Raw genomic sequence first — 121,896 nt, 5'->3', positions numbered from 1 at the left:
TACAGCCATGACATAATGTGGAATTTAAAGGCACAGTTAAGGGGTTGTGAAATTTACTACACAGAGGTCCACATCTGATGTTTATCCAAGGTTAGAAGTCCAGAACGATTAGTGATAACAAAATAATATTTAATTAATTAACGTTAAATCTTGTGATTGGGCCAGCACAAACACAGAGGCAGACAAGGCTCAGGCAGTTCATATTTATTTCTGGTGTATTCTACTTTTACATTAGAAATTGTGTACTTCAGAAAATGTTATATTCTGTACCTATGATTTAGGGGCAAATTACAAACTTTTTGGTGTAACTCTGTGTGAACTCAGCAGGAAGAACACACAGCACTCTCCAGCAGTCATGTAGCATCGCCATGACAATGATGTAAACCATAGGGAAATCAGCCATATTAAAACTATATTCATCAGGGGACAGGTCTCTGTGAATAAATTGTTAGTGACGTTGTATGTTTAATATCACTAACAATTTATTAATGACTAGAAAATTGATTTCAAAATAGAAAATGCTACACTTCATAACGTATTGTAGACTTTTCAAAACACGTAGTGGCAGGGGTCCTCAACTACATTTCCAAGGGCCAGACATTTTTGAAGAAGAGACACTGTTGGGGCCAGACAACCACACGGCCACTGTATATTCTGGGGGAAAATATCACAGTGGTGGAGGATTACAAATACCTCACAGTGCACCTTCACAACAGATTGAACTGGAAAACTAATGTCAACACTGTTTACAAGAAGGGGATGAGCAGACCTGAGGAGGTTCAGATCATTCAATGTGTGCAGCAAGACATTGGAGATCTTTTACCAGTCTGTTGTTGCCAGTGCACTCTTCTTTGCTGCAGTGTGCTGGGGGAGTAGCATCAGAGCCGGTGACACCAACAGACTGAACAAACTGATCAGGAAGGCCAGCTCCTTTATTGGCTGTGAATTAGACACTTTTGAGAAGCTGGTGGAATGGAGGACACTGGACAGATTGTTATCCATCATTTATAACCCTGAACCCTGAGCTCGTTCTCCAATAGACTGCTCCAGCTCCACTGTCACAAGGACCGCTTCAGGAAATCATTCCTGCCACAAGCCATCACACTATACAATTGCAACTTAAACAGTTAATCTCCACCAAGCTCACAGCATCTAGTCGTCAATGTTTACATATTATTTGCACTACTGCAATATTGCACATTACCGTTTATTCTTTACATTTATTTATCACTTGCAACTTGCACATAATTTTTCTGGTACATAGTTTGTAGCTCTCTCTCTCTCTCTCTCTCTCTCTCTCTCTCTCTCTCTCTCTCTCTCTCTCTCTCTTTAAGAACTGCTGTTATTCTTTGTTTATATACTTAGTTATAATTTAAGAATTGCCATTATTCTATGTTATATACTTAGTTATATTGTATTATATTATCATAATATATACTATATAATGCGTATTATATATTATAATACATATTATATTACTACATACTTAGTAGTATTTTTAACATTTGCTATTATACTATGTTTATATAGTTAGTGATATGCAGAATTCAGTTCAACACTGAAGCTCAAGGATGGATCTATACTAACCTCAAATGCAGAATCTGTATGTTTTGCTACGTTTCATGTTGCTTTAGTGTTTACTTTGCTGACTGGCCTACTGACTTTGGTGTTAATTCATTCCAGCGCTAATGTGGTTTGCATCTACTGTAGACCCACACAATGGAGCAAGGCTAGAATATTTAATATTGAAGCACAATCAAGAGAAGCTGTGTGAACGTTAAGCCTCACTTGAAGCCAATTAAATAACAAGAGTAGTATCTTGGGTGTTGGAAACAGTTTTTTTACATTGCTTTTTGTCTAGTCTCACTTAGCCAGACTTGATGTCTCCACACTTTTCACTGCAACACAAGCTCAGCTGCCTTAGTTGTTACAGGAAAGCCGCCTCTGCTACATGCCTTGTTAGTATGTGTGTCTGTTGCTGCTCTGTGTAAAAAGAGCTCGGTCTGTACCAGCTCTGTATGGAAAGCGTCCTGAGACAACTTTTGTTGTGATTTGGCGCTATACAAATAAAACTGAATTGAATTTAATTGAATTAAGTGAACTTGATAGGAATACTCTGTGATACATTGATGCCATCAGGGCCTGTTGCCTCTTTGGCCTTCATCTTCCTTAGCTCCTCCCTTACCTGATCTGCTGTTATGAAGAGGCTGGGGGTGGCTCCTGTTGAGCAACGTGGGGAGAGGAGTATGTCCCCTGTAATTCAACGGATTCACAGTTTATCACCATGGCAACAAATGCCAAAATGCTGTCCATACAGATGTTTTGCTCAGATCCATCTCCTCTGCTTTGGTTCATTTTGTACTGCTACTATTTCATTATGTCTCCCCATTCTCTTAGCAGATTCAGTGTATGAAAAATTAATCTTATTCAAATCTCCTTTTAATTCAGCTAGTTGATTTTGCACACTCCCGAGTTGGGCCTTTCTGTGTGAAGTTTGCATGCATGGGTTTTCTCCAGGCACTCCGGCTTCCTCCCACAGACCAAAAACATGCTCATTAGGTTAATTGGTGACTGTAAAATTGCCCCTTGGTGTGAATGTGAGTGTGAATGGTTGTGTGTTTGTGCCCTGCGATTGACTGGCGACCGGTCCAGGGTGTACCCCGCCTCTCGCCCGTTGAGGACTGGGATAGGCTCCAGCACCCCCCGCAACCCTGAAAGGGATACGCGGTATAGAAAATGGATGGATGGATGATTTTGCACACTTTGCTGGCTCCTCATCTTCTTTGCACTCATCCCTGCAGCAATAATCCTTTCCACATCTTCTGACTCCTACAAACTGCTGTATTTTTTCATTCCATATACTGAGTTGTACATTCAATCCTCTAATAAATCCTCTGAAAACATGTAATTCTGTGCCTAACATGACCAGCCTCTAAAAGAAACCAAAAATTTGTAATACACTGCTGTATCGCACTACTTTACTTTAGGCAATGTACAATAAGCAATTAACTGGCAGCTGAATATAGACTCTCTCTCTCTCTCTCTCTCTCTCTCTCTCTCTCTCTCTCTCTCTCTCTCTCTCACACACACACACACACACACACACACACACACACACACACACACACACACACACACAACTGACAAGTAAGCAAAACAGCATACAGTGGGTAGACAGTGAGACACACAGGCAGACGGACAGGTTTGTGGAAGAACCTCCCTCCACCAGGTATGCTGTCCAACAGGTTTGTGACGTTAACATTGCTCTCGGAACACAGCACAACACTTTGTGATCCGACGGTTTCAACAAAAAAGTCAGCAGAAAGAAGTTCAGTTTTAAGTAGTATTGGTACCTACATGTTTCTAAAAATCTAGAAGATCACTGTGTCTTTCTCTTGGAAAGCTTCAATCTGCAATCTGCAGCCAAGTAACAAGACAACAGTGCCGGACAGGTGAGTGTTACAGGCTCATCCTCTTCATACTCAGGCATCTGGATAGAAGTGTTGGAATAGTTTCCACAGAAGTCCATCCGTTTTCTGTGTAGCTTTTATTTTGCTTCAATGGCAGCCTTGTCAGCAATGTGGATTACCATGCTGTCCCTGCTCCAGCTGGCCCACTGCTCTGTCACCTACAGACACACTCCAGGTAAACCACACCTTTCCTCACTCACAGTCGGTCAAAGAATAAACAGCCATTATATGGTTTTTGTATCTCATTATTAAAACTTTGCACGATTATTAGTATTATTAATATTGTGACAATATTTGATATATAATTGACCACACAAGTTAAACACTTTTGAATATGTGAAGGTTCTGATTCTGAGGTGTCAGTAGTGTATGAAAAAACAATACAAAATAAATATCTTTTAATTTGAATTTAATTTATCGTTCATTTTTGTAAAATAAATGTATCAAAACATTCTTAATTAAAGGTTGAAATGTTCACCTTCTGGGTGATGTACCGTACATAATATCATGCAGTACAACAAATCTCATGAAGAGGCCGATACCAACAGCCACTTTGTTGATCTCTCAGTACTGTCTGATTTAGCTACGTGATCTGTTGTACTCCATCCCAAATTCATTAGTTCCTACTGAAAACATACATTTTTGAATATGACAAACAATTGCTCAGTAATTTCCTCAAACAGCCAGTCAAGCAAACGTTACTCAAGAAGGACGATATTGTGCATTTGTGCAGGACTATTTTCAGCAGTGGATTAATACACATTTGGTGCTCTTGTGAGTGTTTCTGGCAATGCACGATGCATGTGTGTGTTGTCATTGTTAGTTTGGCTTTAATCAGAAAATGACAGGCTTTATCCTTTAAAGTTGGAAGGCAAAGGTCTTTGAGAATCTTTCAGCTGAAGTACAGAGCCAAGAAAAAAACTGTGAAAATTATTTCTGCACTGGGGAACAGTCCATGGGAAGGTACTGTTGTCACTCATTGTGTGCTCTATGGGGGTATAGGGCCTATGTCAGTGGCGGCTCCTGACAAATTTCTCAGGGGGGCAAACTGTTGCGATGACGGCTAAGATGACCCATTCACTGAGTAAAATAATAGTAAATAAAAGTCAGATCGCTAACTTTACAGTGTTACATTGTATTGTTTAATTTGGTTTTCCTGTTCAACCACTAGATGGCAACACCAGACATGAATTGTACATACTATACAGTATTTTTGTATAGCTATATTAAGTTAAATGTCTCAAAAATAAATTAGGTTCCACAAGAAAACACTTCCACCGTGGCATCAACAGATACATTGTGATCTACTAGTTTGCCCATGAAATCACTGTTTGGCACAGTCTACAATTTATAGGCACTATAGATGCCACAGCAATATCCATCCATCCATCCATCCATCCATCCATCCATCCATCCATCCATCCATTTTCTCTCGCTTCATCCGTGGCCGGGTCGTGGGGGGAGCAGTCTGAGTAGGGACGGCCAGACTTCCCTCTCCCCGGACACTTCCCCTAGCTCTTCCGGGGGGATCCCGAGGCGTTCCCACGCCAGCCGAGTGACATCATCACTCCAGCATGTCCTGGGTCTTCCCCGTGGCCTCCTCCCGGTGGGACATGCCTGGAACACCTCCCAGAAGGCATCCAGGGGACATCTGATAGAGATGCCCGAGCCACCTCAGCTGACTCCTCTCGATGTGGAGGAGCAGCGACTCTACTCTGAGCTCCTCCCAGGTGACAGAGCTCCTCACCCTATCTCTAAGGGAGCGCCCCGCCACCCTGCGGAGGAAACTCATTTCAGCCGCTTGTATCTGGTAACTCGTTCTTTTGGTCATGACCCAAAGTTCATGACCATAGGTGAGGGCAGGAATGTAGATTGACCGGTAAATCGAGAGCTTCGCCTTTTGGCTCAGCTCCTTCTTCACCACGACAGACCGGTAGCAGTGACCGCATTACTGTAGCCGCTGCACCAATCCACATGTCAATCTCACGCTCCATCTTTCCCTCACTTGTGAACAGGATCCCAAGATACTTAAACTCCTCCACTTGAGGCAGGAACTCTCCCCAACCTGAAGGGAGCAAGCCACCTTTTTCCGGTCAAGAACCATGGCCTTGGACTCGGAGGTGCTGACTCTCATCCCGGCTGCTTCACACTCGGCTGCGAACCGCCCCAGTGCATGCTGATGGTCCTGGCTTGAGGGAGCCAACAAGACAACATCTTCCGCAAAAAGTAGAGACGAAATCTGCCGGCTCCTGAACCGAACCCCCTCCGGCCCCTGGCTGCGCCTAGAAATTCTGTCCATAAAAATGATGAACAGAACCGGTGACAAAGGGCAGCCCTGCCGGAGTCCAACATGCACCGGGAACAGGTCTGACTTACTGCTGGCAATGCGGACCAAGCTCCTGCTCCGGTTGTACAGGGACTGTACAGCCCTCAACAGAGGGCCTCCAACCCCATACTCCCGGAGTACCTTCCACAGAATGATGTGAGGGACACGGTCGAATGCCTTCTCCAAGTCCACAAAGCACATGTGGACTGGTTGGGCAAACTCCGGGTTCGGGGTTGCCGCCACGACAGGCACCGCCGACTTTACGGCCACAGCTACAGATGGCTGCATCAACAATGGAAGTGGAGGACATAGTCCATTTGGACTCAATGTCTCCAACCTCCCTCGGAATCTGGTCGAAGCTCTCTTGGAGGTTGGAGTTGAAAACCTCCCTGACAGCGGGTTCCGCCAGACGTTCCCAAAAGACCCTCACTTGGTTCTGCCAAGTCTGTCCTGCTTCCTCCCCTGCCAGCGAATCCAACTCACCACCAGGTGGTGATCAGTTGACAGCTCAGCCCCTCTCTTCATCCGAGTGTCCAAGACATACCGCCGAAGGTCAGATGATACGACTACAAAGTCGATTATTGACCTCCGGCCTAGGGTGTCCTGGTGCCACGTGCACTGATGGACACCCTTATGCTTGAACATGGTGTTCATTATGGACAAACTGTGACTAGCACAGAAATCCAGAAACAGAACCCCAACTTGCCGCCTCTCACCGCGGGCAACTCCAGAGTAGAAGAGAGTCCAGCCTCTCTCAAGGAGTTGGGTTCCAGAGCCTAGACTGTGCGTGGAGGTGAGCCCGACTATCTCTAGCCGGTACCGCTCAACCTCCCACACTAGCTCAGGCTCTTTTCCCCCAGCAAGGTGACATTCCATGTCCCCATAGCCGGAGTTGTTGTCCTGGGTTTGAGTCATCGGGGCCCCCGCCCATGACTGCTACCCATATCGCATAGCACCGGCCCCTTCTGATCCTTCCTGCGGGTGGTGGGCCTATGGGAAGTCGGTGCGGTGGGCAAAGACCCGGTCACCAGGTGCTCGCCTGCAAGCCCCAACCCCAGGCCTGGCTCCAGGGTGGGGCCCCGATGACACCAATCCGTGCGATGTATGCTTCCTTGGTTTCTTTTCTTTCATAAGGGGCTTCTGAACCGCTCTTAGTCTGACCCGTCACCTAGAACCTGTTTGCCTTGGGAGACCCTACCAGGGGCACTAAGCCCTTGACAACATAGCCTCTAGGATCATTCGGGTGCTCAAACTCCTCCACCACGATAAGGTGTCGGTTCAAGGAAGAGGCCACAGCAATAATCAAATCAAATCAAATTATACTATCATCAAAACTGTAATTAATCAAATCTTAACAGAACATGTTCAGTATATACGATTTGGCTGGCAATATGCAATCAATACAACTATTTACAATTCAACATTTGGAGAGCACAACATAACACAACTCACCATTTAATAACACACTCACTCATCACTCGACGACTGAACGGTAATTGCCTTAATGAAATTATGGAGTTGCAGTTGCTAGCCATGTCGATCTTGCAGTGTCCTGAGTCCAAACAGTGCATGCGCTGTGAGTATCTTTTTTTTGTGCGCTGTGCGTTTAGTCCGAGCACGCATCAGTGCGTATGAATAGTCTGCTGCGAAATGTTTAAATCCGGACAGTTGGGTCCCAAATCCTTCACCCTTTTCTTGTCCACATCCGACTGACGAAAAATGGAGTTTCACATAGAGAAACAATCGAGTTTTCATTCACCACAGTCGCCATCCTTCCTTCACAGTCTCCATTAGCCATCTTTTCTCTTCTCTGGAAGTAGTTACGGCTGTGGCACGAATGCTTGCTGATGGACATGATAGATTCGATGAATTGTCCAATCACACTAACAAAAAATTGGAAAACAATGCCATTGGTCTGGACGCAGAGAGGTGCGAACTAGAAACGAATTTCATTCGCCAATGAAAAGCTGTCTCTGCTCGTAAACAATAAAAAGTTTGCTAGCTCTCATAGATTCTGGTATTACTGGCGCCCTTGAGGAGGAGGGCTTTATATTGAATGGCAAATCGCAAGTCTAGCCTAAAGTCGGACGCATTTAATGGTTGCTGGCAGTGTGGCGGGTACCACTACACTATTGCACAAGCAAAAACGCAGTGTATTTTTGTTTATTTATTTCGTATTTGTTAGGTTTGACTGATTCATGGTTGATCTTGGTAGATATATAAAAGTCAATATTTCACGGGAGGGGCGGCACCCTAGTGCCCTCTATTGACCAGCCGCTGTTCTGCAGGAGATCCAGTGTTGGTGGATGAGCAGTCAGCAACCTCCTTCCTGTCCCGCTCCCTGCTCTATAACAGCTGGGACCTTGAGCTGGTGGTGTCTGACAGTCTGGAGAGGGAGTGTGTGGAAGAGAATTGCAACTATGAGGAGGCAAGAGAGGTGTTTGAGGACGACAATCAGACGGTAATCCTACTTGTAGTGACTACTCCTGAGTTAAATTTTGTGTGTTAATTGTGTGAACAGTGACAGTCATTTTTTTAAGGCTGCTAGAAATCATAAACAGAATGTTTTTTTAGTTTCATAATCACTGCATCATTGCATTTGCAGTCTTAGAGTAGACAAAAGCATTAATATGCATTTACTTGAGAAATTTATAACCAGAGCTTTATCTAAACATACTTGAGAAAGAATTTTTGAGAAAATGACTCTTAAGGCATGTCCACATTGGCTTAAATTAAATGTTCTGTGGTAGCTGCTTGATGTTTCAGTTCTTCTATTTGAATGAAGCTACTTCACTAAATTTTCTTTTGTTTCCACTTTAAGAACTTATTTTGGACCAACTATGTCAACAGTCAAGGTAATGCTTTAAAAAAGGAATATTATCCATTGCTGTAGTTTACAAGCCTTGGTGTTGGGCTCATTCAGTAGAATGTTGTGCTTTCACATTGAAAACACATGTGTAACAATAAATATATTATTATAATTTACATTGTAATTAGCATTGATTTTGTATTGTTAATATTTATATACTTATATATATCGTATTAAAGGTACACTCATTTGGGGATGCTATAGACTGCAACATAGTGTCAGAGTGTATCTTTGATCATTTAGAGTATCTCAACTAATTTCAAAATAGGCTGTACTTTATAATCAAATGCTTGGTGAAATAGTAGTCAAAATATAGTTCTTACTACAGAAGAAAACTGTAATGTGTGCATGCTTACACCTTCTGCAAACTTACATTATATCTGGACAGAAATGACAGCAACAGCTTAGAGTTCACTGTTCAGCAGGTGTCATATTCAGTACTGTACGGAGCACCACTGATGACCGAGGCTCATTAGAACAACAAAGGACAGATTGAAGTCATCACTGTAGTGATTAGTGAATGACTGGCTGATTGACTGGTATGAGAACTGTTTAAGAAACAATGGAGTGATGTTAATGATGTTTGTCTTTGAAGAGTACACACCCAGAGTGGATGTGTCAGGGCTGGTGGCAGGGATCCTGGCTGTCCTAGTGTCTGCTGCTATTGCAACTGTGCTGGGAATCTATTGCTACAAAGCCAAGATGAAGGGTGGACAGAGGTCAGCCCAGTAAGTTTACTCTGAAGTCCAGCTAACCAAGGGATGTGAAATTTAATGAAGTAAATGGTAAATGGACTGTATTTGTATCACGCTTTTCTAGTTTGAAGACCACTCAAAGTGCTTTTTGGTCTTCAGTCCATCAGGCCTTGTATTCTTTTGAGTGAATTTTCTGTATCTATGCTGCTCTAGAACTCCAGTGAGAATGGCAGCAGATGGTCGTCCAGCCCCAGAGTCTGTGCCCCTTGCTGGGATCATTGCCCCAGGTCTACCCAGCTACAGTGAGGTTCTATACCGCAGTGGGCAGCATGATGCCCCACCACCTCCGTATTCAGGGTGAGTGGATGTGTCAGTATGCACATGCACCTTACCTTCCATGGATCCAGCCAAACACCTACAAAAAGAAGGATACAGGTGTGGACCTCAAAAAAAAATGACACAAAGTACTGTATGTTAAAATATACATTTTATAACTAACTTTCTAACAAAGAAACAAATTTGATGACACGTTGGATTTTTCAAGTAATAAACTCAATTATGTATGTTTCAATTAAAGAGAAGCACCTAGATATTCAACACCTTACCACTCCATATCTCCACCTTCACCTCCACACCATGTTACATCATCAAACATTGAAATGAGCCTGAAAACCTTCAAAGCAACATATGCTTCATATTTCAATATGTATATCAACATAATCACAGTAGTATCGGGATCAGTATCAGGACTACAGACATCTAGTGAAAGCAGAGAATAAAAAACTGATTCTTGAACAGCACTTTAGGAATGAATCACTTCATGATGTGGAAAATTCTCAAAATAACTGTAACAAATACATAGTTGTATGCCCCTGAATGTATTTAAAAAACAAAACAAAACAATTAAACCACAACCGCAACAACACTTACCCACACAAGACTTTTCTTGTCTTTCAAAGTATTCTGTATGTCGGTTACAACATATCCATTCAAAATAACGCAATCCTAAAAACATTTAACAAACTGATCTTTGCAAAATGCAATCATGCTGCTTTAAAAACAAACATTGTCCTAACAATGGTTTATAATCTTAAATGACAAACATGCTTAAGTCAGATGAACATCATCAGCAATTTTGTTTGGCTGTCTTATTAATTTTAAAACCAATTTGGATTCGAATATTCGTTAAGCCTACATTGAAGGGATGTTTGAGCTGGCAAACCTGATTCAGGATGCAGCCATAGGATCTGCAACTCTTGTCACTTTGTTGAAAAAAGGATGGCATGGAGGCGATTGAACAGTCCTTCAGAATGGTGCATAATTGAACTAAAACTTCTAAATGGCCTGATAAGGGTTGGGTCTAGGTGATTTGGGATATATCTGCAGTTTTCTACGCAGTGGTCTGCTGAGGCTGTGGAAACTCTGAGAGGGACAGGAAAAGACTAAACAAACTGGTCAGCAGAGCTGGCTCTGTCCTGGACTGCCCTCTGGACAACATTGAGGAAGTGGGTGAGAGGAGGATGTTAGCCAAGCTGACATCGATCATGAAGAACCCACCCTACACTCTGCATGAGACGGTGGGGGGCTTAAGCAGTTCCTTCAGTTACAGACTGCTGCATCCAGTCTGTAAGAAAGAATGCTACTGCAGGTCCTTCATCCCAACAGCTTTCAGACTTTTTAACTCCAGCATCATGTAATGTAGCAATGTGTTCATGCTGTCTTTCTACATCATAAACTTGTTTTTGGTTTGCAATACTGTTATCAAGGCTAATAATGCTCTAATGCTAATATCTGCTCACATTTATCCATTTCACCTGGTGCAATATTTACATTTCTAAGTTGTATACTTCTCTCAACTGTGCAACAACACTATTTATTATCCATATTGGCAACTGTATTCTTATAAACTGTATATATTGTGCATATACATAGACCCAGTATTTCCCAAGTGAAATAGTATTTTTCTCAGGTGCAATAGTATTCTCAATACCACACGTCATGTCAGTAGTTAGGTTTTTCTCAATAAGACTACTAGCAACACTACTATCTTATCTTATCTTATCTTATCTTATCTTATCTTATCTTATCTTATCTTATCTTATCTTAATGAGATGAAACAACACACTAGTATTAATTTGGCAATTCAAAAATGCTTAACAACTTTGGAAACTTTTCTGAACTTCTCATGTTGATAGGTTGTACATATTTGTCCATCCAAATTTCAGTATATTAAGGTGTCTCCTCCGTTGTCTGGATCTTCAGATACGCTCTCTATTCTGTTTATGTATTTGATTTAAGTGTAATTGAGGGTGTTTGTAATTAGTCTCCTTTTTTGATCTTATTGCTTGGAGGAATTATCTGTCTTTTTTGCATTTCAGCCAAACACATCAGCAGTTAAACTCACAGCATGCTGCATCCCTCTCTTTTTGAAGACTCTTTCTAGGAACAAAAACACAGACTGTTTCACCCTCATGGACCATGCTACTGTGTAGAAGAAACCTCACAAAGATCTTTTCTTTCTTTGACCACAGGGGTGCGCCATCAGAGGCTGCTGATCCAGGAGACAACGTCTGAGAGGGCTGGCAGAGCCTCTTCATTATGATTGATGGGCACCGGTTTGAACTTCTGCATGTTTTATATATGCTGTATTTATGAGTGAAGTTACAGCACAACCGCAGAATGGACACTATTGACAGTATGATATGCATGTCGGCTGGCCACAGTAGTCTGTCCACTACAGATCCACTACAGGTCCTTCAAAGTGGATACAGCTGAGGTACCATTTTTGAGGTTGAACTATCCACCCAACTGTGCTGTGTATGTTGTGCAGAGCAAAAGAAGACAATCTATTCCTATATGATATTGATTCCTCAAGAAAACACATACATGTTTTATATAATAAATCCCATAACAATTACAAGTCTCCAGTCATTTTATTCCTCTGTTGTAGGTCCATGTGCATACATTGAACTCAGGAGCATGCCATCACATAATTCTTTATCTTGCATGTTGCAACTTGTGTGTTTGTTACTTATTACCACAGTTTATCATAGAACTACAGCTGGCGACAGAAGCAGAGCTCTTCCACCAGACTCAGGTTTTACTATCTTCCACAGCGATACACCACTCCGCGCTGCTGTGCGTGACAAATTGTGTGTGTCTATGTGTGTATGAGCGAGGGAGGGAAGGACAGGATGAACGCTAGCCCAGTCATTCTACTTAAAAATGGCGTCTTGTGATCAAAACGAGCGAAAATAGCGTTACTGTATGGTGAGTGAGCAGCAGGATAGCAGTTGTCGGCGCTGGATCAATGTGAATGTTGTTTCGCTTATCAAAGCTGCCAAGGAGCGTGGGGCATCTGTTCTACGGCCCATCAGCCTAACACAGGAGACAATAGACAGTGAAATACATGGGGGAGAGGAGAGGAGGGAGGAGGTGCTCCTGGCTGCTGTGACCCCCTCCCCTCTTCCCTCTCTGGCTCCCTCTCCTCCCTCCATTCCTCCCAGTCTACAGGCTCGTCAAGCGGAGAAATAAATAGAAGCGAGCGCAGAGAAGACAAGACATTCCTCCCTCCCCTCCCCCTCGCTATCTGCCCATCTTCATCCAGCCCTTTCTTTCATGGAGAGGAATTATCCCGCTGCTGGCTTCGGAGATCTAGGGGCTGGGACGGGATGGAGTTACGACAGATCAGCCAAAGCAAGGTAAGCTTTGGTGGGCAAAGCATGGGCACCATTATGCTCTCCTTGATGCACCAGTGTACGTCAATTGGCTTTAACAATACCATGGACACAGCGCTGCCTGCGCCTCTGCATTCAGCCAGGCTACATGGTGCTGCTACATGGCCACCAGCCTCAGGTACAGCCAGCCGTTTTGTGATTCGGGGGAGGGGAGGGGAGGGGTATGGGGGCTGTCTCCAAAATGCATGGAATGCCATGGAAGGTTAATAGTGATACGATTCATAGCTGAGGGGAAAAAACGAAGGGGGATGGGTTGCTGGAAGTCGAGTCTGTTATTTAAAAAAAATGAAAGAACACATCCAGCTCCAGCACTGCATTGTCTCCGCTGCAGCTTTGTCTTGCTTTTGACTTAACAAATGCATGACAGGGGCTCTCGCAGGTTGGTAGGCAAGGTTGGTTTGTAAAGTGCTTATTGACTCTAGCCTACAAATCAGAGCAATGCGATGCGTAGAGCTTATGCCTTCTGTCTAGCAACGGGAAACCAGCCCCGGAATTCATTAAGTGGGATAACAAACAAACAAACAAACAAACAAACAAACAAACAAACAAACAAACAACAAAGAAGCAACTTTGGAAATTACGTGTGAAATACACAGTCATCTGTTCTAACCAAGTTTGAAACGAAATAAAAGTCTTTATTCAAAGATGGTGAAACGAAAACGGAACTGTTACCGCAGCTTATAATGGCAACAGCTGCTTCATTAATTTATTCACAAAAATGTGTGAAATATGGCTGATGCTATGAAATAAGTTGCTGGGCTCTAACATCAAAGGTGACATTCTCCCTTATTAGTAAACAGTCCTATACAAGAATGTCACATGACTGACAAACGTGCCCTGACTGTCACCGAATTAACCGTGTGCTAATTTAAATTAACGTTTGTAACGTAACGCTGATTGACGTTAGCTACTGCTGTATTAACATTGGGTCGCTATCAGTCCAGTCAGGCTACATTTCTAGTTTCCTTCCTCTGACTGCATTCGTGCAGCATTCAGCTGCAGCCAGTTCACTTGTATGCCCATCAAACATGGCAAGACAGCCTACTCGAGGCTCCAACAAACGTTAGCAGTCAGGCTAATTGTCAAGAAAGACGTAACGGTAACGGCATCTTAAATGCCAACAAGTTCCAAAATTCTGACCATCTGACTCGGTGTGTCTCAGCTGCCACTGTTAAGAAATGACAGATGAAGGGGGTTTCCTTCCACGTCAGTGTCGTGTGTAGGAATTGCGGCCTCGAGCCATGCTAAACTAAGCTAGCTCATGTTAGCATTGCTCCACGTTAGCGGTCGCCTTGACAACCCCATGAGTTGCATCTTTGGAACAAATGCTAATTGAGTTGGGTGCATGGTGCTTCTCTTTATAAAATTTGTTTAAATGTAAGTAAATGATTTCATTGTCTCCTCCTGCCCAGGTTGAAGGTGAGCTCTGATGCTGTTAAAATATTCTTGCTTTCAGTTGGACATGCCTACATAGTTGCTTCACTCAGCTCAGACAGAAATAAATCTTTTTCATAAGCAAATAATCAGTCACTTGATGAATTAATTTACTTGCGATTAAGCAGCTTGTTTATATATATATGGCCTGGCCAAAAAAATAGTCACCACCTGGATTCAACAGATGAAGTGATGCATGATGACAATGTTAGGATTCATCGGGCTCACATTGTGAAACAGTGGTTTAGGGAGCATGAGACATCAATTTCACACATGGATTGGCCACACAGTCCAGACCTTAACCCCACTGAGAATCTTTGGGATGTGATGGAGAAGGCTTTGCGCAGTGTTCCAACTTTCCCATTATCAATAGATCAAAAGATCTTAGTGAAAAATTAATGCAACACTGGATGGAAATAAATCTTGTGACATTGCAGAAGCTTATCGAAACAATGCCACAGTGAACATGTGCTGTGATCAAAGCTAGGGATGGTCCAACAAAATATTAGAATGTGTGATTTTTTTTTTTTTTTTTGGTGGTGACTTTTTTTTTGGCAGGGCATACACACACACACACACACACACACACACGTGTGTGTGTGCATGCATGTGCGTGATTAAGCAGCTTGTCAAGATTGTGAAGTGCATATTTATCAACTTCCCCAGATCTGCAAAAACATCTGGGTGCAGCCTTGCAAAGCATTTGAAGCAGACAGCTGCAATCTGGAATTAGCAAATTTAAAACATGGATTATTTAAAATTCATAAAGCTCTTTTCATGCATTCATATATATGTACAAATGTACATAGACATAGTTGTTTTTTTCTATTCTGTATCTTCTGTATATGCTCTATATATATTCACACACACAGAGAACTGCTGTGTCACTGCTGTAACAAAATACAATCATTCTGGTCATTTTTGATCATTATTTGTCACCATCAAAGTGAAGAGAAGCCTTTTTATTGGTGAAGGCAATGGCAGTTTGTGGTCTGGGGGGTGTCTTGAACAAACTTGACACAACTGAAGAAAATAAGCACTAGTAAAGTAGTAGTAGTAAATAATGAACAAACAATTAAATTACACTAAAAAACAGGGGACATATATTGTTCAAAATAATACCGGTTTAATTTTACATATTAAACAAAAATTGGATCCCGATAACGGAATTGTTTAGACTTGTTGACATAAAGACATCGTATCTTTACGCACAGCACACAAGCACAGTTGAAAGTGAAAGTAACATTGCTCCAAGGTGGAGGAGTTATTTCCAAACAATTCCTCAAACATAATCCTGATTTTTCATATTTAGCCATTGTAACTGGAATTCTAAAATGCCTGTTCCAGTCGAACTCTGTCCAATCTTTTTACTATCCAGATTTTTATTCTTATTATCGTGCAATGCCATATAGAATCTTGAAATAATTCCTTTCTTCAACTTTTCTTCTTACATCTTGTGAAAGCTGTTCTATATTTGTAGGTTCCTTACCAGGTTTCCCCAGTCCTTGTTTTTCTGAAAATAATGTCTGACTTTTAGAAATTTATAATGATAGTGGACAGGTAAGTAACATTGTTGATTGAGTTTTATTATTTGTCCATAAAATATTTGATCAGTATGCCCCTTGTTCATCAATTTCTTAAAGCCAATATCAGTGTGAAATTGAATTAGAAATGTTTTGCTCATTATTTTAGACCATACTTTCAATGTTTTATCAGCCCATTCCTTTTCTATGTTCATTTTTTCCCCACTCTTTCTGGCTGCTAGAGAACTTGTGGTACTGTTCCATTCCCACTCACATCGAATCTAATTAATGCAATTTTGCAAATTAGGCAGATTTAGATCTTCATTCCTTTTAGAACTTTGTAGTTTTTATTCTTGCCTTTTTATTTTGCCAAACAACATCTTAAAGAATTTTGATTATGGTTTTAGAAATAAATTTTGAAATAATTAATGAAAGTGATTGAAACATGAAGAGCAGACATAGTAGTATAGTCATTCACTATTTATTATACATATATTATGTCCTATCTTATCTTATTTTATATTATTAAAATGGTTCCTACTCTGCTTACTGTCTCCCTTAACTCAAAATCCTGACTTTCCTGCGGGCGCCAGCTCACACACGTTCCTTTCTTGGAGGGACAAGGGAATTCACGTAATTGGCGACTTATTGAGAGATAATACATTACTGTCCTTTTACTGTCCAAACTGACTGCTGTCCTGCGAAACAGGATACCAGTGCGGCAACTTTGTGACCTTCGGACGCTGCTACCAAACAATTCAAGCATGCAACGGGACAAAGACTTGCTGGGAAAAGCGAAACAACTTCAAACGATGCCCGTAGATGTTATCAAAGACACAGTAAGCAAACAGATAGACACGTTATTTCAGGACTGTGATTTCGTCTGCAAAATCGGTAAGATATTGGTTGATTCCCTGATTGAACCCATAAAAAGGGCTATCTCTGACTCCATTACGGAATCAGTAAAGGACTCCTTGAAGTATGAATCACAAAACACAGTCGACAAACTCGATGAACTTCAAAAAAAATATGATGACGTGGAGGACATTTTAGACGAGCAAGAACAGTATTCAAGACGAAACTGTCTCGTCATTTTTCGGTGTTCCAGAAAATGATCAGGAAAATACAAATGAAGTCATAATGGGAATAATTAAAAACAATCCCAACGTAGAGGTGCAATCTGGAGAAATCGACAGGAGCCATCGTGTTGGACCTAAAGCCCACAAAAAGGACAAACCAAGGGGAATCATCGTAAAGTCTACAACGCGAAAAAACGGCTCAAGGGATCAACACCAAAGATGCACATTCTGGAGAGTTTAACAGCCAAGCGGGTGAAACTTCTGGACGACCTACGTAAAAAACTAAAGGACAAGCTTACAGCCAGCTGGACTCAGGATGGTCGTCTTCACCTGCTCACGAACTCAAACCAGCGATGTGTTATAAATAAACTGTCTGATGCCAAGAAACTGCGCCTTCACTAAAGCACAGACCTACTCCACTGTTTGCAGACTGAAGGAGAGAAGCTCCAAATCCATCTTCATGAAAATTACCTGTTATGCAGTAAGCTTTTCACTTTTCTACAATCTTGAGATCATGAGACCTTACTTCTCACATGCTATGTGTTGGTGGATCCCGCACCGAACAAACTTTGTATTTGTTTTATTTTTTTCTCTTTTCTGTTTGATTTATTTCGTTCTTTTATTCTTTTCTTTTTTCTTCGTTAACCCCCCCCCTTTCTTTTCTTCATAGTTTCTCTTCATAGTTTCTCATTTTAGTATAGGCTTAGCTAGACCCAGATTAAGATGAAGGAATCCCTAGACACAAGACTTTATAATGTGGTTTTATATGACTTTCACATCAGATATCAGGCTTTTCCCTATCATGTGCAATAAATGGGACTCGTTGATCTAATCAGTGAGGGAAACTGTGATGTGCCCGAACAGCATTGCTTCGAAAAGTTAAATTGTAAACGCTATACACCTGATAAATTAAAATTGACAAAATACAAAAATGACCACTCATACTCTCTGATGCACTTAAACACCAGAAGCCTGAATAAGCATTATGATGATTTTCTATCCCTTTTAGCCAGCCTAGACCACAGGTTTGATGTAATTGGATGTAGTGAAACTTGGATTACTGATAAATCATATCTGAACATCCTCAACCTGAGCGGATATGTATTGTACAATAGAAATAGATCTGGTAGACCAGGGGGAGGTGTATGTTTATATATAAATTCACTACATTCCGTGAGTGTCTGTGATGATTTAAATATTGATGATGGGTACTCAGATTCTTTATTTGTTGAGATTAATATAAATAATGGAAAGAATATAATTGTAAGTGTAATTTACCGACCACCAGACTCTGATTTGAAACTCGATGAATTATTAAACTGTATAAATAAAACAAATAAAAACTGTTTTATTCTTGGGGATTTTAATATTGATCTAGCCAAGGAGAACAGTGCTAAAAATGATTTCATGAATACACTGTACTCCTCATCTTTTTTCCCCACTATAAATACATATACAAGAGAAACAGAATCCAGTAAATCGATCATCGATAATATCCTCACAAATACTCACAATGCTTTTTTTGACTCAGGCGTAATTCTGTCAGACATTACTGATCACTTTCCTGTCGTACTCTTCATTGATCTTACAAAAAAGATGAATGAGTCACCGCTAAAAACAAACGTGAAAGTACTGAGCGAAAGTAACTTAATGAAATTATCTGAAAATCTCAGAGGTAAATCATGGAATTCTGTTTATGGCTGCAAAACTCCTGATGCAGCATATAATGCTCTCATTGATGAAATAACTGACTCTGTAAACACCACCATACCTGTAAAGATCAGAAAATGTGATGCAGGGGATCGGAAAGTATGGCTTACAAAGGACATTTTGAAGTCAATTAAAAAGAAAAACATACTTTACAAACGTTACATTGGAAATCCAACTGTTGGTAATAAAGACAAATATACTAAATATAGAAATAAGCTGACACATGTCATACGAATAAGTAAGCGAAGACACTACACCGAGCTTATCAAGGCTGCTCATGGTGATCAGAAGCAAAGCTGGAAGGTGCTAAATGAGGTTCTCAGTCGGGGACAAAAAACTACTGTACTTCCTGACACCAAAATCAAGCAAAATGCCAGATCAAATTCAAAAGGTGATGATCTTGCAAATAGCTTTAATAATCATTTTAACTCTATAGGAAAAACTCTCTCTGAAACTATTAGTCCACCAGAGGGAGCAAATTATCAACAATATCTTCAAGGTAATTATATAAATTCTTTCTTTCTTGCACCAACTGAAAACAGAAGTAACTAATATTATTATGAGTATGAAAGACTCAAATACTGCAGGCGTGGATGGTATATGTAGTAAAATCATTAAAGCCATTGCGAATGAAATTGTTGATCCACTCGTCTACTCCATCAATCTCTCTTTGTTTTATGGGATGGTACCTAAAATGACAAAGATAGCAAAAATTATCCCAGTATTCAAATCCGGGGATAAAAATAACATGCAAAACTATCGGCCAATATCTATACGACCCACCTTTTCTAAAGTATTTGAGAAAATTGTTTATTATAGACTTAGTAATTGTTTAGATGGATTGAACATAATTATTCCATCACAATATGGCTTCAGAAAGAAATATACAACCTGTATGGCAATTATAGATCTCACTGAAAAAATTAACGACGCCATTGATAGAGGTGAGTGTGGGATTGGAGTTTTCCTCGATCTATCAAAGGCGTTTGATACAATTGATTTCTCAATCCTCCTTGGTAAATTGCAACATTATGGTGTCAGGGGCACAGCGCTAAATTGGTTCAAAAGTTATATATATGATAGGGAGCATTGTGTTCATGTAAATACTAATGAATCAGAGTGTAGCATTATTAAATATGGGGTCCCTCAAGGATCTATATTAGGTCCACTTCTTTTTATTTTGTATGTAAATGATAGTAAGTTCTTTTTGCTGATGACACAAATTTATTCCTGTCACACAAAAACTTGAAACATCTCCAGAATCTCATGAATCAAGAATGAATAAAGTTGGACACCTGGTTCAAGTGTAATAAATTATCTTTAAATATAAATAAAACAAATTTCATTGTATTCCGCTCAAATAGAAACCGAAATGATGTTGAACATGTGTGTATAGAAATAAATGGTAGAGCTATCGAGAGGGTAGACTCCACTAAATTTTTGGGAATTTACATAGATGAATTTTTAAATTACAAAAAACATATAAATGAGCTGACTAAGAAATTATCCAAATATGTAGGCTTATTTTGTAAAGTCCGACATTTTCTTCCTCTTGAAGCTCTTTTAACTCTGTATCGGTCTCTATTTGAGCCTCACTTGAACTATTGCAATGTTATATGGTGTAATTCATATCCCAGTTATCTTGAGAAACTAAAGACCTTACAAAAGAAGGTAATTAGAGTAATATCATGGACCAAGCTAAATGCCCCCTCTGATCCTCTTTTCTACAGTTACAAACTTTTGAAACTCACTGAATGTAATACTTTCCATAATGCCTGTGTGATGTATGATGCAGCATTTAGACTCAACGACAGACTCTGCCATCTCATCCCAATTTTTTTACCCACTCATGAATACAACACGAGAGGAAAACAGCTCATAAAGGGAAAGAGACGGAAACTAAAATGCACAAGTCTTAGTGTGACCGTTAAAGGACCACAGACTTGGAATGAGGTTGAGAGCATGATTAAAGAGTCTGCATCACTGTCTATTTTTAAAAAAAGATTAAAACAAAAATTGCTGCTAAATTATGTCTAAATCGAGCTCAGCTTGCTGTTTTTTGTCTCATGTACTTGTGCCTGATGTGTTGATATTTGTGTTGTTGTTTGTGTCGAACCATAGACTTTTTGTGCTGATGAAATCACCTTACAGTTAGGGTTAGGTTAGATGATAGGTTAGAAATAGGAATTGTTGTTGTCATGATATACTATATTGTTGTTTTTGTGTTTCTGGGCCCCCGCTTATAAGCTACAGAAGCTTCTGGGGTTACCTTTTTTTACAAGATCATGTCTACTGTATATTGTTAATTGTATTTGTATTTTAAAATGATTTGTAAAATAAACTGAACCTTGAACCTTGAACCTTGAACCAGCAGTTACAGGAGACATTCAGTATTCCCAGGAACCATTTTTTGGGGTATTTACAGATTAGGCATTTTTTGTCTTCACAGCCCACTTGCTTTTCTTCTCATGTCACCTACAGTGATGCTGAGAGATTTCTTTTAGAGCGCAAAAACAGAAAACATTTTATAGCATCATTTTACTCACTTCTTGGTTCTTCCATCATGTACCATTTACCAGACATGTCTCATAGATGGGAAAGAGACTTGAACAATGAATACATTGAGGATGATTGGCACGCCACTATACGCCTGATCAGGTCCACATCTACTTGTAACCAGTTGAGACAAACTCAGTACAAGACACTTCACAGGCTGCATATTACTCCTGTTATTTTAAACAAAATTTACCACTGTATTTCTCCTCTGTGTTCCAAATGCAATGCCGAGAGGGAGATATATTTCCACTACTTTTGGGAATGTAAACAGATTTCCAGATTTTGGACACTTATTTCAAAGGGGGTATTTAAAATAAAAATTAAGGAAGACCCTGGGGTTTTCCTTCTAGGCCTTCCCTCAAGGGACCTGCATCTCACTGTATCACATTATAAGCTCCTTGAAAAACTCCTTCTAATTGCTCGAAAGTGTATACTGCAGAACTGGATCAAAACTCTACCACCTAGTGTCACCCTTTGGTACAGGGAGATCTTTAATATTCTCACCTGTGAAAGGTTGGAAGCTGTTCTTCTTCTTAAAAGTTTGGACACCTTTCCTAGATTACATACCCGCAGATCTGAAAAATCTGCAATTGATACTATATATAAACTTTCTCCATTATCAGTTTTTCATGGTTAGCTCAAAATAATTGGAACGTTAGGGGTGTTATTGTCACTCGTAAATATTTAAACCCTTTCTTGTTCAACTGAAATTTTGCCCAGAGAGCATCATTACAATAGATTTTGTTTCATTTGTCAAGAAGCCTGAGATTTTTCCTTATTATTATTCCATATAGTATGGCTGATGCAGGTTTGCTATTTAATGCTAATATATCATCTGCAAACAGTGGTATTTTTGTGTCCTTTATGTCCATCATTAGTTATTCCACATCTTCAGTTATCAGTAGGGCTGGGCGATATGGCTGAAAACTCTATTGCGATATAAGTGTTTTATATTGGTCAATATCGATAATTATTGATATTTTTTATGACCTATTTAAAATAAGGACCAGGAGAAAAATACATTCAATTTAAACATTTTTACTTTAAATTTAACCTTCCTCTGATAATAATCCCCTCAACTATCAAGGCAGAAAGGAAAGGAAATGTCAACACAACCATGGAAAACACTTAAATAATAAATGTAAAAAAAGTGTAAAAATGTAAAATTATAAGCCCCTCAGCTATCAAGGCAGAAAGGAAAGGAAATGTCAACACAACCATGGAAAACACTTAAATAATAAATGTAAAAAAAAGTGTAAAAATGTAAACAGAGAGAGAAACCTGAGAACTTTTTTTCTGGAGGTTTAGTGCTGAAAGTTCACAAGCTGATTCACCCTCTGATGAATAAAATGTATTCAAATATGTGCAGTGTTTTGTAAACATAGCAGAAACTGAGGTGGACTTGATATCTGTAACATACCAACAAACAAACAAACAAACATGATAGACAGTACAGCAAGACTGACTGTACTATAAAACCAGCCTAGACATATGAACAACTTAGTCACTCTTCTTACTCTAAACATACATGAACTATTCAATTATATTTTTATTGCAAGTGTGTTTAAGAAAAAAAAAAAGTACGTGTAAGAGATGTTTGTAACTTGGCTTCTCCACAGTGCTCAGTGAAGCATGTCTTGAGCTATATGATATGCCGCTGCCTCCGTTATGTCTTCGTGCCTTTTAGATGATTTGTCATCAGGCAATGAAGCAGATACCTCTGCATGGTGGTCAGCTGCTCGTGCGGTGGTGCTGCGGTTGGTGAATACGGCTGCACTCCAAAGAGTGAGCGCAGTTAAGGTGGTTACATAAGTTTGTGGTGTTACCGGTCTTGGTGGGGACGACAGTCTTGCATAAGTTACAGACCACATTGGTCTGACTATGGTCTGACATAAAATCCAAAAAACTGCCATACTGGCAGGCTGACTTTCCCTGTTCTATCGCCGATTTCTTCGCTCGCTGCAGCGCTCACTTCTATTTCATGTGACAACGACATGGCGCAACCGAACTTGATAATGTTACATGATTGGCGTGTTAGCGTGTCTCTCTCACTGATTAGCGATTACTCCCTACGTTGCTCAGTTACCTGAGAGCAAGTGCCTTTTTGCATACAACCAACCTCGCGTCGCAACTTCAGGTTTCTTCCGACGAAGAAAAAAAAATTATTGAATGCTTTATCGAATGCATTTTATATTGATATTGATGACGTGTCTATTGTGAGACATATCACTATCGTTTTATTGGCCCAGCCCTAGTAATCAGATATATCTTTATTATGCCTTATAGTATTCTGACAGCAGTTCAGTATTAATAGCATATGAAAATGGAACAAGACAGTTTCATTGTCTAACCCAGTGGTTCCCAACCTGGGGTTCGCATCCCCCATTGGGGGGCACCAGAGTTCGCAGGGGGTGCGCACAATTTTGTCTGCGCTGAGGTTGTGAGGTTACCAAAATTATATTTGTGCACATTAAATTTATAAAATCCCAATAACACACCCAATTGTATAATCAAAACTCTGTATAATCCAAATTAAAGCATATTTTTGGTCTACATTTAAATTCATTAAGCTATTTATTACCTCTGACCTTGCGTAAGCAACCTTCAGGTCAGTTAGTGGGCTGGGCTAGGCTAGACCTGGGTAATTCATCCCTGATTGTTTTCCTGCTGCCAGAATCACTTTATGAATAAAACACACAGAGCCACAGAGGCGTCATTTGACTGTTCGCTGTTAATTGCAAAGGCTAAAAAGCCACACAATATTGGAGAGCAGCTAATAAAACCTGCCTGCCTGAAAATTGTGGAGAGGCCGTTTGGACCGCACATTGTTGATAAAGTGAAAACTGTCCCACTCTCGGACAACACTGTGAAAGATAGAATTGATAAAATGGCTGTGGATTTCCAAAACCAGCTGCTGAGAAGCTGAGGAATGTTAACTTTGCCATTTAGCTGGACAAAACAACGACAGTGTCAGACGAGTCTGTCCTCCTTGTTTATGATGCATTATATTGATGTTGAGGACTTGAAACAAGACATTCTTATGCCTAGGAATCTAGCAACAACAACTGGCCAGGATATATATGGCTGTGGACTCATATCTCTTGTTCAACAATCTGCTCTATGAAAACCTGGTCATATGTTGCACTGACAGGCCGCAGCAATGATGGGCAAAAACATGGGGTTTAACAACCGCCTGAAGGAAAAACCCCCAGGGTGTGTGATTTTCCACTGCATGCTACATCGGCAAGCACTGGCAAGTAAAAAACTTTCAGAAGACCTTAGTAGTACCCTGTCAACTGTTGTTAAAGTTGTAAACTTTATGAAAGCTCACCCATCTAACGAGACTTTTTGCCCAGCTGTTCGAGGATGAAGTGCATCAAACACTGCTGCTATACACGGAGGTGCGGTGGTTGTCATGTGGACAAATGCTTGTGTGTTTTCTGGAACTGCAAGAAAAAAATCAAGGACTGATGCATTTTGGATCAAAACAGCATACGTGGTGGACACGTTCACGCTCTACAAGTGGATCCAGGGACCTGAATCAAACGTCATGCAGTGCAAAGACGCCCTGGATGCTTGGATTACAGACTGGATTACAGAGTTGAAAAAATGTCAAATGGGGAATTGCAGCACTTTACACTGCTGCTGAAGCAGTCTGCTGGTACTGTGCTTGTGTCTTTATGTACCGAGTTTACCTGGCACCTGAACCTGCTCCGTGAGGAGATTAAAAGCTGCTTCGCAGACATCCGTGAGTACTTAATCAAAGGAAGTGTGGGTGCTGGACCCCTACATTTCGACCCTCAAGGATGTGTAATACCACGGCTGTGAAGATGAGCTATGTGACCTTCAAGCTGATTCTGTGTCAAAAAAATATTTTCAGGAGAACAGATACAAAATGTTTTGGATTGTCAAAGGACATGCTGTTGCTCCCAGACTAGCCAAACACGCAGTAACAAGGGTTATTCTCCCATTCTACACTACATACCTGTCTGAGACAGCATTCAGTGCCCTTGTGACAATAAAAACAAAAGCCAGAAACAGACTTGATGTCCACCAGGAGTTAAGACTGGCTGTCACAACTGTCACACTTGACATTGCATCCCTGGTCAAAGTATACAAGCCCAAGGTGGCCATTAGTTTATGAATTAATAAATGGACACAGAGTAAAGAATGTAAGGAATAACTTATTTATTGTTATTGATTTGTTGTTATTGTAATTATTACACATAAATGTGTATAGCTGTGTCCCAACCTCTGTTGACATGATGTGCATGTGAATATCAACAGACTTCCCACGTTTAAGTTAACTGTCTGAAGGAGCTCTGTGACAGAGCTGTATGCATAGGCCTAGGTGCTGATACATCTCTGAAAGTCTATCTTAATTCCTTATGTAAGAAGGTGTGTGTGTGTGTCCACTCCGTTCATCTTTTCAGTTGTGAAAGGAAAACTGTTAAAGTTTAATGTTTAGCTCTCAGGAACTCAAAAACAGCTTTTATCTACTTAATAACATTAGATTTTTTTTCTGCATTTTTTGTGCAATAATATTAGTGTTATGATTTGTGTGGTTGAGCAAAAAAAAAACAAGGAGTGAACCCAAAGGTGCAGACTTAACAAAACAAAAGGCTGAGCGGAAACAGTCCAAGTGATTTATTTGACAAAATATAAGGGCAAGCAAAACTCCACTACCTACAAAATCCAAAAACCAAAGAAATACCAGGAACAAACAGGGAAACCAGGTACTAGACTTGAACAAGAGACAAGAGTCACAGGGAACAAGGAAAACCACATACAAGGGATGATGCCACAAAGGCCAAGGAAACAGAGAACAATATCAGACTCAGGTGAACACAATCACCCTACCAAAAAAAAAAAGAACTAATCACAAAATAGTCTAGATCCTGACAATTAGTTAATATTTTAAGGTCATTGCATAATAGGTTAATTGGTCCCTCGCACTTTGTTAGATCTTTCCTCTCTTTATGTAACACAGAGATGCCTTTAGGCCATGTTTATAGAGGATCACCTTTTGATAGCATTTTTTTTTAACACTTTCACTAGTATTGCTGTAATCTGTTTTGCAAAATTCTGGTGAATTTATTATTTTTCAAAGATTATAGAGTTTTCACAACTTCCTGTTGTATTATTTGTTTTGTCATATCGAGTGCCTCTTTCTCTGTCAGTAATGGTAAATGTATTTTTGAAACTAAGTATTTGTTTTCATTCCTTATTGAGGTTTAGTCTGCACAGAGATCTTTAAAATAAGACAATCACGTCAAACATCCCTCACATTTTAGATGTATCTTTGCCACCATTGTACTTGATTGGACCTTTATTGTTGGAGCGTTAGTAAACAGCTTGCTCTGTCACCCATTTGGTAAAATCCCTGGTTTGAGATGTGTAAAGCTCTGTCCAGCCTTTTACATTAAAACTTCATTCCAAGAGGATTTCTTTGTTGGATGTCATTTTGTGTTTATTCTCCAGAATCAATCAAGTTTCTTCTGTTTTTATTTTTATTTTTCAGTCTAGAGGATATCTCATACATTTTTCAATCATTATCATTGTGCCTCGGCCTTACTGACTATTACATTTTCCAAGGTTTCAAAAAAGTTATCATTATCTTCATTCTGGCCATAGATGTTTATAATAGCCATAACAGTAGTGTCTTATTGTGGCAACTACAGTATCCTAACCTAACCTAACCTAACCATCTTCCTTCTATATTCCGTATTAAAGACTTGGTTTAGGCCATGCACATTATAAGATCCAAATATTACCTTATCCATCCTTTCTTTATTTTTATTTTGCTATCAAATACCAATAGGCCTATGTAGTTGATAGACCAGCTATGAATAGACCAGCTTAACCCATTCCTAATACTGCTACGTGTCAAATGTACTCGTTCTTTTCCAAAACTGGCATCTTCTAGTTAAATATCAGCTAATCATATCTTTCATAGCTCAAATTCACAAACCGCCTTTTCAGCTCACACAAGCTAAAAAACAACCACCAACCAAGCAAACAAATAGAAAAACTGTCAAAAGCTTATTGCCATGTGACCATCTTTAGTAAATATCCAGTCATTAAGGTAGACCTAACATGTACTTTAATTTCAGTCTTTCTATATTTTCTATATACCTTCCTCACTCTGCCACTCATTTAGATGAGTCCATGTCCATGGAACTGGACATGAACTGTTTTCTTGCCTTGAAGTGCTGGGCTTGGCTTAGACTGAAGTTTTTTCTCTCCGAATGGCAGGGATCTGGCACATTAGTTGTAATGAAGAGTGAATAGGATCAGCTACAAATTCAAACACATCTTTATTCTCATCCCCCTAGTGATCTTGACTCCAGGTCTGTGCTTTCAGCTAATCTCTATAAACAGATATATTAAAATTAGTGCTGTCAGGCGATTAAAAAAATTAATCTAATTAATTACAGGATTTGTAATTAATTAATCCAATTAATCGCATTTTAATCTCATATCTGCTAAAGGTCCCCAAATAAAGAATTTGAATTCTAGGACATTACAATTCACTGACATTCACATTACAGCTGGTGAATTCTTTTCATCACTGTAGTTCTCGACGGTAGCTGGAAATTAGAGTCAGATGACGCTATCTGAAACGCCTCTTTTAGGCCCTCGTCTTCCACAACTGAAATCGGCCGGCAATCAGCAGCAACCCACTTTGCGATTGAGTTTGTCAGTTTTTCTGTCGTGGCTTTGCTCATTCGTTTTCCTAACTCAGCAAGTGTGGGTTGGCGGAGTGAGCTCACGGTAGCACTAGCAGCACTAGCAGCAACTACATGTTTAGCGTTTAAATGATAATTCAGGCTGGAGCTGCTACGGTGATAGGAAAATTCTTTTTTACACAAGGTACAAATCACTGCGTTCTTGTTAATAGTCCCGTCTTTGTTCTTTTTATAAATAAACTTGCCGTTCAAAGGTCCAAGTAGGCTTGCCTCGCTCTCCGGTGTCGCATCCATGTCTGTTGTCACCCTGCTTTTGACTAGTGGCGCAGGTAGGATGCGACCTGCGACTGCAGCCTACGGGTCACTCAAAGGGCCAAATTTAAAATGCTTGCGCATTGACTTGCCACTCATGATTAATTGCATTCATTTTTATAGCGCATTAATTTGCAGCGTAATTAATTAATCTAATTAACGCATTAAACTGACAGCCCTAGTTAAAATAAATTTTAAGAAGTGAATAAAAAGCTAAATCATTGTCAGATAGTAGCTGATGAGGTCCAAGATTTTATGCGTTCCACCTCTTTTGCTCTCCACAAAGAATGTTCACCTGGATTACACGCGGACTACAAACGGAAACCAGAATGCTTCCAATACCAAAATCTTGTCCCTTTCCTCCAGACTTTTTGTTTGTATGCATACATATCTTTGTAGAGATTACTGCTTGAGAAATTAACTGAGAAAAGCCAGTACTGTTTTGGGAACAAGCCCAGGAAAGCTTTTTACTGATTGAAATGTATCTTAATGTACAGCACTTTCCTCAGTGAGGGGTGAAATTAGCAGAAATCAGAGTTTATATAATAGTGATCACTGCATCAACAATTAATAACATTAATAGAAATATATTAAGCAAACATTATTCAAACACTCAAGTGACAATTGCAGTCCTCTGCATAATATGTTGAAATATGTCTAAATGGAAATGTGCACAAAAACTCTGGCTAACACCACATGCAGTAAGTTCCATTCATGTGTCTTTGTTTTTATGTCCAAATACACTAATCATTGCATAAATGTGCCTGACTAACAGAGGATCTATTCTACAATCACAGATGATTCAGGGGTTTTTGAAGGACAGCTGTAAGGGAAAGGCAACAGGAAATGCAGCCAAAACTAACCCTAACCTTAAAAGCAGTAATGTTTACACTCACAATCAGATTCCTGGTACATCATTACTAACCAGTTTTTCTTTCTCAATTCATTACACTGCAAACTGTGAATATACCGTACAGTCGGGAAAAAAATATTAGAGCACCATTATTTTCTTCAATTTCTTGTTCATTTTAATGCCTGATACCACTAAAGGTATATTACCTGAAGAATACAATGAACACGACAAAAAATGCAGCTGATTCCAGAATACTTCATGTCCTATTTGACATGCTTAAACTTAATTGTATTCCCAGGGTATAAGAGGCCATTTCATGTCATAAGCAGCACTGCACATGCAAAGGCCTCGAGTGGTTTCCTTCTTAGATTCAAGCCGTAGCACAACTCAGAAGTTGTCAGCTCTCACATAATGCCTAAAACAAAAGAATTATGTGAAGCCACAAAGGCAGTCATCTTGGCACTGCTGGAAATTGGCATGAGTGAGAAACAGGTAGCCAAAAAACTGAAGATCTCCAAGACGGCCATTCATTACACCAAGAAAAAGCAAGCTGAACATGGTACTACCAAATTGCTAGGTGGTTGAGGCAGGAAACGTCTTTCTACCCCACGAGAGGACCGTGCACTCATCCGTTCCTGTGTCAGGAATCGTCGTCAGAGCTCCAGGAACCTTAAAAATGAGTGGGCACTGTCGAGAAATATGACTTGTTCAGCAAGGACAGTTCGAAACCGACTTTTTGAAGCTGGTCTGAAGTCACAGAGGGCACGGAAGAAGCCCTTCATCAACCAAAGGCAGAGGAAGGCCCGTTTACTCTTTGCTAGGGATCACAAGGATTGGACTGGTGATGATTGGTTCTCTTCAGTGATGAATCCAATTTTGGGTTGATGCCCACTCCAGCCAACTTACTGGTTAGGAGGAAGCCTGGAGAAGCCTACGTACCAGACTGTCTTCCCCCTGTAGTAAAACATGGGGGTGGATGTGACGTTGATGATCTGGGGTTGTTTCAGCATGGGTGGAACAGGGCAAATGCAATTCTGTGAATGGTGAATGAACTAGGTCACGTACAGGGCTACCCTTGAAAACAGTCTTCTTCCATCAGCTGATAAACTCTTTCCTGCCTCGAATGGCTGGATTTTCCAAGAAGAGAATGCCCCTTGCCACACGGCAAGGTCACTGAAAGCCTGGATGGAGAACCAGAACATTCGAACCATGCCTTGGCCTGCTCAATCACCACATCTAAATCCAATTGAAATCCTGTGGAACATCATCAAACTCAAAATGGAGAACCACAAGCCCAAAAACAAAGCAAATTTGTTTGAATTTTTGCAACAGGAATGGGCTGCTGTGACAGCAGAACAATGTCAGAAGCTGGTGGAGAGCATGCCAAGACGCATGTTTGCAGTCATCAAAAACAATGGTAATGCAATCAAGTACTAACTCCTGCGTGTATCATGTGACTAACAGAAAAGAAAACATGGAATGCCTAAAAGCACTGTTTTTGGCAGTACAGTGCCATAGCTATTGATGTAAGAACTTAAGTGATTTTAGTTATTATCAAGAAAACCATGGACAATGGCTAGATATTAGCTCAATAAACTCTTACAATATAAACAGTATACATAAACAGCTATTTTTGTTATAATTATATTTGTCCAAAAAAATCAGTGGTGTAGTCTAGTTTTTTGTAGTGGGTATACTGTCTATACTCATACTCATCTGTCCAGAACAACGCATCAACAACCACGTTGGAGCAACACCTCATAAGCACCATCATGACCTTGTGTCTGATGCTGCCTTCTAACATGTTGATAACATAACCAGTCTTTCAGAATGCTCTCAAGATGTATACTCTAGCCTGACTTTCACTCCACAAGGCCAGCCAGGAATTCTCACCTGTCTCATCAAGGACACACACACACACACACACACACACACACACACACACACACACACACACACACACACACACAGTCTCTAAGTTATCACTCTTTTTTTTTTTAGATATTGTTTACCGTTCATAGCGCTGTAATTTCCCTAATGTTCATGAACGTGACTGTTACGACCCCCTAAAAAAGCACACCCAAGGGGGTCTAACATAATAAAAATGAGGAGGGTTTTTTTTAGCAGCAGCCAAAAAATAAGTTTATTACAAATAAACCAGTCCACCAAAAAAAACATCAACCTCAACCAAACAAAAGAACTGATGGGCCAGCCAAACTAAACAAAAGGGAAGGAAGGAGCTCCAGACCAACCCACATAGGGCTGTCGGATCCAGGATCCTTCCTCTACCCTACAAACATAACAACTAAACCCTCAAAGGAAATAAAGCCGCGAAAACAGGACTACTGGACCCATCAGAAAAAAATGAACTGAACACAACATATCAACACAACTGAAATCTGCTGCAGCTCCTGCTGCTTCCCAGGAAGGAGAGAGAGTGAGACAGGTCCCGCAGCGCCTTTTAAGACCTGCCCCCAATCAGGAACCCTCCGTCTCCACCTTAAAAGGGGCAGACCAAAAGAAAAAGGTTAGTCACCTTACAGCCCACCACCAGCAGGCTGAGGAGCGCATAACAGTGACAAACACATAGGGGCTGAGAAGCCTGTCAGTCATTGTTGTTCCCATGACAATGGGTTGTTTGGAGGTGGGCGGGAACTGGGGATGTTCTAAGTGTGTAAGCGAGTGAAAGAGCCGAGTTTAAAGTTGGTCAGCTGAGTTTGCTTGTTGTGGTTTTGGCTACAGCCCACAGAAGCCTGGTTGTTCACGAATAAAGCATCGAGAAACCAGCTGATGGTAGTGGTTTATGTACCGAGGGACGCTACAACATTCTTAAATATACCAACAATCCCCTGCTATGCTAATTTCACTTAGCGGTTGGTGTTGTGTTAGCGTGGGGCTCCTTCTCCAGGGTATCTAGAGAAGCTTCAGCTTCATCCTCATCTCGCTGTTTTGTTTTTTCTCCAACCTCTTCTGCTGAAGCTGCACCCAAAGGGGCTGTGGGTTCAGTGGAGTGCTTCGGAAAACACTGAAAAAGTGTTGTCTGTCGTTTCATCTCTTTGTAATTCACTCGCTGATTTTCTCCTTTATGCAATACTGTGGAGAATGCCCGCTAAAGAATTGTGTTGCTGTTGCAACACAACACACCTCAAATACCACTCAACCTGGTTCAAGAGAGGGCATTTCAAATTTTTAGCAGCCACCATAGGTTTACATGCTTGGAAGGGTTGGTTACAATCTGAAACCTCAACGCCAAACGCCACTAAATCCTACACATTGGTCGTTTAACAGGTGCTGATGATAAATATTAAATGCACTTTCTTTGACAATACATACATCAGACAGACAGTGTCAATCATATAGTACATGCATTAGCACATTATCTTTAATCAGTAACACATCCTCATGAAATAGAGAGCATATGATGATATGTTAATATTGATGGGATTTTTTTTATGGGGATTGGTCTGCGATTTTACTAAATCCTCAGAGATTAGTAGTGACGGGCTGCACGGTGGTGCAGCAGGTAGTGCGCATGCCTCACAGCAAGAAGGTCGCAGGTTCGATTCCCGGGTCGGGCCTTTCTGTGTGAAGTTTGCATGTTCTTCCCGTGCATGCGTGGGTTCTCTCCGGGCACTCCATTCCTCCCACAGACCAAAAACATGCTCATTAGGTTGATTGGTGACTCTAAGTGTGAGTGTGAATGGTTGTGTGTATGTGCCCTGCGATCGGCTGGCGACCGCTCCAGGGTGTACCCCGCCTCTCGCCCGTTGACAGCTGAGATAGGCTCCGGCATAGAAAATGGATGGATGGATTACTAGTGACTGTCTCAAGTTGAAAAAAAAAATCCCTTTTACATTGTAGCATAAGTTAGAAAGCAGTTTTAAAAGTAAGTGTTCTTTATAGTTAACCTGAGCACCAAAGACTAATTTTTAAGAACAATGTTATTACAAAGTTCTGTCTTGAAGTCAGTCCATCAAGAAAAGACAAGGTACCACAAATGGTTTTAACCAAATTTCAACACATTATATTACCACAAGTGTCTTTCTGAGAATTTAAACATTTAATTAGCTTCAGGCATATCAACCAAGATGTCAGATCTTGGGTACCTGAATATTTACAGCCAAGTTCTTAGACTTACTCCTTTCCTCTCAAAGAGTGACCCTGATGTATGATAGACTTCTTTACAATTCTTCCCCTTTGGTTTCTGTGACAGCAAGTCCTGGTGTAACATAAAAATGGAGGAATTACATTTAGTTGGCAATTTGGGATTTCATTAACATCTGAACTCGTATCGCTGTAGATGAAGCAATTAAATTATGTCAAAACTACTAACAATTTGTACAATTGTACAGATACTGACAAAAGGAAAAATTGTAAATCAGGTATTGACATTGAAATGGAGAGCATGACTACTTCTGATTTATTGTTTCTTAATCCACTCTTAGTTGCTCTTAACATCAGCCAAGCTGGACAGAAGTCCAAAGAGAGTAGAAAGCTTCTCTTCTGATCCCTTCTGCCTTTACATTCCTTGTCAGCTTTTTTTTTGTTTTGTTTTTGTGAAGGCCCAAAATTGCCTAAAGATTTCTGTTTTGCATAACTTAGAAACTCATGCCAGTTGGGAAAGATATGGCTTAGACATTTCACAATATGTATATCTTCATATTGTATGTCTGGCTACTGTTACAACAAAAGGTTTATCTTGGGTTCATCTAATTACCAGAAAACTTAATGTTAGTGCTAGCAAAATCAAGAGAGAGACAATTTTGAGGTGACATGCTGTGATTTTCAACTTCTTCTGTTGCTTTTAGCTTCATATTAGTTTTGTATGGTTTGCACTTGGTTTTCCTTTGAAGGAGTTTTTTTCTTCATAAGCCATTTTACCACACCCTCTCTTGGTTTTGTTTCCAAAGAGTAAGTATTTTTTCTTCAATTGGATTTTTCATCAAAAGGAAACACTGGTGGTCAAGCAGTGAGGTAAGGCAAACAAGAAATTCTCTCCCACTTATATCTCTTTAAAAGTAATTAAAAATGGAAAAATCATTAAATTGTATAACTTCTACACCTAAACATCTCTGAACCAATACCTATTTTTATCCTCCTACCAAAATTTTAATTGAGGTCTAACGAAACTAACTCCCAAAGTGGGCATATGGGCACTTCTACCGGTGATTGCTTAAAAGACCAGCTTTAAGGATTTAGTGGCATCTAGCAGTGAGGTTGCTAATTGAAACTAACTGAATCCACTTCCACTCACCTCTCCCTTTCCAAGCGAGTAGGGAAACGTGAAAGGTCCATCCTTTTGTCCATTCTAAGCTACTATATAGCTTAGAATGTGAGCATGGAGGACCCACTGCCTTTGAAGATGTTGAGGCCTCATTCTAAAATAATGAAAACACCATTCATAGCTTATACACTAATGAAAACATAACCGTATGCCATTTGTGTTAATATATCCCCCTACACACTGGTTCTTTAAGGTGTTACAGTGGAGTAACTAATTTCTACATAAATGGAACAAAAATACAGCACTACACAAATACATATATTCATATAATTTTGAATGGACAAATGTATTCTATTACTGTGTGATTAAAAATACCACCATAAAAAATTCATTTGGAAATATGCAAGAAGTAGATACAGTGGGGAATATAAGTATCGACATGTCAACATTTTTGTCAGTAAATATAATGGGGCTATTGAAATGAATTTTTTACCAGATGTCAGTAACAACCCAAGCAATCCACAAACACAAAGAAATCAAAACAAATAAGCTCATAAATTATGTGAAATAAAGTGGAATGACACAGGCAAGAGTATTGAACACTTGAAGAAGAGAAGGTGCAAGAAGGCATGGAAAGCCATGAAATCACCTGAAATCTGTCAGTATTTAGAATGCGGTTGTGCCCCCTATCAGTGCAAATTAATATCAGCTGGTTTTGTCCTCATTGATGGCCGATAAAACGGTTTCTCATTACCAAGGTGTCACACAACAAACATCTCATGATGGGTAAAAGCAAAGAGCTCTTGCAAGACCTTTGCAACCTCATTGTGGCAAAACATAGTGATGGCATTGGTTACAGACAAATTTCTAAACTTCTGAATGTTCCAGTGAGCACCTTTGGGACCATTATCCGGAAGTGGAAAGAACATAATTTCACCTTAAACTGGCTGCAACCAGGTGCTCCTCGCAAGATTTCTGACAGAGGAGTCAAAAGAATTATCCAAAGAGGTGTCCAAAAGCCAAGGACCACTCGTGGAGAGCTTCAGAAAGACCTGGAATCAGTAGGCATACTCAGTAGGCATCAAAGAATACAATAAATAATGCACTCAATGCACTCAAGGTGGCACGGTGGCACAAGTGGTAACACTGTTGCCTCACAGCTAGAAGGTCCCGGTTCGAATTCCGCTGTGGGCACTGGTGGCGTGTCCTCCACCATGCCTTCGGTGCCTGCTGCTTGAGGAAAAAGGGGCCTTTCTGTGTGGAGTTTGCATGTTCTCCCCGTGTTCACCTGGGGTATCGTCCTTAAAACAAAACAAACAAACAAAAAAAACCAAAACATTAAAAACATGCAGGAAGATCACCACCTGACCAATGGTGACAAATGAGAACTGGGTCCCTGGGCGCTGCTGTCAGCTGGCAGCCCACCGCTCCTAGTCTGCCACGGAGGAAGGACGTGAGGGGATTGGTTAAATGTGGAGAAACTAATTTCACAATATACATGCCGTGTGCAGTTTCCCCCCTCTGTAACTGTGTGTGTATGTGACTAATAAAGGGATGTCTTTTTAACCCCCATGGCCTCTATGCACGCTCACCACGCAAGACTCCACTACTGAATAAAAAAACATGTCGAAGCTTGTTTGTTTGCTGCACAACATTTGGACATGCTGGGAGAACATAGTCTGTTCAGATGAGACCAAAATTGAACTTTTTGGATGTCTCACGCCATGTTTGGAGGAGAAAAGGCACTGCACATCACCCCAAAAACACCATACCAACAGTTAAGTTTGGAGGTGGGACCATCATGGTGTGGGGTTGTTTTTCAGCACATGGTACTGGCAGATTTCATATAATTGAGGGAAGAAGGAATGGAGAAATGTACAGAGACATTCTTGATAATAATGGTAAATGGACTGTATTTGTATAGCACTTTTCTACTCTGAAGACCACTCAAAGCACTTTCACAACTCAAGTTTGCATCAAACCACCAATGTTCTGATAGGTGGACGACCTCTCTACCTACTGAGCTGCTACACAGCTGCCCCACCATAATCTGTTGCCATCCACCAGGATGCTGAAGCGAGGGTGGACATTCAGACATTTCAGCAAGACAGTGATTCTAAACACACAGCCAAGGAAACTCTTAGTTGGTTTCAGAGAAAGAAAATGAAGCTGCTGGAGTGGCACAGTCAATCACCCGACTTAAATCTGATCTATGGAAAGAACTGAAAATCAGAGTTCATAGAAGAAAAACCAAAGACAATGATAGTTTACATTTTCTATTTTTGCAACAACATGCTGTAGTCAGACAGTAGAAATTTAGTCATACTCCACACTCCAGTTGGTTTCTGTCAGTTGGTTTACCATAGTAATTACCAGCAAGACACACTGGATTCAGAGCATGTCCATCTACTTAACAACTGACAAACCACTTCCTACGTCCTACACAAAACTACTTGTGGTAGAACCATCATAACTAATCAGTTAACACATGGGCAGATAGTGAAAACACTGTAAAGCAAAGCTATTCTTTGCCATTTTGGCTATTCTCCATTTTACTTTGTTATGAGAGAATGCAACATGCCTAGACATGTGTCCTTTGCTGATGGAAGAACATTAACTCCTCCCCAATATCCACAGATTTCCCTGCTTTGGTAATACAGTTGGACACCAGGTGTGAGTCCTTCAAGGCAGCAACTTTAACAAGGGTTGTGGATTTAAATACTGTTTTCTGACTGTCTTGTTTAGCTTGCTCTTGTTCCCCCTAAGAACAGAATGTGTTGTTTCCAAGTGTCAAAATAACTTTGGCAGCTTCATAGACTGGTTTGATAGCTTCCCACATAATGTACACAAGGGCTTTTGAACCTTATCATCCCCAGGAGCGATGAATTCACATCTTAGATAGCTATTTTATTTTTGGTTTAAGACTGTTATTTTTCTTTTTGCTATTTTCATTGTCTTCATCATCAGTGGGCCTCTTTTCAGCTGCCTCAGTAACAAAAAAAAAACAAAAACAAAACTTGTTAGGGTAGCCTGTTTCTTCATTTTTAATAATGCTAGCTTTCATCCAAAATAATCTATCCACCTTGCTTGCATAAACACATTATTGACTATATATTTATGATTTTGATTAGATAAAAAGTACTAGTAGTTTCTGATAATTTAGGTTTTTAAGAATTTAATCTTACCTAAAGGTACTATTACAAAAAAAAGTATAGTTGCTAGTATAGTGATGCAAGTACAGACACATTCAGCACCACTACAAACAGCCATGCTATTCTTATAGATCCTCAATGGCTTTGAACACAACTGACAACATTCATGGATGGGAAGATAGTGAGAGATTATGTTCTTGTCAGCAGTGGTTGGTCTGTCCACACTGCCTGCTTCTGTGTACACACTTCCCAGACAAAGATAATGTGAGGTGAGTTTTTCCATGTTTATGTCATATGGGATGGAAGATAGAGATCGAAAAGATTTTTATATTTACAACTCAGGAGAGTTGTATGATTGTAGATGTAGCCATGTGAAGTTTATAAATGTAGTGCACTGGGAATATGACACTATATACCAGGGGTCTGCAACCTTGTGACATGGAGTGCCAGTTTGAAGTTTTCTTCTCAACAAGTGTGCCATTATCAACAATAACGCAAAGTTAAATAATTACACAAAATACAAAAACATTTCCAACACACCTGGAATTTTATTCCATCTATATAGAGCACATCCAATCATATTTTTAAAGATATGTTTCTGTTAACTCAAAACACTGCCTCCATAAACACATTGTAAAAATATGGCACGTGGAAGAGAGGCCAAAACTGAGACTACAGTGCAAATGTACTATATCTGTTTATCATAACAAAACAGCCTTAACGGTGCTATATCTGTCTTATATCATAACAAAACAGCCACATCAACATTAAAGGACATGGACAAACAGCTACAGATTCAAATTAAAACCAAGTGTAGGCTGGGGCAACATCGAAATTAACAGATGCCTACCAGATAGTCAGTTTGATCCCTGGCCCTGCTTTGCTTGGCTGAGCTCTGTGATTTGGGGCTTGTAGTTATTTACTTTAATTTGCAAACATGCCTCAGAGTGCTCTGTTGTTAACCAACTGTGGGTGGGGCTGAGCACATGTTTCATGTGTGAGAATACCTGCTCACAGAGATATGTTGATCGGAAGGCTGACAGCAGCGCCAGTGCAATGTCCCGGAGACACCTGAACTTCTCAGGTACAGATGCCCAGCAGGTGAGGATGTGGGCTCCGTGATCTGACACTGGTGTGGCTTCTAACTGTTTTCTGAGCTCTGCAAACTTCGTCACCCACAGTGGTGAGCTCTTCAGCTCAATCAGCTGCATTTCCATGTCCTCTGTATCCATCCAGTCGATCAGAGTAGCATCCAAATCATGTCCATCAAAGCTGTCGGGTTTGATCAAGAAAGAGAACATTGGTCCATACCTGTGAAAATCCACGAATCACGTTGTGAACTCAGCCTCCAGCTCATGCATGTACGTGGTTATTTCAGTGGTGCTGATGTTGCGATGGGAGCACAGCTCTCTCAGGTGTCAGAAGTAGCGGAAAGGGGAGGTGGAAATGTCATCTGAGAATACTGCTAGCTTACTGACAAAAGCCGTTGATGTCTCAAACATGTCCAAAACAGTTTGTCCTGCACCTTGCAGTCTGAGATTGAGCCCGTTCAGGTGTCCCGTAATGAACCATAAGTGAAACATAAGTTTCACAATCCACTTCTCGTCCTCCAGTTCTGGATACTTTTGGCCCTTTTCAGCCAGAAAGGCCTTGATAGCATCAAAGCAGCTGACAAATCGCTCCAGAACTTTTCCGCAGCTCAGCCATCTCACTGCTGAGTGGAGAGGGAGATCTGTGTATGCGCTGTCCAGCTCCTCCAGCAGGGACTGAAACTGCCGGTGCGTCAGTGCAGATTGCTTCACTATGAAGTTAATAATCTTTGCCACCGTGGCCATAACTTCATAGAGATCCGAATTTGACATTTTTGCACACAGATTTTCTTGATGTGTTATGCGGTGCAGTTCCATGATGGCGTGGCCAACTTTTTCTTCAATCAGTTTGACAGCTCCCTTTTGTCTCCCAACCATGGCGGGGGTGCCGTCTGTGGTCACTGCAAACACTTTCCCAATGTTAATCCCTCGTTCCTCAAAATGTTCAATGAATGCCTTGGCTATGTCTTCACCTTTTGTTTTGTCAGGCGTTGGTTTCAAGCAGCAAAGTTCCTCTCTGACAGTTGAATCACAGTACCTTGCTATGACTGCCAAACATGGGACGTCATTCATGTCCACGCTTTTATCAAGTGCAATGCTAAATACAGCATCTTTTAATCCAGCTGTTTACTGAACTCTGACATTTTCAGCCATTTCATCGATATGTCGCTGAACACCTCTAGCTGACGTGGGAATGTCCTTTATTCATGACTTGATTGTTTCTTTATTTGGCAAGGTTTCAAAAAGAGTATCTGAACAACTGAGAAAAGCCTCCTTAATAAATTCGCCATCCGTAAACAGCTTCCCATGCCTTGCAATGCAATGCGCAAAGTGATAGCTTGCTTCTGTCCTGTGGTTTTTAGCAGCGGCAAAAACTTTGAGGGAGCTAGCTTGTTTATCATACCTGGACACAGCATGTTTAATTGACTCTGCTTTATCTGCTTGGTCTTTGAAAGTCTTCTCGTGCTTTGTCTCAAAATGGTGCTTAACACTTGACATACGGCACACAACATTCTCACAACATAAAGTGCACACAGCACGGTCCTTCAAAAATACAAAACCAAACTCTTGTGTCCATGAGGACTGGAATGCCTTAGTTTTGGCCTTTTTAGCAGCCGGCGGTGCCATTGTTGACAATATCTGTAATGCACGGGTCTCCGGGAAGGTGGGTGGGACCGCGCCTACAGTGTTGCGGGGATTGTGGGCGAGAGCTGTCATTCAAACCCAAGAAATCAGGCCACACATAAAACGAGGATTGTCATTATGCTGAGAAGTGCCAGCGTGCCAGTGTTTATGCTGCGGTGTGCCACCCGTGGCACGAGTGCCAAAGGTTGCCGATCCCGGCTATATACATTAAAGAGTCCTTCTGATCAAAATGTGTTTTGCTTATTGGTGCTTCACTGTTTGAGCCTACCTGCAGAATGATGTATGTGCCTAGTTTGAGACTTAGAAGGCTGTTTTCACTTTCTTCTGCTGAAGGACAAAAGGTTCTCTGTGCTTACCTTAAATCTGAGTTCAAGATGTGAACATACCAGCAGGAGTTTATGACATTACAAGTTTGGAGAAAGTCGTGATCCAGCATGCAGCTTATACAAGTGCAATATTTAAACTTAAAGCCTCCAGGTAACAGAGAATGGTCTTTGAAGTAAAGTAGGAGACACCCTGTGTCCAGCAGTTATAATTTGAAAAAAAAAAAAAAAAAGTGTATTCATAGATTCTGAATGTCTGTGTGAAAAACCACATCAGACACAAATTATTATTCAAATCAGAATATTTTTGTTTATAATAAAACAAGTCTGAAGGGGATCTTCAAAATAAGCATCTATGTTTGTTTGCACATATTAAACTCTAGGTCCAAAAGACTGACCTGTCCAGTATAAGACAGCAAGCTTTATTATTTATAAAATTCAAACCTAATAACCATGTGTTCCTCAGCCTTGTGTATGGGAGCTCCAGGTCATCCCACCCAGACTCAGAGCTGCTCCACCGGCAGGCCTATGGCACTCCACACCCCCTCCAGGGTTATGCAACCAACCACCACCCAGGAAGTTCCAGACAGAGTGGGGCATGGGGTCCTGCTGGACGTACACTTGGTAAGGATTCACTGAATGGTATATCTGTAGAAATACAAACCTATGTATGTATGTATGTTTATCTGTGTACAGTGCAGTAAGTATCTGTACAGCGATATTTGCTGACTTTCAGCCCTAATATAAGTATATTTAGTGTATATCCTTACCTTATATCCATAGTCGGGGTGTGAGATTTGTATTTACTTGTTTTGTTTTTGAACTCTTCCCACACACAGCACTGTTGGTGACTCTTGATTACCTGTGAGTCAGAGTGAGTGGTTGCTCTTCTATTCTTCTATGCTCTTCTAGTGTACCCTGCTTCTTGACCAATGTCAATCCCCTGTGACCCTTCAAAAGGTTAACTGGGTATAGGTAAGGGAAAACAACTGGCCACTCAGTGTCATATTACAGGTGTGAGGTTTTATCAGACTATAATGCAGTAGTTTAGGATAGGTTCCTAACCCCACCAAGAATATCAAAGCTTAAAATATTTTACCCAAGGTGAGGTGCCTGGCTATGGATTTCTGTTTCTCATCAGTGGTAAACAAACTGGCTAAAATATTGTTAATTTTAACCTTAGTCATTCAATGTTGCCAGTGCCTTTAGGTGTAATTGTATGATCTGATGTAATGACTATTTTGCAGTTGTCAAATTTTGAGCATACCAGTACAGTACATTAAACTTTTTAGTAATGTGTGTCTTACACTTCCTCAGTTGTTCAGATGTACTGTTACAACAACAGATACAGTTTTAAGAACAGATGATACAGACACCTAAACAGTTTGCAAAAATGATCTAATATGACGCTGTAACAAAGATGCATGTTTTGCACATAACCCATACCATTGTGAATGAAACATATTTTATTTTGACAAAAAAAAAAAAAAAAAAATATGTATATACACAGACACACACACACACGCACACAGACACACACACACACACACACACACACACACACACACACGGTGGAGTTGAGGCCTAATGGAGTGTCAACAAATCAAAATTTTTGTTTTGTTTGTCATATCAAATCACTTTTACAACACAAGCCAACACATTCACTCATTCACATGATGGTGGCTAGGCCACCTACTCATTAAGAGCAGTAACACACTCACACACTGATGGCACAGCATCGGGAGCAATTTGTAGTTCAGTACCTCAAGGATACTGTAGGGGAATTCAAGTCACTACCTGTGGGTCTAATGTTTGCACTCGTTAATAGTGGCACCAACCTTCCTAAGCTCAGAAGGATTTTATTTATTCTTTTCTTTGAATGCTGATTTAATACTAATTAACAAATTAATGGGAGATCAATCTCATTATCTGAAGCGAAACTCTCGATACAGGGATCTTCTATTTCCAGCTCAAAAGGACACCATCAGACAATGACTTAAATGAAAAGTATTATTTATATGACACAATAATGAGAATGGATATGAATAATTAATACAACAAATAATATGGATTATATGATGAAACACAAACAACTGAATCAAGAAACTATGGCAAAATAATAGCAGAATGAGTTTGACAATAGTGAGAAGTATTTTTGAGGAAAAATGGGGACGCATATGTAATGTTAATTTCTTGAATGAATAAGTGAATCTAATGAAAATTGAAATTGTTATAGCCATAAGACACCAACTCCTTGTTCAAACCGCGTTAAAATGCCAACTTTTCTCCAATGGTGGTTGGTCCTGAACTGAAACGGAGGAGCCCCAGGCTGTAGTTTGTGGCTCCAATCTGTGCCAACAGGGCAAACCAGTTGAGCCGCAGTTGAGAGCTGATGTTGGACAGGGATGCTTCAGGAGGTGGACGGCCTCCAGTGTCAACAGACGAGGAGCGGCTCTTTCAGCTGCTATTTGACCTAGACAGATGGGTTAAGGTTGGCTGCAAGAATTCGTTCCAAAGAGGTTGACGGCTGTATGGCAACCTTCTCGGTTAAAAATAAAGATGAAAACACTTCTGATGGACTGTCGAAAGCATCTATAAAAATCTTCCTACGTGATTCGGCTTTAATGGTTAAAGAAAAGAAGAGATTGGCTTTAACTCTGAAAAAAAAAGTTATGCGGTTTAATGCGGCAAGCAAAAGTAGACAAAATATTAAAATAACATGCCAATAGGCTGGCAAAAGACAACCAACGAGTGAAAATTGAAGTTACAAAAACTAAACAAAAACTAAAATGCCGAAAAAGTGGTGTGAGTAAAGAACAAGTAAAGACTGGTCTCGAACAAAGAAGTGAGAAGATGGAGAGACAAATAAGATGTCCACGAAGATGTGCAACAAAGACGAAAGTAAATGAAATTAGTACAAAGAATAAGTGAGGTGAGTCAAACAAAGAGGAAGTAGAAGTGGCTGCTTTATGCACGCTGCAGGGGGGGGCTTCAGGTCAGAATCACGTCTCCCTGCATTAGTGCCTTTCTGTAAACAGTCAAAATAATAATTAATTAATAATTAAATAATTAACTCCTTGCAGCTGGAACTGCAAGGGAGAAGGGTCAGTTAGAGGCCAGTTCTGCTACAATACATTGACATGACTGCCTAGGCAAGAGATCGAACCAGCGATCCTCTGATAGATGGAGAAGAGTGCTCTTCCTTCTGAGCCACAGCCGGCTAAATTTGCTCTGTACAGTTAGTTACAGTGGAATATAAATGGATGGTAGGATGATTAATCACAAATCTCAATCTCTTTTCAGATTACTTGTTGAAAATAGTTCAACAAAAAATGTGTGTCCAGATAGAAAAATAATATCATGCCTGGATTGTGATGAGAGGCAGCAAGGAAATGCATGGCACCACACATCTACAGTCATAGTAGGATGGTGGATACTCTGTATGAAATCTCTGTGGTCTGTGTTCAGGCTTATTTTGCAACACAGTGATGTAAAAAACAATTTCTACCTAGCCCTTCTGACTCTGATATGCCAATATAAAAGTAGTACAATGAAAAGTTTGAAAAAAAAAAAAATGTTATGCCATGATATAGTCTATGATACTGTATGATTAAGTGAGGCTTGTGGTTTGTTGCCAGGCCTGTCAGGGCTATTTGATGCCAGCCTCCACCATGCCAGCCCCTCCGGTCCTGACCCATCCGTCATGAATCTGATTTCAGCTCTGGAGTCCCGAGGTCCACAGCCCCCACCCTCTGCCTCCTCCCTTCTCTCTCAGTTTCGCACTCCTTCCTGGCAGACTGGTGAGTGTCAGCCTCTAAGGGGAATGCTACACCTGAAAAAAAAGAAAAATAATTGTTAGATCTTGGTTCAATTGAAGTACTCTTCTTTCTAAATAATAAATAAGCAAACTTTGCAAAAATAATTTGCATTAGTTTAATTGTTTTTAGTCTCAAACTGAAAATTTGTTGAATTTAATTGTGAATTGCATTGACCACCACTGTCCCATGTAATGTTTTGTCTTGTAGCAATGCATACCACGGCCCCAGCTGAGCTTTTTATTTCAGGGGCACTTCCAGGTTCCAGCTCCTTCCCCTCCTCCTCAGCCCTTTCTGCATACCAGCATCCTGGCTCCTTCCCTGGACGATCTTTCACTCCCTCACTATCCCTGCAGGACCCGCCTACATTTAGTCCAACTTCCAATGGTTTGTTATCCCCCCATGATCCCCTGCTGCATATCAAAACACCCTCTCAGTCCAGCTTGGGCTTTGATCGCTTGCTGTCTTCCCAGAGTGCCACCTACCGGAACTCCCAGGAGCCCCCAGCCCCTCCTCAGACCCAAGCTCCTTCCACAGCCTCCAGTTGCCATCTGCCCCATCCCCAGTTCAATCTGTTGTCCTCCCAGCTCCATAACCAGTCCTCTCAGCTCTATAATGCCTCCATGTTCTCTTCCACACCAGCCCTGCGGCCCACAGCACCCCCTCTGGCTCCTCCGCCCCAGCCTCACCCAGACAGAGCAATTTCCCGTCAGGACAGCGTGATTAAGCATTACCAACGTTCGTCCCCAGCCCAGTCCACAACACTCCCTCTACAACAGTATGTCAGCTGTGGTGGATCATCGGGCTACCAGCAGGTAGCCAGCCACCACCGGCATTCTGCAGTGTCCTGTAGTCCCATGGGGGAGCCCCAGAGCCCATCGTCTGACCCCAAACCCTCACCACGGATGGAATCCAAGACATATCGACCTATAATTCAAACTCCCTCCACCTCCTCATCATCTGGCACAAAGGGAGCCAAGAGTTCCAGCTCCAGCAGTGGCTACTCCTCTTCAGGTTCAGCATCATCATCTTCCCGTACACCACACACTCCACCATCAGCCTCCTCTTCATCCTCTTCTAGCTCAACAAGCACTGGCTCCTTGTCTTTACCCTCTCGTCAGCAGCCCCCAACTCAGTCAGCAACGGCACCACCACCTCCTCTACCAGTGGTGTCATCCACCCTTGTTCAACAGCCAGCACTCAAACAATGCCTCTCCACCTATGGCTCACCATCTGTGGCCAAATCTAGTACAGGCCTACAAGACCAGACCCCTCCCCAGCCACACACTCAGTCCTGTTCTCCCAGTCAGCCTCCACCTACACACATGGTCCAGTCTTATGGAGGCTTCAACTCACCTCATGCCCAGGACTTGAGCTCTGGAACCGGGGGAACTGGAGGGAAGGCCTTCACTGGTATAGGCTCAGGGGGACGCTCATTTTCTGCGGAGATAGTCTTTGGGGACTTTGGCTCAGCTGCTCTCAGAAGAGCCGGCAGTCCTTCCATAGGGTATGGAGGTGCTGGAGGATCAACAGGAAGTGTACCCATATCAGGAGCTGCTTCACGTGGCAGTGGAGTTGGATCTGCAGGATCAGGGAGTGGGGCTGCTGCTGTTGGTAATGGAGGTAGCAACTCTTACCGCCTGCCTGAGTCTAGTTTATCACCCTCTATCAATTCTACCATCACTCACCCTGGATTACATTCTCCTGCCTCTGCTCACCCTGCACATTCCCCTGGAGGCTCAGGGGCAACCAAATACTTGTCCACCATCCTCTCTCCTGCTTTTATGTCCTCGCCACAAGGTTTCCCTGATTCACAGCAAGCACAGAGTCAATACCACTCAACACCCCCCAAGCTAAAAACAGAGACCAACATGCTTGGAGTTGAACGATCCCAAGATGAGGAAGAGGATGATGATGATTTCCTCATCCACCACTTGCTACATGCCCAGAGCTCAAATGCCCATCCATCCCAACATCACCCACCTCCTCAGCAACTACCCCAACCACTCCCACAGGCTAGGGAAGGGGAAGGCAAGGGACTGGCCTATGATATTAACAAGATCTCAGAAGAGCGCTATCACCTTCAGAGTGTCATTCGTACCAATAGCACCTCCAGCACGTCAGGTCCTGGAACAGCAATTGGTGACACAGCAACTGGATTAAATAGTCAGTTAGAAATATCACAGAAGAAACAGCGGCAGACCAAGTCAGAGTTGACCATATCAAAGTCCACTGGTGGAGGGGTTGGAGGGATCACCGACTCTTTTCCCCACTCCCATACTACCCACTCCCACCAACAACAGCATGATTCCCTGGGCTCTGTGGTACATTATGGAAGAGGGGACCACTACACACAACATCCACATTCCCAACATTCCCATCACACCTCACATGTTTCCTCACACTCTCAGCAACACTCTCAGCACACTCAACACACACAGCACTCTCAACATTCTCAGCATAGCCAACCCCATTCCCACTCACACAGTCACCCTCACATGGAGGTGAAGAAAACTTCCAATGCAAATGACAATGCCTACTTGTGCAACACATCAGATGTACAGCAGGCTCAACAAACGGTCCCCCTCTCTCTGATGGATTCGCCACCAGACCCTCCCCATCAAACTCACATGCTGCAGTCTGTCCTTTCCCATACCACCCGCACCAAGTTGGACACCCAGCAAGCTCCATCACAGCAACAGCAGCAGCAACAGCAGCATCCTTTGAGCCAGCAGGCCATGATGGGTTCAGCTGGAGGAGCAGCGCCAGCTGGAGTGGAATCCCGCCCACAGAACCAGTCCTCACAGTTGCAACTCCAGCTCCAAACTCAGGGTATAGATACCCACTACAGCCTTGGAGGTCAGCCAAGAGATCAAACCCGGGCAAGTCAGAACTCAGTATCTCCGCTAGACATACTAGAACAATCTCTTTCTCGGACCAACAACAGAGACAGCGGAGGAGCTTTGGACAGAACTTTGGTTGGGGTCACTGTTACAGGAGGGGAGGGAGGTGGTGGAGACAGACATAGACAGCAGCATAGACCAACGCCCCACCACCATCCCCAACAAACAGCCTCAGATCTTCATGACTTCCTCTCTGAACCAGATTTGGGCTTGTCTACCCCATCACACCTGCACCACCTCAACCAGCCCCAGGCCCATGCCCACCACCAACAACAAACACACACTCACCATCAGCTGCCACACTCTCAGTTAGCTCACCCACACTCCCACCAGATGGCAACAAATATGGGAACTCCCCAACAACAGCAACAGCCCCAACAAAGAGAGTCTGAAAACCAGTTGTCACACTCCCAGTTAGACCAGCTCAAACAGCACCAGTTTGACACAGTGAGCCCAGTGGGTAAAGTAGGACAAAATCAAGCTCAGCAGCCCCAGCGGTTTGCACCTCTAACATCCATCTGCTTTCCAGACTCTCTTTTACATGATGAAGACCGCACTTTCTTTCCTGAGATGGAGGACATGTTTTGTTCAACTGATTACAAGTCAAGCTGTGCTGGGGATTCTGGGGCAGGACAGGCTCAGGAAAACCTCACCCAGGGTCATGGACAAGGGCAAGACAGTATGGAGGCCTTAAAATCAGGAGGAGCTGGAGAAGGCTATGATATGGTTGGTCATCACAGTGATCAAGGCTATGGGCAGTACTGCCTTCCAGGAACAGGTAATAGTAATCTGCACTTAGACCTTGACTCTATGAAGACCCACGAGCTTCCCTCCACTGTGAATACTGACCAGCTTGGCCTGATCCAATCCCAAACCCCTACTGTGGGATTGAGCTCAACAGTTCAAGGAGATGGCTCAGTCAACAAGATAATGGGAGCTGTGGGAGTGGGTGGAAGTTCAAGCACTACTGGTCTGTCCTCACCTATCTTCTGTTCCTCTCGACCCAAGAAACTGCTGAAGACCAGCTCATTTCACCTGCTCAAACAGCGGCGTGAGCCACAACCTCATACAAAGAAAAATTACGCGCAGGAGTACGAATTTGAGGATGATGAGGATAAAGCTGATGTGCCAGCTGATATTCGCCTGAACAGTCGACGACTTCCTGACCTGCTCCCTGACTTGGTGTCTAGTTGTAGGAAGGTTAGTGGGATATCAGGAGTAAGTGGACTCAGTCCACTTATGGGTGACATGGACTTCTGCCACCCCTCTAGCTACTCTTCCCTTGGACAACCGCCACAACACCCCCCACAGGATGGCCCTAAGAAAAGAGGCAGGAAACCAACTAAACCAAAACGTGAAGGCCCTCCTCGCCCACGCGGAAGACCACGCATACGTCCTCTTCCAGAGCCTCCTTACAGCAGGGGGCTAATGGGATCAGTGGCTGGAGAAAGTAGGAGGGGTCGTGGGCGGGGTCGAGGCCGAGGCAGGAGGGAGGAAGGGCTTGTGGAAATGCATCAAGATATGAACAAAGCACAAAGCCTCCCATATCATCATCAACAGCAGCATCAACAGCAACAATTCAACCAAGAGCAGCATCTCCAACAGCATCCACACCAACATCACAGACAGCAGGCAGACCACCATCAAGCGCCACAACAACAGCAACAACAGCTTCACCTACATCAGCAGCAGCAGCACGATTCCTGTCCTCACCACCAACTGCACCATCAACAGCAGCAACATCAACAGCATCATCACCACCAGCACCACCAGCACCACCACCACCACCAACAACAACAACAACAACCATCCCAGCAGCCGCAGCAAGAGCCAGTCAGACCTATCAAGGTAATAGTGGCCAAAAGAAGAGATAATCTGGGTTTGTACTCATCAAGAATCGTAGTCACACCTTGAAAGTCTAAATGGGGTAAAAAGGAGCCCTAGCTCCAGTTTTTAGTTCTCTAATGAATTACCTCACCACTTATGACACCCAGAAATTTAAAAAGAATTGACCAAATTACATATGTTGTTTTGTGTATGTAACTTATCTAGTGAGCATATCTTTTAGGTCTTTGAATGTTAATAGAAGTTGAAGTTTTAGTTGCTAAATATTAAATCATATATACATTTTGTTACTTAACTGTAACAAAAGCTGAAAGGTAGACCGAAATATATTTGAAAAATTGTCACCTTTACTTGGGAGTATGACAGCTAACTGTGCCCAAACTGATATCAGGATAAAAGACCTACTGGGTTACAGTTCATCTTATTCTAAATGGTCTTCATCTAAGGGTAAATCTTACACCATATATATGCTGTAGAGTAGATGAAATGTGATCTGCAATAACAGCTAGGTAGTTTAGTGTTATTGGTGTTGGTGTTGTCTGTCTCAGCTTCATAGTGTTGATAAATAAATAAATAAATAAATAAATAAATAAATAAATAAATAAATAAATAAATAAATAAATGCTTGTTTGTCACTAGTCACTACAGTGATAAATTTCCCTTTTCTAGTTCTGGCCTGACCACAAAATAGATTATGTAGTCTAAGAACAAAATTTAACAAAAATAGTTATGCTTAGCATTATGGAGTATTATAATATAATTATATTATAATATAATTATAATATGATTCCAAGAAAATTGGGATGCTGTGTAAAACATATATAAAAACAGAATGCAATCATTTGCAAACAGACTTTGTTTACAGAGGGTTTTACAAAGTGTTCCTGAGCACATGTACTAATGTCCTTTATATAATCATGAGTTTCACAACCTGGAGTGATGAACCTGGAGGCCTTATGCTTGTGAATGACTGAGCCTTTCGAGGATGCCCCTTTCATACCCAGTCATGATACTGTCACCTGTTACAGATTAACTTGTCTCTCTGTGGAGTGTTTTTTGAGCATTCCAAAATTTTTCCCAGTCCCTGTCCCAACTTGTTTGAAATATGTTGCTTCCAACAAATTCAGAATAAACATATTTTACAAGAATCAATGAAGTTGATGAGGTAAAACATTAAATATATTGGCTTTGTACTGTTTTCAGTTGAATATATATGTCAAAATTGATGAGCAAATTATCACATTCTGTTTTATTTATGTTTTAAACAGCATCCCAACTTTTTTGGAATAGGGTTGTATCTCTGTGAAGCCAGCCCCTGAGGGGTTTAACACAATCAGCATCACTGGCTTATGTTTAAGATATCATAGGTATTTAAGATAATAATAATAATATTAAGATAACAATAATTCCAAACTAAAAGGTTTCATACTTTATGCTGAAAGTCCTGCCAAATGTCTTAATCCATCCGCCTTGCCTGCTTCTCAGATCAAACTGCCCATTCCCACCATGCTTCCATCAGAATCCTTGTTGAGGACCGACTCACTGTCCAGCACAGAGCCAGGTCTTTCTGATGGATCAATGGGGTCAGCACCATCTCTGGGCCTGAGTCCTGGACCCAGCACCACCATGGACATCAGCAGAAATGAGTTGAACCAGACTCAAGAAAAGATAATGAAGCATCAGCAGAAAGCTGGCGAGGTAAAGACCACATTGGAAAAGCTTCACCAAAAATATTGTCAGAATGAATCAATCATTTCTGTATGGGCATGTTGTTATTTAGTTTTATTTATTTTTCTGACAAATGCTAAACTTGTTTTTTATTTGTAATCATTCCAAGTATAAAAATGTCAAAGGCTTGAAAGGACGATGAGTACCACACATGAATTCAATACAGATTTTACCCTGAAAATTTGAATGGACTGACACTGATGACCCAATCTTATTCAAAAAAGACAAGATATTTTTTTAGAGCAGAAACTGCCACCAGGTTTTGACCTAAAAGAGGCACTAATCCTTTTGTTTAAAGTAATCCATAGTATCAGTAAGGAATAGCAGAGAGGATTGGCTCTGAGCCCTTTGTTTTTTGCTATGGTGATGGACAGGTTGATAGACGAGATAAGGCAGGAGTCTCCATGGACTATGATCTTCACGGATGACATTATAACCTGTAGTGAGTGTAGGGAACATGTTGAAGAGAGCCTAGGGAGGTGTAGGCATGCAGTGGAGAGAAAAGGAATCAGAGGCAACAAAATGGAGTACAGTATATGTGCATGAGAGAGACGGAGGACAGCAGAATGGTGAGGATGCAAGGAGTACAAAGGTGGATTAGTTTTAATACTTGGGGTCAACTGTTCATAGTAACAGGGTGTGTAAGAGAGGTGAAGAGTTAGTGCAGGCAGGGTGGAGTGGGTGAAGAAGAGTGTCAGGGGGGTAGAAGGGTACAAGCAAGAGTGAAATAGAAGGTTTACAAGATGGTAGTTAGAGCAGCTATATTGTATGCTTTGGAAGCAGTGGCACTATTGAGCAGGAGGTGGCAGAGGTCAAGATGCCAAGATTTTTCTTGGGACGGCGTAGACCCAGAGAGGCGATATTGAGATGGTTTGGACATTTGTGGAGGAGAGAGAAGGAGAAGGATGCCAAAGAAGGTGGAGCTGCCAGGCACGAGGAAAAAAGGAAGGCTATAGAGGAAGTTTATTGATGTGTTTAGAGAGGACATGCAGGTGGCTGGCATGACAGCCATACCTAACAATCTTTAAAGAATTTGCTTAATAGATTTTTGAAAGCCGTTTACGTTGATGTTAACACAGATGACATGGAAGAAAGAAACTGACGATCCACTGAATCCTGAAACCTGGGCTACTATGCAGAAACTCTCCAGTTCAGTAAGTTGTTTCACACTCAAAATGAGCCAGGAGCTTCACATATAATTCATACCTCATCCATTCAAAGTCAAGCCTCTGATAGAGAGAGAGCGCAACAGCTTCTGTACCTTCTTCACCTATAGTGCCTATAGGTACTCATGCCAACACCTGTATAAAAAGGTACTACATTGCCTGGGTATTTGTTAAAACTAAAAGTAAGAAATTATATAGTGTCGTAGTGCCCAATGGAACAAAACACTGTATTTTCATTTTGTGATTTGAGGTTTGGAGAAAAAGAGGCTATAGTTGACTGACAGCCAGCTCTTTCTGACTGACAAAAGAGAGAGGAGAGAGATGGCTGTTACCAGGGCAGCTGTTGCCACGGTTACAATTTTTTTTAGTGCAGGAACCTTGCTGCCACCTGCTGTCTGTTAAGTTTCATTACCTACAGCTTAGTGTACAGGTCCTGTATTAATTGATCTGTTTAATGGGACATGTTAGAGTTGAGTGAAAGTAAAAATCTTTCACTTTTATTCCAACTCACAAATTTAAGATGAGAGATGTTCTTAAATTTAAGAGGTATTTCCAGAGGTTAAGAGTGGAGGTGAGCACACCAACTTTTGGAATGTCTGCACAATGTAATGTCAGTTATGATCAGAATCAGTCAGAATCAGAATACTTTATTGATCCCCGAGGGGAAATTGGGTCAATTGCAGTTGCTCCCCTGGTGGAACAGCAAAAAATAAAACAAACTAAATCATTCATAAACAAAAAACAAAATTAAATATGTGTATTATGCTACAATAAATAACTACTGTCGGCCTAGAAATATATCTGTTGTGCAACATTCTGCATTGCCTAACAATAATAATAGAATACTAGAATACTACTACTGCCAATACGAATACTATGGTTGCCCATAAAGTTGGGATACTTTTTTCAGACACAATCCTCTGTTTTTTCCTATTTAAATGCATCAGTCATCACTTTTGAGCAGGTGCAATGATTGCATTATGTAATGTTATCATTATGTACATTATGAAGATATACACTTTGTCAAGAATAAACCAGATTAATTATTAATTATTATTCATTATTTCATGGAAAGAGGAAAAAAATATGTTATTCCAACTTTATGAGCAACAGTGTGTAATATATTAGTATATGCAATATGCATTCCATACGGGTACAAAGAAGGATAAAGCTTTCACGATTTTTGTTTCCAATGACTTTTCATGCATCTTCACTGTCTGCACTTGTGGTACTAATTTGTCCTTAATTTCACTGATCCATTTCCATCCATTCAGACAATTTCCTAATATTTCAGTCCTATTATATTTTTCCATGTCATCCATATATTGGATTGCTGTTCATTCCGCAAATTATTTGCTGCTGAGGAAATGAAAGGTTTTACACAAATTTAAAAAAAAAAAAATTATCATTGTTTATCAGAGAAAAACATCACTGAGTAAAATGTAACGATGGACAATATAGCAGGTGTAGGGTAGATTGTAGTGTGCGTACATATGATTAATCATCATCACTTCAGGTGTAACAAAAATGTGTGGTGAGACAATTCTTCATGTTCTTACAATTTTAAACAAAAATCTGCCATTTGGGTGAAATAATTTCATAACAGCTGATACTAGTAGTGAATCAACAAAGCAGATTATCTGCAACTATTTTGATTATTGATTTATCACAAGTTAATTACAAACTCATTTTTCAAGCAAAAATGTCTGATGGTTCCTAGTCAAAGCATTTCTTATGTGATGGTAAATTGAATATCTTATGTTTTGAACTGTTGGCTTGACATAACAAGACATTTGATGATGTTGTGTTGGACTTCACAATTCACAATTTCACAATTCACAATTTCACAATTCACAATTTTCTGACGTTTTATATACCAATTGACTAGTCAGTTACTTCAGAAATAAATCAGTTTAATTGATGATGATAGTTATACAGCCAAACATTTCTCCTCTGGAGGTGACGGAGACCAAACCAAAGCTGAAAGAAAGGATATATTTGACATACTCATCATGAATTCATGCTTTGTGTCTGCTGGATGTGTAAATTGGCAACTGTTTGCTCACCATAATCATAACTTTTTAAGGTTAGAAAGATACGGTAACAATTTGGTCTGCAGCCACCTTAAAAAAATCATTTGTGATGCATCAGTGATGAGATTCTGCTCTTTTGCAGGCTGATGAGAAGGTTTTCGACTTTAAACCTGGCTTCATGGCCTCTTTTTTGGACTTCCTGAAGACAGGCAAAAAACAGTCAGGCCTTGAGCTTGGACATGATGGAGGTGAGCAGGTAGCCCCAAATCCCTGTTCCTCTCTGAAGGGAGGGATCAGGCCCTTATCCCCGCCTCCCCCTCCTCTGCCACCAACTCCCCCACAGCAGGCTACAGGAACATTCAGCGAAGGAGGGCAAGGTGAGGGGCCTGGCTTGGCTCTCAGCAGCTGCTCGAGTCCCTGCAAGCCTCTTGATGAGGAGCTAAAAAGGAACCTGGAGACGCTGCCCTCCTTCTCCTCTGATGAGGAGGACTCGGTCAGTAAGAATCAGGACCTGCAGAAGAGCATCTCATCTGCTATCTCTGCCCTCTATGACACCCCACACTCGTTGGCTGCTGCAGTGGCTTCTGCCATCATCAAAGTCCCACCCACCTTGTCCACACCTACTCCACAGGATTCACCACTCAGCCCCCCTCTCCCTGCCATGCCTCCCCTCATCCCCAGTATGGAGAATGGAAAAGAGGAGGCCCTCACGTATAATCAACATCACATACAGGACAAGGAAGAACAAACTATGTTGTCCCCACAGTCGAAAAAAGCAGAGGAGAGGGAGATTGAGCAAGTAGGAGAAAAGGAGGAGGAGAGAAGAGGGAAGACTGCAGTTGATGAAGAAATAATGAGAGATTCACAGAATCAAGATCAGGGAACCATGGAAGAGCAGGATGAAGAAGAAGAAGAAGAAAGGATGTCTGAAATGCAGATTTTGGAGGTGTCTAATGTTAAAGGTAATGGATGTGTTTACTCATATGTCTGTTTTCTTTTGCCACCTTGGCTTTTTTTAAAACTGTCTGTAACAAGGAATATTAACCAGGAGTCAACATTTCTCCTGCTCAAAAAATGGATTTGTTGAACTTGGAAATACTTATTTTACAAAGTAATCTTAACCCAGGGTCTAGTCACTGGCTTCTCAAAGCTTTCAACTGTGTCCTGTGGCCTCAGCAAATGGAGTCACTCAGTTGTCATGGAGTTGGTTTACCTTTCATAATGCGACCAAGCTATGGAACGACAGTCATGTAATGCTTGTATATGGGGGAGAATTTAACCTCTGTCTGACCCAACTTCATGTCAACTGAGCCAACCACACCATTCACTGAATGGGCCAACAGAAAGCTAGTGAGTGGACCTTTCTTCGATATTATTTATCTAAAATAAATCAGATGGCTGTTCATTAGTGGATCGTGTTGTTGCTGCATACAAGACTCTTACTGGTAGATTTAGGCACCTGCACAGTGGTTGAGGGTCTTGCACAATATCAGGGATATAAATTATAAGACAATTGTTTTGAGTCCTGTGCCATAATCCTGTGTCATGAAAAAACACAACAAACCAATAAATGAAAATGTGACCTCAAAGTTATTTCCTGTGATTTTAAAAACTTGTAACAGTTAGAAGGTACCTTTATCATTTGTTCCTCTTACCCTGTTTTTCAGATTCTCCATCAGGACCTGTACTTGCTCCTGCACTTCCATCACCATCACCATCTATCTCCGCCTCGCCACCCACCTACTCTTCACCATCACCCCTCCCACCCTTGTGTCTGTCCGTGCCCTTCCCACTGCCAATCCAGCAGGAAGAGAAAGAGGCGGATCCAACTTATCCTCTTTCTGAACAGCAGCAGCCCTCCCTCCAACCGGCTCCAACTGCAGGCACCTCCCCACCCCCCTCCACCTCCCCTCCAGCCATTTTGTCCTCACCCCTCTCCAACCTTCCCCTGAGCCAGTCCATCCCTCCTCCATCCACCACACCTCCCCCATCATCCTCTGATCAGGACCAAGAACCTGAAGTTGGGCACCCTTCACCCTCCTCTTCCTCACCTTCTTCATCGTCCTCTCCACCACCATCACCTCCAACTCCGGAAGAGGCCCCAGCATCCCAGCGTCTTACCTCCCTCCACCTGGCAAAGAAACAGGCTGATGCTGCCATAGCTGGTGAGAGTGAGGAGGAGGACAGTGAGAGCGGAGGCGAGGGAATTTTTCGTGAGCGGGATGAGTTTGTGGTTCGAACTGAGGACATTGGGACTCTTAAGGTGAGTACTTCTTGCTTGCAGGAAGAATGTATGGTGAATAAATAACTTACCATTTACACTATACACTGTGTGTGTTTGTCACCAGATGGCTTTGCAGACAGGCCGAGAACCCCCACCCATCTGGAGGGTGCAGAAAGCCTTGCTCCAGAAATTCAGCCCAGAGATTAAAGATGGTCAACGGCAGTTCTGTGCAACCAGTAATGTGAGTTTTTCAGCAGACTTACATTTAACTCCAGACTCACTAAACAACACTAACTTACTTAGTAGATTAGAGGTCAAACTGATAATTTGTTGTAGCCTGGTTCCAGACCTACCCACATCTATACATATGCAGTATTCACGCTTTGTTTTCCTGTCCTGAATCTGAAACGCTGAAATGCAAGAAACCTGTAGAGCAGCAAAAGTGTAAAACAAGGGTGCACACTGCTGTAGTATTTTCATAGAAAGAAGAAGGAAGAAGGAAAGGACTAAACACGGTATAGTATTTAAATTCTCAGAATTCAGATCATTCACTTTTTTGGACATTCAAGAGTATTATTTATATGTTTTGATTTGGTCAGGCTGTTCTGTGTGAAGTTTGCATGTTCTTCCTGTGCATGCGTGGGTTCTCTCCAGGTACTCCGGCTTCCTCCCACAGACCAAAAACATGCTCATTAGGTTGACTGGTGACTCTAAATTGCCCCTAGGTGTGAGTGTGAGTGTGAATGGTTGTGTGTTTGTGCCCTGCAATCGGCTGGCGACCGGTCCAGGGTGTACCCCGCCTCCCACCCGTTGACATCCGAGATAGGCTCCGGCCCCCTCGCGACCCCAAAAGGGATAAGCGGCATAGAAAATGGATGGATGGATGTTTTGATTGACTTTCACGTTGTGTAACGTAATTAGATTTTTCATATAGAATGATACTATTTGTCATTCTTTTTCTTCATGTGTCCTCCCTCAGTATCTGGGTTACTTTGGTGATGCGAAAATGCGCTACCAGCGTCTGTATGTGAAGTTCTTGGAAAACATCAACAAGAAAGATTATGTCAGAGTGTGTTCTCGAAAGCCATGGCATAGGGCTGGTCAGACTCTGAGGTAAGGCTGAGTTTGATTTTCTTGTTAAATGTTTCTGTCATTCTCCAGAGGTCCAGCTATACTAAAACCACAGATCTGAACCAAATTCAGTCAGAAAAAAAGAATATATCAAATATCAAATAATTAACTAGCTCCCTGGGTCTTCAGACGTAGTAGCTTCAGTCACTCTGTGTCTTTTCCCTTACTGATTGGCAGGCGGCAGTCACTACCTAAACAGCTGCCCACGATTCACAATCAAACCCCACCTCGAGTGGAGAGAGACGACAGAGAGAAGGAGAAACAGAGGGAGAGAGAGCTGAAGGAGCAAAGGGAAAAAGAACAAAGAGAGAAGGAGTACAGAGAGAAAGTAGAAAAGGAGCATAAGGAAAGAGAGAGGAGAGAGAAAGAGGAAAGAGAGCAAAAAGAAAAGGAGAAATGGGAGAGGGAGCAGAAAGAGAGGAACAGGAAAGAAATAGAAAGGGAAAAAGAGGACAGAGAGCGAAAAGAAAGGGAGTGTAGAGAAAAGGAGAAGGAAATTGAATGGGGGAATGAGAGGGAGAGCGAAAGAGAAGAGGAACAGAAAGAGAAAGGAGAGAAAGCGCTAAGAGACAGGGAGCGAGTGGAATATGAGAGGGAGCAAAAAGAGAGAGAGTTGAAAGAGAGAGACAGAAGGAGCAGGGAGCAAAGAGACAAGGAGAAACAGGATAGGGAGAGGAAAGAAAGGGAAAGACAAGAGAGAGAACAAAAAGAGAGGGAGATACAGGAGAGGGAGGGGAAAGAGAGGGAGCAGAAAGAAAAGGAAAAAAAGCACAGGGATCAAAGTGACTGGCAGAGGCAGGAGAGAGAGCAAAAAGAGAGCGAGATACAAGAAAGGGAGAGAAGACATAAAGAGACAGACGAGAGAGAAAAGGAGTGCAGAGAAAATGAGAAACACGAGAGGGAGTGGAGAGAGAAGGAGCGAGAGCAGAAAGACAGAGAACGGAAGGAGAGGGATAAAGAGAGAGCAAGGGAGCAGAAAGAAAAGGATGGAAGAGAGAAGGAGAAAGATAAGGACAGACAAAAGGATCCAGACAAAGAGAAAAAGGAGAGAGAGGCACGAGAGAGGAGAGATGGCACAGTGGAGTTTGCAAGGTTGAAGGAGGATAAGAGAACAGGAGTGAAGAAGATAGAGTGTCGGTCCAGAGCGAAGACTTCGAAGGACAATGCAGGGCCTCCTCCCAAGAAGAGGAAGAAGTGGCTGAAGGAGGTGCTATCCTCCTCGTCCTCCTCCTCCTCCTCCTCCTCCTCCTCCTCCTCTGACTCTTCCCCACCCAGTGATGACGAAGGTCAGCTGGTCTGTGTGTGTGTGTGTGTGTGTGTGTGTGTGTGTGTGTGTGTGTGTGTGTGTGTGTGTGTGTGCGCGTCCATGTGTGTAGTACACATTCATTTGCTAATGACATATTAATGCATACATTATTATTAGTATTATTATTATTCATAATAAGGATAATAATAATAATAATAAGGCTTTTTGTTTTAGGTTTTGTGAGGGGTGGAGTTAACATTCGAGCCATGAGGGAGATGTTCAGGAGCTACGTGGAGATGCTGGTCAGCACAGCACTCGACCCTGATATGATCCAAGCACTGGAAGACACTGATGGTGAGCACTCAGACAGAGGAACCTGATTGAAAGGCTTCAATGAAAGTGTGAATGAGTTGAGAATTGTAGTGACTTGTCCAGAAACACAGTAATGGCCTTTTACTGTCAGTTTGCTAGCTACCAGATCACCAAACTGGTTGGTTGGTTTTCAAGGACCACACCAGTGCTTTTGCAAAGCTAACAATTCCCAATGGCATACTGCAGAATTTCAGATTGTTGAATGTATTTTCTCAAAAGTCACCTTGTTTAGTGTGATAGATAGCTGTTACAGTTGCTAGTAATGTACAGTGAGTAAACAAGAAACTGAGGCTGAAGGTACACATAACCTTGCCTTAACAGCAAGCAGTAACCATGATGTCCTGGAATATCATGTTCTGCTTGGAAGTCTGGCCAAATCATGAATCATGGACCAGAAAGAAACCAACATTTTTAAAAGTGTTTCGCATTCAGTGTAAACATGCACGTGATGAATGTCAAAATCCATCTCTAGACCTGTACTTCAGAGGTTGAATATTTTGATTTAGATTGTTACGTTGGCCTTCAAATGTGGATGAGTGATGAGACCAAGACAGAAATCAGTTCAACCCTTGAAAGAGCATTTATTGAAACACCATGTGCAGGAGAGTAACAAAAGAACCTCAGCAACCTTATACCCTTCCACCAGTGGTGGAGGAAGTACTCAAACACTGTAACTTAAAGGTCCAGTGTGTAGGATGTAGGGGATCCATTGGCAGAAATGGAATATGATAATCATAATTGTATTTTAAATTTATGTACAATCACAAGAATCATTGCATTTTCATTAGCTTAGAATGAACCCTTTATATGGGTCCTTCTTTCACAGTCTGCCATGTTGCATCACCATGTTTCTACTGTATCCTAGAACAGACAAACCACTCACTGGCTGTAGAGAGGGCCTTTCACATTAGGTGGGTGGGTTAGCAGGGTGAGGTGTATTTAGATTAGGGTTGGGCAGTAATCCGGTAATAGGTATCCCGCAGTATCTAAAAATAGCAACATATCAGTTTCATTACCGTCATTTAAAAAAAATGCTGCGCATATAGGTCTATAGGGGTCTAACATAATTGTAGCATTGTCATAAGAAAAATGAAGTCCACTCTGTTCAATGTATCTGGTTGAATTTTTACTGGAGGAAAAGGTGACTGTGCAAAAGTACGTGTTAAGAATGAACCCGAGCAGTCGTACAGATGTTTTAACACAGGCATGCAGGCGCTCATTTAGGCGCATCTGAGCAGAGTACCGTTATGTCATACAAGCATACGGAGAAACTCCTCTGTTGAAAACAGTTTCTCAGCCTTTTTCTGCTTGCTATTGTTCTTAGCTCTCATAAAAGGACGAAAAGCAAATAAAACAGTAAAATAACACTTCGGGCTGCTCAGCAGAGTCCTCTGTGAGCGCTCTGCTCCTTCATGAGACGGAGCAGTGAAACTAACTGCGTGGTTACACCGGTCAACAGCTCAGTGACCCGCCCACATTCACCATAGAAACACCAATGACGATCCAGAAGGAAGTAACCCCAGAGATAGGTTATTGCATGAAGAGCGCTCCCTCCACTCTAGATACCGCCTCCTCTTTATGTAAACAAGCAGTACCCTCATGATTGATCTCAAACTAACACAGAGTCATAGGAGGAGACATTAGCAGCGTTTTTTCGGGCTCGAACTTTTGACCACAAAAAAGCAAAGGTAAAACATACTCTATGATTTAGCGAAGTTTTTTTTGTTACCCTTTTTGGCTGTTAGCTCGCCGAGTTTTCGTCAAACAGTGAGGATACAGACATCTTCGTGATCATCAGACTCTCTGTTTTCATGTGATACCGGGCTTTTGAGGTTTGCGTGAAGTAGTGAAATCAGCAGATACCGTACCTTTGACGTGCGCTATTTTCGTGTTTTCGTTACATGCGCGCATAATTTTGTGGGGTATGAATTATTTGTCGTTTGGGTGGCAATGCTTGGTAGAGGATTTTAACTGAGTTTCTCCCCGTCAGTCTGGCATGCTACAAGTTAGGACTGGTGCTTCTTAGCGTGAGCATTGACGCATTGACGGTATTAGTCACGGTAATACCGTATACCCCGGGAAAATGTGGGGAAAGTTTGACGGTAACAAAATTTGGATACCGCCCAGCTCTATTTCAGATGGTTACAATCTGCCACCTCACCGCCATAAAGTATAATTATAAATAGACACAAATGTGTTCTAATGTGAAATATCACATTACTTTTTTCTTGAGGTAAAAGGAGTACAGAGAGCAAAAGAGGTGGGAATGCATGTATATAGCACCTTTAACACACACCAATGGCACAGCATCGGGAGCAGTTTGGGATGCCCAAGGACACTTCGATATGTAGACTGCCAAGGCCAGGGATCTAACTACTGAACTTCTGATAAGTGGATAACTGCTCTACCTCCTGAACCACAGGAGGAAGGAGGAGAGAGAAATACAATGGGAGAATGAAAGGGAGAATGAAAGAGGGGGAGGAGCAGAAAGAGATGGAGGCAAGACAGAAAAAAAACAAATGACCAGAGAGAGAAAGGAATGTGAGACAGCATAAAGAGAGAGTTGAAAGAGAGACATACAGGAACAGGGAGCAAAGAGAGAACAAGAAACAGGATAGACAACATAAAGAAAAGGAGCAGAAAGAAAAGGAAAAAAGCAGAAGGATCAAAGTGACAGTTGAGGCAGGAGAGAGAGCAAAAAGAGAAAGAAGAAACAAAACAGGGAAAGGGAGAGATGAGATAAAGAGAGACAAAGGTGAGGGTAAGATACCTAATTGTGCTGAACTCCTCAATTTGCAGGCAGTCTGTTAGGAATGTCCTTAATGTCTTGTGTTTAACATATTCAATACATTTACAGTAATTGAATATATTTCAACTCCAATTTGTTGTCAACTCTATAATTACAAAACACTGGATATTTAACCTTATACCTTACTATGTTCATTTCCTCTCACTATCTTTTAAACTTTGATTTTTTTTGCATGTTTTAACGTTTCCATAATTGTAACGTTAATGTTAATATTACTGCCAGAATTTATCGTTCAATTTCAAGTTGTTTCAAAGTTAGAAAACAAACTATCAAGGTCTCAGTGAAGATTCTCCAGGTCATGGTTATCCAAGGAGGGTTGAAGCAAGGGAAACTGGACCTTTCATTCAAGGTGCTTCTTCAGGTCTAATTGACTGGTGGGGATTTATGGTGGTGTTATCAAGGTCAATGTTACCACTTGGGTTTCTAGTGCTCCTGGTTGTGTAGCAACAGTCCCACATGAGGTAGTTGTCAACTCTCTTGGGAAGCATTGTAGGTGGGGGACAAGTGGTGTTGTAGACCTTCTCCTTGGTTGAGGGATAGTTTCTCTATTTTAAGGTTAATAGCCTTTACTCCTCTTTCAAACCATCTGTCCTCCCTATCCACAATGTGTATGTTGTTTTCCTTGAATGAATGTCTCTTATCTTTCAGGTGGAGGTAAATTGCTAAGTCTTGACCTGAGTTTGCCCTCCTGTGCTGAGCCATGCTTTTGTTAAATGCTGCGACTTTGTGCATTTCTCACTACTGCATACATTAGATTGCTTTTCTTGTATTTGGGTGTGTGGTCTTCTTTTCTTCACCACCCGCAGTGTTGGAAGAACACCAACACTGTGGATGCTGAAAAAAAGAACAAACACAACATCGTCATTCCATGCATGTCTGGAGTATCTGAGAAACTCAGGAGGATTTTCAGTAAACAGTGCATCCTTGTTTTTCCAAACACAGCTACAGACTAAAACAGAAGCTTTTTCACCCAAAAGACTGCACACCTCAGACCTGGTCAACTCTGTGAGCCGGCAGCGCAAGTGGATTTTCGTAAACCGGCGGAGTCATGTGCTCACATCACCAACACCTCAGTCAGGTTTCCACAGTGTCTGGCATTTCACTGCGATCAATTATTAGCAACAGCCGCAATTCAATGCAACTATCTGAGTCAGCACATATAGTCAGACCTAAATTTATATATTTTGATCGGTATCTCATCTGACCACATCGAAAGCACGTTCGGCACATGTAATGGTCACTCAACCTGACCGAATGTACACAGGTAAAACAGGGATGTCTGGTGATCTGTGACTCAAATTGCCTGGTGACAAATGTGTATGCCACTTTCCCCAGGTCGGCACATGACTCTTTCATCCTGGCGAATTCTAGCATCCCTACAGTCTTTCAGGGGGACACCCCTCTGGATGGGTGGCTGCTAGGTGATAACGGCTATCCACTGAAAATGTGGTTGATGACACCATATATTACACCTTCAACAAGATGGCAGTGTGGTTTTCATGGTGTTTTCAGCAGTGCTCGGTCAGTCATCGAACGCACACTGCGATCGATAATTAGCAACAACCACGATTCAATGCAGCTATCTGAGTCAGCACATACAGTCAGACCTATATTTTGATCAGCATCTCATCTGACGACATCGCAAGCGCGTTCGGCACGCATACTGGTCACTCACCCTGACCGAATGTACACAGCTGAAACAGGGATGCAAACTAATCAATTAACGTCGCTGTGTCAACCAGCCGTGGCATCCTACAGAGCATATATACTGCATCTATTTCAGAGCACTCTAGAGACAGACACATGGAAAAAATGGAAGCGATGATCGTTGTCCGCTATTACCCACGTCATTTCATTCCAAATACAAATGTAATCATTGTAATGCTTAACGTTATCTACAAAGATGGAGTACATCATTGCTCTGAGGAGGATGAGGAGAAGGCCGAGGATTTACCATCTAAGGACCTCATATTTAGACATCAATTCAATTCAATTCAATTTTATTTGTATAGCGCCAAATCACAACAGAAGTTGTCTCAGGACACTTTCCATATAGAGCTGGTACAGACCAAGCTCTTTTATCTACAGAGAACCAACAATGAGCAAGCACTTGGTGACAGTGGCGAGGAAAAACTTCCTTTTAACAGGCAGAAACCTCGGGCAGAACCAGGCTCTGGGTGGGCGGCCATCTGCCTCGACCGGTTGGGTGAGAGAGGGAGAGCAAGAGAGGGAGGGCCAAGGCAGTAGACGCAGCTGCAATCCACAATCCAGATTCAGCCACTGTGGAACCTGCAAGACAATAAAGCACAGAGACTCCGGGGAAGGAGCTAAGTTAGTAACACGCCGTGGTAGGACATGAAAGCGTGCAGATGGAGAGGGACAAAAGGACAGAGGAGCTCGGTGTATCTTTGGAGGTCCCCCGACAGTCTAATCCTATAGCAGCATAACTAGGGGCTGGTCCAGGACCAGCCTGAGCCAGCCCTAACTATAAGCTTTATCAAAAAGGAAAGCTTTAAGCCTACTCTTAAATGTAGAGACAGTGTCTGCCTCCCGGACAAAGACTGGAAGATGGTCCCACAGGAGAGGAGCTTGACAGCTAAATGCTCTGACTCCTGTTCTGCTTTTTGAGACTTTAGGAACCATAAGTAGGCCTGCATTCTGGGAACACAGTGTTCGAGTGGGGCAATAAGGTACTATGAGCTCTTTAAGATAAGAATGTGCCTGGCCATTTATGGCTTTGTAAGTAAGGAGAAGAATTTTAAATTCTATTCTAAACTTTACAGGGAGCCAGTGCAGAGTGGCTAGTATTGGAGAAATATGATCTCTCTTCCTGGTTTTTGTCAGAACACATGCTGCAGCGTTCTGGAGCAACTGGAGAATATTCAGCAACGAATTTGGGCAGCCTGATAGTAAGGAATTGCTATAATCCAGCCTGGAAGTTACGAATGCATGGACTAGTTTTTCTGCATCATTTTGAGACAGAATATGCCTGATTTTTGCAATATTACGTAGGTGAAAAAAGGCTGTCCTTGAAATTTGTTTCACATGGGAGTGAAAGGACATGTCTTGGTCAAAGATGACTCCCAGATTCTTTACAGTGGTGCTGGAGGCCAGCGCAATGCCATCCATAACTGCTATGTCATCAGAAAGTGACTTTCTAAGATGTTTAGGGCCTACTACTATAACTTCAGTTTTGTCCGAGTTTAGCATCAGAAAATTTCAGGTCATCCAGGTCTTTATGTCATGAAGACATGCTTGTAGTCTCGTTAACTGACAGGTTTCTTCTGGCTTCATTGATAAATATAGCTGGGTATCATCTGCATAGCAATGAAAATTTATTGATTGCTTCCTGATAATCTTACTTCAAGAAAGCATATATAAGGTGAATAGAATTGGTCCAAGCACAGAACCCTGCGGAACTCCATAGCTGACTTTAGTGAGCACAGAGGAGTCGTCATTAACGCGTACAAACTGAGAGCAATCTGACAAGTAGGATTTAAACCAGCTTAACGCAGTTCCCTTAATGCCAATGAAGTGTTCCAGTGTCTGCAATAGGATGCCATGGTCAATGGTGTCAAATGCAGCACTAAGATCCAATAAGACTAGTACAGAGACAAATCCTTTATTAGATGCAATTAGAAGGTCATTTGTAACTTTAACCAGTGCTGTCTCTGTGTTATGATACACTCTAAATCCTGACTGGAAATCCTCAAATAAACTATTATTGTTTAGAAAGTCGCACAGCTGATTGGCAGTTTTTGAGAGAAAGGGAAGGTTGGATATTGGTCTATAGTTGGCTAAAATCCCTGGATCAAGAGTAGGCTTTTTAAGTAGCGGTTTTATCACAGCTACTTTAAAGGACTGTGGTACGTAGCCTGTTTATAAAGACAGATTGATCATGTCTAATACTGAAGAGTCAATTAGAGGTGATACTTCTTTAAACAGCTTAGTCGGGATAGGATCTAAAATATAGGTTGATGATTTTGATGATGAAATTATTGAAATTAGTTGGTGAAGGTCGACAGGAGTAAAACAGTCTAAAACTGCGACAGACTGAGTAACAGTTTCTACGGTTTCTGTGTTTGAAGACAAAACAGTACCTGTTGACGGCAGGAGCCGATGAATTCTGTCTCTAATAGTTAGAATTTTATCATTAAAGAAGCTCATGAAGTCATTGCTGTTCAGAGCTAAAGGAATACATGGTTCAAAGGAATGGCTCCCTGTCAGCCTGGCTACAGTGCTGAAGAGAAACCTGGGATTGTTCTTAGTTTCCTATATTAGTGCAGAGTAATAGGCTGCCCTGCAACTGCGGAGGGCTTTCCTGTATATTTAGAATCAGAATCAGAATCACAAATCCTTTATTCATCCCCGAGGGGAAATTGTTTTTGTTGCAGTGCTCCTTTCAAGAATAGAATTTAGAATAAAATAGAAAAGAAAGAAAAGAGAGAGAACTATATATATAAAAAGCAAATATAAAAACAAAATATTTAAATTGAGAATATATATATATAAACAAAATATACCACAAAATATAGAACAGAATATAAAACAATATACACACACACACACACACACACACACACACACACACATATATATGTATATATACTGAGAAAAAATGAACATTATATACAAACGGATGTGCAAAGTAATACAAACGCATGTCATGAGACATGAGTGACATCAGTCTCCTCCTGGGAGAAGTTTGGTCGTCGGACACTTTCCTGTGCAGTCTCAGTCATCCTCGAAACTTGCCATGCACCTGGCCAGCGGTGTTCTTAAAGGTGAGGCAAGGAGCTGCTGTGATTCGTGAAAATTTGACTGTGTGACTGTGTCGGCTGTGTCAAACCCACTCCACGCCTTCTCCTCTCCCTCTTTCCGAGTTGCACCACTGGGTGGGACTGAGATGAGAAGGAGGAGGAGATGCGCTGGCGGCGCAGCACACGAAATTACCAAAGTCTGTGCCGCCATGCCCCATCGGCACAGCGGACCTGACTTTGCACCGCGCTGCGCCGGTGGCGGAATCGAAAATGGAGCCCTAAATGTGTTCAACTTTGGTATTCCAGGCTCATATTCTGACAAGACTAAATTAGTCGTGATCACTGTCCAATTTTGAATCAGTTTGGAAGATCCATGGTGATGGAAACTGAATATAAAGTCAAAGATTTGACCTGTGCCCTTTGGAACAAATTTGAGGAAGGTACAGCAGCCACTCTAGGGGAAGTCAATAGTACTGATCCATTGCTCGGTGCAGTATTTTACATACAGTACAATGATTAACAGCAATGATCTTCAGAGTGGCCTCAATGATAGTCCCTAATTGTGATACCCCGAATTTTGCATTATTGTTCATGGTGGAACAATGATAGTAACATCAAGGAAGAGAAAACAGACATGTTGAGACTTGAGAAAGCACCCTACTTGCATGTTTTTGGGCATGCTCAAATGTTAACAACTCAAATGACACTCAGCACCTCTAATTACGTCTCAGTATTTTGCTGGAAAATAATGGATCTCCACTTTGTGTTCAGATGTTCATGTTCAAATGTCTTGAGATCTTATGTGGTTCTCATGAGAGAGGGTAATATAGAGCAGGTGATATGCATTTATTGCAGTTTAGGTATTATTAAGGTGAAGAACAACCTTTACCATGCCAGCACTGTCATATTGAAAACCACAACTAAAATCACTTAATCTTCTTATACTGGTAACACATTTGCAGGTCTCTCATAATTATAGGCAGTGACAGTGGTTAAAATGTGCGATTTATGTAAATGAATGTTCTACTACTTTAACTCCTCAGATGAGTTGTACCTCCCACCCATGAGGAAAATTGATAGCCTGCTCAGTGAACAGAAGAAGAGATTGTTGAGGAGAGCCAACATGAGTGCTCAGCACCAGGTAAATCTACACATCCTTCTAATTTGTTTGTTGGAAGTGACTGTCAATTGATAATTATTTACAGTAAATACCTTGGTGTAGGTTTAAAACAAATAGAGACTGCACATACATTTTTAAAAAAGGATCTTCTTTACCCCAACCATAATCCCAACTTCAGCTGTATCTCATGCCTTTGACTGCATTCTGCTTTCCTTTCTCCAGGAGGCTTTACATGTATTCCCCAAAATGACAGCAGACCCGTTGGAATCTGGAGCTGTCAAAGTTCACCTTGGTGGGGAGGGTTACAATCGCAAAACGCTCAACTGGGTCAAGAGGATTATTCCTAAGCAACAGGTCAGAAGTAGCAAAGCTATGATGTCATACTCTTTACTTCCTTTGTACATTGTACATGGTTGAGAGGAACCAGTCCTTGGTGGACAAAAACATGTGTAACAGACAAGATCCATGTTAAGCTTCATGATATTTACAGAGGTTGAATGCCATGCAGTGACTTAACTTGACAAAGAGTAACATACAAAATCTACAGTTGTACAGTTTCGCACATGTAAATGCAAGAAAAACAAAAAACAGAAACAAAAATGATTAAGACTGGCTCGGAGGGGGGCTGGTTCAGAGATGGTGAGGCATCTGATGTCAGGTGGTAGTGACGATGATGATAGTAGTAACCAGCTAGTTTGACAGTGTTGGGTTGGGTTTTTGCATCGTTGACATTAATAGAAGGTATGTACAGTATGCAGGGAGCAGATGAACCAGAATGGCCCAGCAGGGGGAGGGTGATGAGCTGTAAGCATCCTTAGTATTTGCATACAGTGAGTCTGATGTTCTATTATCTCTGGTCTAGCTTTTAACATACTGGGTGAAGGTTGGGAGTGTGGAGGACAGGGAAATGTGATTGAAGTCTCCAGAGATGGAGAGGAGGGCCTGGGGGTGTGATGTCTACAGTTGTGAAATCACAGTGTGTAATAGTTTGCATGCTGTTGCTGCATTGGCTGATGGGGGAATGTACACAGTTATCGCGATGGCATGCAAGAATTCCCTCAGAAAATGATACGGCCAAATGCTAACGGCTAACAACTCAATGTCTCTGGTGCAGCATTACTCTTTTATACAGATGTGCCCTGGGTTACATCATCTGTTGTTCACAAACATCACTCTTACCACTCTCCTTCGCTCTCCTGTCCGCTCTCCTGTCTGCTCTCAGCAGTTGAAAATTGTCCAGCACAACGTGCGAGTCCAGCGGGATCTCCGTTAGCCACATTTCGGTGAAACACATGAGGCTACACTCCCGGTACTCCCTCTGCAGTCTGTTTAGTGCCATTACCTCTTCCACCTTATTTGGGAGGGCAGCTGTGGCTCAGGAGGTAGAGCGGTCATCCACCAATCAGGAGGTCCGTGGTTCGATCCCTGGCCTTGGCAGTCCACTTGCCGAAGTATCCTTGGGCAAGACACTGAACCCCAAACTGCCCCCGATGCTGTGCCATTGCTGTGTGAATTCATATGTACGTCACTTTGGATAAAAGCGTCTGCCAAATGAGTAATTGTAATGGTAATCTACAGATGTTTTGTCCCAGCACTTCGCCCCAGCTCTGTATCCCTTTCTCCTTCTCCTTATTTCCTTGAGGATCTCCGGTATTTCCATTGGGTGTATGCTCATTTTGCGATCAGCTGTTCCCGTGTGTTAACAGTGGACCTGAAGTTCATTGTATCTCCTGGAGTTGATTTAAGTAATCCACAAAGCAGAAAATAGCAAATCAATAGTCTCATCAGTCGTGCATCCATACGTACGCAAAATCGACTGAGACTCGGGATGGAAAAAACATGAGAAAAACACAACAATACACTAATAGAAAGAAAAAACGTCCAGAGCTGCTGTAACAAGCTGCCACTCGCACTACGCCATCTTGAATATGTCGAATATGTTTTGAGTTTCTTCATGAGTTTAACATTCATATGAAGGATAAAATCAGCCTCAGATTATGTTGTACCAAATACAAATGTGAGAGTAGTTTTCCCAGAAATGTCACTATGACATGACATGACATGACATGACATAGGCCTATTGTATGTGGCAGAGTGGAAAGAGAAATTTTATTCACATTAATTATTATTGCTGTAAAAAATGTTGAAGAAGTTTGTGCAGATTTTGGAGGGAAACAGTATTGGAGTCTATGTAACTTGTTTTTTATGGCAGAAGCCAGATCTAAAAGGGATCATCCAAAAACAAACAAACAAAAAAATGTTTTTTGTGTGTTATTAGATGTTGTCCTCTGTGGGTCACTCTCAATATATGAGGAGAGTGGCAGAGGTTAGAGATGTGGTTTATGGCATGGAGAAGCAGCTTATATGCACCACAGGTCAAATTCCTTTCACCTCCACATTGGAGTGAAGTGAGAAAATGTGATTTGAGTAATAAAGGATATTTAAGATAAATTCCCTTCGATAATTTAGCTGGCACTCGTTAAGTATAAAGAATGATCAAAGAGTTTTCTTCAGTATTGCCTTTATTGTCAGTAGTACTTTTTTTCAAATGGTGGGGGAATAGCTTGGGAGGGAAAAGCTAGAAAATGATGGGAAAAATATCCTGTCTTTTTTCTCTCACAACCTTTCAGGATCTGAAGCTCTCAGTTGAAACTTGCCGGATCTACAGTCTGTATCATTCCCTTCACCACTACAAGTATCACACCTTCCTGCATTGTAAAAAGGAGGTAAGGATGATGGCATAAATGCTAAAATGTATTAGGTCCATTTTTTTAATTTAATGTTTTGCTCTTTTATCCTATCTGTATTGTTGAGTATTATAAAATTCTAAAACTGGCAATGTTGCACATACTCCGCTCTTGAAAAGTGTTGATCGCGTTTTTGGGTCCCACCTGCCACTGCAGTTAATAATTGCACTGAAGTTAACAAGATAACATATTACATCTCCTTACCCCCAAGTAGAACGTAGTGACAACCTAGGACTCTCAATCTGGCTCACCAAGAAGTCAAAACAGTTACTTCAGATGATGGTTTGCACAACTCTACAATACTGTAAATCTGTACAAAATCAGTTTTGCAACACTGATGAATTTGGAATATTTCAGCCATGTCAGAATTATTAATCAAACCAAAATATGATGTAATGTGTCACTGTAGTGTATATACACTACAGTGACACATTACATCAGTGGTGCAAATATACACAGTTGTATATACAGTGCATTTAGAAATTATTCACACCCCTTCACTTTCCCCACATTTTGTTATGTTACATCCTTTTTCCAAAATTGATTAAATTCATTTTTTTTGTCTCACCAATCTACACACAATACTTCATAATGACAAAGTGAAAAAGAAATTTTATTTATTTTATTTTTGTATTTATTTTTATAAAAAAAAAACAAAAAACTGAAATATTGCATGTACATAAGTATTCAGACCCTTTACTCTGTACTCTCTTGAGGCACCTTTGGCAGCGATTACAGCCTGGGCTCTGGCTGGGCCACTCAAGGACATTCACGGACTTGTCCTGAAGCCACTCCTTCGTTGTCTTGGCTGTGTGCTCAGGATCGTTGTCCTGTTGGAAGGTAAACCTTCGCCCCAGTCTGAGGTCCTGAGCACTCTGGAGCAGGTTTTCATCAAGGATCTCTCTCTCTGTTCATCTTTACCTCGATCCTGAGTAGTCTCCCAGTTCCTGCCACTGAAAAACATCCCCACACCATGATGCTGCCCCCACCATGCTTCACGTAGGGATGACATGATCCAGGTGATGAGAGGTGCCTGGTTTCCTCCAGATGTGATGCTTGGCATTCAGGCCAAAGAGTTTAATCTTGGTTTCATCAGACCAGAGAATTTTGGTCATGGTCTGAGAGTAGGTGCCTTTTGGCAAACTCTACCATAAAGGCCTGATTAGTGGAGTGGTGCAGAGATGGTTGTCCTTCTGGTAGGTTCTCCCATATCCACAGAGGATTGCTGGAGCTCTGTCAGAGTTAACATAGGGTTCTTGGTCACCTTCCTGACCAAGGCCCATCTCCCCCGATTGCTCAGTTTGGCCGGATGGCCAGCTCTAGGAAGAGTCCTGGTGCTTCCACACTTGTTCCTTTTACGAATGATGGAGACCACTGTGCTCTTTGGGACCTTCAATGCTGTGGAAATGTTTCTGTACCCTTCCCCAGATCTGTGCCTCGATACAATCCTGTCTCGGAGGTCTACAGACAATACCTTTGACTTCATGGCTTGGTTTCTGCTCTGACATGCACTATCAACAGGGTATATACAGGTGTGTGCCTTTCCAAATCATGTCCAAGTTGAATTCACTACAGGTGGACTCCAATCAAGGTATGGAAACATCTCAAGGATGACCAGTGGAGACAGCATGCACCCAAGCTCAATTTTGAGTGTCATAGCAAAGCGTGTGAATACTTATGTACATGCGATATTTCAGTTTTCTATTTTTAATAAATTTGCAAAAATTTCAAAAAATCTTTTTCATTTTGTCATCATGGGGTATTGTTTGTAGATTGAAGACAAAAAAGGGAAAGGAAGGAAGGAAAAGAAAAAAAGGAATTTAATCCATTATAGAAAAAGGCTTTAACATAACAAAATGAGGGGAAAGTGAAGGGGTGTGAATACTTTCTGAATGCACTCTATCTATCTATCTATCTATCTATCTATCTATCTATCTATCTATCTATCTATCTATCTATCTATCTATCTATCTATACGTACACACCAGGGATGACGAGATTCACCGGTTCATATCGGTGATCCGATACAAACGTTTGCGATGCGACTGCACTGGTAGATTCAAGGTACATCGGATATAATTTACAGGTGAATTTCTGGTGCATCTCTTCTAGCCTGTCTGCATTGGTAAATTCCATGGTTAAATTGATTAATTCATGTTCTAGTACTATTCCTTGCCTAGTCGTGTTTTCCGAGGCAACCTGAATGCACCATTGCTCCTCCTTCAATGACGCAAGCATTGTTCACAACAGGGAAACGAGAACGATGTTAGCAGGGAGGAGATATTCAGTGCACCGAAAAAGACAAACAACTCAAAAGTATGGCAATATTTTGGGTTTTTCAAGTAAGAAGGTAAACTGTACAAACGCAATCTGCAAACAATGCCGAGCAGCTATCAATTACGTCAGTAGCACAACAAACTATACACGTTGTTAATACTGTGCTTTCTGAAACTGTTAAACTGTGAAGTTTTATACGTTTTGTAAAATTGTACAGACAGAGAACATAATTCGGAGTAAGGATTGCTTATTATAAATAAAATGTAATGCTCTGTCTATACATACTGAATTATGTCTTTTTTTGAAAATAGGATTTATTGGTTTGCTCAGTAAAAACAAACCAAATATTACATATTTTACATATTATCTCTCAAATTGATACAGAGAGTAAAGGAGAGTTGTGCTATAAGAAATCTGATATGGGCACACTCTCCTACCACAACTAACTGTATCAAACTGGATCACATCATATGGAACTGAATCTCTTTGTAAACAAGTCATATCGTTATCAAATCATTTTTGAATCGCATCGTATCGTGAACAGGAGCAAATCACATTGCATCGCATCGACAGAGGCTCCAGTGTATCGTTAATGTATCGTATTGGTGGCTGCGTATCGAGATGCGTATCGAATCGCCCTCAGTGGTGGAGATATACATCCCTAGTACACACACACACACACACACACACACACACACACACACACACATATATCTATCTACCTATCTAATACAGTGTGTTTGATGCGCTCCTTTGCATTAACAATTGATAATCCAGGCACACCTGTCAGCCAGTCACTGGAGACATAGTATGTTATTTTGTGAAACGTGATGTCAGTTACACATATGAGTCAACCATGCTGCTTCTCTTAGAGTTCTCCAAGATCTTTTGAAAAAGTGTCTATCTGCAGCTTTCTGAAAAGTTCTCCAGAGGCAACTCTTCATTAGGAACTTTTAGCACCATCTGGGAGGACACCTAGTGGTAATATAAAATCCTTTGTGAATTTGTCCCTTGACCTGTAACAGGCCAGCAGTCCTCTACTGGCCTGGGAGTGGCCCAAAGTAGAGAGGAGAAGAGTGGTAAAAAATTCAAAATAAAAGGTCCACTTGTGTTATGGATGGGAGGAAGGGGAGGACCCAGAATGCAGAGAGAGTTTTAACACAGTTTTATTAATAAAAAATTAACAACAACCAAAAATCGCCGTCAGGGAAAAATGCAGCACAGGCAATCAAAAAAACAAAAATCACTGCTGGAGGAAAAAACTCAGCAACCAAAACTAAAGAGAACAAAAAATCACCGTTAGGGAAGAATCAACAAAACTCACATGAGCTAACCAAAAGCACAGCAAAAGACTACAACGTCATCTGGAGGAACGTGGCAGGGACCAGGAGATCAATCTGTGGCAAGACACAAAGGGCAAGAGCGAGGATCATCTGGCACGAGTGTGGGAGAAGCCAGCTTAAAAAAGACGCTCGCTTCAGAGGAGATCAGCCCCGCCCCTGTCAGACTCCAGCCCTGCAGAGAAACAGAAGCAGAACCAGAGCAGACAAAAAACACAGACTTCACAACTACACAAGTACTTTTAAAGCATGCTTACAGTAGTCCACCATATCAGTCCTGGGACTCACCTCAGCTTTGACATTAGCAGTTTACAGGTCACCTAGCCTTAGCAGCATGAGCTCAATCATTCCTTAAGTACTTGTTGGGTTGATTTCTCCACTGCTTCATTCCAGCTGTGCCAAATTTCTTGTGTTTTCTGAACCCATCCATAGTTACTGCTTTCATTTAGAGCTATAAGCAAAAGTTAAACAAATCCCCTGGTGACCCCACTCACTCCGACTGTCATGACAATACCTCATTCTGATTGGCTTGTCGTGTTTCTGCTACCAACCAGTAAAAGTTGGTAATGTGATAGTTTGCCTGACAAATTATAGTAAAAATGTCTTCTTATGTGTTATGTCTTATTCATGACCATTTACTGCAAGAACTGTGCAAAACAACTCTAATGTACTATGAATAGGAATTTGATATGTGAAAATTTCATCCCCTGACCATGTTTTTTCCTCTCACCCACTACACAAAAATATTCTTATGTTTCAGTTATAAGCCAGTTGTTACAGCCTTGCATCTTTTGCTCTCCTTGTTTAGTTTTCTTTGGAGCTGCATTGTGGCCATTTTGCTGTATGTAACTGACCTGTTGTTTCCTGACCAGACGGACAGTATTGAGCAGGCAGCGGAGGACCCTGGCCAAGAGGAGGTAGTGCAGCAGTGCATGGCAAACCAGGGCTGGCTGGAGAGCCTCTTTAACTCGTTCATGGAGTTGCTTAGCCTCAGTGCCAAGGCCTGAAGGATGACCACAGCCCCAGTCACCAAACTCACAAATCTACCTGCAGTGTTAAGTAGCTGGAGGCAGCCAGAGTTTGTGAAACAAGAGAATAGCACTAGAAACATTGTATGGATGCTAGTAGTGCGTTGATTCTAGCAAGGAAAGCTACCGTTGGTTTGTTCATGGGAGGTTTAACATTTAAAGTATTTGATTTATTATGCAGTCCATTTTAAAGTACCTCTTGATTTCAAGAAGCCTATTGAAAGACAGACGATAGTGAACTATATCAATATGATGGATTTTCCTTTAAATTCAAAGGGAGGGAGGAGGGACCTATTGAATATTGACAGACACAGACACAAGCTGTCTCTAAATGTGTTTTGACAACCATGGTTTTTAATTTATAGGTCTTTAAGGACATTTTTAGAAAAGACTGTGTTGGTCTTTGAAGGGATTGCAATTATTTTTGACAAATCTTTTAAGGGGGTATACATAAAATGGCCCACCTGCAAATTTTTGCTTCTATCAGACCACCGGAGGTAAAACTAGAGTTCAGTGAGACAGAAGTGAGTAAAATAACTATAATCTCTTGTTTTTACCTGCCTCGGTTAGAAAGCAGTGATGATTGAGGAGAAATGTATTTAAAACTAAGCTATGTTATTTCTGTTTGTGTCAAAAGACAATGAGAGGATTTAATGCCTGGAAAGATTAGGAAAGAAAAAATAAAACACGACTTTCTTTAAGGAAGTGTAAGTCGAAAATGATCCAAAAGCATAAATGTCAGTGTTTAATGTTAGTCATTTTTATCTGTTTGTTGTTGATGGATATTTCCTATTATTTGACCTCTCAGAGGATATTCTTGCAGAGCAATTTTGTTGTTTCAATGTGTAAATATTGTACAGCTATTTCATTCTCTAGTTCCCAGTTGCTCTTCTGTACATGAAATTCCTGTATTTGACGAAATAAAAACTGTTCAAATGACAAATGTGATGATGAATAAACCACCTCTTAAGTCATTTCACTAAAGTATGAACAATGTATGAGCAAGTGGATTTGAGCTGCTACAGAGGCACCGCACAAAAGATCCAGAAGGTAGGTTCACCAATCAGCTTTATTGCTATACAACACAGAATTGTATGATGAAATGCAACTGTTAATCAAATTACCTTCCAGTTTTTTGTCTATGAACTAACTTTGATCTTTGTTAAGAGACATAACCAGGGAATATATGTTTATACGCATGGGAAACTTAGCTCATAAATCTTAAAGGGCCATGGTTGGACTTCCAGTAATGTAATCTTCCAGTAATCTTCCAGTAATTCTTCTCACAATTCATCTGATACATATCCTAATCAGCATGAAGTCCAATCATAGTAAACAGTTTTGTTTTTCTTTAATATGGTTAACCACTGTATAATACTGTACTGTATCCTATCCCTTGGAACTGCTTTATTCTCTTCAGTCAAAGGCATGTAGGGGAAGGGCAATGAACTGGTTTAAAGTCAAAAGTATTAATTAAATCTCCTGTTGTCTTACTGTAAAGGATCAAAAATTACCTGTACACAAAAACATTTTTTTAAATTGAATTTTTTCCTTTTCCTTTTTCCTGTACTGACCACACCATAAGGGAAAGTGAATCACTACCTGTTCTACAGGAAAAACAAAAAGTTTAGGGTAAACAGGCAGTAAGCTAAAGCACTGTTAGTCTTCCCCTTGTCACATTTAATTACAGAGTGATTGCATGGTAAGTGGGGTGCAATATAAACTGTTACTAAAGTTATTCAAGTATGTGGAAATTTATGCTATGGCCATACTGTACCCTGCAATGGTATAGCATACTGTAGGAACCCATTAGTTAAAAATTAGTTGTGTGTGTGTGTGTGTGTGTGTGTGTGTGTGTGTGTGTGTGTGTGTGTGTGTGTGTGTATGCATGTAAGCATAATGTATGCATTTCTGTCACTATTCATGGACAAACTGACTGCACCAACGACAATTGGCAGAGGTAAATATGTCAAGAGGAGATTGAGAGAGAGAGAGAGAGAGAGAGAGAGAGAGAGATACAAAGAGAGAAATGAGCTGATTATGAGTTGATTATGATTATGAGTACACTCTATTACAGTAATCTGTAAAAGGGCTTAGAATGTTTAGTCACTGTGTGTGTGTGTGTGTGTGTGTGTGTGTGTGTGTGTGTGCGTGTGTGTGTGTGTGTGTGTGTGTGTGTGTGTTTCAAAATCAATTTTCTAATCATGTCTAGCTGTATGTTCTAAAGCTTCTTGGATACATCAACTTGTTTATTTATTTGTTTTTTCTTGCTTTTGGGGACAACTATCATTTCTGTTACTGATATTATACTAGTTTTATGATTAAAAACAAACAACAAAAACTCTCAGTGTATACTATTTGGTGTATAGTGTTTTATTTATGGATTAAGTGACTGTTGCAAGTTCAGAGTCTTAGAACTAATCAGTTTACAACAATATGCTTTAGATTCCACACTCTTATATTTAATGTTTTCACTTAGTTTGCTTGAAAGCAAATTCACAGAAATGATATTATACATGCCGACATTGTAAGCACAGTACATTTACAGATTTTCTTACCCAATGGTTTCAGTCACTGCATCTCCAAGGCGCCTGCTGCTCGAGGAAAGGGACCTTTCTGTGTGGAGTTTGCATGTTCTCCCCGTGTTCACCTGGGGTATCCTCCATAAAAATACCCCCACTAAAAACATGCAAGACGATCACCACCTGACCAACAGTGACGAAGAGAACTGGGTCCCTGGGCACCGGTCGGATGGCAGCCCACCGCTCCTGGTCTGCTGCAGCGGAAGGACGACCAGGATGGGTTAAAGGCGGAGGAAAAATTTTACCAGTGTGTTACACATACCGGGTTGCGACACCTGTGAACAGTTGTATGTCTTGTAATACAGGAAATAATGATCAGGCAAGAAGACGTGTCTCGGCTCTACTGAATTCTCCGTCGTTGAGGAGAAACCAGCAGAGCAACGGTCTCGCGCTGCCACTCGCACTGCCACCTACTGTCATAAAGCCGCCACTGCAAGCTACTGGCTCTGGCACAAAATCAGGTTACTTTTTCACAAAAACACGTATAGTGTTTCCCAAATAAAATAAAGTACAAACCCAATAGCCAGTTATACAATAAATACAAAATAGAACAAAACTACATCCACGCAAACACATTAAGTGGGCATCACAAGTGCATGGTGTGTGTGTGCATGTGGTTGCTGCTGTGTGACAAATAAAGGCGCACAGAGTTGACCAGGTCTGGGGGGGCGAGCTTTCAGCGCACTTTTGCGCCACTGGCGTGGACCGAAAAATCCAAATCTGCCGGCTGATTATGCCGACACCTCCCATTACTGTACCAAGTGCGCCGTGTGCCTGCCTGTGCTGCATGAAAATACCACTCTGCTAACGTTAACGTTAGCACATTAGCAGCATTCAGAACAGCTGGCCCCATAATGGCAGCACAACCATTATGTAAAGTCCATGAATACCCGGCTGTAGCGGGCAGGTAAGCGGTACAATCATCAAATCAAATCAAATCAAATCAAATCAAATCAAATCAAACTTTATTTATATATATTTCATACATATTAAAATGTAACAGAAAGTGCTTCACAGGATTTAAAAACAATAGAAATCAAAATAAAGCAACAATAAAAACCCATCCCTCCCACCCTCCGTATGTACAAGCACCCACCCTCAACTACATGCATACACACACGCACACATGCGCACATACACACACACACACACACACACACACACACACACACACACACACACACACACACACACACACACACACACACACACACACACACACACACACATTCTTACTGCGGACGATGGCAGGGGTAAGGAGACATGGCACGGCACTAATGACTGAGGAAAAGGCCACCTTTGGGGTCGTCCACACCGAGAGACATCAGGGACTATGAGCACAGGGGGCACCCGCAACCGGGCCCACCCGAGCCCGACAGACCGGTGGACCCCACACCAAGGTAGGGAGTCCCCCAACCAGCTGGGCCAAGAGGGCCCGAGGACAGCCCCCCCCTGCAACAGATCAGACACATCTCTCAGTGTGGAGGACCCGCCGAGGAAACACTGGAATTAAAAAATAAATAAATAGATAAATAAAAAAGTTGAATAAATAAATAAATAAACATTTAAAAGAAGAAAAGTTCAGAAGACAATAAGTAAAGTAGATAAAATAGAGTAAAATAATACAATATATAAAACAAGAACATTGAATGAAATGAGATGAGTAAAGGAATAAAAGGAATAAATAGTAAATAAACTATAAATGAAAGCTATAGATAAACTATAAATAAACTGAGTAAATGAAATAAATAGTAAATAGTCATGTCGTTAAAACATACAACTAAAATATGATAAGATAAGAAGCCAAAGGAATGAGATAAATCAGACATATCAATTAAAAGCCTGATTGATATGTCTGATATGTCTGGCACCAGCCAGGCCAGGCAGATCTGATACAGCCATCACGACTGGCATCGACCTTGACAACCTTCCCAACAGGAAAGAAGAACGGGGCAATTGTGGATCAACAATCAACACAACGGAGTCCAGGGTTAGATTCTCAGCTTATTGTTGCCACTTCTGTCGCACCTGGAGGGTGGGCAGGTAGTTCCTAATGAACCATGTCCAAAAGTGATCAGCCATCAGTTGACTATGCTGCCATCATTTTTTGGTGACTGAGGTTGGTGCATAGGTCACTTGAGGCAATGACGCGTCCTGCCGCCCCATCAGCAGCATGCTGGGTGTGACAGGGTCGGGGTCTGTAATGTCTGATGTTACATAGCCAAGCGGCTTATCATTGAGGATACCTTCTACCTCAATCACAAGGGTAAGTAAGACCTCCTCCAGAAGGGCTTCAGTCCCTATCACCACTTGGAGAGCATTTCTTGTGAGGCGGATTTCTTTTGATGAGCAGACTGGTTGCCAGATGTTGGCAGTCAAAAACAATGGGATGTACATCAATAACGCTGGCATCCAAGTGTCGTAAACGGCCTCCACTTGTCAAGTTCAACCGGCTGCTGGGTAACACTTGTTTACCTGCCTTGAGAGCCTTCACCTCATCTGGGAAGCTATCAGCTTGGCATGTCTTTACAAGATGGATTTCAGCATCACGGTAATCAGCCTTTGGTGTGCTGTTATTATCTGCAGCTGCCCGTGTAAAGATTGATGGGTTTCCTTCACCAGATCTGCCCAGGTCGAAACTGCACAAGGTCAGCTGGTTTCAAGGAGACAGCAGTTTGAGTGAGCCTGCAGAAGATCCTTTTCTTTAGCTCCTCTGATGATTCCTCCTCCAGTAAACCAGGCAGCTTTGGCCAGTCATATGGATGGCACGTCAAAAAATGAGGACCTTGGATCCATCGATTGGGGACAGCCAACTCAGCCAGAGTCTTGCCTCTTGTGGCATCATCTGCGGGATTATTGGCCGAATCAACATACCTCCATTCACAAAGGTGAGTTAGGTCTTAAATCTCAGCAACTCTGAACCTGCAGGATTCTGACTTCAGTCAAGACAAAACTGTTGTTGAGTTTGTCCAGAGGTAAGTCCTGTGGATGGGCAGCGTCAGCTCTTTGTGTAGAAGGGATGAGAATTGAGCCCCTGTTAAGGCTGCAAATAACTCCAGTTGTGGCATTGATTGTTGCTTTTTTGGGGCAACCCTAGATCATGCCATCACAAAGGTGACATGGGTCCAGTGGTGGATCTAGGATTTTTCCAAGTAAGGGGCCATCAAGGGGCCACATTTCTCACAGAGGGGCCAAGTACTTGTCCAACATGCATGCAGTCACATTTATGATAAAGCACACCGAGTCACACCTTTTTCAAAGAATTTAATTAAAAAAGTGTAGACAATAAAACTCATTTTCAATTTCACATTTGAGGATGTGAGCAACTTCAAAGGAAATAAAATTATATTCAAAAACATGTTTCACAATTTAGTATTCAAAAACATGCACTTTTTATCTTACATTGGACAAGTATAACCTGGTCTTGTTTTTTGTTGATTAGAGAAATCACCAACACTGTCAGTTTGAGAACATCTCTTTCACACACAGTACCATGTGAGTGACTTAAGGCTGACTGGCTGAATACTGCGCTAAACTGACTATACAAGTAACTACTGTACATTTGACTCACCTCAAAAAAGCACAATTCTGCGGTTTTTGTGACAGGAACTGAAACATCTCACAAATTCAGTCATATCTAAAGACTTTGCCCTTCGGGACACAATGCTCAGGACCCCAAGGTGATTCAAACTACTATCTGCCACTGTTGTTCTAAGTTTATTTTTAATTAAACTTAGGGCTGAAAAGCTCCGCTCACATGAGGCAGTGCTCACGGGTATAATAATTGCAATCCTTTCTAGCTTAAACAGCTCATGAAAAACCTCCTTGAAAGGTTCTAGGAATACTACAAATTCAAGAAGTGTAGTGAACCTCTGCATCCCACCTTTTTCAACAACAATCTCTACAAAACGTTGGCTGCCATCAAGCGGTTCTCTGTGTCGTCTCCAGCCCGCCTGTGGTATTGTTGTCATAGATGATCGTTGTTGTGTTCATTCAAATGATAGTCTTCTTCTGTCAGCTTTATTGATGGTGGACCTGCCTATTTGGCGCACTACTGCCACCAATGGTTGGGCATGGAATTGCATTCACCTGTAATCTGATTGTCATTGTCTAGCAAAACGACAGATGAGTGACAGGACAGGGGTACTTCAGGGGGTCAATTAGATTTCAGATGGGGCCAATGCCCCTGTGGCCCCGCCCCTAGAACAGCCACTGCGTGGGTCTTGCCTTTACTCTCCATTACAAGGTAAGCCACCTCCCCATACACACTGCATGAAAAGTCACATTTCCGTCAATTTCCGTCACTGTAAATTGCCGTGGAAGTTCTCTCTCAGCCCCTGTGACCATGAGGTGTTAAAATGCAAATGTAATGCTGCAAAGCTATACAAATGCAAATTGGGATTGTGTGTGTGTGTGTGTGTGTGTGTGTGTGTGTGTGTGTGTGTGTGTGTGTGTGTGTGTGTGTTCTGTGCCTACAGAATACAAAGATTTTTTTTTTTCATGAGGATTTAAAAGTGTGTTTAAACAATTTTATAGGTTACATACAGGATAAGTGTCCTGACTCTCAAAGGTCTTTAATTTTCCACTTAAATTGCTAAATCAAAATTGTGAAAATTAAAGCATCTACAGTTCTTGGACACTGGTCACAATTTTTCGCATTTTGCCACCACAACACCAGATGAACAATGCTTGTGTGATTAGCTTGCAAAATTCCAGCAGGGTCAGTCCACTGATGATTCTTTAAGGAGGAATAAAAAGGGAATACACCAAAGTAACTTTTCTTTTTTTTATTTTCGATGATGTCACTTTACATGTTTTATAAAATATTCAGTTACAAAAATAGAAAATCAATGAACCTTACAAAATCACAGCATGTTTTTCATTCACGCAACAAAAATGGTCTCGCGTGAAATTCCGAGAGCGCAACCTTGCATATGATTGGACACCTCCTCTGACGCAATGACATCGGCAGAAAATGACCTCGGCGCGTCTTTGAACGCGAATCGAGCTTGGATTAGAACAGTTACGTTTCGCGTCCTGCTAAACTTTAACTCTGTTCATACACTGGCCGGACGTCGTCTTCAGTTCATCCCAGAAGGCACTCCTCTGCAACGAGTGGACGGCCTGGCTGCGCAGCGACCATATCCAGAAAGTCCAAACAATTTAGAGAAGAAACTGCTGAGCGCCTTCAGTGGATTGTCTCGGCTGCTAACGCAGCTGATTGCGCAGTTAGCGAGGAGAATGGCCGTGATAAAAGCCAGACTGCTCGCCCTGGAGGAGCAGCCCCGACTGAACTGCAGCTGCGGAGACGAAGAGACGGGTGCGTAGGTTACGTAAGTAACGTTAGCATTTAGTACCACATTGTGCAGTTTTTAGGGCGCCAAACCTTTATTATTCTTATTGCACTACATTCCGAACGTTTGGTAATCGTTCACGTTACATTTAACATTACATTGTATTTTGTATTTTAAAGGAAAAGGTGCGACGTCTGCACAATAGTGACGGAAACGACAGGCGATATGAACCTGAGCAGGGGTAAGTTAATAAAATACACAGGAAATATTCTGCAGAATATAAGTAAACGTAAACGTTGTATGACCTGTACTTTTTGTGTTTTACAGACTAAACTCGCCCCAAAACGAAACGGTGACGTCATATTTGATGGCGACTTTAACTGGGAATCCAGACATGGATGGTGTGGACAGCAGTCTTTTAAACCCTTTCTGTTGTTTCTTGTTGTTGTTTTTACTGAAGCCTGTCCTAATTATTTCAAACCAATATATATTTTCTTCCAGCGGCCTGTAAGACATATTATGAGATGGTGCGGAGGAGCTTCAGGTATGCCCAGCCAGCTCTTTCAGTTCAGGCAGCAACAGTGAAGATTTCAGCTCGCAGCAGACAAAGAAGGAAGCAGGTAAGAGTCCCATGAATGCCGCTTTATTTTCACAACAATGTAAAAATGGGCTGAATTTTATTTATTATCTGCATTGTTTTTGACAAACATGCTCACATATGTTATCATGTGTTATTGTTTCTTAGCAGTACTAATATTATATTAACACCTGTATTTACAGCTGCTGGAAGCAAGGAGTGTCCTAGCTCTCCAAACTCTGCCAGACACTGCAAGAGCGGCTGGAGAGTGACCCAAAGTATGTGGCGACACACCGCAAGAGGCTTCGCATCGAGTCCCCTTCAAAGCTACAGGTGCCAACTCAGTATGACCCAGAGGCAGCAAAGAAGCATTTCCAGAGGCCTTAGACTCTTTTTCATGAATGGACCAGCGGCATGGCCCAACGCAGAGACTCTTATCAGTGAACCCCTCTGCACATTTCCTTGCTTTTTTTCCCCAGTAGTCACTGATTTTACTTGGTTGATCCTTGTTAATGTGTCTGTCACGATTTCATTAAAGACTTTTTTTTCAAAATGTTTCTGTCAACTGTGTTCTTTGTGTTCTGCTGTGTGGTAGTGTAGAGGGTGGATTGCCAAATAAATCAATGAATCATCAATCAAATAATATATATATATCATTTATATTTTATATATACATAAATATAACAATATAATAACTATTTTTAATATATTAATTTATTACATAGTACTTAATTTAATTTGTATTTATTATTTCTATTATTATTATTATTATCATTATTATTATTATTTGTGGCACACAGATGACCAATAGCAGCAGAGTTGTCATCCAATCACATGATCACTCACTCGTGATTGGAGTTGCTATCCAATCACATGATGGTTTCCTTTTAAAATGCCTGTGGAATCATCCAATGGTTGTTTGTGAAGTCAGCAGGCCAGCCTGAGTAGATCAATGTCGGTAGCATTCATGTGCAAATTAGAGCTATTCGCACCTTCGCGAAGGCGCGATTAACCACGCCCCCCGCCAACAGATGGTTAATTTCCGACGATATTCGGTGCCGGCGAAGTTCCCCATAAACTTGCCGTAAATCGCCAAAAATCAACGAACTTCGCAGGGATTTACGGGTCAAAAATGTGGTTTTTCATGCAGTGACACTTGCTCTGACGCATCGCAAAACACATGCAAGCTGTGTTCTGTAGCTTCTGGGTTGAGCTCTGGTGACGCATACTTACATGGTAGCTGGATGTTCTTCAGGGTTGGTAATTCTTGTTCCTATTTGGTCCATGCATCCAGGAGGTCACAGGCCCCGTCTCCTGCCAGGATTGGCCTGGTGAACGCCAGATCACTGGCAAACAAGACGTTCATCCTGAGGGATTTCTTCAGCTCCCGTGGCTTGGACTTCATCTGAGTGACGGAGACCTGGATCAGTGCTGGTGAGTGCAGCGCTCTTGTTGAGCTTTTACCGGCTGGCTGCTCTTACTTTAACTCCCCGCGGACATTAGGCCGTGGAGGAGGAACAGCGACTGTTTATAAAAACAACTTTAAATGTAAGCAGCGCCCTGTTTCATCTTCATTCTCCAGCTTTGAAGTGACTTTATTTGAGGTGGGTCGCTTCGACCCGGTGCTGTGCGCCGTCATCTACCGACCCCCCAAATACAACAAGGACTTCCTGAATGAGTTTTCTGACTTTCTGGCTGGAATCATGCCCAACTATGACTGTGTACTGTTTGTTGGGGATTTCAACATACATGTGTGCTGTCCGGATAAGCCGCTGGTGAAGGACTTTTTCAGCCTTATTGACTCTTTTAATCTGGTACAGTGTGTGTCTGGTCCCACACACGAACACAGACATACATTAGACCTGGTTCTGTCTCACGGGGTGTCTGTGTTTAACCTGGAGGTCTGTGACAGTGTGTTCTCTGACCATATGCCTGTGTTATTTGATGCTGGTTTCTCCTCCACTGCAGTCAAATCTGGCGCTCCTGCTCAGTGCTGTCGGGTTTTTAACCCTCTCGCTGCCAGTCAGTTCTCTGCTGCTTTTGACCAGCTCTGTGTTCCCTCTGACTCGACTCCCCCTGATACAGAGGAGCTCAGTTCTTGGTTTCGCTCCTCCTGTAAAGCCATTCTGGACTCTGTGGCTCCACCTGAGCCTTGGTTAAATGACAGGACTCGTGCAGCTAGATGGGAGTGCCGTAAAGCTGAACGCAGGTGGAAGAAAGACAAGCTGCAGGTCTCACTTCAAATCTTAAAGGACTGCTGGCGCCAGTACCAGAACATTGTCAAAGAGACCAAAAGAGAACACCTGTCAGACATTATTGTGTGCAATCGCCATAATCGCCATGTGTTATTCAAAACCATCGACTCTGTTTTAAATGCCCCACAGTCTGTTGGTATTGAAGCATCCCCTGAACTGTGCAATAACTTCCTGCACTTTTTCATTGATAAAGTTGTTAGCACAAGGGCTCTCATCTCAGCTCCTGCATCTGACCCTCACGATGCTGTCCCTCCTCATTTCTTTAAAGAGGTTTTCCCCAGTATAGGGCAGTTGGTCCTTACCATTATTAACAGCAGCTTGTCTTCTGGTGTTGTCCCCAGAAGTTTTAAACATGCAGTAGTGCAACCCCTGCTGAAGAAACCTGGCCTTGACCCTGCAATAGTGGCTAATTTCAGGCCCATCTCCAAGCTGCCTTTTAATTCAAAAATCTTAGAGAAAGTTGTCTACGCTCAGCTGAAGTGCTTTCTGGATGAACATGATATTCTTGAAGTCTTCCAGTCTGGTTTTAAAGCTCTACATAGCACAGAATCAGCGTTACTCAGGGTCTTCAATGACATCCTCCTGGTTAATGATTCAGGTGACTATGTGATTCTTGTCTTGCTGGACCTAACTGCTGCCTTCGACACAGTGGACCACAATATTTTAGTATCTCGGCTGCAGCATCTAGTGGGCATCTGTGGTAGTGCACTGGAATGGTTTAAGTCATATCTGGCAGACAGAACTATGTGTGTGAACATTGCTGGTTCTGGATCTTCCTCTGCTCCTCTACTATATGGGGTTCCACAGGGCTCAATTTTAGGCCCCTTGCTCTTTTCATTGTATTTATCTCCTCTGGGGTCCATTCTGAGAAAACATGGCATCTCTTTCCACTGTTATGCTGATGACAGTCAGATATATGTGCCACTGAAGAAAAAACATGCTTTCTCTATTAAACAACTTCTGTTATGTCTTGACGACATCAAAGCCTGGATGGCCCTGAACTTTTTAAATTTTAATGAAAAGAAAACGGAGGTGTTGATGTTTGGACCCAGTGGCCCCTGTGAAAACCCCCCTGTTGATTTGGGCCCCTTGGCTCTATATGTGAAGCCAACAGTCTCAAACCTGGGTTTTAAGATGGATGGTGATTTTAAATTGGACTGTCAGATAAGTGCAGTGGTCAAATCGAGCTTCTTCCATCTCAGGCAATTGGCAAAGGTGAAGCCTATTCTCCAAGGTCAGCACTTTGAAAGAGTGATCCATGCCTTTGTTACTTCTCGGCTGGATTACTGTAACGCACTTTATTTTGGAGTCAGCCAGTCTTCCCTCTCACGTCTCCAGTTGGTCCAGAACACTGCTGCTCGTCTCCTGACTGGAACACAGAACGCCCATCCTGGCCTCCCTCCACTGGCTGCCTGTGCATTTTAGAGTTCACTTTAAGATTCTTTCATTTGTTTTTAAATCTTTAAATGGTCTCGCCCCGCCTTACCTCTCTGAGCTGCTTCATCTTTACGCTCCTGCTCGGTGCCTCAGGTCAGCTGATCAGCTGCTCCTGGAGGTACCGACGTCAAAGTTGAAGCTCAGAGGGGATCATGCCTTTTCTGTCGCTGCCCCAAGATTATGGAACGACCTACCTTTGTGCATTAGACAGGCCCCCTCATTGTCCATTTTTAAAACTCGTCTTAAAACACATTTTTATTCCTTGGCTTTCGACCAAGCCTGAGACCTTGCTCCTGTTTTATTGTGTCTATTGTTTTTATTGTTTGTCTTAGATTTTAGGTTTATTCATTTTATTTATTTATTTATGTTCCTATGTGCAGCACTTTGTCACAGCTTTTAAAGTGCTTTATAAATAAAGTTGAGTTGAGTTAAGTTGAGCTTAGGCCCAGAGCCAGTTCTTGGGGGGTCATTGTGTTTCTCCACAAGCCACAACTCAGCACTGCTGGTTCTGGCCTCTGTTGGAAGATGGGAAACTGCTGTTTGGTCATTGCTGGCCCATTGTCTTATGTCGAATCCTACTGCTGTCAGGAGGTTGCACAACTTATCCACAAAGGACTTGTTGGGAGACTCTGTAGGTAGTTGTCGACATAAAATGGCTCCTCTAGGGCTTCCATGATGTCCTCATTACCACCTAGGTGGTCCCGCACATGTTTGTGTAGCAGAAAGGTCGCGCAAAAGGGACCGCTTATGGTCCCAAATGGCATGACTGCCATTGGTAAACATCTGGGGGGTCGTCTCCTCTCAGGTTTCTCCATACAAATCTCACCAGAACTTGGTCTTTAGGTTGGAGGCATACCTGATGAAACATTGCTTTGATGTCTCTGCTCACTGCAACTGCATGTTGTCGAAATCGCAAGGACTCCTAGGAGCCATGGTCCCAGCGTGGGACCCAGCAGCAGCTGATCATTGAGTGAGAGCCCCCGGAATGGGAATGAGCAATTAAATACCAGCCGAGGTTTGCCATTGTGCACGACGAGGTGGTGGGGAATAAACCACGACTGGGGGGTGCACTCCTCTAGAAGGTTGATAGCTTCCTGATCTTGAACGAGAACGGGTTACAAGCTTTTTGCTCCTAAAGGGCAGGACATCAAACTGCCAGAGGCGTTCCACATAGTGATAGAGGTCATCCAGATTTGGTCTGCAAGAGGTGAAGTAGCAACTGGCAGAAGCCTGATGTGGTTTAAGACCATCTGGCCCTTAAAGGGTCCATCCGAGTTCTGTAAGAGTGGCGGCTGGCCCGCCATTAGGATTAATGCGGACTGGTGCCTTTGCAATGATCAGGTGGGCATTGTCTGATCCAATGAAAATAAGAGGTTGGACCTTATCAAAGGGCTGGATTGGTATCCCACGAAGATGCCAGCTTCTGCAACAGGGGCACAGGGTACGACTGATCTGCAAGAGCTCGAGGGCTACATGTGAAGGCACTACGGATTAAATGGCTCTTGTCAGGATGGATGGTGGAGGACCAGTGAAAGTCAACTGATGCTCCGCTGAGGTGAGCTACATCCTGATGGATGGTTCTCCATCTGTCGGAGGACGGTCTGTCGGAGGACGTGCTGACGTGCTGAGGTAAGCGTATCGTCTCACTTCCTGTTTCTGGTTGCTGCCTTACGAGTAGTGTGCGTTTGTCGCTCTTGTTCCTGCAAGTGTAATTTGCTCTGTATTTTGTTACAGCGGCCTTTTATCCGCGCTATAGAGTAACATTAGTTCTGCTCAAGCACCCATAAGTCTGTTTATTTAGCGACCGTCAATTTTATTTGTCTATGCGCTTGTCTGCTCTGCTAGCTATACCAGCTTAGCCTAGCAGCTAGTGATGGCTTCTCTCTGTCCCTCTCCAGCTCTCTCCTGCTTGGTGTGTCACATGTTTAGCTACTCCTCTGCCTCCTTTAGTGATACTGGTACGTGTAATAAATGTAGTTTATTTGGTGAGTTGGAGGCGAGGCTTAGTGAATTGGAAGCTCGGCTCCGCACCATAGAAACAAAACCATTAGCTATAGTTAGCCAGGCCCCCGTAGCCGGTGCAGACCGACCAAGTGCAGCTCCGGCTAGCCGTCCCTCGACAGCTCCCGAGCAGCCGGGAAACCAGGGAGGCTGGGTGACTGTTCGAAGGAAGCATAGTCCCAAGCTGAAGCCCACAGGTCACCGCCAACCGCTTCATGTTTCTAACAGGTTCTCCCCACTCGGCGACACACCCGCTGAGAAACCAACTCTGATTATTGGCAGCTCCATTTTGAGAAATGTGAAGTTAGCGACACCAGCGACCATAGTCAAATGCCTGCCGGGGGCCAGAGCGGGCGACGTTGAATCAAATTTGAAACTGCTGGCTAAGGATAAGCGTAAATACCGTAAGATTGTTATTCACGTCGGCGGTAATGACACCCGGTTACGCCAATCGGAGGTCACTAAAATTAATGTGGAATCGGTGTGTACATATGCTAAAATGATGTCGGACTCCGTAGTTTCCTCTGGACTCCTGTCAAATCTGACATGTTTAGCCGCATGTCATCGTTCAATCGCTGGCTGTCGAGGTGGTGTCCAGCAAACGGTGTGGGCTTCATTGATAATTGGCAGACTTTCTGGGGAAGACCTGGTCTGATTAGGAGAGACGGCATCCATCCCACTTTGAAGGGAGCAGCTCTCATCTCTAGAAATCTGACCGATTTTATTTATGAACCTAACCCCTGACAACTCAGAGTTGAGACCAGGAGGCAGAGCTGCAGTCCTACACGCTTCTCTGCGCCTCCATTAGAGCAGTTACCCACCCAACACTCCATGGGTGGTCCTACACGCTTCTCTGCGCCTCCATTAGAGCAGTTACCCACCCAACACTCCATAGAGACTGTGTCTGCCCCCCGACCACGTAAACTAAGTAAACCAAAAGTACAGAAAAGAGGAGTTAAACATAAGAATCTAATTAAAATTAGAACAACCTCTGCAATAGTACAAGATAGGAGAATTAAATGTGGACTCCTTAACATCAGATCTCTGTCCTCTAAAGCTGTTCTAGTAAATGAGTTAATATCAGACCATAATGTTGATTTATTTTGTCTGACTGAAACCTGGCTGTTTCCTGAAGAGTATGTGAGCCTAAATGAAGCTACTCCTCTGAGCCATATTAATACCCACATTCCTCGAGGCAGCGGCAGAGGAGGTGGAGTTGCAGCCATTTTTGACTCAAGCCTTTTGATCAACCCTAAACCTAAACTCGACTATAACTCATTTGAAAGCCTTGTTCTCACTCTTTCTCATGAGAAATGGAAAACAGTGCAGCCACTTTTATTTGTTATAGTATACCACTCTCCTGGTCCTTACTCCGAATTTATAGCTGAGTTCTCGGAGTTTCTATCAAGTTTAGTCCTTGAAGCAGATAAAGTAATTATTGTAGGTGACTTTAATGTACATGTCGATGTTGATAATGACAGCCTTAGCACTGCGTTTATCTCAGTATTAGACTCAGTTGGCCTCACTGTTTTAACCACACCCTCAACCTTGTTCTGACATATGGCATTGAAATCGAAGACTTCATAGTCTCCTCACAGAATCCTCTTTTATCAGACCATCAATTAATAACTTTCGAATTCATATTACCAGACTACCAGCCAGTAGGCAAAAATTCTTATACCAGATTCCTGTCTGATAGTGCTGTAGCTAAATTTAAGGACATGATCCCATCAGTATTTAATTCAATGCCATGTCTCAATACAACAGAGGAGTCTTATGCTAACGTTAGTCCCTCCCAGATTGACTTCCTGGTTGATAGTGCTACAGGATCGTTGCGTATGACACTTGACTCTGTTGCTCCCCTAAAAAAGAAGAAAATTAAACAGAGGAGGTTAGCTCCATGGTATACTCCTCAAACCCGCAAATTAAAGCAAACTTCACGGAAAATAGAAAGGAAATGGCGTTCTACCAATTTGGAAGAATTTCGGTCCGCCTGGCAAGACAGTCTTAAAATATACAGGAAAGCCCTCCGCAGTGCCAGGGCAGCCTATTACTCTGCACTAATAGAGGAAAATAAGAACAATCCCAGGTTTCTCTTCAGCACTGTAGCCAGGCTGACAGAGAGCCATAATTCTATTGAACCATGTATTCCTTTAGCTCTGAACAGTAATGACTTCATGAGCTTCTTTAATGATAAAATTCTAACTATTAGAGACAGAATTCATCGACTCCTGCCGTTAACAGGTACTGTTTTGTCTTCAAACACAGAAACCGTAGTAACTGTTACTCAGTCTGTTGCAGTTTTAGACTGTTTTACTCCTGTTGACCTTCACCAACTAATTTCAATAATTTCATCATCAAAATCATCTACCTGTATTTTAGATCCTATCCCGACTAAGCTGTTTAAAGAAGTATTACCTCTAATTGACTCTTCAGTATTAGACATGATCAATCTGTCTTTATCAACAGGCTACATACCACAGTCCTTTAAAGTAGCTGTGATAAAACCGCTACTGAAAAAGCCTACTCTTGATCCAGGGGTTTTAGCCAACTATAGACCGATATCCAACCTTCCCTTTCTCTCAAAAACTCTTGAGAAAGCAGTTGCCAATCAGCTGTGCGACTTTCTAAACAATAATAGTTTATTCGAGGATTTCCAGTCAGGATTTAGAGTGCATCATAGCACAGAGACAGCACTGGTTAAAGTTACAAATGACCTTCTAATTGCATCTGATAAAGGATTTGTCTCTGTACTAGTCTTACTGGATCTTAGTGCTGCATTTGACACCATTGACCATGGCATCCTATTGCAGACACTGGAACATTTCATTGGCATTAAGGGAACTGCACTAAGCTGGTTTAAATCCTACTTGTCAGATCGCTCTCAGTTTGTACGCGTTAATGACGACTCCTCTGTGCTCACTAAAGTCAGCTATGGAGTTCCGCAGGGTTCTGTGCTTGGACCAATTCTATTCACCTTATATATGCTTCCTTTAGGTAAGATTATCAGGAAGCACTCAATAAATTTTCATTGCTATGCAGACGATACCCAGCTATATTTATCAATGAAACCGGAAGAAACCAGTCAGTTAACTAGACTACAAGCATGTCTTCATGACATAAAGACCTGGATGACCTGCAATTTTCTGATGCTAAACTCGGACAAAACTGAAGTTATAGTAGTAGGCCCTAAACATCTTAGAAAGTCACTTTCTGATGACATAGCAGTTATGGATGGCATTGCGCTGGCCTCCAGCACCACTGTAAAGAATCTGGGAGTTATCTTTGACCAAGACATGTCCTTTCACTCCCATGTAAAACAAATTTCAAGGACTGCCTTTTTCCACCTACGTAATATTGCAAAAATCAGGCATATTTTGTCTCAAAATGATGCAGAAAAACTAGTCCATGCATTCGTAACTTCCAGGCTGGATTATTGCAATTCCTTACAATCAGGCTGCCCAAATTTGTTGCTGAATATTCTCCAGTTGCTCCAGAACGCTGCAGCATGTGTTCTGACAAAAACCAGGAAGCGAGATCATATTTCTCCAATACTAGCCACTTTGCACTGGCTCCCTGTAAAGTTTAGGATAGAGTTTAAAATTCTCCTTACTTACAAAGCCATAAATGGCCAGGCACCTTCTTATCTTAAAGAGCTCATAGTACCTTATTGCCCTACTCGAACACTGCGTTCCCAGAATGCAGGTCTACTTATGGTTCCTAAAGTCTCAAAAAGCAGAACAGGAGTCAGAGCATTTAGCTATCAAGCTCCTCTCCTGTGGAACCATCTTCCAGTCTTTGTCCGGGAGGCAGACACTGTCTCTACATTTAAGAGTAGGCTTAAAACTTTCCTTTTTGATAAAGCTTATAGTTAGGGCTGGCTCAGGCTTGTCCTGGACCAGCCCCTAGTTATGCTGCTATAGGATTAGACTGTTGGGGGACATCCAAAGATACACCGAGCTCCTCTGTCCTTCTGTCCCTCTCCATCCGCACGCTCTCATGTCCTACCACGGCGTGTTACTAACTTAGCTCCTTCCCCGGAGTCTCTGTGCTTTGTCGTCTTGCAGGTTCCCATGGACAGTGGCTGAATCTGGAATGTGGATTTCAGCTGCGTCTCCTGCCTTGGCCCTGCCTGACATCCACTGCAACTGCTACTGTGATTGCATGTCTGTCTCTCTGTCTCTGTCTCTGTCTCTCTCTCTCTCTCTCTCTCTCTGACTGCATTTCTGTCTGTCTGTCTGTCTCACTCTCCCCCTCTTGCTCTTCCTCTCTCACCCAACCGGTCGAGGCAGATGGCCGCCCACCCAGAGTCTGGTTCTGCTCGAGGTTTCTGCCTGTTAAAAGGAAGTTTTTCCTCGCCACTGTCACCAAGTGCTTGCTCATGGGGGAATTGTTGGTTTCTTTGTAGATAAAAGAGCTTGGTCTGTACCAGCTCTATATGGAAAGTGTCCTGAGACAACTTCTGTTGTGATTTGGCGCTATACAAATAAAATTGAATTGAATTGAATTCTCAGTGCCACAGACTCAGCTTGACCCACTAGGCCCAGGTGATGTGTTGCTTCTGTGAGTATGATGGTATGCTCTGCACTGTCATCAAGAATGGCGAAGGAGTGTAGTGACATGTTGCTGTTACGTATTATAACTGGTACAACCTTCAGATAAACACCTGCACCTTGCCTGGAGAGAGTGAGGGAGATTCTCTCACTTCTGATTCTGAACCTGAACTAGAAGATGAAACTGAAGAAATCGACGAGAGCGAGTGCATTACACTGGAGAACATCCCTAATCTGCAGTTGACCTTAGCTGAAGATGGAGAATACAAGGAAGAGTAGTAGTAGTGATGGCGGCACGTGTGGATGCAGCAGCTCCTCTTTGTCCCGATAATGTGGTGTCTACATGTTTGTCTTCGTCAGTGTGTTCGAGTGATTTTCTGTTTTTGTCGTGCTTGTTTGTCCCAGTGCGCACATACAGCTGTGGGACTCTTTTTGACATCAGCAACACAGCAATCTGCAAATTAAACCTGGCACATGCTCAACCTCGGCCTACTTCAGCAGCCCGTTTCGACATTGACCCCCACTACTGCAGTGCACTCACAGAGGAAGCGCCGCAGGCGGTGCGAGAGGAAGCGGAAGCGGGGAAAGCGCGGGGGTATTCGGACTAGGCTAGCAGCAAATCCACACAAGCCAGCTATACCATCTATCATACACTCCAATGTACGCTCCTTGGACAACAAACTGGACTATATACAAGTTGGTTACTGGAACACAACATACATGGAGCAGGACAGAGAACAAAACACTGCTGGAATGGTACTACTCCAGCAACCCCAGTGAGAGAGGGTGTATGAAGAGGATGTGGGATCTATGGATGAGACAAAGTCTCAGAGACATCCATAGAGACAAGACTAAGAGACGAAATACCAGATCTCTACTGGAAGACATGAACATGGCACTGATGACTATATCCACAGAAACTATCACCGAGACATGCAGCGACAACAGTCATTCTGCGCATACTGGGCTACAAGATGAACAGCAGTAGCCAGAAGGAGCAGGGGAACCCTCCATGGAAGAGGAGACTGGAGAGCAAGATCACAACAACATAGAGGGAGGTTAGCTTGCTAACTGAGCTAGAGAAAGGTGTAAAGATCAGGAAGGAAGTGCCAAGGAGATACAACAAGCTGTCCATAGATGAAGCTCTGGAGACTGCCAAGCAGAGGCTCACAGCTGTGGCTACCCGTCTTAAGAGATACAGCAGAGAAGCCAAGACCAGGAGAATAAATAGGCCATTCTCCAAAAACCCAGCTAAGGTCTAGTCTCAATAGCAGGGTAGTAAGAAGACCCAGATAGACCCACCAAAGTCTGAAACTGAGCTCTACTAGAAAAGTATCTGGGAGGAGGCATTGCATAACATCAATGCCCAGTGGTTGCTCTAATTGAAAGCAGACCACAGTAGCCTCCCAGAACAGGAACAGGAAAGAGTGTCTAAGATGAAGATCTGGACACCACCTGAGCCCGACATGATCCACGCCAACTGACTCAAAAAGCTAATCGCACTCCATGAACGACTGACAGCACAGATGAAGTAGCTGCTAAGATCAGGAACCCACCCAGAGTGGCTGACCCAAGGCCGTACAGTCCTACTCCAACTCCAACTACTGGCCTATTACCTGCCTGAGTACAACATTGAAGCTCCTGTCAGGCATCATAGCAGCTACGATGAGTAGGCACATGGATCAGTACATAAGTAGAGCACAGAAAGGAATTGGCAACAACACCAGAGGAGCCAAACACCAACTACTGGTTGACAGGGCCGTCACCCAGAACTGTAAGACCAGAAGTACCAACCTGTGCACTGCCTGGATTGACAACAAGAGAGCCTATGACTCGATGCCACACACATGGATACTGGAGTGCCTAGACCTGTATAAGATCAACAGGATCGATGGAGTTGTGGAAGACAACTCTGGAAGCCAACTCACAGCCAAATTGCAGAAGTACCAATTTGGGATGAAACGGAAGCTCCCCAAGTGCTGTATACAAAATTCTTAGGAGTTTTTTGCACATGAAAGATTAAAGTGGAAAAACCACACTGAGCATTTAATGATCTTTATAATTTAATTCAGTTTAATTATTTATTGTCGTGTCATTTGTCTCTATATCAGCTACTGTAATATTGTTTGGGCTGTTTGGGCTTGATTTGACCCAACTTTCCTCAATTTCATTTTCCACTGCAGATCAGTGTAGGTGGGATTCTTAGGCTACGCTCCCACCAAACGCCTCAAATCACGCCTCAAATGAAATTGCGTCGCGCCAGACGCTCCAGTTTTGACGCTGGTACAAAAACCCCTTGCGGCGTCATTGCCTCGCGCGACAAGCCCGCCCAACAACAACATTTCTTCCGCCATTTCATTCTCTCATCGACCACGTCCGTACGTCAGCACGTCGATGACGATCTCAACGCTGATAGGCTGTCACGGCGCGTCTTCACGCGAATCCGCCGCAAAAGTTCAATAATTTCAACTCGAGCGATGAAGCGATGGCGCGATGGGGCGACGTGATGAGAGCGATTTTCGCCGCCAACACGTCCATCGCGCTGCGCAATCGCGTCCATTGCGTCGCCTGGCAAAATGACGCTTCACATTGCATATTTGCATTGACTTTGTTTGTAATCTTGCGGCGCGATCTTGTTTCATCGCGTTTGGTGGGAACGTAGCCTTAGCTGATCGTCTTAGTGACGCTGCATGGCATTCCTGTGACATCATTTTCTCAGGCTAAACCTGAGCCACATCTCCTAATGAATAGATCAAGTCTTCAGATACTCAAATCAATGTTACATTCAAAGGGTCCTCACTGACTTGTGAAGTTTGAAAAAAAAAAAAAAAAAAAAAAAATTTTCAGCCTCTCTAGGCTCATCAAAGTTCTGCACATTTAGAACCATGTTTCCAATAAAGTTGGGACACTGTGTAAAACATGAATAGAAACATAATGTGATGATTTACAAACTGGCAACAGATTAGTGACATGATAGGGTATGAAAAGAGCATCCCAGAGAGGCTGAGTCTCTGCAGGCAGCTGACATTGTCTCTTAGATTTTGACAAACCACATTCTGCACGTTACAAACAGCATGGCTCTGCAGTAAAGGAGTCCAATAACTAGCCTACCGGCAGTCCAAACTTGAACATATCTGGCAGATTATGAAACGTGATCGCGAAAATACCACTGCGCGGTGCAGGCTGGGCACCCCACGCAGTAGTATTTTTGCGCAGCGCAGGCAGGCGCACAGTGCACTTGGTATTTTGGTAAACCGAGGCGCACAGAGGTGCGCCAGGATGGGCATTGCGGCACAGTAGGGGGAGGTGTCATCATAATCAGCTGGCGGATTTGGATTTTCGTTCCGTTTCGGTCCACGCCGGTGGCGGTAAAAGTGCACTGAAAGCTCGCCACCCCAGACCTGGTCAACTGGGCAAGTGGATTTTCGTAAACTGGCGGAGTCTTGTGCTCACATCACCAATACCTCACAGGAAGGTTTCCACAGTGTCTGGCATTTCACTGTGATCAATAATTAGCAACAGCCACGATTCAATGCAACTATCTGAGTCAGCACATACAGTCAGACCTAAATTTCTATATTTTGATAAGTATCTCATCTGACCACATCGCAAGCGCGTTCGGCACACGTAATGGTCACTCACCCTGACCGAATGTACACAGGTGAAACAGGGATGCAAACTAATTAATTAACGTCGCTGTGCCAACCACAAACAGCCGTGGCATCCTACAGAGCATATATACTGCATCTATCTCAGAGCACTCGAGAGACAAAGAGAGATAGACACATGGAAAAAAACGTAAGTGATGATTGTTGTCCGCTATTACCCACGTCATTTCATTCCAAATACAAATGTAATCATAGTAATGCTTAACGTTATCTACAAAGATGGAGTACATCATTGCTTTGAGGAGGAGGATGAGGAGGAGGAGGAGGCCGAGGATTTACCATCTAAGGACCTCATATTTAGACATGAGTGACGTCAGTCTCCTCCTGGGAGAAGTTTGGGCATCGGAAACTTTCCTATGCGGGCTCAGTCATCCTCGAAACTTGCCATGGGCCTCACCAGTGGCATTTTTAAAGGTGAGGTGAGGTGCTGGTGTGATTGGTGAAGATTTGACTCAGGTGTGTCAAACCCACTCCACGCCTTCTCCCCTCCCTCCTTCCGAGTTGCGTTGCTGGGTGGGACTGAGATGAGAAGGGGGAGTAGATGCTTTGGCAGCGCAGTGCATGAAAATACCAATGTCTGCACTGCCACGCCCCATCAGCGAAGCGGACCTGACTTTGCACTGCACCTGCGCCATGCTGGTGGCGGAATCGAAAATAGAGCCCTAAATGTGTATCACTGTCAACATAGAATGATAGAATGAATGGTACTCTCATTGCTTCACTGCGCCTAAAAGTCTGCAGTGTTTAGCGTCCTGAAGCACTCACCCCCATTCTGATGGAATGCTTTGAGAAACCAGTTCTCTGGAAACTGGACCCTGTTGTGAGGTTTGTGGATGACACCACCATCAATGGCCAGATTTCAAAGATCAAGAGTTACAAGGTGGGTTTGAAAAACCTACTGCTCAATGTTAGCTAAATCAAGGAGCTGATAGTTGATTATATGAAAAAGGAGGCAAACACACACACACCCTTGTATACATCAGTGGAGCTGAGGTTCCTGGGAATTAGCCTCAGAGAGAACATCAGAGAGAAATTTTCATGGTCATCTCCGCGCTGGTAAAGTGGCCTCGCAAACAACTTGAATTTTTTAAGAAGACTTAAGAAGGCAAATTTCCCATGCCAATTTATTAGCTCTTACAGTGGAGGTATAGAAACCATCCTGACTGGAAACATTGACTGGGGATTAAAACTGTCCAGAAAATCACTGGTACCCATGCATTGAAGATCAGTAATATTGATGAGGTTCCAGGACAGATCCCAAGGGATACCAACAATACTCACCCCAGCCACAGCCTGTTCATCCTGCTGCCGTCTGGCAAGCGACACAGACGTATCCTCTGCCATGCCACCAGCTTCTTTCGTTTTGTTTATTAGGAAAGTGTTGGGTGATTTTAGTTTGTTCTGTTTGTTATGTTGGCCTGTTCTTCCCCTGAAGCTAAATAAAACTGCACCTTGTTTGGAATTCGGCTTATTTAGTTGCTGGCCTTCTTTGGAGTGGGAAGACTGGGGGGATGTGTCCAGGGCATAACAATGTGTATATACACAACCACTCAAAAGTTTGGGATCACTTGGAAATTTTCTTGTTTTCCATGGAAACATACATGAGATTAGTCTGAATAGGAAATATAACAAATGAACAGGACATAATGACATTGTCAGAGTTAGAAATAATGATTTTAATGTAAATGATGAATGTGTACTTCAGACTTTGCTTTCCTCAAAAAAAAAAACCGACCTTTTGCAGCAATTACAGCCTGGCAGACCTTAGGCATTCTAGCTGTCAATTTTTCAAGGTAATCTGATGAGATTTCACCCCATGCTTCCTGGAGCATCTCCCACAAGATGGATTGGCTTGATGGGGTCTTCATCCGTACCTTACGGTCTAGCTGCTCCCACAACAGCTCAATAGGGTACAGATCTGGAGACTGTGCTGGCCACTCCATTACAGTCAGAATTCTGGCTGACTGCTTATTCTTTAAATATTGCTGACACATTTTGGAGGTGTGTTTTGGGTCATTATCCTGTTGTAGGATGAAATTGGCCCCAATCAAGTGTTGTCCACAGGGTATAGCATGGCTTTGCAAAATCTTGTGAGAGCTTTCCTTCCTCAAGGTCCCTTCCACCCTGTACAAATCTCTTATTTTACCACCTCCAAAGCACCCCCAGACCATCACACTGCCTCCACCATGCTTGACCGATGGTATTAAGCACTGTTCTTGCATCTTTTCATTTGTTCTGCGTCTCACAAATGTTCTTCTGTTTGATCCAAAGACCACAAACTTGGACTCATCTGTCCACAACACCTTCTTCCACTCTTCCAGTGTCCGTGCCTGTGCTCTATTGTCCATCTCAGTCTTTTCTTTTTATTGGCCAGTCTGAGATATGGCTTTTTCTTGGCAATCCTGCCATGAAGTCCAGCATCCTGAAGTCGGCGCTTCACTGTTGATACTGACACTGGTGTTTGACGGGTACTATTTAGTGCAGCTGCCAGTTGACGACCTGTGAGGCGTCTTTGTCTTAAACTACACACTCTCAGATATTTGTCTTCTTGCACAGTTGTGCACCCGGGCCTCCCACTCCTTTTTCTGTCCTTGTTAGACCCAGTTTGTGCTGCTCTCTGAAGGGAGTAGTTAACAGCATGGTAAGAGATTTTAAGTTTTTTTTTTGCAATTTCTCGCATTGAATAGCCTTCTTTTCTAAGCACAACAATAGACTGACGGGTCTCTAAAGGAAGTTCTTTCTTCCTGGCCATTTCGAGCCTGTAAACAAACAAACAACTGCTGATGCTTCAGACAATAAACTAACCTAAAGAATGCCATGCTCCCTTTTGTGCTCCCTTATTAGTTCAATGGTTTTCAGCTGTGCAACACAATTGCAAAAGGGTTTTCTAATAATCAATTAGCCTTATAAAATGATTAACTTGGATTAGCAGCCATACCAGGAGATTGAGGACTGACAGTTGTTGATAGTAGGCCTCTATGCAAAAATGTAGATCATTCTTTGAAAATCATCTGATTAATTTTAATTGTTTGTGAAATGGATAAAAATGTTTGTGAAATGGAAAAAATTGTTTGTGAAATGCATGAAAATGTGTTTTTCTTTGGAAAACAAAGAGATTTGCAAGTGATCCCAAACTTTTGAGCGGTAGTGTATGTATATAAGTATATGTAAAATTAGCTGTATATAGTGTTTTATTATACTCCATTCTGATTTAGATATTTGTAAAGGCGTTCTACTATATGTATGTGTAGCATGGATGGGCTAGAACCTACATTTCACTATGAACCCTGTGTTCTAAAGTGACACATAAATGAACCCTGATACCTTGATCATGTTCTGACCACATTTTTCTTATTGCACGGACTATGTGCTTTCCTGCTTGTGTTGAGGACATGTGTGCAGTGATCACCTTGTAAGCATTTGACATATACCGTTACACCTGACTCCTGTTTGTGGGGGCCATCTAGCTCAGCTACAGTACATCACTTATAGTACATTGCTACATATGAAGAGTCCAGGTTGTAGTGTAGGTGGCAAGAATAAATCCAGGGCTTAGAGGGTGAAGGAGGGAGGGGAGATGTGGAGAAAGAAGAGACAGATTATGCAGTTCTATCTGAGAGGTTAAGGAGAAGCTGCCAGAGGTTTGTGTATCCACTTCTCTTAACAACACCAACAGGTGAGTGCAGAAACTCATGGTCACTGCATAGTACTGCTGTTCTAACGCTGAGGTGCTATTGTACGTAATTACAATAAAAACTTTGATTTCATTATGAGCAATTTTCTATCGTGTATGTTGTAAAAAAAAAAAATCAACCAAAAATTCTAAATGTGACAGTTAAAAAATAATAAATTGAAAACCATTGAATTTGATGAGTTTTGTTCTCTTTTATGAAATTTGACAGTTTTTGAAACTTTATTTCTGTTGTGGCAAGTTTTTATCCAAAGTAGTATGATGTAATTTAAATACACGGTGTATGTGTCATTGGAGACTGAATATACTTAATTTCATTATACATATTTTCCAAGGAGCCTTTATTTTTTCACAGCTGACAGCTTACTCAAGTTTTGTATATGAATTTGACGTATCTGTTTTACTAATTAGTTTTTCACGTGAATAATTGGTCAGAATGAAAGACGTTCCTCTCGGGTGATGATGGCTTGTCATTTCTAAGCACTGGACTGTTTTTTCCCCTTTTTATTTTTCATTTTTTATGCTGGTTGGGCTGCAGCATGCAGCCAGACATTGAGAGGATCATCGAGGGCATCATCCAAGGTGACCAGGACACTGTCCAGCTCCTACTGGACAGCTACAACACCCAGGTCACTGATTTGTAACTATGGCTACTGTATCAAGTCTACCTAGAAATATACATTTTTGTAACCATGTAAACAGCCTGATATAGTAACATAACCTCTGATTAACTACTGTAATGCTTAACTGTGGATAAGACTTTAACAATCCTGTTTTCATTAACTTCCTGTCAACCCCCTAATCTCTTTTTGTTGGAAGTGTAAGATTTTCTTTTGAGATGATAACACTAAAGAAAGCTGTGTTTTGAAAAATGCACTATTGTGGACCACATTCTGCATATTTCCCTGCTAAAACATGTTGATTGAGTTGACATTTGACACATTTGTACTCTGTGTTGCTCTACCAATGTGGACACACACGCTGCTGCATGTACCACCCTTCCCCTGTTGTCCCCCTTAATCTCTCTGGCGTAAAGCTACACTTTGGACCTTGAGTCAACTGGACTCCCATTCTCTGTATTAAAATTGTCCAATTCAAGAGGCATTGCTCCTCACAACCACTCACTTTATGTTCTTGGTCACTGCATGTGTTCCAATTCTGTGTTGTCTGTCAACTGTAATAATGTAATAAAGTTGCACATAAAGTCTGCATATTGAATTGATTTTTATGTGTACTATTACACCACTATTGCAATAATATTGAGCTATTGTCCGCCATCTTCCTAATCCTCTGCTCTGTTTCTCCACAGTATGCAGAGTGCTTCTTTTTCAACTCTGAGTTGCACGAGAGAAAAAAGGTCAGTACACAAAGCATTTAACTTTCAGCCAGTATGTCTTTCCCTTCTCTACTTTCTCTTAATCTGTTCCATCACTCAATGCATAATTATCCATTGCCTCTGTATTTTCCTTTACCATATTTTCTTCTGCTCCAACCTTCACTCCTGCCAAATCTTACTCCTTACCTCTAAGCTTTTTCAGTGTCCATCCTTCCAGAGTCCCATCTGATCCTGATGCTTTCACCCTGTTCCAGGTCTGATTAGAACCAGTCGTTTAGTCTCTTTATGTAGGCAATTTAACATCAAGATTCCTATTCCATCCTTTAGTATACACCTTCTGCATCCGATAACATATCAGTATCAACTTTTCATTGTATTAAAAATACTAATCCCCATATGTGAGCACATTTTAACACATCTTATTTACTGTTTCAAGATACACACTCATTTTTGATCAGTATAAAAATTATGGTATTTGAACAATAATCAAACCTGAGCTTAGTCACAGCAGGAGTTACATCATTCCGTACATTTGAGTTTTCATCAGTCAGTCTCAGTGTCACTGAGAAAGAAAGCCTGTAGAGCACCGTTAGCAGCTCCACAACTTTGCAATATTCATAACACGCTACAATATGAATATGTTGGACACAATAATATTTTGTTAACTACTGATCCCACAACAGTGAAAGAATGATCAATAACAATCAAGAACTAAAGAGAAAAACATGGGCTTAAATACACCGGGGAGGGAAGCCTACAACTGTTACTGTGCTTTAACTAATCTGTTTACAATGAATACAAGTTTGTTTTGTGGATACTTGTCAAACAGTTCACTATACACTAAGTGGCAACACGCAGTGACACATATTATGTATATATTACTATATATTTCACATGTTTCACATCGTGTGGGAGAAAATCATATGTGCAGATATAATCTGATGATAATAATATGATAATGGTGATAATATATAGAGAGCAAAAGATGTCTAAGCTATCTCATCTAGATCTAGCTGTGCTGCTGTCATCACAAACTGATGTTTTCTAAGTTGATGCTGGAGCGAGATGGTCACCTCATTTCCATTTACACTACATGTTAGATACAGAATATAAAAGGTTCGCACTGACTATTTCGATTGTGGCTAGTGAAGCTGTTAACTTGCCATCCTGGATAAGAATCAAGGACAACAATATTCTCTGCCATTTAGTTGGACTGACGGGTGAAAACCAAATGATATTTAACAGCAGTGTCTTAACATAGTTTGTTTCCAGCTACTCTGCTCTGGCTCCTCTAATGTCCCACTTTCACCTGAAACTTCATCGCTCTCTAATGCCTGGATGTCAATACTTTTTAATGTGTGCATTTCTGTCACTATTCATGGACAAACTGACTGCAGCAACGGCAAATGGAAGAGGTAAATATGTCAAGAGGAGAGAGAGAGAGAGAGAGAGAGAGAGAGAGAGAGAAATGAGCTGATTATGAGTTCACACTCTATTACAGTAATCTGGAAAAGGGCTTAGAATGCTTAGTCACTCTGTGTGTGTGTGTGTGTGTGTGTGTGTGTGTGTGTGTGTGTGTGTGTGTGTGTGTGTGTGTGTGTGTGTGTTTCAAAATCAATTTTCTAATCATGTCTAGCTGTATCTTCTAAAGCTGCTTGGATACTTCATGACCCAGCATGTTTACCTTCACCTTGCAGATATCCTTAAGCCACACTAACCTTGTGCAGCAAACCTGTGTTCCTGGATGAATTTATCAATTTACAATAAAGCTTTTTTGCCACAACAAGCAATGGTATGCTTGGAGAAAAAAGTGTGCAAAATTTTATGAATAGAATACTTGGATCGATCATGCTTCAGGCTTGTGCTGCAGCCAGTGGCATGGGCTACATTTCACTTGTAGAGGGAAGAATAGATTCAATTAAATATGAGTAAATTCTGCAATCCAGCATCGCACTGTCTGTAAAAAAGCTGAATATGAAAAGAAGATGGCTTCTACAACAGGATAACAATCTTAAACACACCTCAAAATCCTCAATGGACAACCTCAAGACAGGCAAGCTGAAAGTTTTGCAGTGGCCTTCACAGTCACTGGACCTAAACATCCTCAAAAATCCATGGATAGACTTCAAAACAGCAATCCATGTAAGATGGCCCAAGATCTCATAGAACTCATCTCACCTTAACTCCTTGAAAGGAAAAAAAAAAGCAAAAATCCAAGAGTGGAAAGACTCCCAGCTGGCTACAAATTCTTTACAAGCTATGATATTTGCCATAGGGAGTGTTACGACATACTGATCATGCAGGGTGCCCAAACTTCTGCTTCAGGTCCTTTTCCATTTTTGTTATTTTTTAACTGTAAAAGGTGGAAATGACAAATGATTATTGTTTGAAATACTCAAGAAATGTGTGAAATTTTGACAAATCAATGCGCCATTTATAAAATATACCTTTGTGTGTATGTTGCAGCTATAATTTTTTGCAGTTACTTGTGCTAACTCTCCCTTTTGCTTGATCAGTTCAGGAAGAACAAAGTGAGGGAATATGCACCCAACTCTGATTCTGACATTGACTCAGACAATGATGAAACTGATCTTTTTCTCCGACAGGTAGGGCAATGATTCTATATATGTTTATGTGTTTTACGCATGTGCTTTGGAAGCTTCGCAACTGATTATGTCACAGACATGGTGTACGCTCAAATCCAGAAAACGTCGTACACACAAAAATATCTAGATGTATGAATCTGTGCGCATGCATGAATCCAAGCACATTTCCTTTGTACATCCCAATCAACGTGGAATTGAGCGCACATGTTGGAGTACCTGACCCCTCCCTGTGTGTGTGTGTGTGTGTGTGTGTGTGTGTGTGTGTGTGTGTGTGTGTGTGTGTGTGTGTGTGTGTGTGTACGTGTGTGTGTGTTTGAAAGCAGCGACACACATGATGAGTTGGCCAAAAAGAAAAAACCTTCCTCGTTTCGACAGTTTGTTTTGGTGAAGTTTTATTCCAACACAAATTAGTATAAAAACTTACTCAAAGTTTAATACACATGTCAACAGTTTATGCGAGATGTCTGGTTTTGTGCACGTGTTGTGTGCGCGTGCATGTGCCTGTGCTTAAATAAACTCAGCGCACAAAAACAAAAATGAAGAAATTCTTGTGTTATTGGTGTGTACAGAAGGATCATGATTGTGTGTGTGTGTGTGTAAGAGAGAAAGAGAGAGAGAGACAGAGAGAGAGAGAGAGAGAAAGAGAGAGAGAGAAATCAAATGAACAATCAAACTGTTTCTTTATTATAATATAAAATTAATTCATTTATACATTTATTAATGTGCCATACATTATGGCATACATACTGTATTATGCTCTTTAACAAAGACAAAGTATTTCGGCATGAAAGCATTTGTTTTTAATGTGTGACACCGTCCTGTATCATAACTACATCTCTGACGTTTGTAACAAACCAAACCGTGTGAAAATTGGGTAAAAATTAGAGGAGTTATGATGATTACAGTAGCTGGACATACACCTTCCTCCGTAGAAATAAATGCACTGGGGACGCATGGGAGACCCATCCAAGATGGTGGCCGCGCTGAACGTCAGCTCCAATAGGAAGCGTCAGTCAATGAGGCGTCTACGTATATTATGTCTATGCTGCCACCCACCACAATTCCCGCTTCCGGAAACCTGAGCCCGGAACGGTGTCGTGTCGCGGCAGTAACATGGATGCAACTGTTACGTGGATCTGCCGGTTTGGAGGCGGATCTGTTGGGGAGTCAGCTGCTATCTGGGAATATTAAAGCGGCTGAATGAACTATTTAATATCTGTCGATGTGACGCGTTGCCAAGGTAACCGGCTCTGGCCACAGAACCTGCAGCTCGTTCGGCTGCAGCCGTTATATTAGGCCTAATCAGTGGAGGGAAGTGAGATGATTGCTTAACGTTATGTTACGTGATACAAAGTATCATTTCAGAGGGCAAGTGCACCTCCTACTGCTTGTGTGTGTCCAGAGGATGATGCGAAATTTTGTTTCAAAGAATCAAAGTCCACATTCTTCCTAAATTGTTTTTATTGCAAGAAATATTATCCACCATTCACTCTGATCATATGTGTATGAAGTCTATCCTCAATCTGTTGCCACAGTTACCAACTAGCATTTGAGCCGGCGCAATAATTTAGAACAATCAGGCTATTTGACCGGGATTTTTTTATAGGTGTCCTACAACACTTTATAATGGACACCCTGCAGCCAATCAGAATCGAGTATTCACCCAGACCATGGTATGAATGCGGATAATTCTGTCCCACACGGCTGGCGTGGCTCAGCTCAGGGTCGCCTGGCACAGTCCCGATCGGTTGGCCAGCTCCCTCTGGAATGCCCCGGTTGCTAGGAACCCCAGTGTGGTCAGCACCTGTATGGACACAGGCAGCACATGGCTCCACGCTGTGTTGCGCTCCAAGGCTGGCCGCAGCTCTGCGCACAGTTCCAGGAGGATTGCCCTCGGGAGCCTAAAGCGGCTGATGAGCCAGTTGTCATCATGTGCCAGTAAATCGTCTCTGTCTCTGACCACAGGCTCTATTGCACCATTTGCAATATCTTCTAATACTGCTAAAGCAGCCATTGTTTTTAATGGTATTTTTTGCACCACTTTGCGCATGCTTTTATATCCACTCATGTAATTGCATGTGTCTCTGATGTGCACATCCCAGCATCACCTCTAATGTCACCAAAGGATCAACAGCTGTAGAAACGTGCGTACGCCAGCCATGAAGTTGGCGTGAGGCACCGCACATTTCCATGGTCATTTCACTCTTGATACATCTGAACTTTGCCGTGAAAAAGAGCGTACGCCACGTTTTTGTGCATACGCACCCTTTGTACATGAGGCCCCAGGTGTCTGACGTAACTGTAGTACATGAACAGATATGCATCTGCTGAAATGATGTAGCATTCCATGAAATTGTGTGCAGGAGTCTATTTTGCTGCATGGGTTGCTATTGTCTCATTGACCAGATTTGTCAGAAAGTGATACGGGTCATGTGAAAAACATTTTCCAGTTGGATTTTCCAAAATAGACCTTATTCCGAATAATCATTTTCCACATAAGTCATGTGGGATATGTCGATTTTATTTTTATTGCTTGATTATGGGCAGCTGTGTTCTCTTCTGTTTTCCAAGCCAGTTGATGAAACCACGCCCATTTTCGTATGACAAATGCCTTGATGGCCGGTTCCAATGGAAACTCTGCTAATGCGGGCTTGCGAGTGTTGAGTATGGATAAATGTTAATTCAGAAGGACTACAATTACAATTACAATTACAATTACAATTAGTTATTTGGCAGACCCTTTTATCCAAAGCAACGTACATATGAATTCACACACCAATGACGCAGCATCGGGGGCAGTTTTGAGGTTCAGTATCTTGCCCAAGGATACTTTGGCATATGGGCCACAGCCACCCCCACACCAACCAGGACTACACGTAAACAGTTTGAGTCAAGCATAGAGGCTGTATACTCTGGTTCCTTGCAATTGGTTTATAAAACAAACTGTGAAATTGAGCTTTAGTTTATTGGTGCTATGGAGTAGACTACTTCACCAGATTAGGATGCTCTTACTACTTCGTAGACTGTGGGCCCCCAGGCATCCTGTATTTTTTTTTTTTTTTTGTGATCTCTCAGGTAAACCTCCACCTCTAATGGTTGACTCAACATTAGTTGGTCATGTCTCTCGTTCCTCTGCCTGGCTGTCATCTCTATTCAGGCCTGCAGCTGCCACCAATGTTCCACCACCTAGTCTCACGCATTACCTGTTGTTAGTTCTGGGGGGTTGGCCTAGAAGAAAGTTTACAGCCAAGTGTTTTTTTGCTGGTGGGAGTGTGCGCAGCAGGTTGTGCAGGGTATAATTAAACCTTTCACACTTTCTATTTCCCTGAGCGTGATAGGGGCTGGTGCAGTCTTTTGAACTCCATAAAGTTCAAACAGCTGCTGGACAAGGGCAGGCAGAGGATACATCACTAACATTTTTGGCACCACTCCTTTATTCTGAGGAAGCTGCCAATGATAGGATCAGCTTGCTGGAGTGCCTATAAGGTCAGCAGAGGTGTGAGATGGAAGAACAGTAACAGCAGATTGTAAGCATGCTCAAGCTTACCCTCTCTGGTAGCTAGCTGTAGGGCTACAGGTAAGGCTGTTCATGGCAAGGCTTGGATGATGTTTTGAGAGGTCACTGCCATTGGTTGCCTTGACAAAGCATCTGCATTGTTGTTGCTGCAGCCTGGGTGATACCAGACACTGTAGTCAAATGCAGATAGTTCAGCAACCCTGCACTACTCAGTAGCTCCCAACTTTGCAGTGTCTAAATGGTTTAAAGGGTTATTGTCAGTGCAAACCACACAATTCTAGGCTTCAGGGCATTCAATCAATCGCAACTGGACTTTGTCAGTTTGTCTTGGAAGGCGTTTCGCCTCTCATCCGAGCAGGCTTCATCAGTTCATGCGCACCAGACTAGATTGAAAGCTCCTCTCCCAGCTTTCTGACCAGGCATTCCTCAGCAATGTGCCACAGCCTTTACAGGTCTTTATTCCAGAGTTCAGCCACCAGAAAATGCAACGGTGCAGTCAATTTAGAAAAAACCTGTCTGCAAAACACATGTAATAACTGGCAAAGTCTAAAAATGTCCTGAGCTGCACCTGTTGAGCCACTGAGGTCCCCTCCAAATGTTTGGCTCTGCAAATTAGAGGGAGCTGGTTTTCTGCCTGCTGGGATGTTGTGCTGACTGTAGCCTGGAGAGCATTAACAAAGTTACAGGGCTCACAAGGAACCCTTTCATTGTCACAAACTCTGCCATAATGACCTGGCTGCTGATACCATCTACAAATCATATTATTAGGCTAGTTAAACCTGCTATGGTGAGAGGATGCTTGCCTTTTAAGAAGGCTTTGACTTTGCTGATTAACATGTGCCTGCTGTTTCTTTAACATGCAACATTCTATCATTTGGGTTGTGGTAGAACTAGCAGGTGCACAGTATCAGCCTGATTCTGAACTCTGGAGCTTTGTGCAGCACAACGCAAAAGGACAAATACTTACAAGCTCCACTGTTTGGCCTACCCTCATATTCCCATCTAACGGCCTCAGAACAAACATCAAGCAACAAAAGCCCAGGGTCAACACAGACCAGTCATTTCAGCCCTACAAAGAGCAGAGTCATTAACGTTTTTGATAAACTGATCATGTAGTAGGATAATAAAATTAGACATTCTACCAGGGCACAAGTGACACCATTCTCCATAAGACAATACAGAGCATGCAAGTATTCTTGTAAGGACTCTCCCTCCAGTTCTTTTCTTGAAAAGAAAGGAGCAAGGAGACATAGCATTTCAAGCAGCCATATAACTTGTGCAGAAAAGTTAAAATCTTCTCTGAGTCCTCTAGCTCAGCCTGGGATCTCATCCTTAGCTTCACCCTCTTGATGGTCAAAAATGAAATATTGATAAATATAAATAAATAAATAAATAAATAAATATAAATTTTCATTAGACATGCGAACAGCTTGTTAGGAATATTGCCCTTTTTCAATTAAGGGAAATTTTTAAACAATTTTATGCATTTATGCTTTGTTGTAGTCATGGACTAGTTGATTTTTTTCAATTTTTGTCACTGTCTATTCTTTCATTCTGTCATTTTACATCTTTTCTTTTTCAAGTTATTTCCTCTGAACTCCTCTGACCTCCTCTGTCCCTTTTTACTAAATGTTTCTCCAGCGTCTGGCCACGGCCCTGCTGTACTTCATCAGTCATCAGCTACAACCGGCAGTGTTACGGGATTGCCTGCATACACTTCGCATCTTGTCCCGCGACCGGAGGGCCCTAGGGCCCATGGTCACTGATAGTGCCCTTTTCACCTTGGCACACCTGGGAGGCATCAGTTTACTGCAGACATGCCCACAGCAGGAGCATGAAAAAGCTGAAGATCAGTCAGCCACAACACACAGCCAGACCCACAAAAGAGGAGATGCAGATGCAGCATCATTATCTGTTAACTCCGTGCTTTCGTGTTCTATTCCTGTGGAGGTAGCTGGTGCCACCACCACAAATGGCTCAGCTTATCATTGCTTTAAGTGGAGAAGTGATAGAGGTCATGTGGTGCTTGCCCGTGGGAAGAAGGACACCAGGGAAGAGAACTGTGAGGAGGAAGAAAAGGAGGAGGATGGAGAAATATGTAGGAAGGAAGCCATGAAAGTCTTGTGTAATGTCATCTACAACAGCCCGAGGGCACAGGAGAGGGCCAGCGTGCTAAGGTGACACTTTTTAAATTGGTAGACCTATAGACTTATCCATAAAATGTAAAATAATGAGAATTATGATCCATAATTGAGGTTCATGACAATTGAAACATTTGTAAGCCTTGTAGCTTTTACAGCCCCATGTCAGTAAGTGCAACAAGGGTTGAGTTTTGATAACTAGTTCCATTTTGAATCCAGTTCCTGGTGGCAAAATACCTGGAGCTCTGATGCACAAAAGAAAAAACAAAACAAAAACCAACAACAACAAAAAACCTGACCAAACCTTTTATCTGCTTTCACTTGTTCTTATTAGATTAGTGTAGAAAACTTTGAGGTAGTTTTTCATTTTCAGCTGGTGCTGACCATCAGTTTCATCGGTCCATCACTTTGATCTGTAAAATTACACATCACCACCAGATTATACCAACTGCAACGAATTATTGGTTTTTTTTTTGTTTGTTTTTTTTGGTAAAAGTAAAAAACAAACAAACAAAAAAACCTCTTTAGCGATTGTTTGATTAATGTGCTCTCTGCAGGCTGTCTGCCAAACACTGACTCTGTGGGAAAAGAAAGATACTATAGTACTATAGTATAGTACTATAATGTACAATTTTGAGTGAACTTAGTGTTTTTGTAATTCAAGAAGATCAACAATGCATAGGTAGAAGTGGCTATTTTTTTATATATATTTATATAATATTCTTTTATGTGATAATATGTGGCTGCACGGTGGCGCAGCAGGTAGTGCGCGTGCCTCACAGCAAGGAGGTTGCCGGTTCGATCCCCGGGTCAGGCGGGGCCTTTCTGTGTGAAGTTTGCATGTTCTTCCCGTGCATGCGTGGGTTCTCTCCAGGTACTCTGGCTTCCTCCCACAGACCAAAAACATGCTCATTAGGTTAATTGATGACTCTAAATTGTCTGTAGGTGTGAGTGTGAATGTTTGTTTGTCCTTGCATGTGGCCCTGCAATCAGCTGGCGACCGGTTCAGGGTGTACCCCGCCTCTCGCCCATTGTAGCTGGGATAGGCTCCAGCCCCCCGCAACCCTGAAAGGGATAGGTGGTATAGATGATGGATGATAATATGTAAGAAATTTTGAAATGCATAAAAAATTACATTAAAATACATTCAAATGGTTTCGGCCACTTTTACTTGATGCCAAGTGACACTGCAACTTCTTTAGCTTTTAGGTATCACATATGAATAACAGCATTTAACCAGTGAACTTCACACCCCTTTTGAGCCCTTACTAGAACTGTGGGGAACCAATTCTTGGGCACTTCTTTAGCAGTCTGACAGTGAATGGCATTAGTTACCAGTGTGATATATTGCTATACAGACTTCATCGCTATATATTGACTGATACTATGATGAGTAGAGAATGATGGTTTACATTATAGTTAACCCAAAATTTTCCATGTTTTTTTACAGCACAAATGTAAATATATATTAATGATGCTGTCTAACTGCTGACCAACCCCTAGCCTCACTTTTCTTTACATTACTTTTTCCAAGGAAGGCTTCTGCAAGGTCTGTGGGAAAGTCTGAAGCAGGGAATCTGGAACAGGGTTCAGTCGGGTGGCCAATTTTACAAACTGAGATTGCTCTTCTTACTGACAGCTCTGCGGCCTGAGCTCAGGGTGCAGCTACGGCAGGTAAATGCTTTCAAATCTATGGAAGGTCAAAGTTGATGCCTATTTCCATCAGGATAACATGCCACACAGCCACAAAACTAAAAATAATCTCAGACTAGTTTCTTGAACATGACATTGAATTTACTGTACACAAATGACCTCCACAGTCACCAGATCTCAATAAAATCGAGCACCTTTGGGATGTAGTGGAACAGATTCAAACTTATGGACCAGTTTCTGAGGAACATTTCCAGCACCTTGTTGAAGCTATGACATGAGAAATTATGCCAGTTTTGAAGCCAAAAGGGGGTCCAACCGGTTGCTAGCAAGATGTACCTAACAGAGTGACTAGTGAGAGTATTTGATATTGCTTTTTTGTGACAGAATCATAATGTTGTGGTCCTGAAAATCAAAACTGATAATTATATTTCCCAGACTTTCTTGATAATTATATTTCCCAGACTTTCTATGATCCAGTGATCATAGATGTGGTAGTCATCTATGATCACTGGATACATGGCAATCTCTGGCAGTTTTGCTGGCATTCATGCTTGACAACAAAACATAATTATAATAGCCTACTACAGGAGCAAATTAGACAAAATGCACTGTATTATTCCTATAATATTATGATGGGGCCTATGGTTTTTCTCGTGGTACTCAACGGTTAGTTTACAGTATATTAACCTTAAAACAAATGTAATGCTTTTCTGCAAAGCATAGATTATTACTAGATTACAATCTTAAAGAACATTACAAGGGCACCTGAAGATTTACCAATTACTTCTTGATCACAATAAAGATGAGCCTTTAATAAGGAAATAAACTCTTAAATCTTAGGTTACAAGTATTCAATCCAACATCAGCAAGGTCACAAAAACATACATTTTCTTCCTTAGAAACATATCTAAAATACGACCATTTATGAATAAAAAAAAATGCTGGCCAATTTATTCCTGCCTTTATTTCAAGGTGACACGATTACTATGACGCACTATGTACTGGTCTCCTGAAAAAACAAAACAAAACAAAAAAAAAAAAAACACACACACACACACACACACACACACACACACACACAAAAAAGACACTTCAGCTCATCAGAAACTCTGCAGCTTGTCTAATAAGCAGAACCAAAGCACATTAATCCAGTTGCCCTGCACTGGCTTTGTGTATCAGCTAGAATTGGTATTAAGGTCCTCCTCCTTATATATAAAGCCCTTAATGGGCTATGATCAAGCTACACTGCTAATTTTCTTGGGCATTATTTGCCTTCAAGAACATTTATGATCTGCTATTGGTTTATTGTATGTCCCCAACAACAGCAAAAAGAAAATTGGTGGTGCAGCCTTTGTCAGTCAAGCCCCAAAGCTATGAAACACACAACCAATCAAAATCAAAGAAGCCAGGTTGCTAAATATTTTTTAAAAAAGGCAAAAGTTTTAATACTAATAAGAATTACTATTACTATTATGTATTATTGTTCTTATTTTCATTTATGTATTTATTTTTATGTGATCAGAATAATTACACCAAAATCTCTGTACAGACTAGTCTATCAGATGAGTTTCCTCTATCGTAGAATAATAATAAATAATAAGTCACAAAAGGGTCAATAAATGATGAAAAGCATGCCATGATACAATTGCAGATTGCACAACTTTTTCTCAGATCAAAAAAATGTTCTTTTCTTAGTCTCATAGATCAGCGGTTTACATCTTCCTCAGTTCTCAGTGTTTATTTATTTATTTTTTGCCTGCATCAGGAGCGTGGAGTGTCAGTGCTGACCAAAGCCCTTGAGCAGTGCCTGACTGTGAGGTGGGGTGGTGAATATGAGGTGCTCAGTGACAGCACAGCTTCTTCCATCTCCAAGGAGATGTCCCAGGAGATAATTGAGATCCTCAAGATACTCTTCAACATCATTCACATGCTCTACAGGCAGGAACCAGATGAGGTGACCCCTTGAACACACATTCTTATTCTTCCAGTCATTTCCCAAAACTTATGACCATAATGGGACTGGGGAAAATCCCATGACCACTCCAGGGTCCTGCTACTACACTTTTGCATGACTACTGTAGGACAAAATGGCTTCTCCTGCATGTTGTTCTAAATATTCTGGATATTCCTGAATTTTCTGAGATAAGCTACAGCCTTCTCTTCGACATCTTGGCATCATCTTCCAATTTTTAGAAATGGGAATGGTTCTGATCCCCATTTAGATTACAGTAGTATTGCCTAGTGAATGTTTTAGGTAGTGCTTATTTTTGCTGTGCTTAAGTTTCATTTTCCATCCTCAATTTTGTTTTCAGTTCAAAAAAAGCAGCCTACATTGTACATATGAAACAATTCTATCCTTTCATTCAAATCTTGGAGTAGATATATCCATAAGTAAAAATTTGATATATATTATTAGAATGAGTGTTTTCATAGGAAATTGTGTTGATGGAAAATGTTATTTTAGTCCTTACGTGAATGTAGGCTACACATTCTGGGCATTTGCTTAATTTTTCAGCTTCCTACCTAACTGAAAGGAATATTTCTCATATACTAATATAATAATACTTAGATTAAAATACCTACCTGCCATATTACTAGTGAAGAAAAGGGGTTAAAATTCATGGACATTTAGGAAGTAGTGTGTTTCGTGTTTATTACAGTGACCATTTCGTACATGGAACAATTTACATTGGCATTTTTTATTTCATATGTGTGTATGCACTATGTGTGCAATTTTTTGATATGTGCTTTGTATTGGATATTGTTTTTCAGTTTTACAGAAACAGTATCACTAAAACCACACCTTTTTCCGAAACACAATTTAATCTGAGTCTTTGTTCACTCCGTCTAACTTTGCTCAGATACACAATTGTAAAGACAGAATTAAAGCCACCAGTCTGGTCTGCCATTCCGCAGGTAAAGTCCATGACACTGAACTTTGAAAAGCATGCAAAAAGAGCCCTCAACATTTCAGTGTGAGTCTTATCCATCCCTGTATTTGCAGCTGGGGAGCTTTTTGTCTATCTCAGTGACTGTTAGAGAAAATGAACAAGGCTTCCCCTGAGCCTTCCGAGCTCTGTCTCCTCTCCGGAGGATGTGTCAGGTCAGTTCAGCAGTTGTCTTGCTGCCTTTCAGCATAGCTGAAAGAACCTCAGCCAGATACTGACAGCTCGGCCCACTCTTTACCTGTCCAAGACACAGTCGCAGATGTGATGTAATGACTATAAAGTCAGTCCTTCATTGCCCCCTCAGTTGCATAGAGTCAACCCTCTCATCCTCTGGGGTTTCCCCCCACTACCACACACCACCACCTCTTACCTTCCCCACTAGAAAGATGATGTTCCATGCCCCTAGAACCAGTTCCTGTAGTCTGGCCACCCAAATGGCAATACACCCAACCCTTATGTACAGCCTTCTTGGTAGTGGGCCAACAGTGACCATTGTGAGGATACCCAGACCCTGGGCAGGCCACAAGGCATCAAAAGCTCCTTTATGAGTACAAGAATGCCCCTTTAAAAGCAGGTGGGTGTGTCTTTTTCAGGAGGATGCTGCTCTGTACCGCCACCTGGCAGCTGTGCTGCGCCACTGCCTGCTGCTTTCATGTGATGGAGATGACATGCTGGAGGAACTTCAAGGGTCAGACTGCTGTTTTGCTGACATTGTTCTGAACCATTGTTACATGGATGATAAATGTCCATCCAAAGTAAAAAGATGCACCTGTAACTGAATGGGCCGATAAAATAGATTAGGCAGTCAAAGTTGATACCCTAGCTAAAGAGCATAGATAATATTTTTTATGTCAATGTATGAAAAAGGTAGGACTTCTTTCCACAGGCATACAGTCAACATCCTGTCAGCACTGCCACTGACATGTCTGGATGTCCTGCTATCTGTCCATGTGGACCTGGCATCCCACAAGTGGGAGGGAGTCAACATGGACTGTGTCCACTCCTTGCTGCTGTTTATGGACAGACGCCTGAACAGGGCAAGTGTGTGTATGTGTGTTGAAGTAAATACACAGGAGTTGAGAATACCTTGTGTCATTAACTCAATGATTAATACCAGAAAAAAACATGTATGTGAAATAGAGTGCACTAATGAACTTTACAGATAGACAAGCAAAATATGCACCTTCTTCCAAATAACTCTCAGATAATATAAATACAACACTATATACAACACTGTATATCACATTTAATCATCCTAACTTGGTGGTGTTCACCTGCTGTGCTGACTCGTGATGTCGACAAAGAAGAAAGACATGACACAGTCTATCAAAAACTCAAAGGATGCTTTTCTGTGCTGATTTTTTGCAGAACATGTATTGAGCTAAGTGGTAACACTTAGTAAGTAAAAATCTACATATATATCAGTCTATAGGAAGCACTGATGTTGATGTTAACATATGTAATGACTTGGAATCATGCTATTTCATGTCTGGTTTACTCACACTGGCTTATGTGAAATGGTTTGGCTTGAATGTGCTGTTGTACAGGCTCAGAAGCTGAAGGAGAAACTAACCCCTGTTCTGAATTTGTTGACTGAGAGTTCACGGGTACACAGAGTGACGCGTCGCTACTTACGGCAACAGGTAATGTATTATTTCAAATCTCATTTTGTAAAAGTGCACCAATTATTATGAGCATCACTCTCACAACTACAGCATTGGAAAAGCATCCCTTCAATCTGTTTCAATATGCTGCTGAGAAAAATAGCCAAATATAAAAGCATGACCAGTTTTCAATTGCATAATAACGGAATCCTGGGTGCACCGACATTAGTTATTTAATCCAAATCCCTGAACACTTTGTAATAAGAAGAATAATAAGAACTCAGGTGTAGATGAAGAAATTGGATTTGAGTCCACCTGCAAATGGTGGTCTGTTCTAGTTTCTCTCAAATTGTGGAATCACAATGCAATTGATATTGTCATACTCATTCCATTATATCATCATGACGGCTATTTTACATTTCTGGCAAGAAAATGGGAGACATAAAATATGTCACTGATGAGCAGAGTATGTATGGTTGTGTATGAGTAGTGTGCAATGGAATTTCTCTTATGTCGATAATATATCAGGTACACTACTCCTGCAGTGAAAAGGAAAATAAGCTGTACTTGTGATACAAGTAAGGTAATACTGTTCAGTCAAAGGGGGTCTTGCTTTATGTAAGTCAACTGGGAATTGCAGTCAATGCATATAAAGGTTTGTGGAAATGAATGCCACCTTAACATTAGAGTGACTCAAGTCTTGTTACTTTAGCATTGGATACAGTAATACAGTCAACCTTATCTTACTCCAACTTTTGGTCCAGATCTTACCCCCACTGAGGGACGTTGCCATCCGACCTGAGCAGGACACCTCACTGAGAGGCCAGCTGGTCTGCCTGATGACCCATGTTGATACAGATGTGAAGCACTGTGCTGCTGAGCTGCTCTTTGTCCTCTGCAAAGAGAATGGTATAATCTGAGACATTTACAAACATTTACCTATAGGCCATAATCAGTTATACCAAGGGTGAATGCAAATAATGGCAGCCTGAAGATCTGTGAAATTTCTTTTCAATACACTGGAATCCTCGTCACACACAAGGAATAGCGTTTAAAAATATGTATTAAGAGACCATCTGAACAACTGTGAACAACTTCATACATGAAGAGCACAAGATAGTAACGTTTGCATCTTGTGTCCCTTCACAGTCAGCCGCTTTGTCAAATATACGGGTTATGGCAACGCTGCCGGGCTACTGGCAGCTAGGGGGCTGCTGAATGGCAGAGGGAACTCAGGCAACAGCCAGTACTCCAGCGATTCAGACTCAGACACAGAGGAGTATAGGGAGGCCAAAGCCAGGATTAACCTGGTGACTGGCCGGGTGGAGATGGAGCAGCCTGACCCAATGGAGGGTATGACGGAGGAAGAGAAGGAGGAGGAGGCCTGTCGCCTCATCAGCATGATCAACAGACTGTCACGGTTGGTGTTTTAAGTATGGTATTGCTCATAATGTAAGGCAAATACTGTAAAGAGTATCAAAGATAAACTCAGTACTACTCTCCCTTCCTGTCGCTTACCCAGAGATGAGATCATTCAGCCAATGGGTGTGACAGCAGAGGGGAGACTGGCTCCACTCTGGGGCCAAATGAGGGGCTGCACACTGGAAGAAGAGGACGATTCAGAGGAGGATTTGGACCTGATGTCAGGGGGAAGGAAAGACACATGATGAAAAGCGGTCTTCTTGCTTCACCACTTGTTTCTAGTGCACTAAATTCTTCCTGCTGTATTCATATGGCAACAGTGAGACACTGTTAGGGTAGTTGCTACATCATATGGCTGCAGTTACAAGTTAAATTGTTTTAAATGGACATGTTACTATAGTATGAATGGCCCTCCTGCATGGTGTGGGGTGTGCTGCAACAAAAGTTTGGAATGTGTTCCAAAGCTTGGGGTAGAAAAGATTTGGTAAACAAAGCTCCAGTCAAACATTATGTGCAAGAGATGTTAAACAATTGGCATGACATTCAATTACATTTATTTATATGGCATCAAATCACAACAAAAGTTATCTTGTGACACTTTCCATACAGCAGGTCTCGACCATACTCCAATGTACAGAGACCCAACAATTCTAACAATTCCCCCAATAGCAAGCACTTGGCGATGGCAGTGAGGAAAAACTTCCTTTTAACAGACGGAAACTATGAGCAGAACCAGGCTCTGGGTGGGTGGCGAGAGAGAGAAAGACAGAGAGAGAGAGAGAGAGAGAGAGAGAGAGAGTACTATGGACAGCAGTGACAATAATAATAACAGCTATAATGATACTATAAAATATGACTAATAATAAAGTAGTATTTGAAAGTATATGTGGTGTGTGTATAATATTATGTGTATATATTACATCATTATATCTACATAACAACATCTGTAGAATAATAGAAATATGATGAATAAAATAACAGTAGCAGTCAAGCAGGTCATGGCAGTTGCCACAACTGTGATCCACAATCCAGGTGCAGCCACAATTCATGGAAACCTGTGAGATGAGAAACCAAAACCTTTTTTGATCGTGGTTGGTGTGTGAATCCAAAGACACCATTACTTTGCTATCTGTCTGTCTGTACTGAAGTTACTAGAGCTAGAGGAGTTTGCGGTCATCAAACATCGTCTCTTGAGGGGACCCTGGGTTAAAATTATGCCAGAACTTCCCTTTAGAAAATGTCACTGGTAATGAGTAGTGCAGGAGCAATCTTCTACCTTTGCATTTACACTATGCTCAGTAAGGATTCTGTCACTACATTACTTACCCCAAACCCCAAACACCTTGAACAAGGCCTCTTCTTTCTCACCAAGGTATACAAGGCACTGGATGGCCACTTCTCTCCACACTTCAACTGTATTGTGCTAAATGAAAAAAGGGTGATGGGGATGTCAGAATAAAGTATTCAAATGAGCATAATCTATAAGGGTGACTGTCCAGAAAGAGTGCATTTCAAATATAGGCAAAATCTAAATTATTATACTTCAAGAAGCTCCTCCTCTTAATGAAACCACATCCATCAGTTTCTGGGTGCGCTGGTCAAGTTTGGCCATGAAAGTCGCTTCCAGGTTTACTGTGGTTATTCTTTTGAACTCATCATTTATCAGTGGAGCATAACATGAAGCACATAACTGGCTACAGAATAGGCTATAGCATTAATGAGGACCAAATAAAATGTTTGTGACATACAGAGAGAGAGAGAGAGAGAGAGAGAGAGAGAGAGAGAGATGGAGAGAAGGAGAGAGAGAATATACATAAATGTAAGAGAACTTTTAACACATTTTTTTTTTACCTGTGTTGCATCAAATAATGCAGGCCATTGCTGCATGAAGTCCCTGACTGCGGATGCTTCATGTATGATTTCTTGTCTCCAAAGAGAGAATGTCTTGGCTATTTTTTCAGCAACCACCTGAGACCTCCACTCTCTCTTTCTCCAAACTTTCATTGGGTGAGGAGGCAGGTATTTTACTTCAGCCTTTTTTGGTTTTTCAACATTTTTCACAGGAGTCTGCTCATGTGACGCTATCCCCTTGAGAGAGTTCACCTCAATTGCTGAGCATCCAGTCCCACGAAGTTTGAATCTGGAGGTTTCAAATTTACACAGTTTGCACTCATAACCCATCTTTTAAAACAATGACAAATTTAACAAACGCAAATCTGATTAGATTGTCCAAAGTCAAGGATTATGTCATTTCAGTTACATGACTAAAATCTATTTCTGCAGATTTTAGTCAGACAAAATGAAAGAAATCATTTGTTTCTACCTCTTTGATTCCTCTCACAGAAATTTCAAACCACAATTTGCCTACACAATTTGAACTACACAGCTATGCATGTGAATGAACAATACATTTTTTTTTTTTAAATTGTAGCTGTGGGGTAGCAGTGGCATATGTAGCAAGTGGTCACATGGTCAAACAAGCAAAATTTGAATAATCCTTTTCCCACTTCTCTCTTGCTCAGCACATAATATCTCAATGAAAGTCACTGAAACAAGTGTAAATCCCTTACTTCAGTAGAACTATCAGAAATAAATTTTACTCACCATGCAATGTTGCTTTTATCAAGGTTTTTCAGCCTGCTAACACACCATCTTACTCAGAACTTGTCCAGGCACATTGTGTGGGGAGGAGAGGGAACATAATATTATAATTATATAATTAAAGTCAATGTTGAGAAAAATTAAGTTATTAAGCCAAGTTTGTTAAGTTATGACAACTTGAATTTTGGTTTAAACCCATCAACTATGAATTTTGAGTTTCAGTTGCAAGCTAAATTAAGTTGATGTAACTAACAACATTATTATTTGATGGATAGATGTGCGCTCATATCACAGCAAATTTTATGCATAGCACTATGTTTTTTTACAGTAGTTTTTGGTACAACATTGGGGATGCAGAGCACTTCGGAAAGGCAACAATGTGGAAATTGAGGAAAGTAACCCTCACACTGAAACGCCTGTTACCAATGATGGTAGTGTTCACCGGACACAAACCTGTTAGAAAAAAGGAATTCCACAGGATTGCAGGTGACTGATGTAGAAATCATATATTCTATTATTTTACATTATGATATACATTCTGCTGCAACCTCAGAGTGGGTTCAGTAGCTTAATTAGCTGTCATTTTGCAGGTCTTCCAAATGTGATTGGATGCATAAATGGGACACAAATTCCAATTACTGCACCTGAGAAAACAAAGGGGACTATGCAAATAGAAAATCCTTTCACAGCATCAATGTCCAGGTTTTGACCTACCATCTTAAAAATTATGTACATGAAAATGTATACTTTACAATACACTGTAACTCATGTCATTCTCT

General features: G+C 41.8%; 3 protein-coding genes across 7 annotated transcripts; all 3 read left to right on the top strand.

The window, feature by feature from the left end:
• Nucleotides 1–3,395: 3,395 nt before the first annotated feature.
• Nucleotides 3,396–12,039, top strand: prrg2 (proline rich Gla (G-carboxyglutamic acid) 2). 3 transcript variants are annotated; one of them, XM_070980474.1, is made up of 7 exons: nt 3,396–3,452; nt 3,545–3,645; nt 8,085–8,257; nt 8,618–8,651; nt 9,261–9,393; nt 9,574–9,717; nt 11,892–12,039. In XM_070980474.1, the coding sequence occupies exons 2-7, from the start codon at nt 3,561–3,563 to the stop codon at nt 11,932–11,934; spliced, it is 612 nt and encodes a 203-aa protein (XP_070836575.1). In that variant the 5' UTR covers nt 3,396–3,452; nt 3,545–3,560; the 3' UTR covers nt 11,935–12,039. The 3 variants fall into 3 exon arrangements, with proteins under 3 accessions (XP_070836575.1, XP_070836578.1, XP_070836577.1); XM_070980476.1 differs by having other exon boundaries at nt 3,404–3,452; nt 3,568–3,645; XM_070980477.1 differs by lacking the exon at nt 11,892–12,039 and having other exon boundaries at nt 9,574–9,721.
• Nucleotides 12,040–12,522: 483 nt separating this feature from the next.
• prr12b (proline rich 12b) lies at nt 12,523–76,190 on the top strand. Of its 3 annotated transcripts, XM_070980400.1 has the most exons (16): nt 12,523–13,061; nt 41,154–41,311; nt 44,326–44,487; nt 44,713–49,253; nt 50,736–50,948; nt 52,058–52,132; nt 54,320–55,139; nt 55,845–56,440; nt 56,526–56,642; nt 57,381–57,514; nt 57,710–58,818; nt 59,013–59,132; nt 67,763–67,860; nt 68,062–68,193; nt 70,470–70,565; nt 75,076–76,190. In XM_070980400.1, the coding sequence occupies exons 1-16, from the start codon at nt 12,979–12,981 to the stop codon at nt 75,208–75,210; spliced, it is 8,589 nt and encodes a 2,862-aa protein (XP_070836501.1). In that variant the 5' UTR covers nt 12,523–12,978; the 3' UTR covers nt 75,211–76,190. The 3 variants fall into 3 exon arrangements, 2 of the variants coding, with proteins under 2 accessions (XP_070836501.1, XP_070836502.1); XM_070980401.1 differs by lacking the exon at nt 41,154–41,311 and having other exon boundaries at nt 13,010–13,061; XR_011603084.1 differs by lacking the exons at nt 67,763–67,860; nt 68,062–68,193.
• Nucleotides 76,191–101,143: 24,953 nt separating this feature from the next.
• On the top strand, nt 101,144–118,761 carry LOC139343101 (chaperone Ric-8A). Its single transcript, XM_070980508.1, has 14 exons — nt 101,144–101,274; nt 101,828–101,918; nt 102,599–102,646; nt 103,898–104,040; nt 105,138–105,231; nt 110,390–110,925; nt 112,428–112,563; nt 114,308–114,496; nt 116,084–116,178; nt 116,377–116,533; nt 117,044–117,133; nt 117,859–118,003; nt 118,244–118,514; nt 118,617–118,761. The coding sequence occupies exons 2-14, from the start codon at nt 101,829–101,831 to the stop codon at nt 118,759–118,761; spliced, it is 2,139 nt and encodes a 712-aa protein (XP_070836609.1). The 5' UTR covers nt 101,144–101,274; nt 101,828.
• The last annotated feature ends 3,135 nt before the right edge of the window (nt 118,762–121,896 follow it).

Source organism: Chaetodon trifascialis, chromosome 15 (genome assembly GCF_039877785.1).
Source record: "Chaetodon trifascialis isolate fChaTrf1 chromosome 15, fChaTrf1.hap1, whole genome shotgun sequence".
NCBI lineage: Eukaryota > Metazoa > Chordata > Actinopteri > Chaetodontiformes > Chaetodontidae > Chaetodon > Chaetodon trifascialis.
This window is presented reverse-complemented; position numbering and strand designations above follow the sequence as displayed.

Coding starts and splice junctions, on each gene's coding strand:
- prrg2 (XM_070980474.1), top strand. CDS start 3,561: ATGGCAGCCTTGTCAGCAATGTGGATTACCATGCTGTCCCTGCTCCAG. Junction 3,646..8,084: donor CACCTACAGACACACTCCAG/GTAAACCACACC, acceptor GCTGTTCTGCAG/GAGATCCAGTGTTGGTGGAT. Junction 8,258..8,617: donor TTGAGGACGACAATCAGACG/GTAATCCTACTT, acceptor TTCCACTTTAAG/AACTTATTTTGGACCAACTA.
- LOC139343101 (XM_070980508.1), top strand. CDS start 101,829: ATGCAGCCAGACATTGAGAGGATCATCGAGGGCATCATCCAAGGTGAC. Junction 114,497..116,083: donor ACAGGCAGGAACCAGATGAG/GTGACCCCTTGA, acceptor TGTCTTTTTCAG/GAGGATGCTGCTCTGTACCG. Junction 116,534..117,043: donor GACGCCTGAACAGGGCAAGT/GTGTGTATGTGT, acceptor GTACAGGCTCAG/AAGCTGAAGGAGAAACTAAC.
- prr12b (XM_070980400.1), top strand. CDS start 12,979: ATGGAGAGGAATTATCCCGCTGCTGGCTTCGGAGATCTAGGGGCTGGG. Junction 49,254..50,735: donor AGCCAGTCAGACCTATCAAG/GTAATAGTGGCC, acceptor CCTGCTTCTCAG/ATCAAACTGCCCATTCCCAC. Junction 58,819..59,012: donor CCCACCCAGTGATGACGAAG/GTCAGCTGGTCT, acceptor TTTTTGTTTTAG/GTTTTGTGAGGGGTGGAGTT.